Source organism: Dermacentor andersoni, chromosome 6 (genome assembly GCF_023375885.2).
Source record: "Dermacentor andersoni chromosome 6, qqDerAnde1_hic_scaffold, whole genome shotgun sequence".
Classification (NCBI taxonomy): Eukaryota; Metazoa; Arthropoda; class Arachnida; order Ixodida; family Ixodidae; genus Dermacentor; species Dermacentor andersoni.
The window spans coordinates 140,486,682-140,608,577 of NC_092819.1; the positions used below are offsets into that span (position 1 = coordinate 140,486,682).

At 43.6% G+C, this 121,896-nt stretch overlaps 3 long non-coding RNA genes and 1 pseudogene across 3 annotated transcripts in view; 2 read left to right on the forward strand and 2 right to left on the reverse strand.

Annotated features, from left to right (window-relative positions):
• LOC129382655 (uncharacterized) overlaps positions 1-640 on the reverse strand; it is a 2,794-nt gene extending 2,154 nt beyond the window's left edge. Inside the window, exon 1 of the long non-coding RNA XR_008610694.1 lies at positions 1-640. This exon is cut by the window's left edge and continues 643 nt beyond it. This is a non-coding gene — a long non-coding RNA (uncharacterized lncRNA).
• A 20,075-nt stretch (positions 641-20,715) lies between these two features.
• Positions 20,716-23,235, forward strand: LOC129382656 (uncharacterized). Its single transcript, XR_008610695.1, has 3 exons — positions 20,716-20,823; positions 21,704-21,766; positions 23,054-23,235. It is a non-coding gene; the product is annotated as an uncharacterized lncRNA (long non-coding RNA).
• A 4,601-nt stretch (positions 23,236-27,836) lies between these two features.
• On the forward strand, positions 27,837-34,266 carry LOC129382657 (uncharacterized). Its single transcript, XR_011895011.1, has 3 exons — positions 27,837-28,006; positions 33,072-33,134; positions 34,044-34,266. It is a non-coding gene; the product is annotated as an uncharacterized lncRNA (long non-coding RNA).
• Positions 34,267-62,325: 28,059 nt separating this feature from the next.
• Positions 62,326-121,171, reverse strand: LOC126523373 (uncharacterized; annotated as a pseudogene).
• Between the last annotated feature and the right edge of the window lie 725 nt (positions 121,172-121,896).

Sequence of the window (121,896 nt, forward strand, 5' to 3'; positions counted from 1 at the left end):
CATTAGCCTTCGAGTAGAATTCTTTTCAGTGGAACCATTTTGTAGATAAGATTTGAAATGGAAACTCGCAAGTCCTGACATACCTTTACATGTGGATCAAACTATCTAGAACGGTTTTCACATTGAATATGTTATACCTAACTATGAAAATTTTATATGGCGTATTCATAAACACGATATGACATTTTCTTTTCTTTTCAGATAATATATAAATAAACCAGTATACATAGGGCGTGCAGTGGCGATACAACTTATGTGCCGAAAAAGCGTGCGACAAAACATGGCTCGATATCGAGCAGCGAAAAGGCCTATTCTCACCAGTGAGACTGTATATGGCAGCGTCTGAAACGTAGCTAGGTGAAGGGATGAATTTGTGAAGGTTCAGGCCTCGCTTATATCCTGCAAAAAGTACTTGGGGTTCCTCGTTTTATGAGCTGTGGCGAATAAAACAAATTAAAACAATAAAAGCGCAATTTTTCGGAACGTCTCTGTAACGAACATTTGACCTTCATTATGGAAGAGCAATGGTTCAATAAAAATTGTACACGATATTTAGAAAAAATAAATTTCTCTAATGAAATGTTCATGCCCCCAATAGCGCAACATAAAAATGGAAAGAATGGCCAACAGAAAACTTGGATGATTGCTTCAGACATCCGGTAATTTTGGGTTTTACCCAATTAGAGAGTAGGAGCGCCATGTGGGCAAATGCTTGCCTTGTATTTTTCGTTCTTTCAAATGACATTGAGTGTAGAGCAGCTGCCATGAAGCAATGATCCCATCACAGCATCATTACTTCCTCTCTCTCAATATTATATTGCCTTTTCCAGTCTCCATGCAACCGCTATGACCAGGTTTTGGAATTATTTGCATGTCGTGGTTAGGGCAGCGACAACAGGAAGAAGGCGATTTAAAACCCTAAGAAAGGAGGCATCAGCTTGTTTTGTATTTTCGGTTGCAACTATTGCTGGTTTTGCTACTTGTGCATACTCGTCAAAAGAAGCTCATGACAGCGACCTGTTTCTCTAACCTTGTTCAAGATGTGCGACACAAAGCAGCGACAGAATGAAAGCATAGAAGATAGCCCACATTAACTACAATGACGTTTTACTCTTATAGTGAAGAGTACGAATGGAAATATGGATAACATATTACGTCGTAGTTAAGTAAAATAAAATATGTTTATTTCAATCTGCGAAAGGCATTACACTTGATAACACATCTTAAATGTTGTCACTGGAACAACATCCGTGAGATTCATATTGTAACTGTTAATAAGGAATGGTGATAGCAAAGAAGATTGTTGAATTTCAATGGCCAGAGGTTATCCCAGCTTGTTGGATTATGAAATGAATGCTTCTAAAGCAAGCAGCTTTTTTTCCTTTTTAGATTGGTTGTTCAAAGATTTCGCGACTGCAATTTTATTTGTTTATTACTCAGACGTTTTGAAACAAGTGTACTCAATTTTTCTAGCTTGACAGCAGCTTCGATTTCTGTCTTTAAAAGTTCGTGCTTGCGTTATTTCAAAGATTGTTCTTTAGGTTTGACGGATTTCGTTTGCAAAGTGATTTGGCTTGTGATATTTGTTGCCGTTTTTGCTCAATATGGAGTTAAAAACGTTGTCTGTGTTCGTAACAATATGGCTTTCTTAACGATAGCTTCATTTGAAAAATCTTTGCAAGAAACAGACAACCAAAAAACATGCCATTGTTTTTACTCAAATGACTAAGCACGATGTTGAGCCGCGTAAGTTACTGCAGTGGCAATATGACGTGAATGAGGAACACTTCTTTCAAAATTAAAGTTAAAGAAACGCAGTGGATAGTCTCCTATGAAAGAAATGATCGGAGTGTTATGATCAGACAGTATACTAAACTGGTGTGTTCCTTCAATCTACACCTAAAATAAAATTGGAAATAAAAGTAGGAGGTATTGTAATGTCAATTAACTTGTAATGTTAAATTTTACAGGCCTAACGACTACGAAGAAATCTTATATTGAATTTTCGTTTCGTTAGATTAACAGTAAACAATTGAATTTCATAATATTACCAAAATTCACAGTTTGTTTACCATAACCTTTCTCTTCGATGCAAGATGCACTAATGTAACACACTCACAGTACAACAAATATAATCGAAAACCGTACTCATTTCATTGGCAACATAATGTAAACCCCAAGAACACCGTATAGAAAAACTCTTGCCGAGATAATAAGAAACTATTATACGGAAACGTAAACAACCAGCTTCACTTAGATTTGTTGCATTTTTATTATATTTTCGGCCGTATAAATGGTGTGTGGGTGTCGTGTTATCATGGAGGTATATTTTCCTTAAGGAAGGTTTGAAAACAGCATGGTAATTAAAGAAATGAATTGGTTTCTGTCACGTGTTCACACCTGCACCTCATTAGGCAATGCATGAAAGGAGGTCTTCTTTATAATAGCAGTGATGTGTCTTTCCAATGAAGGTATTTCGCATTCGCAAGTTAACGTGAAGCGCACTGACCAGTGTTGATATCAGAACTGCGTGGCAGGGAAACGCTCTATAAGAGTGCTGTACGAGTTTTCTGATAAAAAATATCAGTCCATAGATGCGTGTGATTAAAAGAACGATGCCTACCAGACAGGCAATTCGTTATCACTAGGAAAAGGGAAGAAGCATTTCAAAATATAGCTTTCTCAATGAAGAAATTGCTGAGGGTTGTGTTACTGTTTAATAAATGTTGAACATTTCCCTTACAATCAGGTATTGTAGCTTTAATTTAGTGATCAGCTTCGACGGCATCCTAAGGTAATTGTGTATTTGAAAAAAGAGCTGCTACCTATAAAGATCATGTCAAATAACGAAGCTAGCATAGTTTGTAGTTGGCCCTCCAACACATATTAGGATATTGTTATTGGATAACAATAGTAAAGGCTGCTGCTCTGTGGATGACGGGATTCTCAAAGACAACGACGGTGTTCGCATTGTTTTTTTGCTGTATCAGACTTCTGTCTCTTTGTCCTATATGTTCGGTAAACGATGGAGCTTACTTTCTTAAAAAAGGTATCTGCATTATTCATAGCAACTGTAAAGTATAAATTTATTATCGCTCTTTAAGGCTTAAGGGTGAATGTAAGGCGATTATTCGATTGAGATAGTTGTCAGCTGAAACAGTTCTCAGTTGTCCGCATCAGTTTATAAAGTTATCACTATCATCAGCCTATATATTGTGTCAACATGCAGAACGAAGCCCTCCCTCTCTGGTCTCCTATTACGCCTGTCTTGCTCTAGCTTATTCCAATTTGCAGCTGCGATTTCGCCAATTTTATCTCCCTACCTTGTTTTATGACATCCTCGACTTCGCTTTCCTGCAGTTGGCACCGATTCTATGCTTCCAGCAGTGCGCTGGTTATCTGACCGGCGCATTACATGACCGACTCCGTTCCATTGTTTTCTCCTAATGTCAACAAGAATATCGGCTATTCCCGTTTTCTCGCAGATCCACACCACTTTCTTCCTCTCACTTAGCGTTGCGACTAACATCTTTCATTCTATCGTTCTATGCGCGGTCCTTAATTTGTTCCTGGAGCTTTGTTAACCTCCAAGTTTCTCCCCATATGTTAGCACTGGGGGAATGCAAAGATTGTACACTAATCTTTTCAGCGACAGTAGTAAGCTCCCAGTGAGGATTTGGTAATGCCTGCTGTATGCACTCCAAATCATTTTGGATATTTCGTAAAATTACTTTTCATGCTTGAAATGGGGTTCTGCCGAAAGGACAACTAAGCGGAACGAAAAGGGGACACCTGTGATCCCTGTAGCTATTGTTTGCACGATTAAAGGCATAAGGTAGGAAGGAAATTGTAGAGCGACATGAAAAACTCTCGGTACAGATTTCTGTTTCTCTACAAGTACTAAATAAAATTGTTTTTCCGAGAATGAAAGAAGCCAATCGATACACGCAAAATACCTAAAGTGGCCAGCCGCACGGCAATTCTGCGTGCAATTGCAGGCTCCTTTCAGGCTTGGAAAAGCACTTTTATATGGCATGTATTCAGCAACAGAAACCTGTATTAGGAGTTTTTCACCTCGCTGTACCATTTTCTCAATGACACTTTCTTTATAAATATGATATTTGAAAATGTAATAATATATTAAGACCATCTCATACGAAAGAATGAACAACAATTTGAGTATATCCATGCGACGGCAAACAATATTACATTGGGTGTGGCCAGCTACATGGTATTCGCATATTTTTGAACGGTGGCTAATGTTAGGTGCGACACCATAATTAGTAGATAGATAGATAGATAGATAGATAGATAGATAGATAGATAGATAGATAGATAGATAGATAGATAGATAGATAGATAGATAGATAGATAGATAGATAGATAGATAGATAGATAGATAGATAGATAGATAGATAGATAGATACTTTATTTTAACTTTTTATGACATCCGAAGTCATGTTTTAGAACATGGTCATTATTGCACTTGATTGGTTTAGTTCTGGTTACTTGACACTTCAGCCATCATTATGAGGGGATAGTTATGCAATTCTTTTCTTCCGACCACCAATCGTCTCGTCGATTTCTCCAACAACACCGCTTAGCACTGTAGCTTCGATGAGTGCCATCATGAGTACTGCTGCATTTACCAACTCATATCGAGGTTTAGTTATTGAATTTGTAGACGCGTTCACGTATGTTTGGCGTGCAATGTATGCAAGAAAGCTCTTGGTAAGCATCGACTGTGCTAGTGTTTAAATGGCACACCAACAATATTAGGCGATAATTTTTACCCCCACAGCTTCAAGCACCATGTTACCTGTCCCACTTGTTAGAAAACCCTCTATTTCAACGCGAAAATCTTTTCCGTAAGTAAGAATGCCTGAATTTTTAAACTCAATGCTAGCGCCTTCCAACTACTGGAGAAAACAATACGAGTAATAGAAATATCAGTCTTTAAAATAAATTATGGCCCACAGTTCAAGACACCATCATGAATGCAAGCAAAGAAATCCCATTGTTATGATTTTCGATGTTCTGAGCTATGAGCCAATTCCATCGCTTTACGTAAGGGCATTGTCTGTGTGTTAAGACTATGGCCCTTCGGTATATAGGACAGAGTGGACTGTGAGGGAGTCAGACGCCTGTCAACCTAAGCCATACATGGTGCATTGTTTTTGCCGGTTTAGGCATATGGCTAGAGGATTACCAATGGTGGAACAAATACGAATCAATCTGGATGCCTCATCTGAAAAATTTAACAAAGGAGTTTTATTACATTGTGGTTTTAAAAGCCTACTCGTATTCATCATTAAAATTGTGTTTTTGCATGATAAGTGCTTTATCTGCATACGTAGAAGAACGCACATATACGCAGTCAATTCTCGACTCCGCAAATTAATTGTTTAGGCACGCAATGTTGACTTCTCCTCACTCGCTGAAAATACCACCCCACAACCTTTATTTTCTCCGTCCTCTTTGTGTCACTTGCAGTTAAAAAGTTAAACAGATATTTCGGGCCAAAGCAAGCCCCTCTTTTTCATACACATGGTTTCCCAATAAAAATATCAAAGCATGAGATAATTCAGGGCTACATATCGCAATGGCGACAATCGCAATAAGGTCGATTCCTCGTAGACGGTTCATGTTGACAGACGTGGCAAATGATTAGCAAGAATAACAGAGATCAGTCACGTTGAAAAAATAACTCGTCAATATTTCAGTAAAGCTAGCTGTGGTCATTCTGTAACATGTTACAAGTTTCCTCTGTTAAGGTAAAGAGAAACTGGCTCATACAATAATGTAGGAAATATTCCAGCATGTACATTTTTTAAGTACATTAGGATTCAAGTATTAGGATTCAAGTATTAGGATTCAAGTATATTAGATTCAAGCGTCGTTTTCAGCTTATTCAGTCGATCCTGCCATGATAGGAGCTTGTCCTTGTTGTGAGAGGCCAGCGCCGGCGTCAACTACCGCGCCTCGCAAACAAAGGTATATGTGAACCAGCACCTGAGCTTCGCAGGCCAAAAGCAGCTGAGTAACACTAACAGAGCTAGCAAAGAGATTCCAGTAACACATGTTGCAATTTCAAGGCCATAGTTTTCCAGCTCATCTTGAGGCACAAGCACTTTGTTATTACTGACACCAGCATGCTAAATAGTAGGTGTCAATACACTCCTAGCATACCGCATACCAATGGACAGTGCGTGGCAGGGTGCATAGAAATAACGCCAACGTGGATGTGGTGGTGAGTCTAGGCAATTTTACTTGTTGCGCCATTTTTGTAGATCTCATAACGAACGGCACAAGCCTATTTTAGTAGCATACTCACACTGACGTGGCGTGTCCTGGAAAGCGTTGGTACCCTGAAGGCCTCAGAGGCACCCGTTTTACCACAGAAACTTATCGGTTTTTCACTCTAACTCGTCACTCGAAATGTCAAGCACCAAATCCTTCGCCTGAATTTGTAGGTGTTTCTTGGGGCGCCTACAAATGGGACAAGAACATTCATGGAAATTTTGGATGTACTCCAGAGGCACCGAACGAAGATTTACCGTTAATTTACCGTTCATCAACAAAATTCTATCGGTTCAGCAATTCACACTTTCTATACTCCTGTTTTATTATTATCGTTCCTCAGTTTATTTTGCACTTCGGCTTCAATACTCGACAAAGCACACCGCCTAACTATTCTCGAAAACGTTCTTTTCTTTAATTTCTTGGGATGCCTTTATTACAGAATGTGTAGGTGTGAACGAGAAGCGATACCCTGGGGCCAGGTTTTGTCTGAAATATTTGAGCAGCAGTCACCGAGCAGAGTAATGCCATCAAAGGGCACTATTCTGGCTTTGATAAAGAACAAGAAAAATGGGCGGTTACATTCGGCTTCGAGACCTCGACAGGAGGATTTTATTTTGCTGGAGGTCCTGAAGCTTCTTGAAGGTTTTCATTATGATTATGCCCATGAGCAGGTTTTCTAATTTTTGTGGGTCATAAGATTATCTACGGCTTTCGCGAAAGCATTAAAAGCTTAATCATAGCTCTCTGTCTGACTTTCTGCAACGGTAGTTCAGCCTTCCTCCGTGTTCTTCACAGATGTAGAAGATACAGAACCTTTTTTTTCCTTTACTCTATCACTGCGAAGACCGAGCTATACTATGTGTGCCTGTAGCCTTTATTCGTGAGATGAGCCTTCCTTGTGTTTTACATCAAAGCGGTGCTTTCTTTGTCTGTTGCTATAACCCTAAGAATACGTTTTGCTGTTGTAATTGTTTCATACCGGTATATTATAATTAACGGAAGCTACTTTCAAAATATAATATTTCTAGAAGAAGGGTAATTCCAACTAATTTAGTTTATCTTCCAGATGCGCACAGGCCCATTATTCTAGAACACACAGTATGAGGATTCTCTGAGCCTAAGTGAACTAGCATCTGACACCACCATTAGGCTACAGTCTGCTCGCCTGCACTTCAAGTCATCTGGCTGGCCAAAGCTGCCAGTAAAATAAAAAGAGCACTCTTTTGGACGCTGTATACTGCGAATCCGACCTCTGTATCCCACTTGTGTCGGTAATAAAGAACAAATGCATTTAATTGATAACCGAACGTAAAACTCCCGAAGGATGCAATTAAACCTGCCATGAAATTTTGAACAGGATGTATCATGGGGAGAGTGAACTTTTTGATGAACTGGCTGCTATAAACAATCAATTACCAACTTCAAAACAAATAAAAAACTGTATTTAGAAATAGCAGCGCTGAGGATACAATCCATTGAAAGAAATTCGCCTGCCGTTCAGCAGACTAACTACGCTTTTCAATTTATGACCGACGGCCGCGTTCATATTGAGTCAACGACAAGAGGCCCGAAATCAAACTTCTTTTCATTATTTCCATATTAAAGCTTTATTACTGTGCCTCAATTTATTTTCTTCATGTGCCGAATCGTATATTGATTTCTCTCAGCTTGGATGAGGATCAAGTAAGCGCTTGTCCAGGGAATAGCTTTCTATCTTATTTGCTCTTCCTTTTCTTTGTATTTTATGAGGTTCATTGGCATGTCTGACCTTCTGTTTTTTGCCGTATATGGTGACTACGAGACCCCATGTTCCACATTACGTACACGTATTGACAACATCTCTCAGGACTTGCAGTAGTAGTATTGGAGAGTAAACGGCTGCGACTTGAAAGCCTCGTATGAGCTTTCTGAACATTACATAGCTACTGATGTGTTCTCCGTTTTCCATTTACAATGCGTATTTTGAATACGAACCTAATTATCTATCTATTGTGTAGATACGCCATTTATTGTATACATTATACATTTCCAATTCATTGTTCCATATTATTGCGCACAACAACACATTCCTGCAAAGTTACGAGGGACAATAGCACACATTACGCTGTGTAGCCTGTTTTCATTGTTAAGGCGAAATTGAAGAAATATTAAACTATCACTCTTTCTAATCTACTGAATGGAAGAAAAAGAAATAAGAAATTAATATTTATATATAGATATAGATATAGATAGGAGTATATAGATATGTTCTCCTTTGGTCTTCTATAGTATTGATAAATAAAAAAAATATTAAAAACAATGATAATTTGTGCACCACAAGAACAAATACATAGTAAGCGGGCCTGTCGAAGGCTAAATGGCTTGTGTGACTAGGCCCGGCAGGGCCGCCAACAGCGATGAGGTCAGTGTATGTACATACATTCGTTTCCTTAGTGCCGTCAAAACATTGTGCAAGCAAAAGGAAAATAAATGCATCTTATTATAATGTAGCGTGAACATATTTTCACGCTTATATAGAGCAAAAACAAAAAATTTAATACATGTTATTCCAACGTTGTGAATATTTCTTTTTAATGTTTATATGGAACAAAAAGCAAAAATTAAAAACAAGTTATGGCAACGTAGTGAACATTTTTGTATGCTCATATAAATATACAGGTTAAGACAACCAAATTACTTCAAATAAACACATACTCATACATAAAAAAAGCTCAAATGGAAGATGACATTTTCTTTAAAACCTTTTTTGACCGACCCGAGAAAAATTCGTCAGGCAGATCGTTAAAGATTTTTGGCACATAGACACATCGTCGTGCCTCGCCATACCTAGGTAATGAACGAGGAACATTGAAACGAATGTTGTCCCTCAAAAGTCGAGGCGCTCATATTTCTCTCTTAATTGGTCGTTCCAAAAATGACGAAGAACAACAGTTTGCTTAAATAACGACTGAAATTAAGAAAAACCTAACGCTGAAAATGAATCGTCACATGACACTTGGCCACAGCCATAGGCAACTCTTTCCAATAGATATTTTGGTAAACTGTCAATTATCGTTTGCCATCGCAAAGCGCAGAAAGAGAAAACGATGATTCCGTAGCGCAATATGCTGCATGCGAGTGCATGCACTATGTTTTTCTTTACGAATAATGGCGTGAAACCTCGTACATTAAAAAGCAACCAAGCGACACTTCTAAGTTTGCCACGCAGATAGGCCAGATGATGCTGCCACGACATGCTGCTATCAATAAATAAACCGAGATATTTCACACAGTCTACATACTGAACAGGGGTACATGTACATGAAACGCAGTGCTGCTCATGCAAGAATACTGGAATGTTTACTGCTGTGGTCTTTAAGGGATTTCTAAAACATATTAACTATGTCTTCCTGATATTTACATTAATACAATTTTTCGCAAACCAGTGCATTACACTGTGTTTTGTATTTTGAAGGGCGCCCGCAGCTTTTTCATAATTTAGATGTTTTGTTAATATTACCGTATTGTCAGCATACTGATAGATAGTGCTTTAGAAATTACTAGAGGAAGATCGTTTACGAATATGTTAAATAAAACAGGTGATAGAATCGAACCCTGGGGAACACCGGCTGTAAGCAATTGTTTGCTACTGACGGTTTCCTTGTCGGCCATAACTATTTGAGAACTACCACACATGTAGTTCCGCAGTACGTTGTGGAATGCTCCTCTGAATCCCATTAAAGTTAGTTTCTCGACTAGAATGTTATGATTGACTGTGTCAAAAGCTTTTTCTATGTCTAGAAATAGCGCACAGGTGAATAAGTTGTTTTCAAGTGCAGAATATACTTTATCTGAGAACTCTTCTAATAGGACTGTGCTACCTCGATTCGCAACGAAACCAAACTGCCTGGGCGATGAAATCGAAAACTCCATTAACAAAGATGTCATGCATTCCTACAGGAATTTTTCTAGTATCTGGGAAAGTACCGGCAAAATTGAGATTGGTCTATAGTTTTCAACCTTATCTTTCCTGCCTCCCTTATATAGTGGCTTAACTAAAGCCGTTTTCAGTCTCGGGAATTACTGCATTTTCTAAAAAGCCATTAATTTAAAAAAAGCAAGATGATCGCAAGCACATCGAAGTTTCTTCGCATAGTGCCTACTGGTATGCCATCTATTCCTGGTGGTTTATCTTGCGGAAAACTAAAAAGAATCCTTTTTAGGTCAGGTGTTGATAAGCTAGGCGTAACAGCGGATGCCGACACAGATTCCTTCAATGTACAATGAATTTGGGATAAAGCATTTTCAGAAGCCCGCGAGAGAAAACGGTTGAATGTGTTAACTACCATTGTTTTGTCACCTAGAAATGAGTCAATGGGATGAAGGAAGGAAGGCCTTCCTTTCTGCGAAGAACTTCAGTAAAAAATTTAAATAAATGCCCCACTTTAAGTGGATGGCAATTATGTGGACACTCCAAGAGCATTTCCGCCGCCGGCGTCGCAGCCGCCACGAGGTTCCATTTAAAGTCTAAGAGTGATAAAACTGTCACCGTTTTTTTAACATTCCCTGATGTGTAGCCTTTTCCGCCATGGCCCTGGTAGTTCATAGACTGTGACATGACCTATTTAGAGACCAGAAATCATGCCCGATAGAGAACCATTACACTGCACTTGCTCTAACTAAAGGCGCAGTACTCGTATCTGAAACAGTACACTGATGCGTCAAGGTCACACGCCGGTGTGTCTTATTCAACACTTGCTCCATAGTTCACTCAAACGCACGTTCTACATCCTGAAACCAGTATCTCCACAGCCGAAGCGCACGTAGCGTTGACGGCTTTCTTTCACACATCAAGAAAACAAATACTAAAACTTCTTTTATGTTTACTGACTCCAAGTTTCGCAAGATCCATAAGGTTACCAACTAAAGATTTTATCCTGTACTTATTTACCCTTATTCATTGCTTTGCACAAATCATGTAACTGAGCAGCATACTACACTATGCTGGACGCAACGAAATAGAGGTACTGAGGCTACTCTATTTGTAGACAAAACAGCCACCTCAGTGCTCGAGAAACCTCGGAACTTCTCAGAAGCTGCGTTAGGCTGCCAAACGTTCTAACGCAAACACTTAGAAGCTACTGACACTCAAATATCTAATAAGTTTCATGTCATCAAACCACGGCTAGAAAAATGGCCACCCATAAAGAAAAGGCGATCCGAGCTTTTCATTTGTCGACATTAAATCGGCCACACCCATGAGACGCACTCTCACCTTCTCACTGGTGATGGGTCACCAATCTGCGGCGCCATATTTACGGTCCTCCGCAATTTTCTGCAAAGTCGTGAACAAGAGGTTCATAAAAAATATTTTCGTTTAGTACACCGTCAACGCGTTCCACAACGTTCCTTTGCAATGACCTGCTTCTTCACGTTAAATCAACCCAAGCTTTCTTAAAGGGTGCATGCGTATTAAATGTTGTGCCCAAGTAATCCGTAGCAATTATTTTTGTAATTCTAGCAGTCATATTTTACGCACTTACACAGTGACTGATTAGATGGACTTAACGCCGTGGTACATCCATGATGAGTTGATGAAATATTGTTAACTGCTTCCTGTGTTTGACATTTTTTGGCCAGAATTGGTCCTTGCGGCATTCTCAACCACCACCAATGGTGGTGGTTGAGAACCAACTCAACCACTAATCAATGAAGAATGGTGTCTGCACTAAATGAAATGCATTTTCATCAATTTTGAAATACATATGAAGTGTTTTTGTAGTCTATATACTCATCCATTACATGACTGATGAGGTGGATGTCGTCCATCTGCCCATATTCTAAATTGCACGAGCTCAAGTGTTGCCCTGATTGTATCAGCAATTAACTTGCTGAATAATGCCATGAATACCGACAGCAAACGAATGTACCTAAACCCTACAGTGTTTTTGCAGTATCATTTCACTCTATTAGCATAAAAATGCAATTCTTCCAACTGGCTGATACACTTATGTATATACGTGCTGTGAACAAAAAGCTGCAACATTTCAAATTTTGCTAGCATCTTTATCTTTTATGAAATTGAATGTCATTCCAATGTCTCCTCATACTCCTGCCCTGAATATGGACAAGTTACAAAAGGAACTTCCGTTTCTTGATCAGCGCTACGACTATACTTAGTGAGTTGGCTGTTGAGCTTACTGTTCAACTCAGCGTTTAATTCCTGTGTAAGGTTCGGGAACTTCAGTGTATCTGGCCTAACCATATAAATGCTTAGGTGCACTCAAATGAGGCGTGTCAAAATCGAGAACTGCTGCGACTCCGTTCCGCACTGTAGTGCATGAGGGACAAAAAACAGCTATTGCAGCCGTCCTCGTGCACCATTCTTATACACGGCCTCCCTGAATGGTGAGATCTCACAATCCTTATACTAAATGCGCCAACAGGCCTCGAAAACGTGCCTCTGACTAACTGCGCAATTACGAATCGAACGCGCCAACAGTAAGTAATTGCCTAAGTTACAGTTAGTAACTTTCGAGGCACGCGCCATAGAGGCACAAGGAGTGGCTGTACCTACAAGTATGTTTCGGAATAGCTAGCAGAGGGAGCGCTAATGCAGCCTAGCTTCTCGCCTCTGAAATTTTGCCTAGAAAAGTAACTATAAAAGACGACGACTGACTAATGTCAACCTGGCCGCAGCTATCGAGAGTACATATCTATTACACGTAACCTAGCTATCAGCGCGTCTTGTTACTCAGCCACCTGAATGACGGCACACAGACCAGCACCTCAACGAGCTGCGATGCTTTTCTCCTGAAAGTGAACTTGCGTGATGAAATCTAGCCAACAGCTATTGCGCTCCATTGTAATTTGTACGCAGATACACTTGTACACTCATGCACTGGCATAAATATGGTGAGCCAGCAATATGTATGTGGCGGTCTACATTACGACATGCATTAGAACGAGAGACATCTGTTCAGAACGGAGAAGCAGATAATACCACCAACGCCGAATTTTCATTATAGTTAAGCAGTGGTTCCATTCTGGAAATATTAATTTCATTGGAGTAGGAATAAGGCAAATACCATAGTAATACCACTGATACGTGGAATAGACTTCTAAGAGCTCGATCATTCAGCTAACTTATTGCTAATTTTAACAATTCTTTCTGCTCTGCTTTCTGCTCTACTAGTGCTCTGCTTGGACTAACGAGTTGTGATATTTACTGTCATAGTAATAGCTCTAGGCATTGTTTACTGAGGTGACACGTAGTGCCAGCACATTTCCCATTTCCCATTTTGATTCGTTTCCCATTTTGATTATTTTCGCACTTTATTGCATGAGATATCCGCGCTGTCATATTAACAGTTGAAGCCCCTTCATCTTTTGTCAGTGCGGATTCACTTCTTGCGTCCAAGCATGATTCCGTGAGCTCCTTTAACACCGCCACCCAAAGTGGCGACTTCATTTGGGGACAAGATGATCATAGCTGAAAACGCAGAATGCGTTACAACAATGGGTGAGTAAGTTGTCTCCGGTTAATTATATGTAGCTCTTTGACGTGAGAAATTTAGGCCTTAGTTAATGGCATCCGCTATAAAAGCGATCTCGGTTAGATTAAATAAATAGGTAAATAAATTCCTTAAATAAGATCGTTCCAAAATACTAGCAGAAGTAAGCCGAAATGCAGGCTTGAGACGTACCATGTCACCTGTTTAGACTGGCGGCGGCAACGGCGTCAAGATATGTACACAGAATAGGCGTCTTTTAAAAAAAATAAAGTGTTGTCAGTTTTCATAATTGCACAATGAATACATAATAACAAATTATCTCTGACTATTCAGACTTCTAGAATATATCAAACAAAAAAGAAATACAGCACTAAAGCAATTTTCAAATGAAAACTTCACATCGTGTAAATAAGAGAATTCCAACAAAGACATATCAGTTCTTGAACTTAGTCGTGAATACACCAGATAAATTAATTATAAAAACAGAGCTGAAATGAAACATTAAAATATAAGGCACGGTTACGCACCGAGTCACAAGAAAATGGGTCTGATGAAAGGAAGTGATTGTAATTTACAACCAATTGTAACTCTACATAACAGCGAAGCATTTTCTCAAATGTCATTTGATGCGCTACTAAAACACAACTGCATGTTTCGGTGTGGCTTGTTGTTCAGCATTATAGTTTTATATTTGACCAGAGGTTATTACGAGACCTGGTTGTATCAGACTAGCTGCACCGATGCTAACTGCACTCACGTGCATAAAGAATGGTGGTTATTTATTTAGTAATTGACAATGTTACATTCCTAGATATTACAGCGCAAACGATGGAGATGAAGAGGACTCACGAAACAACATTACCACGCCCTGTATGTATCAGCAATCAATAACAATAAGCCAAACTAACAACCTACTAAACAACGTTCTGATTATGACGAAGCTGTAGTCGAAGACTGCGGATTAATATAAACCCCATGGGGATCTTTCAGGAGCCCGCAATGTACGGGACACAATGATTCTTGCATTTCGACACCAGCGAAAGGAGGCCACTTCGGCCGTAATTCAATCCCGCGACTTAGTGCAAAGCAGATCAATACAATAGCCGCTACGCCACCATGGCGAGTCATTAGCATAGCTCTTTCCCACGAGGAGTCATTTGCCAGGTCCATAAACCTCACCCCAAAAAGTAATAGCCGGTGTAATAAATAGAATAATACCTTGGATAAATATAATGTAACTTGCTGTGCTATATGTACCTATGGTAACAGCAACAGCTGCGAGAAGGTCCATTCCCAATAGATGGTTCATGTTGACGGGCACTGGAAAAGAAAGGGCACGCATTGTATTCAGAGACCACTCAAACATAAAACGATCTTGCGTCAGATAAATATGATCTACGGCATTCTCAGGTTTATTCGTCTTCATTTAAAGCTTTCTTTCTTTTTTATTATACCATGGAAGTGAGACTGGAAAGGCAAGTCACATTTATCTTCGCTGTTGCAACTTATTTCAAAATGTGTGCCTGGATGCCAAAATTGACTGGATGCCAATGGAACAATACAATGAATTTATGAACGTGTGCTTGAATACTAATATACTTAAAAAATGTACATGCTGGAATATTTCCTACATTATTGTATGAGCCACTTTCCCTTTAACTTCATAGAGGAAACTTGTAACATGTTACAGAATGACCACAGCTAGCTTTACTGAAATATTGACGAGTTATTTTTTCAACGTGACTGATCTCTGTTATTCTTGCTAATCATTTGCCGCGTCTGTCAACATGAACCGTCTACGAGGAATTGACCTTATTGCGATTGTCACCATTGCGATATGTAGCCCTGAATTATCTCAAGCTTTGATATTTTTACTGGGAATCCATGTGTATGAAAAAGAGGGGCTTGCTTTGGCCCGAAATATCTGTTTAACTTTTTAACTGCAAGTGACACAAAGAGGACGGAGAAAATAAAGGTTGTGGGGTGGTATTTTCAGCGAGTTAGGAGAAGTCGACATTGCGGGACTAAACAATTAATTTGCGGAGTCGAGAATTAACTGCGTATATGTGCGTTCTTCTACGTATGCAGATAAAGCACTTATCATGCGAAACCCCAATTTTAATGATGAATACGAGTAGGCTTTTAAAACCACAATGTAATAATACTCCTTTGTTAAATTTTTCAGATGAGGCATCCAGACTGATTCGTATTTGTTCCACCATTGGTAATCCTCCAGCCATATGCCTAAACCGGCAAAAACAAAGCACCATGTATGGCTTAGGTTGGCGGGCGTCGGACTCCCTCACAGTCCACTCTGTCATATATACCGAAGGGCCATAGTCTTAACACACAGACAATGCCCTTACGTAAAGTGATGGAATTGGCTCATAGCTCAGAACATCGAAAATCATAACAATGGGATTTCTTTGCTTGCATTCATGACGGTGTCTTGAACTGTGGGCCATAATTCATTTTAAAGAATGATATTTCTATTACTGGTATTCTTTTTTCCAGTAGTTGGAAGGAGCTGGCATTGAGTTTAAGAATTCAGGCATTCTTACTTACGGAAAAGGCTTTCGCGTTGAAATAGAGTGTTTTCTATCAAGCAGGACAGGTAACATGGTACTTAAAGTAGTTGGGGTAAAAATTATCGCCTAATATTGTTGGTGTTCGCTAATCGCTTATCGCCTAATATTGGCGTGCAATGTATGCAAGAGCTTTCTTGCATACATTGCACGCCAAACATACGTGAACGCGTCTACAAATTCAATAACTAAACCTCGATATGAGTTGGTAAATGCAGCAGTACTCATGATGGCACTCATCGAAGCTACAGTGCTAAGCGCTGTTGTTGGAGAAATCCACGAGACGATTGGTGGTCGGAAGAGAACTACATAACTATCCCCTCATAGTGATGGCTGAAGTGTCAAGTAACGAGAACTGAATCAATGAAGTGCAATAATGACCATGTTCTGAAACATGACTTCAGATGTCATAAAAAGTTAACATCTATCTATCTATCTATCTATCTATCTATCTATCTATCTATCTATCTATCTATCTATCTATCTATCTATCTATCTATCTATCTATCTATCTATCTATCTATCTATCTATCTATCTATCTATTAGGGTGTCGCACCTAGCATTAGCCACAGTTCAAAAATATGCGAATACCATGTAGCTGGCCACACCCATTGTAATATTGTTTGCCGTCGCATGGATATACTGAAGTTATTTTTTATTGCTTCGTGTGAGATAGTCTCAATATATTGTTACCTTTTCAAATATTATATTTATAAAAATGTGTCATTGAGAAAATGGTACAGCGAGGTGAAAAACTCCTAATACTGGTTTCTGTTGCTGAATACGTGCTATATAAAAGTGCTTTTCCAAGCCTGAAAGGAGCTTGCAATTGCACGCAAATTTGCCGTGCGGCTGGCCACTGTAGGTATTTTGCGTGTATTGATTGGCTTCTGTCTTTCTCGGAAAAACAGTTTTATGTAGTACTTATAGAGCAACAGAAATCTGTACCGAGAGTTTTTCATGTCGCTCTACAATTTCCTTCCTACCTTTGCCTTTAATCGTGCAAACAATAGCTATAGGGCTCACAGGTGTCCCCTCTTCGTTCCGCTTAGTTGTCCTTTCGGCAGAACCCCATTTCAAGCATGAAAAGGAAATTTACGAAATATCAAAAATAATTTGGAGTGCATACAGCAGGCATTACCGAATCCTGACTGGGAGCTTACTACTGGTGCTGAAAAGATAAGTGTAATATCTTTGCATTCCCCCAGTGCTAACATATGGGGAGAAACTTGGAGGTTAACAAAGCTCCAGGAACAAATTAAGAACCGCGCATAGAACGAGAGAATGAAAGATGTTAGTGGCAACGCTAAGTGAGAGGAAGACAGCGGTGTGGATCAGCTAGAAAACGGGAATAGCCGATATTCTTGTTGACATTATGAGAAAACAATGGAACGGAGTCGGCCATGTAATGCGCCAGTCAGATAACCAGCGCACTGCTGGAAGCATAGAATCGGTGCCAACTGCAGGAAAGCGAAGTCGAGGATGTCATTAAACTAGGTGGGGAGATAAAATTGGCCAAATTGCAGCTGCAAATTGGAATAAGCTAGAGCAAGACAGGCGTAATAGGAGACCAGAGAGGGAGGGCTTCGTTCTGCAGTTGACACAATATATAGGCTGATGATAATGATAACTATATAATCTGATGCGGAGAACTGAGAACTATTTCAGCTGACAACTATCTGAATCGAATAATCGCCTTACATTCACCCTTAAACCTTAAAGAGCGATAATAAATTTACACTTTCCACTTGCTATGAATAATGCAGATACTTTTTTTTTAAGAAAGTAAGCTCCATCGTTTACCGAGCATGTAGGATATAGAGACAGAAGTCTGATACAGCAAAAAAAAAAAAAACAATGCAAACAGCGTCGTTCTCTTTGAGGATCCCGTCATCGACTGGGCAGCAGTCTTTACAATGTCCTAATATGGGTTGGAGGGCCAACTACAAACGATACACAATTAGCTTAAGGATGCCGTCGCAGCTGATCGCGAAATTAAAGCTACAATACCCTATTGTGAGGAAAATGTTCAACATTTATTGAAGAGTAACACAACTCTCAGGAATTTTTTCATTGCGAAAGCTATATTTTGAAAGCCTTCTTCAATTTTCCTAGTGATAACGAATTGCCTGTCTGGTAGGCATGGTTCTTTTAATCACACGCATCTATGGACTGGTATTTTTTATCAGAAAACTCGTACAGCACTCTAATAGAGCGTTTCCCTGCCACGCTGTTGTGATATCAACACTGGTCAGTGGGCTTCACGTTAACTTGCTAATGCGAAATACCTTCTTTGGAAAGACACATCACTGCTATTATAAAGAAGACCTCCTTTCATGCATTGCATAATGAGGTGCAGGTGTGAACACGTGACAGAAACCAATTCATTTCTTTAATTACCATGCTGTTTTCAAACCTTCCTTAAGGAAAATATACCTCCATGATAACATGACACCCACACACCATTTATACGGCTGAAAATATAATAAAATTGCAACAAATCTAAGTGAAGCTGGTTGTTTACGTTTCCGTATTATAGTTTCTTATTATCTTGGCAAGAGTTTTTCTATACGGTGTTCTTGGGGTTTACATTATGTTGCCAATGAAATGAGTACGGTTTTCGATTATATTTGTTGTACTGTGAGTGTGTTACATTAGTGCATCTTGCATCGAAGAGAAAGGTTATGGTAAACAAACTGTGAATTTTCGTAATAATATGAAATTCAATTGTTTACTGTTAGTCTAACGAAACGAAAATTCAATATAAGATTTCTTCGTAGTCGTTAGGCCTGTAAAATTTAACATTACAAGGTAATTGACATTACAATACCTCCCACTTTTATTTCCAATTTTATTTTTAGGTGTAGATTGAAGGAACACAACAGTTTGGTATACTATCTGATCATAACACTCCGATCATTTCCTTCATAGGAGACTATCCACTGCGTTTCTTTAACTTTAATTTTGAAAGAAGTGTTCCTCATTCACGTCATATTGCCACTGCAGTAACTTACGCCGCTCAACATCGTGCTTAGTCATTTGAGTAAAAAGAATGGGTTGTTTTTTGGTTGTCTGTTTCATGCAAAGATATTTCAAATGAAGCTAACCTTAAGAAAGCGATATTGTTAGGAACACAGACAACATATTTAACTCTTTATTGCGCAGAAACGGCAAATATCAAAAGCCAAATCACTTTGCAAACGAAATACGTCAAACCTAAAGAAAAATCTTGGAAATAACGCAAGCACGAAGTTTTAAAGACAGAAACCGAAGCTGCTGTCAAGCTAGAAAAATTGAGTACACTAGTCTCAAAACGTCTGCCAAATAAAGAAATAAAATGGCAGTCGCGAAATCGTCTTTGAATAGCCAATCTCAATAGAAACAAACGCTGCTTGCTTTAGAAGCATTCATTTCATAATCCAACAAGCTGGGCAACCTCTGGCCGTTGAAATTCAACGATCTTCTTTGCTATCACCATTGCTTATTAACAGTTACAATATGAATCACATGGATGTTGCTCCAATGACAACATTTAAGATGTGTTATCAAGTTTAATGCCTTAAGCAGATTGAATTAAACATTTTTAATTTACTTAACTACGACGTAATATGTAGATTCCCATTTGTAGTTTTCACTATAAGAGTAAAACGTCATTGTAGTTAAATTGGCCTATCTTCTATGCTTTCATTTGGTCGCTGCTTTGTGGCGCACATATTAAACAAGGTTAGAGAAACAGGTCACTGTCATGAGCTTCTTTTTACGAGTATGCACAAGTAGTAAAACCAGCAATAGTTGCAATCGAAAATACAAAACAAGCTGACGCCTCCTTAGAGTTTTAAATCGCCTTCTTTCTGTTGTAGCTGCCCTAACCACAATATGCGAAAAATTCCAAAACCTGGTCATAGCGGTTGCATGGAGACTGGGAAAGGCAATATAAAATTTAGAGAGAGGAAGTAACGATGCTGCGAAGAAATCATTGTGTCATGACAGCTGCTTTACCCGCAATGTCCTTTGACAGAACGAAAAATACAAGGCAAGCATTTGCCGACTGCTCAAGCATGGCTCTCCTGCTCTCTAATTAGGTACAACCCAAAATTACCGGATGTTTGAAGCAATCATCCAAGTTTTCTGTTGGCCATTCTTTCTATTTTTTTTATTCCACTATTGGCGCCAGGAACATTTCATTAGAGAAATTGATTTTTTCTAAATTTCGTGTACGATTTTTATCGAACCATTGCTCTTCCATGAGGAAGGTCAAATGTTCGTTACAGAGACGTTCCGAAAAATTGCGCTTTTATTGTTTCAATTTGTTTTATTCGCCACAGCTCATAAAACGAGGAATCCCAAGTACTTTTTGCAGGATATAAGCGAGGCCTGAACCTTCACAAATTCATCCCTTCACCTAGCGACGTTTCAGACGCTGCCATCTACAGTCTCACTGGTGAGAATAGGCCTTTTCGCCGCTCGATTTCGAGCCATGTTTTATCGCGCGCTATTTCGGCACATAAGTTGTATCCCCGGTGCACGTCCTGGGTATACTGGTTTATTTAAAAATTATCTGAAAAGAAAATATCATATGGTGTTTATGAATACGCCATATAAAGTTTTCATAGTTAGGCATACCATTTTGAATGTGAAAACAGTTCTACATAGTTTGATCCATATGTAAAAGTATGTCAGGACCTGCGAGATTCCATTTCAAACTTTACCTAAACAGTAGTTTCACTGAAAAGAATTCCACTCGATGGCTAATGACGCCGTTATTATATATTTCAAGGAAAAAGACACTGAGGAATGAAGCCTATGCTTGCTCGATTGGAGAGTTGGTGAAATTTCGAAACAATCATCTGCATTGTGAGACACTTGTTAGGGTACACCCTGAGGTGGAACAGTGTTGGAACAGGTTGTCAATACAAATTAAGCGCAGTGAAGACATGGAGTCATTCAAGAAGAAGAGAAAACATATCTTAACACGCAAATAAAGCAGTAATTAGTCGTATGGCTGCAAATACATATACTAATGTAGATTATGGTTTTCCATTTTACAAAAAGCGAGCATGAAACGGCGTGTAGCATGCCTGGCTGTGGAACCTTATTTTCTGCTAATCAATCTTAAGAAGCTGCTGATCACATGTATAGGGGCTTGATCTCCCGCTCCAAAAGATATAAGTATCAATACAACCATATTAGCAGTCTTTTGATGCAATCCAATGTTGCAAATACGGTAGCCCCGTCAGCGTTTAGCGTAAAATGCTTATTAACTGAGAGCCAGTGCAGTTTTCCTGTGGAACTCATAGGTGGCTCAATTTATTTTCCTGCAGCACAAAGCAACATGAACCGCCAGTTTGGAATGGACCTCCTGTCGGTCGCCGCAATCGTAATTGGTAAAGATAACCATTTGCTTTCTATCCATTGCTTACTTTTTCACATCATGACAAAACAAAAGCTACAATTAGCCAACATAAATCTAAAATCTAACACAAGTAAATGTAATATCCACAATAAAACACTACGATTGCGAAGCAGTGACATCTCTGTATGATAATATGTCGGCCATGGAAGCGTGACATTTTTTTATAGTAACGGTAGCTGCTCATCATTGAGCCAGTGAAATAAAAAGTACTTTACCGTTCTGCATTCTGATGTCACGCATTCACGTCATAGCATGCGCTACCATGTTCCCGAAGCTTTCAGGACTATACAAATAATAAGAAGCTACCCTCCGATCCCTGATACCAAAAGAATCAAATATATTGTTGGGGCCTTTCCAAAGAAAATGCGGAAGTTAAAGTTTTCGAAGTAAACCTTTGCAAGTGCATTACGGGTGCCAGTAATATCGAAAAAATTTCGAATATATATATATCGACTAAATATTAACCACTTAATTTAAACTTACGCTGTAAAAACTCGTGTGGTACAGCTATGGTTATTCTTCCTCAACTTCAGCGCTATTTTTCGGTAGGCTATGTCTGTTGAAGAAATTAATGTTAAGCCCTTGTATGCTTGGTGAACTGGTGATACAACAACAGATATACCTGTTTTTAGCTTTTGAACACTCAACCCTGTTGTTATTACATCCTGTTGTAATTGGCTGTTCTCCAATCCTGCTGTTATTGGTTATTATTAGAATAATTGCACGTGCCCTAATATATGGATTTGTCAAATTAAATGAAAAAAAAAATATCGAAGTATGAGAACATGTGAACAATATGCTGAATTTGCCTAGCGCTCTGTGTGATGTCGAAGTTTTAACAGGAAATGAGCAGCTACTGCTTTTCGGGGAACCGTTTTCGGCGAGACACGATGTGAGCAGGACAGATGCCCAGTGGGCGTTTTCAATTGCTAAACATTTATTTGCTGCTTCTCAGAGAGGTTGTTACCACTCAGTGAACGAAAAACCATGCCGCTTCCGTGGACATGGGGATATGGAAATACAGTCGAGCATGGTTATCGCCTGTCTTTTTTATGTGCAAATTACGCCTTAACTATTCGCAAAAATAGTTCTCGATTTCTTCATCTGAGCACCAGAACATTTTTTCTAAAATTCTACCTCGATAATTATAAATCCAACTTCTGACCTTTTGCCAGAAATAACACGTAATTTTGATGAACGGTTATTGTTACAAAGGCCCCCTTTATTAGGCCTGAAACTGCTTTCTTCTACATTTCAGCTTTGATCGTTATGGCTCCCAAGGAAGCTCTCGCTAGCCTCGGAGGAGGCGTGGGAGGAACCGGAGGCATCCAAGGCTTTGGCAAGAAGTGAATTTTCGTGTGTCCTGAATCCAGCCATTCCACCTTTGTCACGGTCTGGATGACCAGCTCGCCTGCAATAAAATGCCTGTTGACATCATAATTGTGAATACATGCTTTTATCACATTAAAAATACGGCTGGTTGGATACGTTTGACGAGAATCGGAAAAACGTTTACAATTTACACAGCCGCAATCTATAGGTTGTTGCGCATGTTCATGGAAACAGTTGGTGTGAAGAGAAGACGGGCCATCTTTTCTGCTCTTTGCGAAATTAGGGTGACCAGGGATCAAAAGTGCGAATATTTTCAGTGTTTGGCTCTTTTCCATTTCACTTTACGTAAATATCCACATTTAGTTATTGAACGAGACATGTCCCCCTACATACCATGACATCATTGTCTCGATGGTTCAGGTTGCGTTTAACATTTTTTTATATTATATACTCCGTTGATCCGCCTTATTCTGCTCACTCACTGCGTAGCGAGTTTCTCCACTCGCAATCTCGATGTTTCGATTCCATAAGTTATTACCAACATTGCATTCCCCACGTGTATCATATCCGTGAGGCCCACGGTTGGATATATCATACCTGCGAGGCTGCCGAAACAGGGACTGGAACGGACGGACGGCAGATTGTGGATTTGGTACAAATACAGAAATACAAAACAAAGCGTACTGTGGCTTGTACGGTACCCTCAATGGACTAAAAGAAAATTAGCCGCATTTTGCGGAATGGGCATTGTCGGCTTCTACCGGCGGCTACTTCTGTTTTCCTCGTGGTTTATTGCCCTGTTCATGTTTAATTGTTCATTAGCTCTATTGTACCTGTGTACAAATCTGGTAGTCGTTCCAGTCCATGCAATTACCGCCCAATTTCCCTAACTTGCATGCCTTGTAAAATTCTACAGCATATATTGTGCTCCAGTATTGCATCTCATTTAGACAAGCACTCTTTTTCTTTCCAAATCAACATGGATTTAGACGAGTCCACTCATGTGAAACGCCGCTGTTCGAATTGACCACAGACCTTCACCTCCATCTTGACTCCCTTTTTAAACCGACGTTATCTCTCTTGACTTTGCAAAGGCGTTTGATTGGGTCGCCCATCTACGTCTTACCGCGAAACTTGCTTGTCTTAATCTCGACCCACTTGTATTGTCCTGGATTGAATGTTTTCTCACAAACCGCTCACATCACACTGTCATCGATAACCTCAAGTCGACAAGTAGTCCAGTCTTGTCAGGTGTACCAGAGGGCTCTGTGCTCGGACCTCGTTTGTTTCTAATTTGTTTAAATGACCTCCCTAATATCATTCTTTCATTAATTCGGTGATTAGGTGATGACTGCGTCTCCTATCGGCGCATATCCTCCCATAATGACCAACTAATACTCCAGGAAGACCTAAGCAAAATAGCAAATTGATGCTCTATTTGACTCATGTCCGTCAACGTTTCCAAGTGCAAGTACATGTGTGTAACTCGCAAGCGAGACATAATTAACCACCAGTACTTTCTTAATTCCACACCCCTGACTAAAGTCGACTCTTACCGTTATCTAGGCGTTAATATCTGTGATGTGTGTAGTGCGCGACATGGTTCGGTGATCGGGACGGAAAAAAGCAGACGACAAGGAGTGCGCGCGCCGAGGCGAATTCCGTACTGGAGGAAAACGACGACGCCGAAGAGCGTCCGGCACGCGAACGCGCGGCGGAAGAAAAGAAAACAAAAGTAAAATGCCAACCAATTAGGAAAGGCCATTGGGCGTCAGGCAGCCAATCGGAAAATGACTAATCGGCCAAGGCAAGGCGCGCTGGCAGAAGGGGGAGACGCCGGGAGAGTTCCAGGAAGCGACGCCAGGAGAAGGTGGGCCACCGAACCGGGAGTTGAGGACAGGCCGTCGGGTTCCGGACCCGAGCCACCAGGACTTCACCCGACCGGGGCCTCCTGCCAACCCGTTCCTGTGCGTCGCCAGCCTACCCGAGCGTGCCGCCAGCTGCTCAAGGCCGGTGAGCTTCTGCGCCCGTCGGCGGGACAAGAGCAGTCGGGCTACGGGCCCGAGTTCTACGCCCAGTTGCCCAGCCAGAACGCCGCCGCCATCTGTCGTACCTAAGGTCCCTCTATAATTTTCAAGGTAGCGCCATCTGCCGCGCGCGCCACCTAGGAAGTTCCTGTAGCAGACGGCGCCAACGCTAAACCGCGGCGCCGCGGCATTCGTGAGGTGAAAAAATATCTGCATACGCGCGGAAATAAAACCTTCTGGTGCCTGACTGTGGTGAAAAACGAAAGAAGGACCCGAACTGCTAAATTTAGTCCTTTAATTTCAAATAAGTGCTCCAAGAAAATAGCTCAAGAGAGCGTAATGAGGGATTGATCGCCTCGATTCCGCGTGTTTACATTTCGTTCGTTTGCGCTCAATCGCCGCGCGAGCCTTGGTGATTGCTTACGCTTAATCCCGTATGCTCTGTGAAATCTTTTGCATGTAAGTGTGCTGCGTACACATAGCGGTTGCATTGAACGAAGAAGTCGTGTAAAAATGAAGGCTGGCAGTCGCTTGGACCGGAAAACTTTCGACATAACGTCGCTCAAACGTGCGATTCTCAAAGCGCGCGACCCTCACGGCAACTAAACAACATCCTGTGTGTTTGTGGAAACGAGTGCGCCAACAATCTTCTTGTCGCTGAGTGTGTATGTCGTGTAGCGATTACACGACGACTGCTGTGTCTTGTGGTTCAATGCTACGAGCCAGTGCAACTGTGGTGACATGATGAAGAGGTGGTATGGATCGTGTCAGCGTGTCTCCTCGATCGTGTTCGGGCTGCCAGCGCGATCTGATCTCGCGGCACACCAACATCGAGCGTAGTGTGTGCGCGTGTGTGAATGTGGTTGACTGTTCTCGTGAACCGTGCGACGTCGCCGCGTAAACTCGAATCATGACGCGCATTGTTGTCTTTATCCCTTTTCGCCTCCGTGCACCGCTAAATCCCTGTAAGAATTAGAGGGCCCTTATACGAAACGCACGCGGATTGACCCAGCTATTACTGCACTGTGTTTTGCTGGCAATCCGCGTATCGCTTGTGGCGTTTTTCTTATGTTTATTTGCAGTTGTGTGTTTTTCATCAGTAAAATGGCATTGCCGATTACTGAACCATCTTCGAGTGTAAGGGAAACTTGGAAGGAAGGAGCTCGCAGCTGTATGTAATGTACTTTGATATACTGTATTACGCTTTATTATTTGACGGCCAGTAGCTGTGGCTATGCAGTATTCGTTTTTAAAAACAGAGTAATGCAGGCACTTAGCAATATATTTATTCACATATGCGATGCACAAAATACGATTAGGATATTGGAAATTACATTTTGGACATGTTGTAAAGCGCAGTTAACAACGCGCGCACAAACACAGGAAGGTGTAAAAGTAGAATTCGCTGCTGAATTTTATTTTTTATCGCACGTAACGCAATGCGGATATTTGTCAGCGAGTTAATGCGTTTCTGCCCCACTATTTACTTGCATGCTAGGTCATACTGCACTTGCTAGGTCAACGGGCTCGTAATGCACTAAAATCACATTCAATCAAGTCAACATTCAATGTAAGTCAACATTCAATCTCCTCAAACTTCGGCCGTCATCATTCATGCGCGCGAATGAAATAATACTGCAGCTCTGCGCACACAGGTGTATACTTTCTCTCGCACCTTCGTATCGCTCTACGTTACTTTCCTCGCGTAGTCGTGCAGTTACCGACGGTTCAGTCTTTCCGTCCATTTCTATGCAACCAGAATTACCTTCTGGTTAGGTTTTGTTTGCTGCGCGGGATGCAAAATAACTTCTTGTCATCCTCCGTCTGATCTCGGCACCCATCCGCACAGCAACAAGGCATTTCGGTCCTTCGCATCCTAGGTCATGCCGATCTATTCAGCGGGCTCACAGAGAACTAAAATAAATAATCTCCACAAACTCCGGCCCTCAACATTCATGCACGCGAGTGAAATACTATCACCGCTCGACACACGCACGTGTATACTTTCTATGGCACCTTTGTATCGTTGTATGTTACTTGCCTCGCATAGTCGTGCTGTTACCGACGGTTCAAAGTCCGTCCGTGCAATTTTGTGTAACCATACTTTTCGTCTGGTTAGGTTTGGTTGCCGCGCGCGATGCAAAATAACTTCTTGCCATCCTTCGTCCGGTTTCGGCACCCAACCGCACAGCAACAAGGCATTTCGGACCTCCCGGAACGAAATTATCGCAGCGATGTGCAAAGCACAACAGGCGAAACGCGCGCTCTTCGCCCGGCGCGCAGGAACTTTCATGGCGGCAAAGGGGCGGAGCAAGGTCACATGTCACCGATCAGCCTATCGCAGGCGCTGTCGGCTGGATCAAAGCCTGGCGGTACTTTTAAATGATTGAGGGATTTTAGTCGTACCGCCTGCTGCCCGACGCCGGCGTTCGAGCTTCTGTTAATTAATTATGGGGTTTAACGTGCCAAAACCACTTTCTGATTATGAGGCACGCCGTAGTGGAGGACTCCGGAAATTTCGACCACCTGGGGATCTTTAACGTGCACCTAAATCTAAGTACACGGGTGTTTTCGCATTTCGCCCCCATCGAAATGCGGCCGCTGTGGCCGGGATTTGATCCCGCGACCTCGTGCTCAGCAGCCCAACACCATAGCCACTGAGCAACCACGGCGGGTGGCGTTCGAGCTTCTGTGCCCGTGGGCAGGACGAGAGCAGTCGGGCTACGGGCCCGAGTTCTACGCCCAGCTGCCCGGCCAGAACGCCCCCGCCATCTACTCGTGCGGCCTAGCCGCATACCTTCTGTCTCCAAGGGAGAGCTGGCGCGCTCTGGCAAAGTCACCTAGAAAAAAATGTAAGGCCTCCGCACGCCGGTGTGACGTCACGCTAGTCGGATGGGCCAGAAAGTCGACGCTGCCGGCGTCTCCGCGCCTAGGTTCGTTGCGCTTGCAGGGTGTCTCTTTGCGCGTCGCGGATACTATGACATGGGAAAGTTAGTGTTGTCCTTAAAGTGACAGCAACCTATAAATGTATATGCTTCGGTTCCAAAGGAAGACACGTATAGCTGACGCAAAAAAATAAGGGGGAGCCGGTGGTTCACCGCAGTCAACACCACCATAGAAAGCAACATTCTTTCATACCTTCCTTAGATTACTTGATTGGCGACATCTTTTTTGCGTGTATCGCAACACGACCTGCCTTATTGTGCTTGTGATGTTTGGTAGGGAAGACAAGCAAACTGCATGCAGCTTAGTCACTTTAACCTTAGACGGAAAGAAAGAAAGAGGAACACTGCATATTGAAGACACAGAATACTTTATTCACGAATGATAAGAACTGCATTCAGAAACAAACGTTTTAAATCTTCCATATACAATTATCATTCTCACTCTTGCATTGCGTAAAACAGTCCTCGATAGACACACGTATATCGAGGTTCATTTCATTTTGAAAATTTTATCATTATAGGGTCACGCACAACTAATTGTCAAATAGAATAAGCTTCCGTCTTTGTTGTACCATTTCTTGTGGTTATTTCCACCCGCCTTGTTTGCAGGCCTTTTTGGTCTGCATAAAATACTGAGATAATGGTGAAAATAAGTAAAAAACGAGAGGCCTACTCTCAGTCCTAAAGGAAAACATGCAATAAATGAATCGCGGTAGCATGGAGAGTTCGAATCGTAATGAGGTAGCACAATGCACTCAAACGCTAACATTTGAATTGGCCAAAATGCAGGGTTTAAATTTTGATAATTTAGGCAAATAAGTCCTAGCTACGCCACAGGTTTCTTTTTACAAGGGCTCTGTCAACACAAACATATGTAGATATTCAACAAAACAGAGCTTCATGAATAAAAAATAAATAATGAGAAACATCTCAGGCCTTCAAGGTCTGCAATTTTCGGTCGTTATTGGGGTTGCGTAATTTGTCGTTTTCTGTGCGGCACAAGTTGTTCAGCAGTGTATTCGCTGCAGCACTTACAACATGCCCCATTACCTCCTGTGCAGGATGACCGAAATCACACACATATACATCCTCAAAGTCATGAAGAGTAGCGAACACAAGGCCGACAAGAGTATCCTTCTGCCTAGGAAGGCTGAAAAATCGTACGAAATATTCTGGTGTCCTGAGCTTGTCCCATATAATTTCAGTAAAGAGTTCAGCATCAACTACAACTGCTCGTGGAAACTTCACGCCACCCCTTGTCATCTTCATTATTAATGCATTCTCAGGGTCATCTAGATCGACGTCTTGCATCACAAGGCTTTCACTGCAAGATGCGCATGTCAACCTAAAAGAGCTGGATGGGCATAATAGCCGGCAACAAAGGTTAGTGCCGGTAGGCTTGACGTTTTTTTCTCAATGTCAGAGTCGGTCACAGTGACTTGAAACTGGCCGTTTCCTGAATTTACACTTGTCTCCAACGTGCTCGCGCTCGGTGGTAGTAGAATGTCCAAATCTGGCAGGTCCAGAACGTCCGGTACTTTCCAAAGCGGTCCTCTAAGCTATCAGTTTGAAATTTGCCCAAAAGAACATACTCGAAATGAAGCTCTTCGAGACAGTATATGGCAAGCTCGTGCAAGGCGTGGGTAGTGTGGCTGAAAGCTATGTGCGTTTCACGTGTCAAGCGGCCATTGTCATGTTTGAGGCTTCCCCAGTGATCAAGCCATTGAACTATTCTCTCTAAGAATTCTAGTTGAGGACATGACGATGAAACTATTGGACATTGCAACTGATCTCGCAGCCGCTGTACTTTTCTTGGCGTCTTGACGTTAACAATGTTCCACAAAGTCAAAATGGTGTCGACATATTGACATGTTTCCTTTGCATGCTGGAACGTTGCAACATGAGAGCAGCAACAGTAGATGAGTTAAAAATCTTTAAGGCCAGTTTAACGTTCTGCCGTTCCATGTTCGAGGGGTTCAGTGCCTTCAAAGTGAGCGTTCGTGCTAGCTTCAAGAGATCATGCTTTTCAGCTTCGTTCAACTGGCATACTACCTTGAAAGATGCTGTAAGTATCTTTGGTTCTGCCTCATCACTCTTCGGTTCAGGAAAGTACATGCATTTCCCAATGTTTCTTTGATTCAGCCAGTTATTTCTTATACACTTTAGTATGTGAACTGGGTCCAACACGAAAAACAGGGGTCGTGATGGGTCAGCAGGATGCTGGTAAACAATGCTGACACTTGCAGTCTTAGCGAAATAGGACATGGCTTTTCTGTTTATGGAGTTATTTCCGGGGTCACTGCGTATACTCTAAAACCAGATGCCTCTAGATCAAGAACAATCTTCCGAAGGAAGTCGTGCAGCGCCTAAGCACCGATTTGTGCCGCAGGAAGAATGTGTACAACATCCTTGTTTGAAGAAAGCAGGCTCTGCATCATAAATACGTGGGCAGTTTTTGCTGCAGTCGATGAATTTACCGCAGCACCAGTAGCAAAGCCAGCCTTGTAATAAAAAAAACGATTGAAGGTGAATCTCATCAATCATTAACGTTACAGTCTTTTCATGCTCTTTATATGTGCTTACAATACGCTTTGCATAGGAAAGAAAGCTACATTCTTGCTGCTCCGTTTCAGGGCGTACATCGTACGATGAACACAGTCTTCTGATCGTATCAGGATGCGGCATCTTAAGCTTCATCGAACTTCTCATGAATCTATATGCATGAGGTGAAATTCTGAACAAAAGGCTAGCAAAAACCAATAAATCGGGGGGATATCGGCCAGCATTATTCAAAACAAGATCAACTTGACTCTTCAAGAATTTAAGCACTTCCAAATGCCATTCTTGCAACTCACATGCGAAATGTTTTCCACTTACTTCCTCTAGCAATGTCGAAACCAATGTCAGTAGATGACGGGCCTTTTCAGAACGCTCAGTGCTGATATCCTTACGTGTCTGTTCGATCACGTGTAACACACTTTTCAAATCTCGCAAGTCGCACAGCTTTTCAGGAACTAACACATCACCACACTTCCTCACATCCGTTTCACCAAAATATACTTCGACGCGCAGGTCTGTGGACACGATCACCGAAGTACGGACTGCAGGAACAGATTGAAGTGACACGTCCAAAAATAAAACGTTGGAGTCCTTGTTCAAAACTGTCCAAAAGTCCGAACTCTGAAAGCTTGGCAAGGCCTTCAGCAAGTCCGCAAAGCTACCAACCACATTTTTGGCGTCCTCTTCTGCTTGGGTTTGCTGAGAAAGCATTCTTGCTTTTTGCAAATATGTGGCTTCCAAGCGCGCTCTTTTGGTACCCGGCGCTTCTCGAACGCACGCTTGTATATGTTTCCTAACATATACAACAAATAAGGTCCGTGCCAATCTCAAATAATATTCTTTAAGTAGGCAGAGCTCCATAAGGCAAATCCAATCCGTTATGGCAAAAACGGTGCATTCTTCCAAGTCAATCAAATTACTTCTAAAATTGCTTGCAGGGAACCCTTTTGTGCATGTGTTGGTGTTTCGTTCTAATGTTAGGCGGTGTACCAAAAGAAATTTACTCATTACCCTGGCAATTTTCAATTACTGAAGCGATCGAAAAAGAGAAAGCGTGAGTGAAAAGATCTTTATTCAATAATGCTGAAAGCTTTCCTCATTCTCTTGCAATTACCTTTGTAGCATTAGCCGGATACGAAAAGTGCTCAATGAAAATCAGATGAAGCTTAGAGTGAAGGCTGTCATAAGTGTTGCATTTAGTTTTTAATTAATCGGCCTCTTGTTATTCACTGTTAGCCTAATGAAGGGACCTCAACAATTCGTCCTAGTATTTAAGGCCCACTGGAAGAGAGCTTCCCTTAAACCAACCACTGCGGCCGACACAGCTGAAGGGTTGTCGTACCAGTACAGGTGAGTAAGTGGCTGTGTACGCTTCTGATTTACCCTAGAGATTATATCGCCGTCTAGATTGGCAGCTTGTTACCAATTGTTTGCCTAAGTGTGCATACTCGGAATAAAAGATCCCTGTGTGGTATGACATTTTATCTAATGTTTTCTCATTCGCTTTTTTCATACTCATTGTTCAACACATCGGCATTTTACATGTGAGACAAGAAGTCTGCAATGCATTATAATTGGTTCAACGATATCCTTGTCGTAAAATTTAGACAGATGAAAACATGTCTCTAACACATCATGACGGCGTCGCCAGGCGGAAATACGACAAACGCTAAGGCTGGTGGGTTTGTCAGAGTGCTCCCAACATTCTTTTGTTACTATCCTAGACACTACCCTCGAGTAAAACAGTAAGTGTGCAGAGTTTGCTGAACCATAGGGAATGATGGAGAATGTTTCCTTTTTTTCCCGCATAAGCTTAATGCGACACACAAGCTGTGTTTCTATGCTTGAGACGCATGATGAAAGAAAAGAAAGAGGGAAGCCACTTCGTTATATCGAAACCAACGACTTCTGTCGATGGTAAGAACGTTTTCTTTGCCGAAGACGTCGTTTCATACAAATCGTCTTGAAAGCAGAATAGCGTCACGGTATATCGCTCTGTGAAAATCATCTTGTCCGTGGGGAAGACCGACTATGCTGTTATGCTGACACAGCATAACCCCTATAGTTAATAGATAGTAGTGCCGCTTGCCGCTGGCGTTTTCACCATCTGCTCTTACCTGCAATACAAATTTTAGCGTACGTCAGGCACGTTCGAACGTTGCGCTTGTAACTTTCATATTCTGATACCTTAACTATAAAAAACAACAGAACGCTATTGTACAAACTCTTAAATGTGTTGCAACTATGCAGAAGAACGAGATTTGCCTTTTTGTTCTCACTTCATGTTATAATAAAAGTGAAACAAAGCTTTGGTGGGAGAAGGGTAAACGCGTAAATGTTGCAGAATATTTTTGCCTGAGGCACCATTGTTTTTATGTTTTATTGGGCACTACATCTGCACTTTCTTCTCCAGTGCCATTCAACATGAACCGTGTATTGGGAATGGACCTTCTCGCAGCCGTTGCCGTTGCCATAGGTGCATATACCTTGTCAAATTCGATTTTATTTATCAATCGTGTTGTTGTTTTATTACTATAGATGTTAGTGCTTTTCATGGTTACACGTGGTGACCTACTTACAAGAGAGTGCTCGTGTAAAATAGTAATGCTAATAGCTCGCCACGGTGGCGTAGGGGCTTCATTGGCTAAAGCCGAGATCGAGGGATCAAATCCCGACCGCTGTGGTGCCATTTGGATGGGGACCGAATGCAGAAACTCCCTCTTCCGGTGCATCACGGGCTCGGGAAAGTCCGCCATGGGGTCTAAATTAATCAGCTCTCCTGCACTTTGGCGTTGCTCATAATCAGAACGTGGTTTAGGAGGATCGTTATTTGGGCTAAATGTTACTGATGCCCGATTATTACAACGCGTGTGTCATTTTTCGTGCCTAGCCTTTGTCTTCGTTGTTTTTCCTTTAATTTGAGCTATGTTTTCTGTTCTGCGTTCTTCCGGTGTGCTCACGGTTATTTTCCTTGTAATTTTGCATCCTCACCATGTAAAGCGTTGAGTTTAGAGGCAGTTTTGTGCTCTATTTGTTTTTGTTTATATAATATGATAGCTTCAATATTCACCAATAACTTATTACCTATTCATTGCGTAATTGTGGATACTGAGAACAGGGTATGACAACACTGCCGCTTCCATTATCACAACTGGCATAGTACCCCTTAAGCCTGCGTTTCTGTTGACTGTTGCATAGCGCTCCGATCCCCATGGAACGGTTCTCTTAAAAGGCATAATTGGATTATTCATTTATTCCTGTTTTTGTAACAAAGATTCGTGGTAAACCGATCCCAGTAAATAACAGTTAAATTGCTCATGGCGAAGATGCATGTATTATTAAACTGAAATACCAACCCATTATCTAATGCATTCTGCGTTTTCAGCTTTGATCATCATGGCCCCCAATAAAGCTGCTGCTCTAGGCGGCGGTGTTGGAGGTACGGACGGAATCATGGGTCACAGCAAGAAGTGAATCAGCGCTGACAGAAGATGAAGGGGCTTCAAGTTTTGCTAGGACAAAGACGACATGTGATCCAATAAAATACGCAAATAAGCAAAATGGGCGACCTTTTGTATGCTTTGGCGCCACGTGTTACATCAACGGGCGATGCCTAGACCTACTAGTACAACATCACATATTTAAACTCATTCGTCCAAACAGAGTGAATTAGGACAAACAACCGTACTGTTTCTTCAGAAACAACTGGTGGGTTTAGCAATACGTTCGCTGAATGATCAAACCCTGAGAATTCCATTGAACATATCGATGGTACTGCTATAACATTGCTGTTATTCCCACTCCATTGAAAATTTATTTCGAGAATCCAACCGCAGATTAGCATTATTGACAATCCGTGGAATGTAGTTCCCGCTTCGACGCCCTAAATGTGTGAATGTTCTGTTCAAATAGCGATATCGAAACGCGTATTGTTGACTCGCGATGCTCATGTCTCTTCCGCAGTAGAAGTAGCAAGTGCGTCTGCATACGAATGAAATGCAACTGATGCAGCCGAGATTCTAACTTTCGATTTCACGTTCAGGAGAAAAGCATCGAAGTGGGTTGAGGTACTGGAATGTGTGCGGTCATTAATTTAGCAGATAAGTAACAGGCGCTGATAGTTAGGTTACGGGCAAGGTATATGTATTGTAGATAGCTTTGGCGAGATTGGCAGCGGTCGTTAGTCATCATTTATTGTTACTGTTTCATTGTAAAATATCACAGCCAATGTCTGAGCCATTTCATTGGCGTGAACCTATGTAACGTTAGCATACGTAATTGATGAATATGTAGACGACAACAATACAAGTACAACGACTTTCTTAATTTGCGAACATGCGTTTCATTGCAGATTGATCAATAATTTAGCCTTAACGGGTCAAGGGTCAGTTCTGGCCAAAGAACGCCAAACAAATGATGCGAAGCGTTTACAATCGTTTAAGTATTCATGGATGTCCCATCGCTTTAAAGTAACCTAAAATCAATCACTTTGTAAGTGAGGGAAAAACATACGTGCTAAAAATATGAGAATAATAAGTGAGGTGTGCTATCAGTGGTAAATAAACATGGGATATTGATTAGCAGATAAAAATATAGAAGTATCGAAGTAGCACAGATGCCTTACCTGTTGCCTCGTGCGCAAAAAAATGGGAGGCATGCGGTCGAAATACACATTTCGCTGCAGCAGCAGCCTTTGAAGACAGACCGTGCCATTGGACATTGATCAGTTGGGTGTACGACATTTAGTACTTCTGCATCGTTTAGAATAAATTACGGAGCGATACAGCCCTGTGAAGTTCGTTTTTCAACGAAGCTGCTATGGTGGCTGAAATTATGTTGGTGTAGAGTTTTGGTTGTATATAACTGTACATACAATCATATACATGCAATTTATGTGAAGAACAAAGAAATAAACAATCATTTGTTGTCTTGTCTCTTTTCCTATTATTTTAGGTTTATTTTGCCAAGCAAGTAATGATGACCTTGTGGAAGCTGTGATTCACCGCCAATGGCTCTGCGACGACGCTCGTTTGGTTCTTCGCTAGCTTCAAATCTATACGCGATCGCTGACGCGTTGTTCTGCGCACTTTACGGTCACTGTAACACTGTAGACCAAGCATTTAGCGGACAAAGGACAGTAGCCTGAAGGCGCACTAATTAGGCTGGTGTTGTCGACGTAGCAGTGATGGAGCCCCATTTAGACGAAGTGACGATATGCCTTGACAAGGGCACAGTTCAAAGGAGTGCACGAAATAAAACACGTTCACCTGCAATTTTCGAATGAGCATACTTCCTTGATAAAGATGAATGAAAATTGGAAGTGCTAGAGTTTTATTATAGCGGGCAAACCCGGGGATGTCCGTTCCTATACCGTAAAAGCCCATGCATTCTCAACAACGGCAATTCCGCAATATTTACAACATCACTGTGAACTAAGTAATTGTGATAGCTTACGTTAGGAATGTATTACCCGCTAAACGTCATATTATTTCGACGATAGTTTCAGTAAAACAAGAGTTATAGCCGTTTCTTCTAACCATACGGCCTCCGCTGATATCCATGTATTGACAGGAGATGGGAGGTTTGTAATATGTGAAAATTCGCTGCGAACTGCAAATGAAACTAGGTGTTATGATTGAGCCACCTCTGCTGCCAATTCCTGTATGATTTTTTTCCAAGGTACCTACATTAATTTTACATCTACAGAGCATTCGCGAGAAAGTTGGCTTTGCCGCACGGCGTTTTCTGCTCTATGCCACGAATAGTCTGGAGTGCAGCCTCAGACAGCTTCGCTATAAAAACTAAACTTGATTTAACATCAATTAGCTGGTCATTGCCTAGGAACATTACTGGATGCAGCAGAATGTGTTGACGATGTGGTGAACTAAAATATTTTTCTTTCTTCTCTGAGCCTCCAAATCGCGACATTTCATGATAACGTGGAGGACATTCATCATTGCGCCACATTTACCAAATATAGGTGACTCTCGACCAGCGAAAATATGAGATTGCGTATCATATGCGTTGTATGTGCTCTAAACCACGTACGCGTAGCGTTATGACGCATTATTTACGTTCCATTGCATATCGCCCGGGATAAAAGAGAGTGTTTGCCAGTGGGTATGGGAAAGTGTTTACCTGAAAGAGAGGCCAGGTAAATTGCTTCTGATAGAAGTCTTTGCGAGCTGCATGGTAATGCCTCCGGCCCTGGCGCTAGAATTAAAGAATTTTCTTCCGGCATACTATCCGGTCCCTGCATGAACGGTGGAAGGATTATAAGTGCTCATCACAACATATTGCCGTGCGGTGGAGCATGGCCAGTTATCAAGCCGCAGTGTGAGCAGCTTCGTTTTCTGGAATACAGTAGTGTGCCGGTGCCAATATGAGTTCCCACCAGCTGGGCCGGGTTTCCGCTACCCTGGCAGCGCTTCCCAGACGCGGGTGCGATTCACGAAGTTCCTGTCTGTCTCTGAGTCGTTGACTATCAAATTGGCTGTGGAGGAGCCGTACGCCAAGACAATGGCGATTTACAGCTCGACTTCCGACAAGATTGCAATGACTGAGCTTGCAACGATGGTCGATCTACGAGGGAAAATCAGAAAACCTTTGTTCCTATTTTTATTAGCCTTGATGAGGTACATACACGTAATTAGGAATACACCTACTATTCTACGTACCTTACACTACTTTGTCGAATAGTCCCCAAACCGGCTCAGACGTTTGTCCCATAGAAGCACTAAATTAGCGATACCCCTGTGGTAGACAACACCATCACCTGGCACTACTCAAAGCGAGACACCTTTCCCTAAACGAAGGCTTGATTCCCCTGTAGATTTCAATGAGCGTTATTCCGTTGCTGTATAGAAAACGAATTGCACCACCATGCTCATACGCAGAATACTTGCGAAGCGCAACCGCCATCGTCAACAACTGACAGCGGTGCCATGCCGTGGAGCTACCGGCATAAAAGGCCGGCCCCGTCCAAGAATGGCCCACAGGTGGGACCGGGTATGCTGACTTCGCATTTGCAGCTGAATTTGACTGAAAAATATAAGGTAAATGACCTTATGTGTAAGCCCGTGAAACAGCTGCTATCATGGCATCTCTATCATGATGCAGCGCACAATACACACAGGCAGCATCTTTAGAGTTTGCAAAGCGTTTTAGTGCGGAAGCACTACTTGGATAATTGGGCGTTTTCCCTGTGCCCGCCAGTAGTGGTAAATTTAGTTGTGGGATCGCTAAAAAGTTAGCATAGTATGTATTATTAATTATAGTATGTGTGAGAAGGATGAAGAGCATAGAGATATGGACCGAATGCATGGAAAGTTGTTTTGTTGACATGAACTATTATTATGCGCTAAGAGGTTTGAAACTAAAATTTTAAACCCGTTTGACCGTTGGCGGATGACCGTAGGCTATGCGGAGGAAGGTTTTCACTTAGAGCCGGAGGCGTGCCTCTATTCCTTACCAGCAAGTGCTATTGGCGAGAGGAAGAAACGCCTAATTTGTGGCGCGCACCTAGCTGTTTGTGACGTCGCAGGATAATGCTCGCCTTACTTTTAAAAAAGATGCGCTCATTGGCTTCTCTCAATTACGTGTTCAATAGACGGGCAACTACTGAATAGATGGGCAACTAGGTCGGTGGTGCCTGAGATGATACGCGGGCGACCGCAAGCTTGTTTTGTAGATGATTGTATGTTGGTTGTTCATCCCACTCCTGCAATAGCCTCCTTGAGGCTGCAGCATGTATAAATTAAATAAATAGATAAAAATAAGCCCACGCCTCGCAATAAGCATGGGCACAGCGCTTCACGGCTCGTCGTGGAATGTGGCTGCAAACCGCCGATATCTGTATCCCACATGTTGTAGCACAATGTGTTTCGTTTAATGCTTTGGGAGTAGCCCCCGAAAGTAAAGAAATATCATGTAAAGAATGCCCATGGTGTCCCGAAGTTAAATTGTTAAAGATTTTGATTTAGTTTATTTCTCGTTCAAGCTATTTTTGTCTTATTCTGTTTTGTGCTCCTTGCTGTATATCTCCTTTTGTGATCTCCCTCTCCTTTTCTTTTTCGATTACACCCCCCTCTTCCCATCCGGGAAAACGAAATCCTGTGTACGCCACTTCTAGGTGGAAATCGCTTGTCCCGGAAACACCATTGCCATTCATAAGAAAAGCCGGTGAGGCGGCAGTCTGCTGCTAGTATGTTGATTTGAATTATGAAACCCATTTCATTAACATAATACCAGCTGTAGTGCCGTAGTCATGGCACTAGGTGCACGACATTTATTCCCCCAAAAATAGAAAGCTGCAGCCTATGCATTAGAGTGCACTCAATTTCTCGTAAGGCTGGAGAAAACTACTGTGTACGTCCCCACTTTATTTCCACTAATGCATCCTTGAAGAGTGTCAGTGTGTCGTCGAGTGCGATTCCGTACGGTTATATATATCATCGTTCTCTTCCTTAAACTCTATTGCATTTTATTTTTGCCGTTCGCGCTGCCTGTACTTGCATTGGCAATAATACCTAATTATCGTCCTTGCTTTATTTTACGACCCAAATGCCCAGGAAGTCGTACAAAAATGCGGTGTCAGTGCTGCATCTGTACGCTACACTTCCACCGACGCGGAAAAAGTGTTAAATGTGGCCGGTCTGGATTTAGAATCTCACAAGACGACGAGGGGGAACTCGCAACTGCGAATGATCAGAAAGGTCGTTACCACTTTTCTCGTCATCGAGGCCTGACGGAAACTCTTCACGAGTGAAAGAAGGATAAACTGTCTAAATATGAACTAAGGATGCCGACAGAGTTCATTTAGCCTCTCTCCCTTCTAGAGAAAGCCACGGACTTGCTGCAAAAAAAAACGAAAAAGAGGGGTTTTTGCTTCCCGCATTGCGAAATATCGAAGTTTTCCTTGCGGAATTCCTAAGCAAAGGCACACTTCTTTGCAAAGAGGTGGCTAAATGCCTACAGCGTAGCCTGTCAAAGCGGTTAGCAAGCGCGTGGACTGACTGTGTTTTTTTTATGGGTGCCCTCTTAGACCTAGGCTTAAGTCTTCTTGTTGTTCAGCTGCAAGCGCCGAGCAGAGCTGTTATGTTGTGCTGGGGAGGGGTCCTCTTTTGGGCAAGGCATTGCTAGCACCGCCGCGAATGCAGACTATGAAGCAGGGTCTTGCAAACTGATGTTTAAAAACATCAGGCAAAATGAGAATGCCCACCAAGACAACATGCCTCGATCCATTGCAGGGGAAATTTGCTTTTACCTTACAGACACGATTAAGCACCTGACCTAGAGGAAAGCGAACGCTAGCCGCTTTCCCTGGCTTTCCGGCCTCGGAAGGGTAGTTTGCACTGTGAATACACGTCAGCTGACGTGGAACGCATGTTTTGTATGACATCCCTGGTGATGGTAGCGAAGCAAAATCGGCTGTCAAGAACCTCTTTCTGCCAACTCACATTTCCGAAGCGCAACACATAGTTAGGCAGAAGGCAATCATTTCATATTACTTTTTTTTTTCTTTTTCGAACTAACTGTTGAAGCAACCATCACTTACACTTCTGGTTACACGGCGAAGCGCCCATTTAGCGCATGAAATATTGCTGCTAAATTTCGATGAATAAACCAAAATAAAGCTTCTGTTCGGACCTTGCACAGCTTGCGACCTTTATTGTAGCATTTAAGAGCCGCGAGCACACCTAAACAAAAATGCGCTCTGTCGCTATTTTAGCAATAAGAGATATAAGCTTAAACAATGAAAACATCACAAGCCGTTAAAGCATGCTGACCATGCAATACTATAGGTAGCCGGAGAACTGCCTCTGTGGGAATTAGAAGGGTGGGTGTACTGCACGGTATATGTTACAAAGCTACTATCCCTTGCCCTTGCTGTTCAAACTTTTGGAGCTTTTAACACGCTTGATGACATCAGCATTATGGTATGTTCTTCGGTAACTCAATAAAACGAACAAGATGCCTTTCCTACGTTGAGGAATTACAGGAATGGAATTGAACTGCACGGCCAATACAATACAGGTCAATGGGCACAAAAACAAAGTTATAATGGCACTGCACTCACACGTGCGTCAAACAACAACACTCCTCTCACGCATCACCAAAATACATCAGGGCATGGAAAGAACTAATCTCCTCAGATTGGTGCAGGCTTAAGTCGTAAGAATAATAGTCTACTCAACCGCTTTCCAGCGACTAAACAGGAATGAACGCGCCCAGTTTAACCTCATGATCAAGAGAGCCTACAAGTAGGCACTGCACATCTCAATTACAACCGCAAACGAAAAGGTTCCGGCTCAAGGAATACGTAATGCTCGTGATAATCTCCTAGAAGCGCAAAGAACTTGCCCAACTGGAGAGACTTTCGCAGTCTCACACGGAGGAACCTATTTTCCAATGACTCGGCATTACATAGAAATCATTCGGAAGAAAGCGGTATATTTTACGGAGTTGAAGAAACACGGATACGTGCCACCATTACCTAACAACACCTACCCTATGCGCAATCAAGAGCCCAGGCAGGAAAGAGCCAAATCCTTACAAAAAAAAAAAAAAAAAACGGAGCACGACACACTTTCGGGGGCTACTCCCAAAGCATTAAACGGAACACATTGTGCTACAACATATGGGCTACAGATATCGGCGGCTTGCAGCCACATTCCACGACGAGCCGTGAAGCGCTCTGCCCATGCTTATTGCGAGGCGTGGGTTTATTTTCATTTATTTATTTAATTTATACATGCTGCAGCCTCAAGGAGGCTATTGCAGGAGTGGGATGAACAACCAACATACAATCATCTACAAAACAAGCTTGCGGTCGCCCGCGTATCATCTCAGGCACCACCGACCCAGTTGCCCATCTATTCAGTAGTTGCCCGTCTATTGAACACGTAATTGAGAGAAGCCAATGAGCGCATCTTTTTTTAAACTACAGGCGAGGATTATCCCCCGACGTCACAAACAGCTAGGTGCGCACCACGAACTAGGCGTTTCTTCCTCTCGCCAATAGCACTTGCTGGTAAGGAATAGAGGCACGCCTCCGGCTCTAAGTGAAAACCTTCCTCCGCATAGCCTACGGTCATCCGCCAACGGTCAAACAGGTATAGAATTTTAGTGTCGAACCTCTTAGCCTATAATAATTGTTCATGTCAACAGAACAACTTTCCATGCATTCGGTCCATATCTCTATGCTCTTCATCCTTCTTACACATACTATAATTATTCATACATACTATGCTAACTTTTTTAGCTAACTTTTTTAAAACGCTTTGCAAACTCTAAAGATGCTGCCGGTGTGTATTGTGCGCTGCATCATGATAGAGATGCCATGATAGCGGCTGTTTCACGGGCTTACACATAAGGCCATTTACCTTATATTTTTCAGTCAAATTCAGCTGCAAATGAGAAGTCAGCATATCCAATCCCACCTGTGGGCCTTTCTTAGACGGAGCCGGCCTTTTATGCCGGTAGCCCCGCGGCATGGCGCTGCTGTCAGTTGTTGACGATGGCGGTTGCGCTTCGCAAGTATTGTGCGTATGAGCATCGTCATGCTGTTCGTTTTCTATACAGCAACGGAAGAACGCTCATTGAAATCTACAGGGGAATCCAGCCTTCGTATATGGAAAGGTGTCTCGCTTTGAGTAGTGCGAGGTAGTGGTGTTGTCTACCACAGAAGTATCGCTAATTTAGTGTTTCTATGGGGCAAACGTCTCAGCCGGTTTGGGGACTACTCGACAAAGTAGTGTAAGGTACGTAGAATAGTAGGTGTATTCCTAATTACGTGTATGTACTTCATCAAGGCTAATAAAATAGGAACAAAGGTTTTCTCATTTCCCCTCGAATATCCACAAATTCAAACCATCGTTGCAAGTTCAGTCATTGCAATCTTGTCGGAAGTCGAGCTGTAAATCGCCATTGTCTTGGCGTACGGCTCCTCCACAGCCAATTTGATAGTCAACGACTCAGAGACAGACAGGAACTTCGTGAATCGCACCCGCGTCTGGGAAGTGCTGCCAGGGTAGCGGAAACCCGGCCCAGCTGGTGGGAACTCATTTTGGCACCGGCACACTACTGTCTTCCAGAAAACGAAGCTGCTCACACTGCGGCTTGATAACTGGCCATGCTCCACCGCACGGCAATATCTTGTGATGAGCACTTATAATCCTTCCACCGTTCATGCAGGTACCGGAGAGTATGCCGGAAGAAAATTCTTTAATTCTAGCGCCAGGGCAGGAGGCATTACCATGCAGCTCGCACAGACTCCTATCAGAAGCAATTTACCTGGCAACTCTTTCAGGTAAAAGCTTTCTCATACCCACTCGCGAACACTCCCTTATATCTCGGGCGATATGCAGTGGAACGTAAATAATGCGTCATAACGCTACGCGTACGTGGATTAGAGCACGTACAACGCATATGACACGCACTCTGATATTTTCGCTGGTCGGGAGTCACCTATCTTTGGTAAATGTGGCGCGATGTTGAATGTCCTCCATGTTATCATGAAATGTCGCGATTTGGAGGTTCAGAGAAGAAAGAAAAATATTGTAGTTCACCACATCGTCAACACATTCTGCTGCATCCAGTAATGCTCCTAGGCAATGGCCAGCTAATTGATGTTAAATCAAGTTTAGTTTTTATAGCGAAGCTGCCTGAGGCTACACTCCAGACTATTCGTGCCAAAGAGCAGAATAGAACACACAGCAGAACACATTTAGGGCGTCGAAGCGAGAACTACATTCCCCGGATTGTCAATAATGCTAATGTGCGGTTGAATTCTGGAAATAAATTTTCAGTGGAGTGGGAATAACAGCAATGCTATAGCAGTACCATCGATACGTTCAATGGAATTCTCAGGGTTTGACCATTCAGTGAACGTATTGCTAAACCCACCAGTTGTTTCTGAAGAAACGGTACGGTTGTTTGTCCTAATTTACTCTCTTTGGACGAATGAGTTTAAATATGTCATGTTGTACTAGTAGGTCTAGGCATCGCCCGTTGATGTAACACGTGGGGCCAAAGCATACAAGAGGTCGCCCATTTTGCTTATTTGCGTATTTTAATGGATCACATGTCGGCGTTGTCCTAGCAAAACTTGAAGCTCCTTCATCTTCTGTCAGCGCTGATTCACTTCTTGCTGCGACCCATGATTCCGTCAGTACCTCCAACACCGCCGCCTAGAGCAGCAGCTTCATTGGGCGCCATGATGATCAAAGCTGAAAACACAGAATGCATTACATAATGGGTTAGTATTTCAGTTTAATAATACATGCATCTTCGCCATGAGCAATTTAACTGTTATTTGCTGGGATCGGTTTACCACGAATCTCTGTTACAAAAACAGGAATAAATGAATAAACCAATTATGCCTTTTGAGAGAACCGTTCCATGGGGATCGGAGCGCTATGCAACAGTCAACTGAAATGCAGGCTTAAGAGGTGCTATGCCAGTTGTGATAATGGAAGTGGCAGTGTTGTCATACCCTGTTGTCAGTATCCACAATTACGCAATGAATAGGTAATAACAAGTTATTAGTGAATATTGAAGCTATCACATTATATAAACAAAAACAAATAGAGCACAAAACTGCCTCTAAACCCAACACTTTACATGGTGAGGATGCAAAATTACAAGGAAAATAGCCGTGAGTACACCGGAAGAACGGAGAACAGAAAACAGCTCAAATTAAAGGAAAAACAACGTAGGCAAAGGCTAGACACGAAAAATGGCACACGCGTTGTAATAATCGGGCATCAGTAACATTTAGCCGAAATAACGATCCTCCTAAACCACGTTCTGATTATGAGGCACGTCAAAGTGCAGGAGAGCTGATTAATTTAGACCCCATGGCGCACTTTCCCGAGCCCGCCATGCACCGGAAGAGGGAGTTTCTGCATTCGGTCCCCATCCAAATGGCACCACAGCGGTCGGTATTTGATCCCTCGATCTCGGCTTTAGCCAATGAAGCCCCTACGCCACCGTGGCGAGCTATTAGCATTACTATTTCACACGAGCACTCTCTTGTAAGTAGGTCACCGCGTGTAACCATGAAAAGCACTAACATCTATAGTAACAAAACAACAACACGATTGATAAATAAAATCGAATTTGACAAGGTATATGCACCTATGGCAACGGCAACGGCTGCGAGAAGGTCCATTCCCAATACACGGTTCATGTTGAATGGCACTGGAGAAGAAAGTGCACATGTAGTACTTAGAGCCCAATAAAACATAAAAACAATGGTGTCTCAGGCAAAAATATTCTGCAACATTTCCGCGTTTACCCTTCTCCCACCAAAGCTTTGTTTCACTTTTATTATAGCATGAAGTGAGAACAAAAAGACAAATCTGATTCTTCTGCATAGTTGCAACACATTTTAGAGTTTGTACAATAGCGTTCTGTTGTTTCTTAAAGTTAAGGTATCAGAATATGAAAGTTATAAGCGCAACTTTCGAACGTGCCTGACTTACGCTAAAATTTGTATTGCAGGTAAGAGCAGATGGTGAAAACGCGAGCGGCAAGCGGCACTACTATCTATTAATGATAGGGGTTATGCTGTGTCAGCATAACAGCATAGTCGGTCTTCCCCACGGACAAGATGATTTTCACAGAGCAATATACCGTGACGCTATTCTGCTTTCAAGACGATTTGTATGAAACGACGTCTTCGGCAAAGAAAACGTTCGTACCATCGACAGAAGTCGTTGGTTTCGATATAACAAATTGGCTTCCCTCTTTCTTTCCTTTCATCATGCGTCTCAAGCACAGAAACACAGCTTGTGTGTCGCATTAAGCTTATTCGGGAAAAAAAGGAAACATTCTCCATCATCCCCTATGGTTCAGCAAACTCTGCACACTTACTGTTCTACTCGAGGGTAGTATCTAGGATAATAACAAAAGAATGTTGGGAGCACTCTGACAAACCCACCAGCCTTAGCGTTTGTCGTATTTCCGCCTGGCGACGCCGTCATGATGTGTTAGAGACATGTTTTCATCTGTCTAAATTTTACGACAAGGATATCGTTGAACCAACTATAATGCATTGCAGACTTCTTGTCTCACATGTAAAATGCCGATGTGTTGAACAATGAGTATGAAAAAAGCGAATGAGAAAACATTAGATAAAATGTCATACCACACAGGGATCTTTTATTCCGAGTATGCACACTTAGGCAAACAATTGGTAACAAGCTGCCAATCTAGACGGCGATATAATCTCTAGGGTAAATCAGAAGCGTACACAGCCACTTACTCACCTGTACTGGTACGACAACCCTTCAGCTATGTCGGCAGCAGTGGTTGGTTTAAGGGAAGCTCTCTTCCAATGGGCCTTAAATACTAGGACGAATTGTTGAGGTCCCTTCATTAGGCTAACAGTCACTAACAAGAGGCTGATAAATTAAAAACTAAATGCAACACTTATGACAGCCTTCACTCTAAGCTTCATCGGATTTTCACTGAGCACTTCTCGTATCCGGCTAATGCTACAAAGGTAATTGCAAGAGAATGAGGAAAGGTTTCTGCATTATTGAATAAAGATCTTTTCACTCACGCTTTCTCTTTTGCGATCGCTTCAGTAATTGAAAATTGCCGGGTTAATGTGTAAATTTCTTTTGGTACACCGCCTAACATTAGAACGAAACATTAACACATGCACAAAAGGGTTCCCTGCAAGCAATTTTAGAAGTAATTTGATTGACTTGGAAGAATGCACCGTTTTTGCCATAACGGATTGGATTTGCCTAATGGAGCTCTATCTACTTAAAGAATAGTATTTGAGATTGGCACGGACATTATCAGTTGTATATATTAGGACACAGCACGAACCTTCGACTCGATCGAGACACTCTAAAAGAAAGCGCTGGAGGCAAAAGAGAAGAAGTGGGTATTTTAATACGAATAGCAATCTTGCGCTACGTCAGCCGCTCTGAGCGTATCTATATACTCTTGATCACATCTATCTATCTATCTATCTATCTATCTATCTATCTATCTATCTATCTATCTATCTATCTATCTATCTATCTATCTATCTATCTATCTATCTATCTATCTATCTATCTATCTATCTATCTATCTATTTATCTAAATATCGATCCATCAAGCTAGGGGATTATGCTGACCGTCTCAACCAAGCTGCCTACCTGCTTAGGCTACTAGATGCAGCCTCCTGGTAGTGATAAATTGTGGTTGTTACATTGTCGTCATTCCAGATTCGGGATACCTTACTCTCTTCATCTCGTCGTCATCACGGCTTCTGTCGCGACCCAGTCAGCTAAGAAGCCTGATAGTTTGAGCCTCTAGATATAAGATCATTCTTGCGATGCCGACGTGCTCAATCTTTCCTCGTATTTTCAGCCGTGTAAGCTCATATTCGTCATACCGTTGTCTTCATCCCATATTCATGAGATATTCGTCATCCATCCGATGGCCCACCGGTATAGAGACGCCATTGTTGTCGTTGAATCCTCCTCGTTCTAGCTTCGGGATTTGGCATTCGTCATTGTGTCGTCGTCACGCCTTCTACTCAGTCCCAGTACTCCATGTTGTATATTAGTTTGAGTTCTTCTCGTGATACTGTTGTAGCCAGTGCGTCATCGTCCTTCCGTCTCTGTCTCAGACTCTCGTCAGGCCGTAGCCATCACGCTGACGTTTCATTGTTGTTATCACTTCAGTTATGCCAACCCATTGCCGTCATGGCTTCATCGTACCGCTTTAGTCAATCTCTCTTCCTCATGGTGTTGTAAATATTGTCGTAATTCAAATGATTATGCTATCGATCTCACGCCGTCATCGACAGAGAGTCGATATCAGGCATCTATTGACAGACTATCATCGTAATGCCGTCGTAGTCAAGTCATGACGCCACCCCGGCTTTATGACCCGGCTCTCTTCGTGCGGTCGTCGACATAACCCTTATGAAAATGGTTATGTCCTTTATGTTTACTGTATGTTTCCCGCAGTTCACATGAGGAAATGTCCTTTATGTTTCCTCGATGTTGAAATTTGGCCACTGCTTTTATGTTTCCTTCATATGTCCTCCCTTTATGTATCCCTTATGTTACCGTACTTTATGTTTCCTCCATGGTGAAATTTGGCCACTGCTTTTATGTTTCCTCCATGTGTCCTCCCTTTATGTATCCCTTATGTTAACGTACTTTATGTTTCCTCTATGTTGAAATTTGGCCACTGCTTATATGTTTCCTTCGTGTGTCCTACCTTTATGCATCCTTTATGTGACTGCAGTGACTAAATCCTGTATTTTACGTAGACATGCATAGATGAGTTCCGTGTACACATTTTACATTTATAAACTTTTCCTGAGTTAAAACGTTTTGCATTGGTTTTCATTGTAAGGTTACTGTTCCCTACATGATGCAGCGCACGGATTGAAACTCTGCTATGGCACAGAAATTCATGCCAATTTGTTCTAAAATTACAAACTAATTAGACTTCATAGATTATTTCAGTATAACACTTGGAGTACCACTGTACGTTCCTCACTGCAGTGCTGCTGTTCTAGTTATGTCTTTGTTACTAATATAAAATGTAATGTTTGGATGGAAAGATCAGGTTGGATCAGTGCTTGCACTTTTAAAAGAAAGTTTTGACTATACTTTGCAAAGGTTTGTCTGAAACTACGAACAGTTTATTCCACTATCTGGATGTTACTTCAATTTGCCAGGTCTGCTCACAGCAGACCTCTGGAATGTGGTGCTTGGGTGAGAGCTCACAAGGCACCTGAAAAACAAAACAAAATTCAATCTTTTTCACCTATTCAAAAATATTCGTATAAGCAAGAACAGCCTGGCCTGTATGCACACAGCTAAGAAACATGGAGCAGTCAAAAAGAGATCATAAAAACATCAGGGCAACACAGAAGCTTTTAACTAATTGTTGTTTGAAACAGACTGAGCTGCCAGTCCACTCAGGTATTAAATTGCTCACAAATTCTTTTAAACATTTCTGCAGCAGCTGCTAAGTAGTACATGACCTATAGGAGTAGGCAACTGGCCAACAAATCTTTGCGTGCCTGCTTGAACAGATGTCTCCTAGTTGTATCTCAAGTGGTTACACTGTTATATGGTAAAATTCAGGCGCGAATAAAACCAGCCGCAAACATCAGACTACCTGGGAAACTATCACCAAAACCTAAATATCTAGTAAATCAAACAAACAATCGATTACCAAGGGTCTAAAACCTAGGCCGCCATTTTGTAGCGATCCCTTTTCCGATGCTACTCCTTTTGCTCATTGATCTGACCGACATCCCGCTATCGTTATTAACTAGAACAGCCAGCCGTGGAAGGTGAGGTATAATAGTGGCAAACATCGAGCGGGCAGCATCGCAAGAAAATCGCATCCCTTATTAGGCAGTGCTACAAGCCACTGTCTTTAACAATCGCAGGAACTCGCATCCTGTTCTTCGGATGAAAATATTAATGAAAACGAGCGTCTGATCGACATGCCTCGATTAAAAAGAAATTTCGCTGTTGTAATGTCGGTCTATATTTGCCCTACAATATGAAAGACAAATACACGAGCACGTCGAAGAACACAAACAATGCAGACAAGTTCTCGCGAAGCTGGACTCCAATCTGAACACTATCAATAAAGCAATCTTCACACAAGCTAATATCTGTTCAAGTGTCAAACATCGCAGTCGCGTGCCAACACGCGATGCCCGTGACACACCGACATGCATTACACACGTAACTTGCGGAAATTCATATCTACGGAAGAATTTCTTGCCGGAAAACTACCGAGAAAACAGTAACTTTCAGCGTTTACGTAAATATTTGCCCATTAAGTCCCAACAGTCAGCGGTAATAGCACATCACTCCATAAAGCAAGTAAGCGGTAAAAAATAATACATTTCACGGATCTCCCCTCGTGAAACGCTTTGCTAAATGTGCACAGCAACATGGTCAACGTACGCTTAGAAAGTGTTCTGTTGTCGTTCCACAAAGCTTACTACATGAACCAAAAGCTGCGAGAATGCGCGCAAACCTCAGACCTGCTTACCTTCAATGTGGTCAGCAAACGGCTTCTTCGTCTCGCAGGCACCACGCGACGACGCTCTTTCCGGCGCGAACACTGTCGAATTGCCGATGAACACCAGCGCACGAAAGCACAACTCTCAACAAATTCTTCCACGCACCATAATTCGAAGCCACAGTATCAGGTATTCCACGAGCGAACGCGGACAGGCGAGAACAAAGGCAGCTCGGACGGGCGCTGTAGTACACAAGACACTGGCGTATCACAGGAAACATCAGGCGAACTAATGGCGTTACACGAGTCCAGAGGTTTCCTGGTGGTTAATGCATACGGTACGGATCACAGTTTGTTTAGGCACTTCGAAAATATGATTAAATTACCGTGTAACTGCAACGAGTACTCTCACCGCTCACAGCAACACAACGTGGCCTAGCTCACCGTCAACCGTCACACTGCGGCAGCGCCGCACTGCGATTAAAAGTGAATTTAGCCCCGAGATCTACATTTCCTTTTAGGGCGTGCATTTTGGAAAAGCACGGCCTTCGAGATTTAAAAAAAGTCGTTGCTGGAAGGAAGGCTGGCATTTAAACACAAATTATTGAGTTTAAAGTGTCTTGGTTCGCTGCCTTGTTCTTTTTAAAGTATATGCAGAGATTTTAGACGAACTATGCGCGAACTTTTGCCGGCGGACAAGAGGCAATCAGCGCGCATCATGTGCAGCTCCGTCGCTTGGGATGGCGCACGGTGTGCGGGCAGTCGCGATAGCTCTGACACCCACCGATCAGAAATTCGGAATCGCCACACATATACACGCTTCTTATGGCGCGCAGTGCCGTGTTTTTGAGAATGTCAGGCCTTATCTTGAATAGGTGGAACCATATTTCCTCGTAGAGTAAGGAATAAAGGCGACAAAATGTGGCGATGGCTGGCTTGCAGCGGCAGCGGAACTTCGGCCAAAGTGAAACAGGCGTACTGCTTGCATGCTCGCGTAATCAAATACTGCCATACTCCGCACACAACTTTCATACTCAGCCAACTCACAATTATAAATTGTTCAGTTGTACGCCCAAGCAAGCATTTACGGGATCCGTGCTGCCCTACTTCTACGCGTGCTAATATCGACACAGCAGTTACTCGTACTTGTGGTCAGCGAGAAAGCGACACGGACAAAAGGAAGAAACACAACAACACGGCGCTGTTTCTTCGGAGTGTTTGTTCCTTGTTTCCGCGTTGCTTTTGCGCTGTTGCTAAAGGTACGATGAATCGTAACCAACTCGCCCACTTTGCTATCTCGCTACAGCAATCACACGCAGTTTTGAAAAGAAAGGCACTTTTAGCATCAACCACCGGTTTCGCATTGGTTAGTGACCAAACTTTTGTGTATAATCTGTGTGAGTAGTAGAGAAAAGGTATCATGACAAGGCCGAGGGCTGAAAAAAAAAAATAACGTAGAAAAAGCAACATGTCAAAAAGTGCTTCGAAGACCACGGTTTTGAGGTGGAGCAGTGGCAGCGTCTCCCAATGTTCGAGCTTTTTTTTTTTTTTCAGCTTAGAGCATCAGAAACGTTATAGATATTCAATTTCACTACATTCTTTCGAACTAGGCGTTCTGAAAGTTAGCGGCAGCTCCAGTTGAGCTTTGGAGGTGGCAGCGCTTGCATTTCCCGCTGATGGCTGCAAAGAAATCTTACGACCGTAATATAGAGACAATCGTAATGTACGTATTAGATATTTATCTGTAGTGAGGCTATCATGAAACCAATATAACACCGTGAACAGCTACTTAAATAGTTGTATAATCATATACGCTCACAGCAAAGCGGCGGATTGGCCGCGGAGGCGCCCGCCTCTTTTGCGGTTCATGTAGCGCAAGCCATCGAACACTGCGCGTCGTGCGACCGTGTCTTCAGCCGCCGCGCAATTGTTATTTGTCGTGAGAGATTATTCGCTACATGAGGCTTTCATGTACGTATGTACTGTTGATGGCGCCTGTTGATCAATACGGCCAAGATATATAGGGAGGGGGAGGCAGGTGCACCCCCATTGTTGTTTTTTTTCTTTGATACGCCAGTAGTTAAAGTTAATACATCTTTCAGGTAGACGACCTATCTGTAGCATGTGTAAAAAGATAATCACTGGGCGCACTCTATGTTACCTGGATGTGCACTCGAGGGAGTACACAGCCAGGTAACAAAGAGTGCCCGCACAGGTAACATAGTGCTCCTATATATATATATATATATATATATATATATATATATATATATATATATATATATATATATATAATGTAGAAGGCAGATCTGTAAATTAAGTAGATTATTTCCCAAACTGGAGGCGAAGCGGAGCATCTGCAAGACGCCTGCTATGAGAACCGTCTTAAACATTCAATCAACTATATTTGATAGCCTAGCTGGCACAAAACTTTCATGAAAGTTTTGCATATTAGGTTAAATACTGCAGATTTCTGCATCTGACTTACTACTGGAGAATAGCAGGTTGAAAAGATAAGAAATACTTTATATATTAAGAGAATGCATAGCATAAATCATTTGTATATACCATCCTATTTCATGGCATGCTCAATTTTCCGCACAATAAAGCCACAATTAGTGCCGGTCGGTATGTCTAGTGTGAGGGGGGCAAGCAGCGCCTTTTCCCCTGAATCTGGCAGCGAATAACACACAGTACAGATAGCTCTAACTGTACTATTTGCAAAAGATGCTCACTGCGCACATTCTGTTACCTACATGTGCACTCAAGTGCACATGTAGGTAACATATAAAGAGTGCATGCACCATATATAGATTAGTGCTCTATGTTACCTACGTGTGCACTGAAGTGCACACCTAGGTACCATCCCACCGTAAACAGAAAGGGCACATCCTACTATAACTATAATAAGGGTTGTTTTCTTGGGGCAAAGGAAAGGATAAGTCAAGATTTAGTACTTACAATGACTCTGCAGAGTGTATCAATGGCTGTCACACAGTACAGATATATCTGCCTGTATTATATGTACAGAGAGTTGTTATGTGCACTCTATGTCACCTACATGTGCACTCAAGTGTACACTCAGGCAACACATAGTACACACCCAGTTAACATCCTGCCGTCAACATAAAGGACACATCCTAGAGGCATAATAAATGTCACTTCCTCGAGGTATACGTTAGGATGAGTAAACATGTGGTACACACAAAGTTGGCGTCCCGGAGGTCACACAAAGGACAAGGAATCATAAAGGTCACATAGGGCACAAGAAGGAAACATAAAGGAAACATAAAGGCAATGACCATTTTCATAGGGGAAAGCTTTCTGGGTACGATTATCGGCGCGCCAATGTGATCACGCACTCGTCATCATCCCATTGACTTCAAGCAGTTGTCATGCCATTGTCGTAAATGCATTGCCGTCACAGAGCAGTCTTCATTTATTCGTTAATATGCCGTCATCGAGATGCCTTCAAAATTGTTAGATTGTCATCATTGTAACGTAGACATCAGACCCAACATGCCGTCATCGTTATACCGTTGTGAAGACATCTGTCGTTTCACCATCGTCATCAATGAAGTATAACATCCCCTTGTCATCATGCCGGCGATGTGATATCCCCTTCGCCGATCCGTTGACATCATTCACACGTGATATTTCCATAGGTGTCATGCCTTCTCTGCCGTGCATCTGTTGTCATACCGTTATACCGTGATCATGTCCTCTTCATCATTTCGGCTTGTTCATCAGGTTCCCGTCATACCGTCGTTGTCACGCTGTCGTCGTCGTCACCTACTCCTCATGTCGTCGTCAGCACAGTCTCTTTATTGTGTCTTTATCATGCACTCGTCGTCGTTTCGGCTTAGTCATCCGTCGTCATGCGATCTTCATTTCGTATTCCTCATATTGTTTAGTAGAGTGCTTTATAGGGACAACTGGTGCATGGTGAACGTATAGGCAGTTCCAGCAAGTACAGACGCGGGAAGACGCAAAAGAAAGGGATAGTAGAACGCTGATATTAGAGCTGATGCTAAGAGATTTATTAGCAACGGGAACGAACGGGTAGCCGTCACAAGCGTTCGGCGAAAAACAGCAACCACGAGCTCATGCCGGTAGCGATGATGCTGTGGCGCAGGCAGGCTACTCTTCTTCGTTACAATCGCCCTCCGCAGAAAAAGGCGCCATCCTGGCGGCTTAAGGCGAAGAGACTACTATTGGGTCGTAGTATGGCTTAAGGCGAGAGACGTGGACAAGTTCGAGGCCGCGATGGCATAGGTCCGTCGATGGTGTGAGGGGCTCTACGATGTAATTGACGGAGGACGTTTGCTCCAGAACGCGGTAGGGTGCTAGGTATTTTGCGACAAGTTTTGAGGAGAGGCCGGGTGTAGTAGCGGTTACCCGAAGCCATACGAGAGAGCCAGGCGAAGAAGTTCGTGCAGAACGGCCGGCAGGTTGACGGGATTGCTGCTGCCACTGGTCCTCGGTGGAAAAAGAGCGAACAAGCTGGCGGCATTCCTCGGCATGACGAGCAGCTTCAGATAGCGGAGTACTTTCGGACGCGTCAGGTGTATATGAAAGAACGGTATCGAGCGTAGTAGAAGGTCCTCGTCCGTATAGGAGAAAGTAAGGGGAAAACCAGTAGTTCCTTGGACCGCAGTATTGTACGCATACGTCACGAAAGGGAGAACTTGGTCCCAGTTTGAATGATCAGAGGCGACGTACATGGAGAGGATATCGCCAAGAGCACGGTTGAAGCGCTCGGTCATGCCGTTAGTTTGTGGATGGTACGCTTTACTGGAGCGGTGAAGGTGAACGATTCGGCATTCGTCGAGTAGTGCCTTCAAAGTATCGGAAAGAAAGGCGCGGCCTCTATCGCTCAGAAGTTCGCGAGGGGCCCCGTGGCGAAGAACGAAATGTCGTAAAAGAAACGATGCAACGTCGCGGGCGGTGGCAGTCGGCAGAGCAGCTGTTTCAGCATAGCGGGTCAAGTGATCCACTGCAAGAATAATCCAGCGGTTGCCTGCTGGAGTGGAGGGTAGCGGTCCGTAAATGTCTACACCAACACGATCAAAGGGTCGTCTAGGGCAGGGAAGGGGTTGTGACGGGTAGACTTGTCCGGGAAGTAATTTTCGGCGTTGGCACTGAGCGCAGGAGCGCATGAACTTTCTGACGTATATTTATACATGCCGTGCCAATAAAATCGGACGCGTAGTCGAGCATAGGTCTTGAAGAGGCCGGCATGTGCGCACTGCGGGTCTGCGTGGAAAGCGTCGCAGATAAGGTCACGGAGATGGCGTGGTATCACGAGAAGCCACTTGCGACCGTCAGAGAGGTAATTACGACGATAAAGAAGGCCTTCGCGAATGCAGAAGTGGGTAGCCTGGCGGCGAAGAGCGCGAGATGGTGAAGAGGTGGATGGATCAGAAAGGATGCTGATGAGAGCACTAATTCAGGGATCCTTGCGCTGCTCCGACGGCATGTTGCGTAGTGCATGAGATGGAAGTGTGGGCTCAAGGGCGGATAGGCAAGCGCAGTCAGCGGAGACCGGTGAGCGAGAAAGGGCGTCAGCGTCCGTGTGTTTGCGGCCGGAACGGTAGAGAACGCGGATGTCGTACTCCTGTAGCTTAAGGGCCCAGCGAGCAAGTCGGCCAGATGGGTCCTTAAGGGTAGACAGCCAACAAAGGGCGTGATGGTCATTGACGACATCGAAAGGGTGACCATACAAATAAGGACGGAATTTTCCAAGGGCCCAAATAATGGCTAAACACTCTTTCTCTGTAACAGAGTAATTAGCCTCGGCCTTTGTCAGAGTTCGGCTCGCGTAGGCGACGACATATTCATCAAACCCCGCTTTTTGTTGCGCGAGTACGGCGCCAAGTCCGACGCCGCTGGCATCGGTGTGGACCTCTGTGGGGGCTGCAGGATCAAAGTGGCGGAGTATAGGTGGCGAGGTTAGCAGGCGGCGTAATTTCGTGAAGGCGTCATCACAGGTGGGTGACCAAGCGGAAAGTTCTTCGTCGCCACTTAGAAGGGCTGTCAGGAGTGCACTTATGGAAGCGAAATTTCGAATAAAACGTCGGAAGTATGAGCATAAACCAAGGAAACTTTGAAGCTCGTTTAACTTCTTTGGTTGCGGAAAGTCGGTGACAGCGCGGAGCTTGGCTGGATCCAGAAGGACGCCGTCTCGGGCACCGAAACGACATTTCTTTAAGTTAAGTTGAAGTCCCGCGTCAGTACGGCATTTCAGAACTTGCTCGAGACGGCGGAGATGGGTTCGGAAATCAGCGGAAAAGACAACTACGTCATCCAGGTAGCATAAACATGCGTTCCATTTGAGGCTGCGTAAAATATTGTCCATCATTCTCTCAAAAGTGGCTGGAGCGTTACACAGACCGAAGGGCATTACGATGAATTCGTACAATCCGTCAGGTGTTACAAAAGCTGTTTTAGGTCAATCAGATGGTGCCAAAGGGAGTTGCCAGTATCCGGAACGTAAATCCAGCGAAGAAAAGAACTCAGCTCCCTGCAAACAGTCGAGGGCGTCGTCGATGCGCGGTAACGGGTAAACGTCCTTGCGCGTTATCTTGTTCAGACGTCGGTAGTCGACGCAGAATCGAATAGAGCCATCCTTTTTCTTAACGAGGACGACCGGTGATGCCCAGGGACTGTTGGAAGACTGGAAGGCGAAGAGGAATACGGAGCGGGGAAAGGTGGCGCTCGCCGGATGTTCTGAAGAGGAAGCATGCAAAGACGACAATGGCGCCCCACGAGACCAGCACCACCGCAAGCAAAACATATTGGGCGGTCATCGAAGGTGCGCCAGTGGTGGGGGTAAGGTCCGGGTCGTGGTTGAGGATTCGGAAAATGCTGTCGGTGGGGCAGCGGCATAGGAGGAAAATGCCGTCGGTCGTGAAGCGGCATAGATGGCGGCAAAAATGTCGGTGGTCGTTGCATAGAGGGCGGCAGGGGCGTTTGTGGACGAGATCGGGAAACTGCTTCAGCGTAAGTGAGAGGAGCCGTGACTGGTGTCTGCTCAGCGGCTGGAGGAACTGCTTGGGATACTTGCTCTTGAATGAAGTCGCGGATCGTAGGATGCAAAGCAGGTGGTGGTTCCTGGACAGAATATATCTAAGGTAGCTACATTCCACACTACATTCCACAAATATCCGTCACACATGCTTAGAAAACCAAGAACAATAACACAGTTTCTAGTCAATGATAAGCACAAAAAACACAAAAAAAACCAACCAGACCCCCTCCAGAGAAAGGCCACAACACTTGAGTTACCGTACTACATTTAACACTTGCACCTACGTATCCGTAAGATGCGCTGAAGGTTCACTCACACATAAATGCACACTGAACTTTCTTATGTGGAAAGCTTCGCTCATTTCTCTTCTCGATTTACTAGATTCTTTTCCCACACCCGATGTATAATTATGGCTAGTATATTTGGGTGTTTCTTTTATGTTGAGCTTTGACTATAAAGCATGATAATCCTCTTGATTTTCTACGCAGGTGTGACGCAGATTAGTGGAATGTATTCGCAAAAAACTTCAATTATATGGCGGCGTTGTCCTACCAGTTTATTTGACTTGAACTCTCGTATGTACTTGCTGGAACCCCCTATACGTTCCTCACATTGTCATAACCACTTTGTGGCGTTTATCCCGCTGTCATAATTTAGGAATCAACGTCATAAGGAAGTCATGCCCCCTTCGTTACACGCATTTGTGTTTCAATATGTGTGATTCCTTATTTTTCCTTTCGTTCTTACTGCGCCGGTATCATAGAGCCGTCGTAATCCCTCAAGGTGCATAGAGTGAGACTATATAGCGGTACGTTGCATATGCCGAAACAACGCGTCTAAGAATTGGGGCTAAACAAATGTAAAAAGTTATGGGGTTTTACGTGCCAAAACCACTTTCTGATTATGAGGCACGCCGTAGTGGAGGACTCCGGAAATTTCGACCACCTGGGGATCTTTTAACGTGTACCTAAACCTAAATACACGGGTGTTTTCGCATTTCGCCCCCATCGAAATGCGGCCGGCGTGGCCGGGATTTGATCCCGCGACCTAGTGCTCAGCAGCCCAACAGCAAATAAATGTGACTTCCGGTATATGGCCTGTCACTACTTTGCCCTGTTGCTACTTGCACTATCAGGGATAACCATCACGATATGAATATTTTTCTGTCTACATTTTGAATTCTGCATCAACTTTAAACTTTAAATCTTGGTAACGTGGGTATTCACGGTAGTATTTCACCATGCTTAGCTGATCTTTTCGACATACTTACCAATGCTTGCTACCATATTCGATAAGACGGGTGTGCGTCGCTCATCAAAGCGATGTTCATGATCTGAGAATGCCTGCCAAACGCACCCCAGCGCATTCTTATTGTTCTGATTATTTCAATCTCATGATCCGGATCCGTGGTCACTACCTGTCCTAAGTGGATGTATTCCTTTACCACTTCCAGTGCCTCGCTACCTATCGTAAACTGCTGTTCTCTTCCGAGACTGTTAAACATTACTTTAGTTTTCTGCAGATTAATTTTAGGCTCTGCCTTTCCAGGTCAGTGAGCATACATTGCAATTGGTCCCCTGATTTACTAAGCAAGGCAATATCATCAATGAATCGGAAGTTACTAAGGTATTCGCCATTAACTCTTATCCCCAATTCTTCCCAATCTAGGTCTCTGAATACCTCCTGTAAACACGCTGTGAATAGCATTGGAGAGATCATATCTCCCTGCCCGACGCCTTTCTTTATTGGGATTTTTTTTGCTTTCTTTATGGAGGACTGCAGTGGCTGTGGAGCCGCTATAGATATCTTTCAGTATTTTGACATACGGCTCGTCTTCTCTCTGATTCCGTAATGCCTCCATGACTTCTGAGGTTTCGACTGAATCAAACACTTTCTCGTAATCAAGGAAAGCTATATATAAGGGTTGGTTATATTCCGCACATTTCTCTATCACCTGTTTGATAGTGTGAATATGGTCTATTGTTGAGTAGCCTTTACGGAATCCAGCCTGGTCGTTTGCTTGACAGAAGTCTAAGGTGTTCCTGATTCTATGTGCGATTACCTTTGTAAATACTTTGTAGGCCACGGACAGTAAGCTGATCGGTCTATAATTTTTTAGCTCTTTGGCGTCTCCCTTCTTATGAATTAGGATTATGTTAGCGTTCTTCCAAGATTCCGGTACGCTCAAAGTCATGAGGCATTGCGTATACAGGGTGGCCAGTTTTTCTACAACAATCTGCCCACCATCCTTCAACAAATCTGCCGTTACCTGATCCTCCCCAGCTGCCTTCACCCTTTGTATAGTCCCAAGGCTTTCGTTACTTCTCCCGGCGTTACTTGTGGGATTTCGGATTCCTCTAGACTATTCTCTCTTCCATTATCGTCGTGGGTGCCGCTGGTACTGTATAAATCTCTATAGAACTCCCCAGCCGCTTGAACTATCTCATTCATCTTAGTAATGATACTGCCGGCTTTGGCTCTTAACCCATACATCTGATTCTTGCGTATTCCTAGTTTCTTCTGTATCATCCTCGCATGACGAGTTATCGTCGAACTCTGGACTAAGTCTTAGCTAGTCAATCAAATTCTAAAATACTATAATTAGATTAAAAGTGTCAATGAGAAAATTGTATAGCGACATAAAAAATTCCCGATACATTTTTTCTTGCAGGATATATGCTACATAAAAGTGTTTTCCAAGCATGAAAGAAGCCAGCAAATGCACGAAAATTGCCGCGTGACTGGCTACTCGAGGCATATGGCGCGTATTCGCGGGCTATACGCGGGTAGTCACGACAGAAATTTCTGCCGTACTAAAGACGTTCCTGACGACTTTGCAGTGGTAAGAGACATTTCTGACCTTACGACGGAAGTTATGACGTCCCAACAGGAACATTCTGCCGAGAATACAAAGAGTCCTTAAGTCGGAATAGAAACGGTATGTCGCTACTACAAGAGTTCTGGAGTCGCAACAAAAACTTCCTATCACGACAGTGATTCTGACGTCGTAACAGGAAATCTCTGTCGTCACGACAGGCACTTTCTGTCGTTCCGATAGATTTGCGCCACTTTCTATCGTGATGACAGAAGTTATGACGTCACGACAGAAGCACTTTCTGTCGCGACACTTTAAAATTGTGTCAGTTTCACATCGGTGGTGTGCACTGTAGTTTTCTCTTGCGCGTTAGTCAATGGTGCGTTCTCTGAATCCAAGAATGCTGATAGTACTGACACCGGTAATAAAGTCGACATAGCGAATAGTCATAATTGTTGCATTACGACGAGGCACCAGCAATGCTTTGCTGGCCTCCTCAAAATCGGCCGCTGTTCAAAATGACAGCCTCTCTGGAACGGGTGCGTGTTCATTTTGTTTAATTTGGTAACAGGTGGCGCACAGGCCTGTGGACTTACACGTGCCGTTACGCTGAGAGATTAGTTAATTTCCGAGAAATACTGCATAAACTTTTGAGAAGTGGAAAAGAAGTTTTGGGTTCTTCCACAAAGTTGCGTGAAAAGTTGTCTCGCTCGGGTGTCAGTATTGTGGCACAGCGCTGCCGTGAATAAACGGTGTCCAAATGAATGGTGTGTAAATCCGCGAATGTTTACGTAGCTATTTTGCACCGAACACACGAATTATATGAGCGCTGAAAAGTGTAAAGAGCGAGAGACAGCTTTCGGAATTAGCAGAAATAACTCGAATAAGAGTGTCCCGTGTCACGGCTGTGCATTTCTGAATTTCTTAACTGATATAGATATCGCAAAGCAAAATTAATATTCTAGCTCTCCATGATGTACTTGTCAATGGTAACAACATCGTTGCTCTTGGCTCGCAACATAGAAAGGAAAGCCTTGGCTCTCTACATAGAAATGAGAACATCAACGCAGACATTGATCCTTACAGTAGAAATTGCCAAAATGTACATCTACAGTCTCGTTCGGCGTGCTGCCGTGCTAAGATACTGGGTTCGGCAACGCGAGGGCGTAAGTTCGAATCCTCAGCAGACACTTTTTAAGCTAGCAAATTTACATAGCCCTAAAGAGGTCTCCGTCAATTTTTACTTAAATATTGATCTAGAACTATTGGACGTCACACTACCCACAACAAACGTCAGGCAACCGAACGTTAAACAGAACGTCTAAGCAAACGAACTTCGGCTTGGCCTAGTTGGTGTTTACTGCATAGCATATTCACCGCAAATTAAGACGGGGACAGCGGAAGAGAACACAAAAACGACACGGGCACCCGTGTCGTTTTTGTGTTATCTTCGGCTGTCCCCATCTTTACTTACGGTCAACACGATAGTCAGAAACAGAACGTCCCACCATACGACGGTCTGAAATTTCCTGTTGTGTTTTTCAAATGTGTGTACGAAAAAAATCTATACCAACACAATTTACACTACCATAGCAGCTTCACTGGTCAGTCATATTCAAAGGGCGTAACGGCTGCTCAATTCATTTTAAACCAAACAGGTGCACTAAATGTTGTACTCTCTAGTGATTTGTAACAGCCTTTCTCTTGACAGGCTACAGCTGCGGCGGATTGAGTATTTCGAGGATGTGCCTCCCGTTTCTTGCGGTAAAGGTCCTGTATCAGGCATCACTGCTGCTTATATACTTCTACATTTTTATCTTCTAATCAATTCGCGATGTCTATTTTAGGGTCATGGCATACCTTAGTAATCATTTTCATATTATTAGCACATATGTATTTTACGCACTTATACAATTACTGATAAATACAAGACATGTTCAAAAATTATGAAAGCCGTAGTAATTGTTTTGTGGTCTTTCATACGTTCTTCGGTTACCTGTGCTAATGTTGCATACGTTCTCACCATGCAATGACGCAGGCATTGTCTGTGATATTTTACCATAAAATATTAACTATAAATGATGACGACTGACTACAGTCAACTTGACCAGAGCTATCGACCGTACATATCTGGTACACATAACCTAACTATCAGCGCGTTTTATTTCTCGCCTAGCTCAACGATGACACGCATGCGAAGGCCTCAACACACGACAATGCTTTTCTCCCGCAAGTGAAATCCCTTGATAGAATGCCGGCTCTATCCGTTGCACTCCAGTATAAATCATATGCAGACGCACTTGCACTTTCCTACATCTAATATGGAAGAGACATGAACATCGTGAGCCAGCAATACGTATTTCGATATCGGCATTACGGAGTGCATTGGAAACGAGAGGCAAAGATTTACAACGTCGAAGCGGCGAATGAAATCAACGCTGACGTGCCATTATTGCTGATGTGCAGATGAACTGTGGAACAAAATATCTTATTGGAGTCGAAATAACGCAAATAATATAGTATTACCATCGATACATTCAACAGAACTCTCACAGTTCGTTTGTTCAGCTATCTTTTTGCTAAAACCACAAATTCTTTCTGAACTATAAGTATGGCGTTTCTTCTGACCCACTTTCCTTGGACGAACGAGTTTGTCATTGTAGTAGGTCTAGGCATCTCCCGTTGAAGTAACACGGTCTGCCCAAGCATACAAAACGCTTCCCAATTTGCTCAATTATGCAGTTTATTGCGTGCGATGTCGGCGTTGTCAAAATAAAGCTTGAAGCCCCTTCATCTTTTGTCAGTGCAGATTCACTTCTTGCGGCCGACTCCGGCAGGACCTCCAACCGCGCCGCCTAGAGCTGCAGCTTCATTGGGAGCCACAATGATCATAGCTGAAAAGGCAGAATGCGTTACAAGGATGAGTTCGTAACTTACGTAACCGTTTTTTGATGCACGCTTCTTTGTCATGAGAAAATTAGGCGTTATTTAAATGCATCAGTTTTATAAAGTGAATATCTGTGTGAAAATGTAAACGAATGAGTTAGTCAATAAATTATCCTAAAATCACATTTCCATGATGCTAGGAGCGTAGGGGAACAAATCAGTAGAAACGCAAGCTTGAGAGGTACACGTCTGCAGTTATAATGGGTACGGCAACAATGTCAATATAAGTAACACTGGCGTCTTATAAAAAAAGTGTGTAGTCAGTATTCACAATTGCACAATTACTAACTAATAACAAGTTATCGGAGAGTATTGAAGTTTCCATTTTATCCCAAAAATAAATACACGACAAAAGTGCATTTAAAACAAACACTATACATTGTGAAAGAAGATTGCAAGGAAAAGTTGTATCAGTGCTAGCACTTTGCAGGCAGCCTGTTTACTAGTGTGCCCATTTTCTTCACAATCTTTTTTTTTTCATATTTCACGAGAGACTATTACGGGATCTGTTGTATCGGACTAGCTGCAAACATTCTCAGCTTTAATGTCATTCATATCGTATATATTGAAATTCTTTCGTAAGTGACCAGGTTACATTCTCTATTATTAGAGCACACACAACGAAGACGAAGGAGTGAAACGTAAGGACATAATGACGGGCTGTAAAAGTCATGAACCAACAACATTTAGCCCAATTCAATATTCTCCTATAGCACGTTCTGATTTAAGGCATGCCGTAGAGGAGAACGGATGAATAAGTAAGACACCATGTGAATCTTTCTCGAGCCTGCAATTTATGGGACACAGGCGTTCCTGGATTCGTCACCATCGAAATGTAGCCACTGCCATCGGGACTCGATCCTGCGACCTAGCGCATACGAGAACAATACAATAGCCACTACATCACCATGGCGAGTTGTTTGGATAACTATATTTCACGAGGACACCCTTGTAAGGACTACAGTCATCACCACGGAAAGCAATAGCAGTGCTAATAATTAAATAATACCAAGGATATTTATAACGGACGTTGACGTAGTACACGGACCTATGGCAACGGCAACAAAGGCGAGAAGGTCCATTCCCAATGCACGGTTCATCTTGTCTGGCGCTGGTAAAAAAAATGGGCACGTTGTTCTCAGAGACAAATAAAACATAAAAACGATAATGCCACAGCGGAAAATACTCTACCCCATTCTCAGGTTTGCCCTTCAGCGTTGTTTCGCTTTTATCAAAGCATCAAGTGAGAATAGAAAGGCAAATGAGATTGGTCTTTGTCCTTGCAACATATTTTAGAGGTAGTGCAGGTAGCTTTCTTTCACTTTTCGAAATAAGATATCAAAATACAATAGGTGCGCGTCCAAGCAACAGCAATGACATTTTAGTAACGAAAAATATTGAATACACTAGCAATTATTCATTTTAGGTTCCAGTTAAAATTCCAGAGTTGAAGTTGAGCTGTTAGGAATTTAAGTTTGTCTACCAGAAATGTTACAAATAAGACAACTTTTGTGCAGCTTTTCTTTAACTAGGATACAGGGTGCACGGACGTTTCTGTGAGCATTTTCCCAAAACGGTAGGTTAATCGCTTCGGCATGGTCGCATCAGAAACGCCAATGCATTTTTTTCATCTACTAAATCTCTCAATTTCCTCGTCATATAAAAGTGTACACTAACGTCCCAATTTATAACACCTAAATTAAGTCAATAGCAGTCTTCTGAACACAAGCATTACAACGACGCATCGTCCGTTTACCATATTCAGCCTCAATCCCAACTACACAGTTAGTTGTCATCCATGTAGCGCAGAAACACACAGTGGGCAAATTGTGAGCATTGTGCTTCACTTGAGGATAGCATCTAGCACGCATAACATCCTTAGCATCTGCCTTATTTCCACCTTCCAGCGCCGTCATGCTACGTGAGAGGCATGTTTGACCTGTTTAACTTTTAAGATAGGGTGAGCCTGGAAGCCACTATAGTGAAACGCAGACTTTTTTCTCGTGTAAAATGCTCTTGTGTTGAATGATGGCTGAAGAAAAAAAAGGAACTGGGTAAACAATAGACGTAACGTCACTCCGCAAGGGATTCCTCTACTCCGAATATGCGCACTTAAGCAAACAATGGGTACGAAGCTTACAATTTGCCCATATACATGGCGGCATAATCTATATCTTAAGCTAGAAGCCTACAGAGCCGCTTACTCACCTGTACTTGTACGACAAGCCTTCAACGATGCTGGCAGAAGTGGTTAGTTTAATGAAAGGTCACCTCACTGTGCCTTAAATACCAGAAAGAATTGTCCAGGTATCTCCATTAGAGTAAATCTGACAAGCAAAAGACAGCGTAATTAAAAGCGAAACCCAACACTCATGATAGGTTTCACTCAAAGCTTCATCTTATTTTCATAGAGAGCTTTTCAGATGCAGCTAATGTTGTAAAAGGTAATTGCAAGAAAATAAGGAACGCTTTCTGTATTGATCCAATGATGACCTTTTCACTCTCCCTTTCATTCTATCCCTCTCTCACTTCAGTAATTGAAAACAAGCAGAGTAGTGAGAAAATTGATTTTGCTACATCACCTAACCTCCGCACGAAACACTAGCACATGTACAAAATGTCCGTGTAAGCACTTTTAGAAAAAAAAATAATTGGCTTTGAAGAATGCGCCGGTTTTAACGAAGCGCATTGAACTGTCCGGATTACGCCTTCTCATTTCAAAGAAGAATGTTATTTGAAGAAATGCGCGAATTTAATCAGTCATCTATTTCAGGAAACTGCATAAACCTGGTGCATAAACCTGGCAGACTTCAAAAAGGGAGCTAGATACCTTTCGTGGACACGTATTCCATCAAGACACTTAAAATCTGGAGACAAAAGACAATAAAGGAGAATATATTTCTATAAGAATAATAATCTTTAGAAAGTTAAGCTGTTCTTAGCGTATCCATCTATCTAAACTCTTCATCACGACTATCTATCTATCTATCTATCTATCTATCTATCTATCTATCTATCTATCTATCTATCTATCTATCTATCTATCTATCTATCTATCTGTCTATCTATCTATCTATCTATCTATCTATCTATCTATCTATCTATCCATCTCGCTGATTACTCTGACCTACTGGACCAAGTAGCGTACCTACGCGTACTTGGACCACTACGTATTAGCTCCTTGGTAGTGATTAGTTGTGGTCGTTGCATTGTAATTATTCCAGATTCCGCATATCCTGCTCTCGTCATGCCGTCATCACGGTTTCCGCCACGACCAAGTGACCCAAGGTGCTTGATAGTTTTAGCCAATTGACATAGGCGTGTACTAGCGATCCCGAGATCTTCATTGGATCGCTATCTTTTCAGCTTTGTAATGCGACACTTAGCATGCCGTCGTCGCCACCTTATAACCATCTGGCAGTCGTCATGCATTCGAGGTGACGCTGTTATAGTGATGTCTTCGTTGCGTTCAATCATCCTCATTCCAATTTTCTGATCCGACTCTCGTCATTTTGTCGTCGTCACGCCTTCTACTGAGCCCCAGTGGTCCACGTTGCATGTTAGTTTGAGCCGCCAGGATTGTTTTTGGAATCATGATGGTGTCGTACCCGACGTATCGCCATCGTCCCTGGCTTTGTCGCAGACTAAATTCAGGTCGTCGTCCTGACACTGTCGTTTTGTCTTTGTTAGCACTTCAGCTACGTCAACCCATTGCCAACATGCCTTCATCGTCACACGGCTTTAGTCAGACTTTCTTCTTCATTGTTTTGTAATTTGCATCGTAATGCAATAACCATAATATCGTTGTGTTGCCGTCATTGTCAGAGAGTCAATATCAGGCCTGTATCGACGGACCGTCGTCGTACTGCGTTTATATTCAAGTCACCATTGTTAATCCAGCTTCATGATCGTCACTACGGTCGTCACGATCGTCACCATACAGCTTTCCTGATAGCGTTATCGTCAGACCATTGCGATCATGCATTTCTCAGCATCCCACTGTCTTCACGCAGTTATGCCATTGTCGTAAATGCATCGTCATCCTAGAATAGTTGTCATCCATTCGTTCTTATACAGACGTCGGGATGCCTTCAAGTTCGCTACATCGCCATCGTTGTAACTTCAAGATCTGACCCACCATGCCGGTGTCCTCATGCCCTTGTCATAACAGCTGTCATTTCAACATCGTCATCAATTAATTATCACTATCCCCTTGTTATCATGGTAGCATCACCGTACCATCTTTGGCAATCCCTTGACGTCATTCAAGCGGGATTATGGAACGGGTGTCATGCCATCATCATGATTGCGTCGTCGTCACATAAACGCTTCGACGCATCTTTTCTGTCGTGTGGGCTTGAGCTGCCGGCATTGTCATTTCAACTTATTCTTCAGGTCATCGTGATAACATCGTTGCCACGCCATCGTAGTCATCTCATAGCCCTACTGACGACGTCATGTCATTGTCGTTTATACTCTTTTGATCATGCCGTCGTGGTCTCTTCGGCTTGTGCATCTGGTAGTCGTCATACCTTCGTCGTAGTGGCGTCATCGTTATCTCATACTTCTCATATCGCCGTCACCACGTTGTGGATTCTATACCGTCACCGTAATTTAGGAATCAGCGTCTTAAGGATGTGATGCCGCGGTCGTCATACGCATTTGTAATTCAACGTTTGTAAGTCCCTAATTGTTCTTTCATTGTTGCTGGGTCGGTATCATGAAGTAGTCGTAATACCTCAATGACCATGAAGTGGCAGGATATCGGACTACGTGGCATATAGTCTACGTGAAACAGAAAGTCACTACTGGTGGTAAATAAATATTACTTCAGGAATATGGTGTGTCATTGCATTGCTCTATAAATATTAGCACTGCCATTGATAGCCATCGTTTAGTGAGTTCTGCTGTAATCCTTTTTCATTCTACTGTTTCAATTCGGCGTCTATCATAAACTCTAAATCTTGGTAACGGGGGTATTCACGGTTGTATATCATGATTCTGCGCTGCTGATGTTTACGGCATAATTGACCATGCTTCCGACCATATCCGATAAGACGGGTCTGCGTAGTTTGTCGAAGCACTGAAGAAAATACCGCATGAAAAGTAATGGCTTTAGCTTTAGGTGTACCTCAGAGACTTTTTACGGCAGTTATACCTAAGATACTGCGTATGTTGAAGAAATGCCGAACGTCTATAACTGCTTCTTTAGTATAGAATTGCTCTCGGTAAATAGCTGTATCACAAGCAGAATCGACGGGAATAGACACAGCCGTGTCAGCCCAAACACGAGTGGCTAAAGGTCCGCTCGGCAGGCGTCCGGGAACTATCGGGTCGGGCGGCTGGCGGTCCGCCATGTTGGCCGTGTTTGCGGTCCCGCCTGAGAGTCGCCGCCGCAACCACACAGTGCTACAGCTCGCGCGGATGCTAGCCGCGGTGACGGCCCTTGCCGTGAGCAGGAGCCAGCGGAGCTCGCCGCACACGGGCCAGTGAAGATCCGCGGGCCCAGAGTGGCCGGCGTTTCTTCCTTCGCTGGTGCCTGGGCGCGGCAGCTTCGCCTGCGAACACAGCCGCGGTCGTTCATCCTACCGTGAAATCTGGCCGTAGGACTACCGGCGGGTGATTCGCCGGGAGAGTGACAACGGACGCTTGAAGTCGCTGAACTCTAGTGGGTAGCGACATACACCGGCAAAAGGTGCCGAGAGGGAGAGGGGCTATATTAATCCACGTACAACCAAACTAGGAAGGCCCACAAAGCTTCAACAAAGACACTACCTCACCAGAACAGGAATTGGCCTCTCTAGTAAAGTATTCAGCCACTACCTGCCTCATGATTCCTACAATCAACCTATGACCCTCATTCCACAGCAGCGGCGGAGCACCTGTAACGCAACAGAGGGTGCTCAGAATCTCGGAATCACTCACTGAGCAATGAAGGACCAGTCAATTCGATCAATCGATGACCCTCAGTCCCCAGCAGCTGCTGAGTGCCTGAGCAATGCGGTGGTCTGACCTCTAACGCAAAAGAGCGGACTAAGAATCTCTGGAACCCGACAGGCCGCCAGTGGACACTGACCCTGTCAACCTGTACCGCCCTAGCTCAGTCGAGTGAGGCTAGCTTAGCTGGACTCCTCTATGAACTATATATCAGACATTGTTTGCGATATAATGGGCCTTACTGAGATTAGAATAACTGGGGAGGCTTATACAGTGCTGACCGGCCAAGTACTTTGCTATAGAGAGATAAGAAACCATATGGGGTAGGATTCCTAGTCCATAAGGACATAGCGGGCAACACGGACGAATTCTACAGCATTTGTGAGATGGTCGCAGTAGTCGTAATTAAACTGAATAATAGGTGTAGGTTAAATCTAGCACAGGCCTATGCTCCAACACCCACCCACAATGATGATAAAGTAGATAAGTTAGAATAATCTGTTGAATTAGCGAGGAGAAAATTGCAAACTCAGTATACTGTAGTAATTGGCGATTACAATGCAAAAGATGGGAAAAAGCAGGCAGGTGAACAAACAGTTGGCAACTATGGCGTCGATTCTAGGAAGGCTAGAGGAGAAACGCTGATAGAATTCGCAGAATGGAATACGCTACGAAAAATGAAAACTTTCTTCCGGAAGCGTAGCAACAGAAATTTCACCTGGAAAGCCCTTATGGTGAAACAAGAAATGTACTTGATTTCATATTTTCTGCCGATGCCAGCATACTGCAAGATGTAGAATTGTTGGGTAAGATAAAGTGCAGTGATCATAGGTTAGTGAGGTCTAGGATTCAACTCCATTTGTAGAGAGAAAGAGTAAAATTGGTAGGAAGAAACAGGCCAACCTAGCTGCAGTAAGGGCAAAGGAGACAAATTCTGATTGGTACTCTCAAACAAATATCCAGCATTTCAACAGATATAATAAAGACAAAGTAGATGTACTATACGAAACGGTAGCTAGGCTGGCTTCAGAAGCAGCAATTAAAGGGGGGGGGGGGGTAAAGAACCAAGGCAACCAGCAGGCAAGCTCTCCCAAGCAACGAAGCACCTAATAAAAAAACCACAACGAATGAGTGTTGCACTCAAGACATCAGATAGAGTTCGCAGAGTTTTCAAAACTTATCAAGAAGGAGAAAATAATGAGATATTCGAAATATAAAGCAAGGAAGACTGTACAAAAGGCAAAAAACATGAATGCAGCATGACATCAGAGAGAACAAAACTTGGTTTAGGACAAGCCTAGAAGTATGCACTGAAACGTAGCAGGGTAATATCGCCAGCCATTTCGGAGATGCAGTAAAAGCAGCGTAAGAATTCTCTACGGACCGGTGCCATACTCTGAGCAGCCCCGATACTTCCATTGGAAGTAGTAATGAGCAGGCTGCAGAGTCCGTTTTTATAACTACCGATGAAGTTAGAAGGGCTTTGCCAGATATGAAACGAGCAAAAGCGGAAGAGGAAGTTGGAGAAACAGTCATTTTAATCAAAGATGAAAGCGACATCACGCTCGAAATGTCTCATGACTTCAAACGTCCTGGAGAACCGGAGAAATACCAATATTATACTAATCCAAAAAAGCAGGATGCTAAAGAATAGAAAAGCAAATGTCGGCCCATCAGCTTACTTCTAGTATTGTACAAAATATTCACCAAGATAATTTCCAATAGAATAAGTGCAACACGAATTCAGTCAACCAAGGGAACATGCTGGCTTAAGGAAGGGATAGTGTACAATGGATCGCATCCATGTCATCAATCACGTACTCCAGAAATCTGCAGAGTGCAATCCACCTCTGTATATGGTTTTCATAGATTATGAACGCGAATTTGATTCAGTAGAGATACCAGGACTCATAGGGGCATTACGTAATCGCGGTGTACATGCCCCTTACTTAAATATCTTGCAAAACATCTATAGTAATTCCACAACTACACAAGAGTACGAAGATACCTATAAAAAGTGGTCAGACGAGGAAACACAATCTGTCTAATGCTATTTACTGCATGCTTGGATGAAGTATTCAAGCTATTAAACTGGGAAGCTTTAGGAGTAAGGATCGACGGCGAATATCTCAGCCACCTTCGGTTTGCAGATGACATTGTTCTGTTCAGCAACACTGGAGACGACTTACAACCAATGATTCAGAACCTTAAAAGTGAGAGTCTAAGAGGGGGGTTAAGAATAATATGCAGAAGACATGGATAATGATGAATAGCCGGGCAAGAGAACAAACGTTCTGGATTGCCAGTCAGTCTCTAGAGTCTGCGAAGGAGTACGTTTAGCTAGATCAAATACGCACGGGGAAACCTGACAGTGAGAAGGACATTCACAGAATAAAAAAATGGCTGTGGCTTAGCTAAGGTTAAGCCCAGGATGCGAAGCATACTAGCCTTTATTTTAGTTGTTGAACCACTGTTTAGCCTGGTGAACTGCTGTTGCTTGGCTATATTTGGTTCGGCTAGACGAAGAAACAACTCATGCGTTACTCTGCTTCGCCTTCAAGAGTGGAACGCGACAGCGTTCCCGTCGACCCGCCAAGGGGTGTAAGACAATGGGCTACGGCGCAGCGACTACGGGCCCCGCACTGGACGCGGTGAGCGTCGAGCAACGCAGCGTTCGGCGCGGCAACGAAATGTGCGCCTGAGCAAGCGACGCACGCCTGAGCCTTAGAAACAGCTCGTTTCTAAGGCAACACCGCATTCACTAGAGGCGCTTTTGTACCGCTTTGAAGCATCGTACTCGTGGCTCAGTGGCAGCGTCTCCGTCTCACACTCCGGAGACCCTGGTTCGATTCCCACCCAGCCCATCTTGCAAGAGTTGAGCCAAAGCCACCTAGAAAATCAGACTCTGTAGCACGCCGCAACTTTCGCTTCTCATTCCAACGAGCAGCTCTGTCTCCAGGAGGCATCTCACCTCGTGAGTGTCTAGCAGAGGCAAGCGCAGCTGCTTATATACCACCGCGACGCCGCGAGCGACGGCGCGAGTTGGAGCCCCGTTTCTCCTCTGTCGTGACGTCACGGTGTCACGTGGTACTGAAGGCGACACCGCCGCGCCTGAGGAGCTGGGTTGAGCTCTCGTAATATGCTTTGCATAAAATTGGTTGGAACGCATGCAGCACACATTATCAGCTACTAACTGTAAGCTTACCAGTATCATTGAAAATGAAGGTGTACAATCAGTGCATTTTACCTGGGCTGATATAAGGGGCGGACCATTGAAGACTCACAAAGAACTTTCAGTACAAATTAAGGACCGCACGAAGAGCGATGGAACGAAGGCTTCTAGGCATAACGTTAAGGAGCAGAAAGAGAGCGGTTTGAATGAAAGATAAAACGGGTACAGCCGATATTTCAATTTACATTAAGAGAAAAAATGGAGCTCGTTTTGTCATGTAACGCGCAGGTAAGATAACCGGTGGACCATTAGGGCTACAGAATGGCTGCCAAGAAAAGGGAAGCGCAGTCATGGACGGCAGAAGAATAGATGGGCTGATCAACCCGCCGGCGCTAGTTGGAATCGGCTGCCGCAGGACAGGGGCAATTGTAAATCGTATGGAGTGTGCCTGGTCCTGCAGTGTGCATAACATATTCTGATGATAGTGATGATGATGAGTTTTGAAGGAAATATGTTGGACATTCAAGTACGGTAGCAAAGTTTGCTGATCTGTAAGCTCCATCGCAGTTAGCGTCAGAGCTGGCGCTTCGTGTGGCTCACCCACCCGCGACAGCACGGAAGCTCGATGCTGATTAGCAAAGAGTGCAGATAACCAGTGGTTGATGCATCGTGAAAAACAATGCGCTCACGAACACCTACGCAGCGTGTTTGAGGGCGCTGCTTTTTGAAGTTGGTGGACGGTCAGTCACGTGATACTTTCCATTTCTCGTTATCTTTCTTTATAAATCAGAAAAAATGAATGGTTATGAAGCCCTGGCTAAAGACGTGACTTTCAGTTTCTTTTAATTTTCTGCAAATCCTTCGTTGAATGCACGCCTTTTAAATAGTAACTCTAAGCAGCTAGTCTCAAGGAAATAATAAATGGTATCTCGTGAACGAAAAATATACTGCCGGTGGTTCTATTTGTCAGTGAACAATATGTACTTGCTTATGTTCGCACTACAGGACCCATATTTTTTTAAAGGAAAGAAAACACAATGCACGGTAGCTGAGGCACCCTGTATTGAGCGTGGTTAGCATGTGTCATTTGACGAAATTCCTCTTTGATTTAGACGCAGCTGCTGTACCTCTACATGCAAAGTTCAAATTGAGGAATAATAATCACTGGGAAATATACGAAACCCTTTTTATGTTGTTTTCATATGTAAGTTTAACAACACAGCATGATTTTTCTACTGCAACATAAGTACGAGTTCGTTGGTCACGGATTTGGAAGCATAGTTCGTGTACAGTGATTGGATGTATTTTTTTAGTGTTTTGTGCCTGAAGCGATGCATTCCTAAGTGAAATTCTCTAATTACTCTTGACGTTCGGAATAGACTGCGCTATAGCAGTGACGTTCATCCACGTGCGCATCTAGCCATTAATGCATCCTGCCCTGCTGAATGTAATGGCAGGATAGAGACTCGGCTTGGTCCCCTTAACACGCGAGTCAGCGAGTGAATAGCCTGAGAATCATTCAGACCAATGGCAGCACAAGCTCTTCTTTTATTCGTACTTGTTGTATTCGTAAACAGCTTATTTAGAAAAAGAGCTGTTATAGCAGATAAGAAGCGAATTTATCCTATTTGAACAAAATCGGGAGCGTACGGCTTCGTTTATCTGTGTATTTAAGCAGGCACCTATCTTCTTGCCATGAAACGCACAACTCGCAATCAGCTACATTTACATTTCCAGACTTCCAGATACTCGAAGAGCTAACCAAAACAGTTATTGATCCTCATCTTCATTGTAGACTCAAATCGGCACCTGCCCATGCCTATCACGATGAAGTTTTGCTGAACTTATGTAGCGTGATTACGGCACCAATTCAATTTCGGTATGTATTAAGCAAAAGCAGAGAAACTCTATTCTACATAGAGGCTCTGAGCGCAGCTTTCTCCAAAGGCACGTCCAGCATGCCGGGCAATCGGTTTCCAGCGTCATAATACGAAGTACCGTCCTTAAGATATTAAAAATGAAAGCTATCATAGAGAGCATATATAAGGTAGAGGGGATCCCTGGATTAAGAATGACATTCAGCAAATAGAAAGACTGTACAATTCATGTATAAAATTTCCGGGTCAGGAAAGGATGGATATCAGATGAAGACGGATAATGCGGCCAAGGAAGGGAAGAAGAGAAAGATAGAAGACAGCGGTCAAATATGGCGAGTAAGTTATCGTAATAAATGGTGGAAGGCTTCCAGGTTTCCGAGTCTTCTACGTTTTCGGCGCAGTCGGCTGCGAAGTTGGACGCGTGGTTGACGTTCGGCGTGACACAGCGAGGAATCGAGCCTGTCATATCATGCCACGAGCTCGATGGGGAGGACTTCGCTTGAGCAAAAGACGAGATGACCTCCCCGACTCTGCTTAACGTCCTCATTACCAGGGCCAATGATAAAGTGGAACATGTCATCACACAAGGTGCCGCAACAATCAGCGTCGAATTGAGTGAAGTGGTCCTTTGTAGAAGCCATGGTCTTCTGGCAATGAAGCCATAAGTGCATCTCCTTTCATTCTCTCAGATGCATTCGCCAAGCTCGTCAAAGTACAATTGGAACCCACATTAGTAGAAAGCGCTTTTAGCAGCTCTTTCAAATTACAGGAGGGTGGAGTTAATAGTGGAACCTGAGCCATTCGACGGTGATTTGACTAGCGCCACTACATGGCTCGACTACTATGAGTACGCTTGCGAACCATATCCAGCTTTTCTAGAGACGAACCAACCAGCGCCTCAAAGGGTCGCAGCACGAAGCTAGCGCGTTTTCAATGGAGCGACCGCGTTTTTCGTGGATGATTAAAGTTACATGTCGATTATTGACAAAGACAGGCAACGGGCATGTTCTAGAAGACAATCCACGTGAGACAAATCCAGTGATCGCGTTGTGGAAAGCTAGAATTTCGTTCCCAGAGCTCTTTGAGATTCAGAATTGAAAGACTTTCGAAACGAAAAAAACTTGTACTCGGTTTTCGAGGCAAAAACGGTAGCTGTGACACAACTACGGCTACTATTGTAACAGCCGCTACCGTGTGTGTAGTCTGGCGACTCGGCTTTCGACTGATGGCTATCTCGGCCCTCTATACATGGCGTAGCAGAGTTCCCAAAAGCAATTTTTGAATCACAGTCGTGCAAATTCACATGGTATCTGTAGAAACCCGAGCATATGACAGCAGAAGCATTGGAAACCGTGTGTGTGTGTCTGAAAACATTTATTGGAATGAGGTCCGGAGGCTCGACTTCTTAAGTCAAGGCGGGCCGCTCCCACGTTGGCACTGTCAGGCCAAGCCTTTCAGCGACATCATGGGCCCTCTGGACGGCCCTTAGTTGGTCCTGAAACAATGGGCTTTCAATCATTTTCTCCCACTGTGTCTATTCTTCAACGAGGTTGGGGTGAATCGCGAGGCACCCCGCCAGCATATGTCTGATTCCAATGATGCCACTACAATCGTTGCAGTCCATCTTAATCTCCCTCTCTGGATATATTTTATTAATGGTGTACGGTGTGGGATATGTACTTGTTTTCAATAAGCGCAGTGAGACTGCCTGAGCCCTGTTCAGTTTTGAATGTGGCAATGGGAATTGCCTGCGTCCTAAATAGTAGTGTTTGGTAATGTCATTGTATGTTATTAAATGATCTCTAGTTTCCCTGCCTTGGTGGTGAACGGCTCCGTGGTGACTGTCACGGTTAGCAAGTCCTCGTGCCAAGTCATGAGCAACCTCATTGAGGTTTATCCGAGTCTCGTCCACTTTTCCCCTATGCCCAGGAAACCATCGAATTTCAGTTCTCATAATCCCAATGCTTTCAAAATGTTTAGCTGCAACACCAGCTACGTAGCCTTTATCAAAACACTTTATAGCGGATTTCGAATCACTGTAAATGCAGGCCCACTTATTACTCCTGATGGCTAGAGCAATTGAAACCGTGGCCCAGTGATTTATTCGCTCGCACCTATCGTTGCACGTCGTGCTACCAGCGTTTCGGCACCGTTCAGAGTGATATCTTCTTAACGCCACGTAGTACTCGGTTCTACAGTCCCCCACAAAGTCATCAAAACAGAAAACTGAAGGCATGTTTTCAGTTTTGCTTTTAGGAGTGTTCTGCAAAATCGTATTTTCTTTTTTTACTTCCGGAAAGTTAGCAATAGGCTGCTCTTCTTTTTTTAATTCGTCGCTTCTGTTATCAGGTTTTGTTCCTCAGATAACCGAACAAGTATGCGCTTGTCCTTGTGTTACATTAAAAAAACAAAAGAAAAAAAAAAACTATTGAGCCTTGTAGCATGGACATACTGAGTAACTCTGGACATTGAACCTGCACCACTTTTTGGAACTCACCGGCAATGCACATGTGTAACTGAATGGGCAAAATTTTAGAAAACTTTCAACTGACTGCGCCTAGAAGGTAGTACTTCTAGCAATATATGCATTTTGGCACTTAGAACATTGGTGGTGCGTTAAATGAGTGTTTTGATCAGGGATGGTGGTTATGCCGCACTACAGGAGCAAATGGTTTTGCGCCCTTTCGGTAGAGGGCACAGTGACTTAAAGAAACGCCGTGTTTAAACCGTAAGGCAATTTATTACAGTGAGTGTCATTCAGCCCGTTTACATGCGCGTGTTATTGAGAGGCATCAGGAAAGAAGAGCGAGTGTATATTCGAGTGCACGCCTTCAGAGTGCGTAGAGAGCGAGTGTGTATGCATGTGCAGGCTGTCAGCGTGCATGTGTGTATACCTGTATTTCAGTGTGTGCGCGTGTTTGTGTCTCCGTATTTGAATGTGCGTGCGCGTGTGTACGTGTATGCACGTGCACGCGTACGCGCGTTTGTGTGCGAGTTCACTTCCGTGTGCGTGCGAGCATACATTTTTGTGTGTCTGTGCATGTGTGGGCGCGTATAAAGCTGGGGCGCTATAACGTAAAAATATCCCAAACATTTCTATTCCAATTCTGCAATCAGCCTTCCGCGATTGGTCAAAAACTTTTTGGGGCCACCCCCACTTCAACTGTACGTCACGCGACGTCACGAAAACCGCGATAGCTCCCCATCTGACATGACGTGTGCACACTGATTATGCATGATTTGACCGAAGAAAAGAAAAATAGTTATTTCTTATTCGACGCCTTTTCGGCACTAGCCCTCGGCTATTGGTCAAAAGTTTTCGGGCAGTACCCACTTCACCTGCCTGTCCCGAGACGTCACAAAACTACAAAAACTCACTGCATCAGAGTGACGTGTACGCGTCAAAGATTCATTAATATGCCGAACAAAACTGAATTTTCTTCTGAATAACCGCTCGCTGCCCCGTTCCGAAAGGAATAAAAGATGGCTGCTGCCGATCGCTGATGCACTAGCTACTCGCACCTGTCGGAGAGCATGGGTTTATTTGCGTTTAATGAAACATTTCGCATAGCCGTGTAACGTTTTCGAGCACTTTCGGAACTTTTAGGACCGCGTTCTGCCAACTATTCTTTGGTGAGGATTCGTTTTAGTGTCATTCTTAAGCTTCCGTAGCATGCCGCCGCGATTGTCGACCAGCCACCGCCAGCTAAGTAAGGGAAAGTGGACCAATCGCCGACGCCGGCACCACCCTCTTCATCCAGTTATCGATATTCAGTTCAGTGGCTCGACCCCATCGAATACCTCTCCACTTCAGCGTGCTCCTCGCCTCTTGTCAGCCAATTAGATAAGACAACCCGCTCAGTGTAGGCAATGTTATTCGTTTTTACAGCAAACAAAAGTAACCTCCTATGAACGAGGAGAGCGTTTGATTGGTCTGCTTAGACAACCCTACGGGTGACCACCCGATGCTTGCGTCAGCGGTTACGCAAATTTGACGTCAGAAAATTGGAATAGAAACATATTCGAATAGTTTTACGTTATAGGGCCCCTGTATGCGGGTGAACGTGTGTCGTATCTCTGCGTGTGTGTGAGTGTGCGTGTGCGCTTTCATGCCAGCGTGCGTGCGTGCGTGTGTGTGTGTGTGTGTGTGTGTGTGTGTGTGTGTGTGTGTGTGTGTGTGTGTGTGTGTGTGTGTGTGTGTGTGTGTGTGTGTGTGTGTGTGTGTGTGTGTGTGTGTGTGTGTGTGTGTGTGTGCGTGTGTGAACAAGCGAAAAACGGGCATTTTTCCGCTTACACCTACTCTCAGAGATGAATGGGCAATCCAGGTTTTTAAACTGATATTTAAAACTACGAGACAGTAAAGAATGACACTGCATTTATAGTATTATATTTTTCTGCAGGCCAAACCAACGCAAAAAATACCAAAAAAAACAAGAACGGCTGAGCCTTTATTGTCGCCGCCCCAGATTTCGTTACAGTGGAACCGTCACCATAGGCACCACTATGTAAGCACTTACCGAGCTATTCACTTTCGTCATCTTCCCTTGATAAATAATATAACTAAATAATTGACAAAGTAAACGTTCGTTTACTTTGTCAATTACATTTTCCAGTAGCGTACACCTGAAAAAAATTGTTCGCATAGCTGTTAAAGACGCATCTTTAATCAAAATTGCTTCGCTCGGCTAGATAACTTCGAGAACATGCTCGAAACTATTCATTTTCTTTAGCCACCTAAGATAAATTATTCAAAATTCAGTTAACGTACCTTTGTTAATTACGCACACAAAATGTCAACTTACTGCGCATGTAGAGGTTACCAATCTTAACACTCGAATGACAATATGATATCAGCAGTATTTGTATTAGTTTATTGGTTTCATTTGCTGCATTGAAATGTAGCCGGCATATTTATGATGCAGCAGGCTTCGTATAAAGCAAGTGTGAAAGCTCGGACAGGTTATCTTGGCGTCAAGCAAGTTCATGAGCATAAACGCATGTGCCCACCCGTGCACTTCTGCCTTTACAAGCGATTCTCCTACATTATACAAGAAGCACCTCAAGGCTGTGGTGCATCACGCAAGGTGCGCGAGAATATTGTGGGCGCTTCGTCTTAACTTTCTAAACGTTTGTGGCATCAGGCTGGGTATCCTGGCATCATGAGGAATAAAAAGAAAGCTGTCTGTGGGAAACGATTCGATGTTGTTCCTGTACTTTTTAATATCCCGAGCAGTGCGCTTACATGTGCGTCAGAATAAAACTCACTGAAGTATTAGGATGAGGGTGTTGGGGCGTATATTTTGGTTGTCTGATGTTAAAGCTAAAGTAAGAAAATACTGTGGTTTTGGGATAATTAATGCCGATGTACATAGGGCAACGTTAAATATGAGCTCCGACACAGAGCCCATGGTGAACTGGCCCCTGGATTACAGGGCTATATTCACACAAAGTGCTTGTTTGATAACTACCAGTAATCGGAAAGTATTTAGCTTTTGAATTTTAGGAATGTCAGAAGCTGATAGCGACGAGAAACTGGCTCATATCGTTGGCATTTACCATATTTCCAACCATTGAATAAAGGGTGATTCCGAATGTTTCATATCGAAAAGACGTATTACTCTTCTACCCTAAACTCCGGTTCACAACCACGCATAAGATGAATGTGCTGCATGAAGAGCTTCGTTAGTCTAAACCCACGAGCTGCCGTAATTTACCTCGCCTATATCGCTGTCAATTATGCTTAGATAGAAAGCGTACATTTTAAATCGATGTATTACAAATCAGAAAAGAGCTGCCCACAACCAACCCAGCTACGTTTCTTTCATTTAGTACTTCGTGCCCATTCGCCCAATATGTATATATATATATATATATATATATATATATATATACTATATAGATATGCACGTATTTTTAAGCGGTTCCATCCCCTCTCTACCTCTCCCATGTGGCCAGCTTGCCAAACTTCACAGGCATACACTTGTTTCCACTTTGACACTCCTAATGGTACGCAATAAACGAAAAACGGAGCGACACGAAAAAAGAAACGCACGAAAAAGAATGGAGACGTAGTGAGAGTGAACACACTGCAGTACACACAGTGCAGTCGCTTTCAAGAAGCATAGTTGGTCTCTTGTGGCCTTGTGCATCGAATAATGCGTAGGTCAAGTTCCCATGATATATATATATTTTTTTTTTCCTCCGAGAGCGGTCTGCGTACGAAGCGGCTAATGGCAGCTCACGGAGCAGAGTGCTGAGTGTGCAAGTGGCAGAGAGAGGGCTGTATACCGTCTCGCCACCCACCAAAAATTGCACGCCCCCCTGTTGGCCTTTCGTAGAAAATTGCATATGCAACGCCCAGTCATTTGCATTAGAGCAACATTGTTTTGCGATCGGAGAGTCCAGGTGAGAGAGAGTGGTTATAGAGATAAAGACGAACAATATTTTGCAGAAATTAAGAATGAACGAGTGAATGACATCATTTATTAGCAAAAAGGAGGAGCAAACATCGGTGGAAGCACGTCTCAGCAAATTGGGAAAGAGCAGAGGACAAAAGAGGAAAAGATAGAGTCCATGTGATAGGCGGAGTACGCAGTTTTCGGTCGAGAGAACAGAAGCGAGAGTTGGTGAAACCGAAAAATTGGTGCGCTAGAAAGACACGAGATATAGAAGAAGAGCAAATACCACACCACTTTTCTACGTCGAATGTGCTTTTAGCGCCTTAACTTTTCCTTATATTGCCTTATCAACAAGCCCACCTTTCCATACGTTTAGTGAAGCCGGTTTAATTTCTGTGTACATGTGTCATGTGGCGAGTAAATTATTGGAGTCACCGTCCAGAACGCGTCCGTCGCAGCGCAATAGGCACCCGCCGTTCTTGGTAATAATCCTTTCTGAATACCACTAATGGCAATTGATTATTCATCGGCCATACCTCGTCGCGTATTCCTTAGTGATAGGCTCTGTGGATTACAACGGCGCTGTCGCGACAACGTAGGACCATATCGTGAATCTTGCTGTTACGGTGGCCATACTCGTGACTCTAGCGATTGTATAAATGCTATAAACATGTCTTTACCGCACAAGTTAGTAAACAGACAGCTTAGTATAGAGTTTCTCACCTTGCATACGCTCAACGCAAACAATTCGCAGCATGTTTCAGTGTGCGTCCTGTCAAGCCAAAGTTTATTGTACGCGAGCGCAAACATATAGAATGCGTCAGAAGACAGGATCCCATGTTCGGCCTCGTATCAAACATAACCAAGCCACCAATATATTAGCAAGCGCGATGTCGTTTCTTAGCAAGGACGTTATCAACTTAAACTTCTTAAGTGGCAGTCCCAGCTTCTGCCTAGGAGAGCGAGCAAAGTTGCCGGCGGTCATATTGCTAGATGCAAGAGGGCGTGCGCCTCTAGCATAGGAGGCCGGAGTATGCGCGCAGCGCTCGCTGCGTTTGCGGTTCGATGATAGAAAAAAATAAAATTAAGCCCCTTTGATATGTATATCACTCCGCGGATGTGGGTCGGGGATGTTGAAAAAAAGGAAAAAAAAATTCGCCGTGGCTTAACTCGGCCATGCCAGGATTTAAGTAGCGAAAACTAGGGCATAGCATGGTTAGCCTTGGTTAATGTTGATTGCAAGTCCAGGTTAGTCTGGTTGTCTAGCTATGTAGCCGCGTTTAGCCAGTCGTTCGGCGCGCAGTTTGTCTGGTTCCTGGGCGATTCGTTTCCTCTTCATCTCGTTCCGATGTCGATTCCAGGCCTCCTACTGCTTATCAGAATTGTCGCCGCCCATAGTGCCGCCTCAACTGTGGTTGCAGCGCACGCGAGCTCTCCTTTTCCATCCTCCGATATGTTATCAGGCATGCGACGCAGCTGGCGAAGCGAGCAGAGGGGAGCGCAAAGACAAGGAATGCGGTGTGACGTCATACCACATGGCGGCGGCGGAAAGGCGCGGCGCTGCGCAGCGGTGGAACAGTAAGAGGCGATTGGAGGATTGGTGGAAGAAAAGTAGGGAAGCGACAATTGACGGAGACGTACAAAAGCACAGTTCGCAATAGGGGATCAGGAAATTTGGGCTTGGCAGTTCATAGTGTTTTTTTTTTCTTTTTTCATTGTTTAACCTAGGTAGGACATTAGGCAGTATAATAGCAAGAGCTTGGTGGCGCAACCCACCGCCCCGTTTCAAAGGGGACGCTCATAACATCCATCCATGCATCCACAACTGTGGCTCGGTGCTACGAATGGCGCATGCGCAGTAGTGGGTAGGGAGCGAGAGAGAAAGAGAGAGAAAGAGAAATATCCGCGGCAAGGCACGCGTTCTGACGTCTTGTGCCTCCTCGGAGCACCGCCACGGCGAAATCGCAAGTTCGCGGCCAGTAATGCCTTCGCTTTATAGTTCCAGGTCGATTGAATGGCGCACCCTTTGATAACTGTATAGTCGGGACGCATCGCCAATCACACATCCTCGCTTGGTCAAATTATGAACTATCCCTCCACACAACGTAAGCTCGCGTGATATGAGTGCTTAATCTACATTTGCGTTCACCTCTGTTTACACACTAAATCACTTGAAAGATTATCAGACACCTCGCACAAAGGCCTAATACACTTCCCCTGCGTCAACGTTTGCCCAAATGGTGCCATCACTGTTTCATCTTACATGAGCGCTGTCACGTGGTGATGGACATGTGGAAAAACTGTAGTGAATATTTGTATCTATCGCAGGTAGTTCCGAAAAGGAATTCACGCAACTGCAGGCACTGCTTAAATGCAATAATGTATCACGCAATTTACACGAACATAAAGGGAGATTTATTTTGAGGTTTCTGGCCTAAGAACGCACCTTGCGCTCTATTCGGATACATAACTCAATTAAAACGCGGCTTTTAAAATTTTTCTTTATTGTCGCTTGCTCTCGATGCTTTGCCGTGCCCGCTGCCTGAGTTAGCATTAAAAGAACGAACGCAGAAGTTCACAGCATTTGTTACACCTCTCCAGATTGCGAAAAAAGTACCCGCAAAGTAGGGAACGCAAGCGCAGACGACAGTGCGGCTGTCCTCAACGAGAAGAAAAGAAAGACAAGGGAGGCTCATGCAACGAATGAAAAAGGGGCTGAAGCATGTGGCACCCCTGCCCATGAAAGCGCGGCAGCTCGGTGTTGATGAGCAAACAGTGCAGATAACGGGTGGTTGATGCGTCGCCGAAACAATGAGCTCGACAACTCCTATGTAGCGTGTTTGAGGCTGTTGGTTTTTGAAGTGGGCCGATGATTGGTCACGTGGTGCTTTTCACTTCTCGTGATTTATCTTTATCAACCAAGAAAAATGAATGGTCAAAAAATACCTGGGTTAAGACATGACATTAAGACTCTTCCCATTTTCCTCAAGTACTTCGTTGAGTGCACGCCATTTAGAACAGTAAATTAAAGAAACGAATTTTAAAACAACTGTTAAATTGAATCTTATGAAAAAAAACTTACTGGCATTGGTTCTACTCATCTGTGAACAATATGAACTTAGTCACCTTAGCATTTAGGGGCCCATTTTTTCTATTAAAGAGCGTAATGCACGATAGCTTGAGCATCCTGCATGTGGAATGCAGGATGCCTTGAATGCCTGCTTGCATTTGTTATTTCATCAAATTCAGCTTTGACTTAGAAGTAGCTGCGGTACCTCTACATGGGCACTTCAAATCGAGGATTAATAATAACTGGGCAATATACGAAAACATTTTAATGTCTTTTCATAGGTGAGTGTTGCAGCACGATATAATTGCTCCAGCGCTAAATATGTATGAGGTCGTCGGTCGCGAATGGGAAAGCGCAAATTGTGTAACGACATGTGGCTGTAGCTTTTCCAATGCTTTGTGCCTGAAGCGGTACAATTGCTAAGTGAAATTATCTCATTACTCTTGACGTTCGCAATAGACTGTGTTATATCATCCACGTGCATCCACGTGTCCATCCATCCGTTTAGGGATCCTGCGCTCATGAATTTGATGGCAGTAAGGGACCGAGGTTAGGTCAGGTAAAACAACGTGCAATTCAGCGGGCGAAAGGCCTGAGAATCGCTCGGGCCGATAGCAGGAGCTTAACCTTTCGTTTTATTCGCATTTGTTGGCTCCATAACAGCTCATTTAGAATAGGAGCTGTTATAGGAGACCAGATGCGCATTTACCTTAACTGGTAGGAATTGGGAGTCTACGGCTTCCTTTATAATAGCATTAAGCAGACCCCAATTGTCTTCCCATGTAACCCAAAAATTTTCTCTTAGCTACACTTACCATATTTAGGCTTTCATATAGCGGAAGACTAAACGGAAACAGGTATTGTTCATAATCTTTAGACTGAAGTGGCCGTCTTCCTATGGCCATCACTATGAAGTTTCGTTGAACTTATGTAACGTGATTGCCACAAAAATTTGTTTCAGTGCCTGTCACCAGCTGAGCAGCCCTTTTCAACAAAAAGGTTATAAAGACAGGTTTCGACAAATGCACGTCCAGCATGCCGGGAAGTAGGGTTCCAGCGTCGTAATATAAATCAGCTTCCTTCAGAAATAAAAAAAGAAACATTGTTCACAGCGCATATTTGGTCCACACTTGATTACTCCTGCGCTGTGGGAGAACCATGGCTGGAAAATGTCCTTCAGCAAATAGAAAGAGCGGAAAATTCAGGTTTAACAATTCCTGGTCCGGAACGGAAGCAGATGAAGATGAAGACAAATAAGAACGCTGTCAAGGAAGTGAAGAGGAAGATAGGAGACGAAGATGAAGAATGGCGATTAAGTTAGCGTAATAAATGCTCAAATACTCCCAGCTTTCCCCGACTTCTACATTAAGGGTTCGATACGTATTCGAAAAAAGCCCAAGAGCGTTGAGTTTAACACGTGCTAAAAAGAAAGTTGGTTGGATTTCACAAGGGTAACATAGGAAGATGCTTAGAGTTAAATTTCCTTTCAATAGTTTTAATTTCAAACAAGTATACAACGTGAAAGTAGCTACTGCGAGTTGACTTTTTTTCATGACAACGAGATGTTGTCAACAAATCTAACAGAATAAGGAGGAGAACGGCTAAATATATTATGTAATTTTGTGCCTGGACAGTTTCGGACTAGAACGAGACACCATGCGAAGTTGCCACCACCATAAGAAATGATTAATATTTTTCGTTGCTCCAGTAGTGTATTTATGCTGGCAGTGTAACCAATGTGAACGTGACTTTTATCCAAAACAAATAACGCTCTCTCGTAATTTGTAGGCATTGTGCTGTACGTTTATGATAAAATTATCGCTTTCTATGTTTGTGGTTCATGCTGCAGCGTTTAGATTCGTGTATGCTAACATAATTTTTGTGCGCATGACAGTTCACCTGTATTCTTTCTTTGTTACTCCTTGGATTGTGCATCATACATTTTAGTGCCAATCATGACGCGCTGAGTAAAGCGATAAAAACATAAAAGTTACAAATTTACACTAAGAAATCTGGCCCCTTCCGTCCTATGGCTCGAAAAACTAGACATCACTTCCTCAACAAATCACAGCGTCCATACATTGAAGAAATCGATACACGCCTGAACTTCTAAATAATCAAAGGAGCATTGATGCTGCTATTACCAAATAGAGGCCGGCAGTGGCGAAGCTAGTAAAGCAACACTGATTTTCGAATGTTGTTTCGAAAACTTCGCTGAAACGGAAGCTCTGCGGAAAGGTAGCGCAGCCGAAGTGGAGAAATCTTTGTCGAGAACATCCTGGTCATCCCAGAAGTCCCGATCACCAACAGATGAACGGCCTTTATAACGGAGTTCACCTAAGCCATTCTGCAATGCAGTCAGACAAGACACAGGACCACAGCTGCCTACCACACTCAGGAAGGGTATTACGGAGCGCCTGAATGAGACTCTCGTCGATATGCTAGCAATGCACGTCAACGTCGAAATATATGCCGTCCTGCCATTAGTAACCTTCGCTTACAACACAGCAGCTTGGTTGGGTGCCATAATGATTACAGCTTAACTTACAAATATATGTTCCGTTAGTGTTTTTATAGCTGTACACACATATTCATTGCCTGCGATGTATGCAATGAAGTTCTTTGTAAGCAGTGCCTATGCGAGTGTTTAAATGGCACACCAATCACAGTTGACGATTTTTTTTTATTGGAGCTGCTTTTGACACCGTGGTACATGTCCTAACTGGTAGAAAACCTGTTTTTGAAATCGATATTCTTTTTCGCTAGTAAGTGTGCCTGAATGGTAACCTCCTTCAAACCTTATGGCCTTTGCAACTTTCTCTGACACACCATTTAAAGTAGTTCATCTTGACTTCGTTGAATTTAAGAAGAAAGTGGAAAGAGTACGGAAGAACCAAGAAGAGCCAAGCAACAGATGAATGCAGCAGATTTCTTGCTGCTACACCAGGCAAGGAAGAGATGAACTGCGCCATTTGGCTTCTTGAAAAGGACATATTTAGGAACTTAAGAGTCGTGGTCATCGACAATGGCCCCACTTTTTTTAGTGACAAGCTGCGTGCTTTAGCCTTAACCACACGGCATCAAAGAAATTTTCCCGCCCCGCGGAATGCAGAAGCCAACTGATCCCTTGCTTCAAAGCCGGCTGCAAGTGTGTTAGAAGCGAGCGTTTCTAATCATAAACGTTCCTATATTACTTTATTGGGAGAGAGAGAGAGAAACAACTTTATTAGCCACTGCAGGGTTGGAAGTTAGGGCAGGTAGACCTAGTGTGACTCCCAGGTGGCGGCGACATCTTGGCTCCACGAGACGAGTGCGAGTTGTGTTTTCTTGTCTGCTCTAGTAAGCAGCAGGTTCCAACCCTACTCGGAAGGAGCTGGCAGTAATGATTGTGGGGGAGGGTTACCCTCGCATCCCCAGAGAATGTGTGCCCGAGTGCCGAACACTCCGTGGTCGCACTTACTACTACGGGGTCGTAATCCCCGCTAGTGAATAAATAAAGCCTACAATGACTGAGAATGGAATCGGTCTGCAGTCTGCAAAGCATGGTGGCTTGCGCTCGGTTGAGGCCGGCGCGGGGAGGCGGCTATACGCGTCTCGTCTCCTTGTAGAAGCTAGTAATTTCAGCATAGGAGTTGGAGGCCTCTGCAAGAGCATCCGGGCTCGAGGGGCCGCCCTTCGGGTTACACCGCGGGAAAAGGTTACAAGGTTACACATCGGGAAAAGCCGCTATTCGGGCACATATCCAACACATCTACAGTTCCTCGCAATATTCTGAATAATTCCTTAAATACAAATAGCGAGCAGAACGAAAGCCGTTGCTACGGAAGTGCGCAACAAATTAGGCATAAAATAGTCCATTTGCCTTAGCCGAGGCGCAGGTATCCCTAAATTCCTCTAAAAACTCCGCTCCGGGATATGAATGAAACATGCTATGCTAAAACACTTACATCCTGATACCCACAAGAGTACCCTTTGCCATCTGGTCATCGGCGTCTGTTTGGAACGGGGTACATCCCGTCTGTCGTTATAACTCCAGTCCCCAAAGAGAGCAAGGACCCGTCATTACCCTTCAATTACAGCCGTATAGTTCTCACGAGCTTTTTATACAAGTTGCATTAAGCGGCACCTACTGCAGCTTCCGGAGAGCAATAAGCTGCTCGATCCATTCCAGTTCGGTTTGCATCTTCGCAATTAGGTATGCATGGTGAACCAATCAGCTATTGCTCATTGATACAAATTACATTCGTAAACGACGCTTCTTTTCTGTATTTATTTATGACGCCATCCGGACCTGGAACCGTCCGCCTGTATGGAACCTGGACGATTATTCCATAGAAGCACAATATATCCCAAGAAGTGTAGGAAACGAGCCACATACCTAAACGCTGGAAGAAAACAAACGATGTCAAAGAAAAGGCCACTAAATCGGCGTCAGCAACACTAGCGTGGCATTGTGCCATTTGTCATGTCTGTCGCGTAGCGCCGATGACTAAAACTTTACATTGCAGTTCCGTTATATTACGCAATGTGTCCCGACAAGCAGCAGTTACATCTAGCAATTGCATACTCATATAACTGACCTTGAATGTAGCCGGCTAAGTGACAATTTGTCCCCTTCCTCTTTTGAAGGGGATGTCATAATTACCATCACCATCATCAAGAGCAATGTACCGTACCACGGGTCATGGGATGTCAAAATAGCGCCACGTAGTTTACTCTGTCGTACACCTTACGGCGTCTCCCCGCAAGAGACGAACCTCGTGAGGAGTCGGAAGCACTTGAAGTTGTCAGCCTACGTGCGTCTCTCCTGGCATTCCCGGCAGCTTAGCGGCGTGTTCAAACAATTCTTTCTTCTCATGATCTCTCGTATAAGCGCTCTCCAAACATGTAACAAGCTCGAAGGCACCTAGCCGTTGTCAAGGCTGCCTGTTTCACGCGTGGCTCAGAACCATATCGTTTTGACGACCCATCTTGCCACTCTTAATATTTCACCACGAGCGAAAGTTTAGGTATATATCCAAAAGACGGCCAGAGGCAGGCAGACCCGACCGTTAGCTGATGGATGTATTTCCACCCATACGTGACTCGTCGCTTCCCTATAATAGCTGAAACCTTCTTTCCTTTTGTTCTTTTTTTCTTTCACACACGTTTCAGTGCTGTTCAGATTCATCAAAAATATATCGTGTGCGTAGGTGCATTCATGGCCGCATGCCTACGCGTGGTTCCTGAAACACGATGTTAGAATATTTGATAAATGATACCATATTGTTTTGCCTAGGGCGATAAGCAAGATTTGCAAGCTTGGATAAATCAAGCGATATTATAGGCGTGCAAGAACGTCTGGGCTAGAATTCTCCGCGATAAGGTAGCCTCGCAGCCTCCAGGATTATATGACTGAGCTATCTCGGTGGCTCGGCTGCCTTAGTAAGAAGTTCGAATCATCGTGTGACAAACTTTCATTTTTTATTCTGAGGCTGGTAAGCTGAAAGTTCACACCCTCCAGGGCACTATATCTGCAGCCTTGCAGTGGCGCCTCATACGGTAAAAGATGCTGAGAGTCAGTGGGGCTATACTAATCCAGGTACAAGGAAATTCGGAACACCTACTACGCTTCAACAAAACACACTTCCTAACCAGAACAAGAATTCGCCTCTATGGTTCAGTATTCGGCCTCTCCCACCCAACTGACTCATTTGATCAATCAATGGCCCTGAGTCCCCAGCAGCTGCGGAGTACATGAACAAGGCGGTGGTCAGGCATGCAACGCAACAGAGCGAAACGGCAGAAACGCAGCGCATCTCCAGACCCGGACAGGCCGCCAATGAAAACTGACCCTGGCAACCTTCACCATCCGAACTATCTCGAGTGAAGCTAGCTCCGCAGCACTCCTTTAGGAACTATCAGGCATTGTTTGGGATGTCATTGGCCTTAGTCAGGTTAGAACTGGTGAGGTTTATACAGTGCTGACTGACGGCCATGTCCTCTGCTATAGAGTTCTCCGAGATATGAAGCAATTTGAGGTAGAATTCCTAATTCATAAGGACACAGCGGGCTGAATTGACGAATTCTACAATATTATTGAGAAGGCAGCAGCAGTCCTCGTCAAACTTAATAACAGGTATAGATTCAAGTTAGTACAAGCCTATGGCGGAAATCCACTCATGATGTTGGTGAAGTAGATCAGTTTTAGGAACATGTTGATTTAGGGTTGAGGAAACAGCAAACTCGGTATTCTGTATTTATGGGCGACTTCAATGCAAAAGTTGGAAAAGCAGGCTGGTGAACAAGGAATTCGAAACTATGGCGTCGATTCTAGGAATGCAAGGGGAGAGATGCTGGTGGAACTCGGGGAAAGGAGTTCTACAGTGAAGTTCTACACGAAACAGAACTCCCTTCCGCTTTCTCTACATGGGCATCGGCGAAGACAGTATGGTTACAGAAAACGGCTATAACTCATGCTTTATCAAAACTATCCCCAAAAATTATCTGAAAATTTGCCGCTAAGACGACTCTAACGTTACGGCGAGTGTAATTTGCTTTTACTAATTGCGTAATTTACACTGATGGTGTAAATATTGTGAGATTGCTGTGTGTTATCAATACATAGGTTTCTACGGGAGGGAAACGAAGAGCCCCTACTTTGTTCGCTATAATAAAACTGTAGATCTTCGGAGTTTCATTGATCTAACTTAGGAGTACACTCAATGAAAAATTACAAGCGAGCATGTTTTGATTCCAAGCTCCTTTGGAATACGGCCACGTCAATCCATATGATCGCTCTCGTCGGTGCTCGGATCAACGCCCACCTGCGTCAACAGGACGCTCCGTCGTAGCTGCATCGACAACTCCTGTGTCTGTAAACCTTCTTCATGCTTCTGCCCTTTGTCATCGAACAGTTCAGTTTACAATGTTACAGTGACCCCAAAATGCCCACGATTCCTCAACGATCGTGTATACATTTCACGCTAGCCAACAACCTATTCGGTGTCGTCACAGAGCTATAGGCGGTGTATCACAGCCACTGCAAGATCATCATCACTTGCATGACAAAATAAAGTAAAAATGAAGAAGAAATAGACAAGGACAGAAATTATTGTGTATTTCTTGGTATTTAGCCTAAATTATATATGCATAATTATATGTAGAGCTATATACGAAAAAAACTTTATCGCAACATAATTTGTACCACCATAGCAGATTAGCTTGTCAGCCACAATCACCGGCCGGAATGGCTTCTCAATTTATTTTCAAGCACGCTGGCGTACAAAATCTTGTAAACACAAGTGATGTGCAGTACGCTGTCTCTAGAGAGGCTTCTGTTGCTGCTACATTGTGAGCACTTCGAGAACGTGCCTATCGTTTCCTGAACTTGGGGCCCAGGTAACGAATTAGTGCTGCTTCCATACTTTTACGCTTTTTTCTCCTAATCAATACGCCATGTCTATTTTGGGATCGTATCATACTTCACTTATCATTTTCGTGACTTTTAGCACATATGGAGTTTACGCATTTACAGAGTGACTAATTTAACCTCTTTAAATCCATGGTACATCCTTGATTTCGTTAACGATTGTTAACAATTTGCATCATGTGTCTCGTGCTCTTTGGACGGAACTGGCATTCGCCCCGTAAAATCTCAATCATGAAACAATCAGTGGTGGCATCTGAAATATGTGGCATGAATTTCGCTTAATTATCAAAGCATTATTAATTGTTTTATTATCATCCGTATATGTATCAATTACGTATGCAATGACACAGCCATTCGCTGTGAGATTTTACAATGACGTATTAACAATATATGATGACGAACGACTACTGTCTATTTGACCGAAGCTATCTTCAATGCATATCTCTTAGATGCAACCCAGCTATCAGTGCCTCCTATTTATCAGCCACCTGAACGACGACACACATGTCGGTGCCCCAACGCAATGCGATGCTTTTGTCCTGAACGCGAGATTGCATGACATAATCTTCACTGCACTTGTTGCACGGCATTCATATGCTGACGCATTTGTCTATTTCTAATATGGAAGAAACAGAAGTTGGAATAGCGCAAATGCTATTGATACGATCATCTATCGATACGATCGATACGATCATAAGTATTCTGAGGGTTAGATCCAAGAGAACTAGGAGCTAAACTAATCAATTCTTTCTGAATATCTTTTTTATGGTTGTTTATCCTAATTCACTCTTCTTTGACTAAACGGTAATATTTCTTGTCCTAGAAATAGGCGGAAGCATTGTTTGTTTTAAAAACACGTGGTGCGAAAGCATACAAACGTTTCGGCAGTTGCTCACTTGCGTACTTTATCGCATGAGATGTCGGCGTTGACACAAGAAAACTTGAAGCCCCTTCATCTTCTATCAGTGCTTCTTTACTTCTTGCGGCCGATTCCGTCAATACCTCCAACACCACCGCCTAGAGCGGCAGCTTCATTGGGCGCCATTATGATCAGAGCTGAAAACAGAATGCAATACAAGATGATGATGATATGTGGTGTTTAATGGCGCAAGGGCCAGGTGTGGCTAAAGAGCGCCATAATGCAATACAAGGATGGGTTATCAAGTTACGCCTCCGTGTAATGCAGCATACCGCCTTGTCATCAGAAATGTGGGCGTTAGTTAAGGGAATCTGTCTTGACACAAATGTCGGAATGAATGAATATTGAATGAAATAATCTATTCCTTAAAGCAATGTTTCATGGTTCTCACAGTGGAAAAAGTCGGCAGAAACGCAGGCATGACAGTTTACATGCTGGCAGTTAAACTTGCGGCGGCAACGGCTTCAATATAAGTGCGCAATACAAGCGTCTTAAAGAAAGGAGTTGTCAGTATTCACAGTTGCACAATAAAAAGGTAAGAACAAATTATCTTCTAGTATTGATGCTTCCATATTATTTCAAAAAAGAAAAAAATAGAGGACGGAACTGCACTTCAAGCATGCACTTTACATCGTCCTGATGGCAAATTACAAGGGAAAATATATATCACTTCCAGCAGCTAGCCGTCAGTACACCTGATGAATTCAGTACAGAAAACATAGCTCAAATAAAACAGTAAAATTGAAAGCGTGTTTACAGACCGAGAAACTGGTTTGTAATTATTAAAGGACAAGCATAGAAGGTGAGGGGGAGACACGTGACGACTTGACCAAGTGCTGTAATAATCATAAATCAATGCCACTTAGCCCTACTCACAATTCTCCTAAACCAGGTTCTAATTGTGAGGCACGTGGTATTGTAGAAATGCGGAACAATTTTTACCACATGAGAACCATTAACGAGCCCGCAAAGTACGGGAAAGGGCGTTCCTGTAGTTCACCGCCATCAAAATGCCGCCAATGCGGTCGGGATTCGATCGTGCGACTTGGTGCCTAACAGAGCAAAACTAGGGGCGCTACGCCAACTTCCTTCCACTAGTCGCAGACATCCGACTACTCCATCATCACGCAATCAACAAGGGACACAACATCATCTACCAGTGGATACCGGGTCACTGCGGAATTTCAGGAAATGACACTGCGGATGACGCTGGCCGGTCGGCTCATGATGTTGCCGAGATTATACCCATACCGCTGTCAAGAACAGATGCAGCCACAAGTCTTCGCTCCTTCGTCCACGAGCTTACACTGAATCTGTGGAACACCAGTGAATTCACGAACGCACGTCTCCACAGATTGGATCCGCGTCTGCAACTCCACCTACCACCAGGGTTGCCACGAGCGGAAGCAACACTTCTGTGCCGCCTGTGGCTCGGCGTGGCACTCACAAACTCCTACTCATTCCGTATTGGAATGGCCGACAGCCCTACTTGTGACACCTGCGGCTGCGAGGAGACGATTGAGCACCTCCTTTGTGACTGTCTCAGCTACAAAGTGCCAAGAACAGTGCTCGTGACCACTCTCGAAAAACTGGACAATCGCGCCTTTACAAAGGAAAAAGCTCTAGGACATTGGTCCAGACGGGCTTCGGCACTCAAGGACTTAAGGGCTTTGCTTAAGTATTTAGGGAACTGCGAATTGTGCGACCGCCTTTGAATGTTGTAGCACGTAGTTTCGCGTTACTGTTTGAATTTTCTGGTTTCTGGTTTCCTCTTCTTCTTCTTTCTCCTTTTATTCCCTTTACCCCTTTCCCCAGCACAGGGTAGCCAGGCCGGTACTTACACTGGCTAACCTCCCTGTCTTTCCTCTCCTTTGTCTCCTCTCCTCCTTTCACGAGGACTCATTTCTAAGGTCCATAAGCGTCACCACCAGAGGGAATGGCAGTTGTAATAATTAAAGTAGCACCACTGATAGATATAACAGAATTAGGCATTGTATATGCACCTAAAGCAACGGCAAGAGCTGCGAGGAGGTCCATTCCCAATCCATGGTTCATCTTGACTGGTTCTGGAGAAGAAAATGCATACGTTCTTTTTGGAGACAAATAGAGCATAAAAACAATAATGCTTCAGGCGAAAATATTTTCCATCCTCATGTTTACCCTTCTTTCACCAAAGCTTTGTTTCTCTTTATTTAAAATGTGAAGTCAGTATAGAAAGGCAAATGAGATTTTGGTTTATGGTTACAACATATTTTAAACGTTGTGCACGTAATGTTCTTTCGCTTTCCCTAATTAAAACATGAATATACCAAAGTTACCTATGCAAGCAACACAAATGACCTTGTAGTAATGAAAAATATTTCATGAATTTGCATTAGTACATTTTCAGTGAGCTGCAGGAAATTCAAGTTTATTTAGCAGAAACGCTTCAGCTAAGACAACTTTTGTGTAATTTCGACTTTATTTGTGTTGCAAGGTGCATGGACGTCTCTACTAATATTTGCCAATCCGTATCTGAAACGCCAGCGCATTTCTTTGTCGCCTAAATCAATTTACTTCACAATTTTCTCACCATGTAAAAGTCTGCATTGAAACCCTTTTTGTAACTTCCAAATTACATGTATTGCAGTCTTCTAAACAGAAACTTAAGAAATACGTCTCTTCCATGTGCCACACTCAGCCGCTATCACAACTCGGCAGTCAGTTGTCATGTAGGAAGAATTAGACAAGTAGTGAGAATGCAGAGCTTGCAACTTGCCTCTCCCGACAGACTCAGTCGCAGAGCGTATTCACCTACAGTAACCCGACAGGGCAACCTCTAATATGAAATCGTCGGCTCAGTATCATTGCGAAGAGTATCCGTAATCTGACAGCAAAGTGTCATCGCACGTGTCCATTGCTGAGAAGGAAGAGACAGTGACGCTCATTTCGTATAAAGGAATGCTGCATTCGCCAAGAACTATCCGCCCTGCTCAGTGGTGCTCGTCAGCTCAGCCGCCGCAACCTACTTGGACATCGCGCCGATGAATTTGATTCACTTTAAATATAGCCGCCATGTTTTCATGTTCGCAGTTTACCATTTACCACACTGCTTTGGAGCCATGCTACCGAAGGTTCGGGATGGATATGTTCAAGGTGGCCCAATGATTTCACCGACAAAGTTGGCACTCGCTGCGGTGTTTTCCTCATGCGGTGAAACGTAAATACTTGGTCATACAACGTTGTATGGCCCTTTATGCCACACACAGCTGACTGCGTTTTAACCAGAAGGCAAAAAACTTTGCTTATCATGTGTGCCAGCTACTGACAATAAAACTGGCGCCTGTTGAGTTCGGGACACCCATGCGTGGGTTATTCTTCTGTTGTTGTCAAGCTCTTTTTATTATCTTGTCCTACTGCACCCACGATGCGCGGGCCTGCTCTCTGCTGTTCTTCGCACATAATTGCTTTTCTATGCACAATTTAGCTTCTAGAGGAGGCCGGTGTTGTGCTCCTCTTGGTGGACCCCCCGCGACATTATTTTCTTGCATGTATGGTTAATAGTTGTAGGCAAATATATTAAGTTATTATTATTATTATTGTTGCGAACGATGTCTCGTTGTCTCGAATATCATAGACATCTTGAAAGTGGCGCGAGTTCCGCGATCTCCGCTAAGCAGACATAATTTTAAAGCCTTGCGGCTTCAGATCCAATATTCCAACATGTGCCTGTTCGCGAATAAATTAAAAAGTTAATAACCAAGTTCTCTCAATTCGCCCTCTGGATTGATATTTTTCATGCAAAGAGTGTCCTCCTCTCCAGGGGACCAACCTGATGAACCCTAGTACCATTGTGTGCTAAATGCATTCTCTTTTAAAAGTACTTGACTAATGATAAAATTTCTCTTGAAGTGAACACCACATGGTGAAAACGCGATAGGCAAGCAACCCTGCTCGCAATCAATGCTAGCGGTTCGGCTGTGTAAGCTTGCAATCAGCGCAGTCTCTCTTCCCCACCGTCAAGATGACTTTCAGAGAACGATATACCGCGAGTTCATTCTGCTCTGGAAATGATTTGTATGAAGCGACGATTTTAGCAAAGAAAACCTATGTACATTAGGGAGAAGTCATTGCTTTCGATATAACGAAATGTTTCTTCCTTTGTTTATTTTCATCACCACTCTCAAGCACAGAAACACAGCTTGTGTCTCGCATCACACTTATTCAGGAAAAATTCTTCATCATCCGTTAAGGGGCACGCAACTGAGTGAGTTTGATTACGAGTACTGAAGCACAGTTCTTTATTCGACGGTGTTATCTAGGATAATAAGAAATAAATGTCCTGAGAAGACTGACGCGCGTAAGAGATTTTTTTATGTGTCTTATTTCCACCTTGTAGTGTCGTCATGATGTGTGGGAGCCATCATTTGGGCTGTTTAATTTTTACGATAAGGAGAGCCTGCAATCTAGAATAATGCATCGCAGAATATTTGTCTCTCATGTAAAATGTCGCTGTGTTCAATGATGACCGACGAGGACATGATGTCATTCCGCAAGTAAATGTTGTGATCAGAATATGCACACTTAGGTAAAGCACGCATAACAAGCACACAATTCGCATAACTATTTGGCGACATAATCTATGAGTTAAGCTCACCTGTACTTGTACGAAAAGCCTTCAACGATGTTTGCAGAAACGGTTGGTTTAGTGGAAGGTCCCTTCCATTGGGCCTTAAATACAAGAAATAATTGCTCAGGTATCTCCATTAGTCTAAATGTGACAAGCAAAAGACAGCTTAATTAAAAACGAAACGCAAGACTTACGACCGGTTTCACTGAAACCTTTATCTTATTTCATGGAGAGCTTTTCTGATACGGCTGATGCTATAAAACTTAATTACAAGGAAAATTGGAAAGATTTCTGCAATATTGAATAAATGTCCTTTCACTCTCCCTTTCTCCCTCTCGCTCTAGTAATTAAAGATTCCCGCAGTAATGAGAAAATTGAGAAATACGCACAAGAAAGGCCGCCATACAAGCAATTTTAGGAAACATAATTTACTTTGAAAAATGTGCCCGTTTAACCAAAACCAATTGGATTGTCCCAATTGCGCTCTCATTCCAAAGAAGAATTGTACTTGTAATTGGCGGGGACTTAATCAGACTTTTTGTTTCAGAACACTGCATTAACCGTCAGCCTTCTGAGCCCGCCTATCTATCTATCTATCTATCTATCTATCTATCTATCTATCTATCTATCTATCTATCTATCTATCTATCTATCTATCTATCTATCTATCTATCTATCTATCTATCTATCTATCTATCTATCTATCTCGCTTATTACGCTGACCTATAGGTCAGCGTATACAGGATCAGCTAGAGTACCTACTTGGGCCACTAAGTTTGAAAGCCTGGCAGTGATTGGTTGTGGTCATTGCACTGTCGCCATTCCAGATTGAGTATATCGTACTCTCTTCACGCCGTCGTTGTCATGGCTTCTGCAGCGACCATGTGACCAGAGGTGCTTGATAGTTTTAGCCACTTGACATAGGCTTGTAGTAGCGATTCCGAGGTCGTCATTGCATCGCTGTCTTTTCAGCTTTCTAATGCGATGTTCGCAGTACCGTCGTCGTCACGTTATAATCGTCAGACAGTCGTCATACATTAGACGTTACGCTGATATAGCCTTGTCTTCATTGTCGTTCAATCATCCTATTCGCACCTTTGTATTCCGACTCTAATCATTGCGTCCTTGTCAAGCCTTCTTCTGAGTGTCATTCGTTCATGTTGTATATTCGTTTGAACCGCTACAATTTTTTTAGTATCGTGAGGCCGTCGTACCTGACGTCGTCCGGGCTCTGTCTTAGACTGCCGTCAGGCTGCTGTCCTCACACTGTCGTTTCATCGCTGTTCGCACTTCACTTTCGGCAAACTATTGATCTCACGCCTTCATCGTCATGCCACCTAAGTGACTCATTCTTCGTCGTTGTGTTATGGTAATTCTATGGTAATTCAAATGATTATACTACCGTTCTCCTGCCGTCATCGTCAGAGGGTGAATATCAGGCCTGTATAGACAGACCATCATCATAATGCCGTTGTAGTCAAGCCACCATTGTCAATTCAGTTTCATAATCCGGCTACCGTCATGTGGTGTCATCATACAGCTTTCCTAATACAGTTATCGTCACGCCATTAGGATCATACACTTGTCATCAACCCACTGTCTTCAAGCTCTTCTGCTATTGTTGCAAATGCATCGTCGTCATCGAAACGTCGTGACTCATTCGTTATTATACCGTCATCGGGATTGCATCACGGTCGTTACATTGTCATCCTTGTAGATTCAACATCCGACCTACCATGATGTAGTCCTCATACATTTCTTAAAGCATCTGACATTTCACCATCGTCATCAATTCAGTATCAGCATCCCCTTTTATCATGCCAGTGACGTCATACCACTTTCGGCGAACGCTTCACATCATTCAAAAGTTAGGACGGTTATGCCGCCGGTGCCATGCAATAATCGTTATGGCGTCGTCGAAACGCCATCGCTATCATGCGTCTTTTCTCACACCGTCTTCGTCATGTGGCCTTGATAATGCCGCCATCGTCACTTCGACTTCTTCATGTTGACGTCGTAATACCGTGGTTGTCATGTCATTATTGCCATCTGATTGTCCTCATATAGTTGTCACCACTTTGGAATCTTTATATCACCGTCATAATTGAGCAATCAGTGTATTAAGGACGTCACGGCGCGGTCGTCATACGCATATTTACTTCATTGTGTGTCAGTCATTATTTGTTCTTCCATTGTTACTGTGTCAAGGTCATGAAGTTGCCGCAATGCCTCAATGTTCATGGAGTGGGGCGATATCGGAGTAGGTGGAATATAGCCGATGTAGCGCGTCTCAGAATTACCACTACTAGTGGTAAACACATGTTCCTTCATGAATACGGTGTATCATTTCATTGTTTCATGGATAATAACATTACCATCGATAGCCATGATGATATGAGTTCTGCTGTTATGCTTCTCCTGTACGTTTTCAAATCTCCGTCTAAGTTAAACTTTAAATCTTGCTAACGTGCTATTCGCTGTAGTATCTCACGTTGCCGAGCATATGCTCTCGACATAATCAACCGATACTTTCTACCTTATTCGATAAGACGGATGTGCGTAGTTTATTCAACCATTATACCAAACACACCATGAAAAGCAATGGCCTTAACTTTAGGTGTACTTTAAGTACTTTTTAATCCGATTGCTTCTTTAGGGTAGAAGTACTCTAGCTTAGCATACAACGATTTTGTAATTTGCCCAGGGTGGACACTTGTGTGGTCTCGGAAGTATAACAAACAGCAAACAACAATAGTTTCCCATAAGAACCAGTACATTGCCACAATCAGAATTTAAGATATGTGTAGGTAATATTCATGACAACGAAAAAAAAAAACCTACGCGAACAGGCAGTATACATGTGTTGGTTGGCGAGCTTTACGTTCTCGCACCGTTTTATGACAGAATATTAGTGTTTCCTTGAGTAAAGAAACAATGTATCCTCCTCTTGCTCTCAGTCTCAACATCACAATGCATAAATACACTATGATGACGTCATTAGTGGATGTCTAAGTACACAGGTAAGGCTATTCCAACATAAAACTTGTTAATTCTCTAATCTTCTCACACCACTCTATCTTCTGATACCATTAAGAGAATTTGGCTTTCTTAGGCATACCTAATGCACTGGTTATAGGCCCCAAGTTTGCCCGATGCATTGAATGAAGTGCCAAAATTCACATCATTGATATCATAGTCGTGAGCCAGTTTTCATGTCAACTGCAGAAGGATAGTTTCTGCAACCGATTGACAATTACCTCTTTGTGGCTCTAGCTCATTTGGTTTATCATTAATCTACTCGCGATATCAGCTACCATTACATTCTTTGCTTTTGAATCCATGGAGCCCTTTTTCAATGCTAATGTCATGCGTTCCCTCTGTGTAATTCCACTTTTTGCGTGATGCAGACTACTTTTTCTTTCTTATTCTACACGAAAGTGTGTTACGCCAGGCACACACGAAAACCTGTTTTGTAAACGTAAGTCACGCCATAATCATACCGCACATCCGTCCGATGGCGACACTTCGGTGAGCAAACAATTGTGCTCTAAGGCCCTTCTGTGCGCTCTAATGAAGATAATTAGCAATCAATGACATTATCGCTGAGTACTTTTGTCGGAAAGTCAAGTATGGTAGCAAAGATGGCGGCCTTATGTGGCACCCCCGCCCACGACAGTGCGGCAGCTCGGCATTAATTAGAAAAGAGCGCAGATATCGGGCGGTTTACATTTCGTGAAATGAATGCGCTCGCTAACTCCCACGTAGCTTGTTTTAAGCCACGGCTTTTTGAAGTGCGCCGATGGCTAGTCACGAGATACTTTTCAGTTCTCGTGATCTCTCTTCATCAAGCAAGAAAAATAAACGGCCAGAAAGTATCTTGGTTAAAACATGACACTATGTTTCTTTCCACTTTCCGCAAATCCTCCGTTGAATGTACGCCATTCAAAAAAAGTTACTAAATACAGCCCATTTCAAACAAATAATGAATGGACTCTTATGAACGAAAAAATTACTGGCGGCAGTTCCATTCACGTGTGAACGATATGTTTTTGGCAATCTTAGCACTGAAGGCACCATCTTTTCTTTTAAACAGGTGTTGTATGATAGCTTGGGCACCCTCTATGTAAAACAGTTAACATGGGTTATTTGATGAAATCGCGATTTGACTTAGAGGTAGCTGCTGTACCTCTACATGGACACTTCAAATCTAGAATTAATAATCACTATGGAATATACGTAACCATTTTTATGTTTTTGTTTCTTAGGTGAGTTTTGCAGCACGATTGTTCTAGTGATAAATATGTACGAGGTCGTTGGTCACGGATTGCCAAATGTAGTTTGTGTAAAGACCCGTGGCTGTAGTTTGTTGAATGTTTTCGTCTGAAGCGCTGCACTTGCTAAATGAAGGTATCTCATTACTCTTGACTTTCGCAATAGGCTGTATTATAACAGTGACGTTCATCCACCTGTCCATCGAGCCGTTTATACATATCGCAATCCTGAATATGACGGCAGTATAAGGACAGAGGCTTGGTCCAATCAAACAACGTGCCAATCAGTGAGCGAAAGGCCTAATAGTCGTTCAGACCGATGGCACGAGCACAATCTCTTTTTTTTGTTCGCATTTGCAGGCTTGATATACAGCATATTTAAACTAGAATATGTTGTAGCAGACTCGAAGCTCATGTGCCCTACGTGAACGCGTTAGGGAGTGGACAGCGTCTTTTATGTCATTATTAAAGCAGACCCCAATCGGCTTACCATAAAAAGTAAAAGCTTCTGATGAGCTAAATTTATCTTTTTCAGGCTTCGACATAGTCAAAGACAATACCGAAATAGTTATAGTTCAGCATCTTCAAAGAAGACTAACATGGGCGCCTGCCTATGGCTATCACGATGAAGTTTTTTTTTAATTTAAGGGTCGGGATTACTCCACAAATTCCGTTTCGGTGCGCATCAATAGCTGAGAGGCTCTATTTTGTACAGAAGCAATGAGCACAGGTTTCAACAAATGCACGTCGAGCATGCCGGAGAATAGGTCTCCAACGTGTTAATACAAAGCAGCTTCATTGAGAAATGAAAAGCTTTTGTACCTAGCACATATTAGGTCCACGCTTGATTACGCCTGTACCTTGGAGGATCCCTGGCTCAAAAATGATATTCAGAAAAGAGAAAGGGTGGAAAAATCAGGTTAAACATTTGCCGGTCAGGAACGGCAGCGGATGAATATGTCGACGGATAAAGATGTCGTCAAGGAAGGGAAGAAGAGGAAGAAAGAAAACCGATCAAATCTGGCGAGTAACAGCTAGGCCGCGACGCGCCATGAAGGTGGACGCGATCATGGGGATGACGCCTCGACGGGATCGTCCTCTATCTCGCTTGGGAGCTCCACGCAGACGCATGACTGCTCGCACGCAGAACGGCACACATCGCAGGGGACGCTTTCCCACCAGATGCGCTACGGCGCAGTGATCACGCCAGAGACGTCCCGCATCAGACGCTGCACCTAGGAATCGCGCTGTGAGCGGAAAGAGGAGCCGCGTCGCCTAAACACGAGGGTTCGAGTGACGCACGCTGGAAGTTTGAAGGGGAGAGAGCGAGAAAACTTATTAAACGCAAGCGTATTGGGGTATCCTCGCAAGGGTCACCGCACTGCCCCAATGCACACAAACGAGACGAAGGGGAGAAGCGGGAGAGTGGCGCGCCACCTGTCGGGGCAGCGCCGTACATTGCGAGTAGGGGGTCTTCTGTGTTTGCCGCAAGATGGCTCTGCGTGTGCGCCAAGCTCAGGAGAAACGTAGCGGAAACGTACTTCGCTACTCGTTTAACTGCGACTTCGGTAATTTACATGCTCATAATTACCGGTATACGCCGCTGTATAACTTTCTACGGCTCGTTTTTAAGGCAACACCGCATTCGCTCGAGGCGTTTTTGTCCCACCTTGAACCAGCAAACTCATGGCTGAGTGGTAGCGTCTCCATCTTACACTGCGGAGACCTTGGTTCGATTCCCACCCAGCCCATCTTGCAAGTTGTTTTCATTTATGAATAGCCTTACAAGATTTTTCGCTGACGGTCAACGCCGCAAATGCCAACACCGACACCGATGACACCGGCTTTTCTGCGACACGAGTTCCTTAACGCTGTCGCGGTAAAATGGCGTGACGATAACGGTATCAGGAAGGCTGTATGATGACGACCGCATAAGGAAATCCGGATCATGAAGCTGGGGTAACAATGGTCACCTGAGTACAAAGGCATTATGACAACCTCTCTATACAGGCCTCATATTGATTCTAAGAATATGACGGCATGAGAACGCTAGCATATTCATTTCAATTACCACAGAATAATTACAATACAATGAAAAAGAAAGTGAGATAAAGGGGTCTGACGATGAACATGACGGCAATGGCTTGACGCAAGTGAAGTGCTAACAGCGATCAAACGACAGCGCAAAGACAGCACCCTGACGATAGTCTGAGACAAAGTCGCAACGAGGACGAAGCGTCGGCTACAACGGTATCACGAGACGAAAAATCAATCCTGGAGGCCAAGAATAATATACGACATGGACCACTGGGTCTCCGCACAGGAAGTGTCGGATTACAAAGCTGAAAGGACAGGCGTGGAATGATTATGCAAAACAGGTGAGGCGTGCAGACAGGACACAAGAGAAGTGGACAACACGAACGCCAACTATTAACTGAAGAAGGCACCGAGGCGAAAAACGAAAGAAGACACAAAACTCATCAGCGCAAGTTCTGGAATGGTATCACCACGTGTCAGTCGGCCACGTGTGCCGGTCTATGTGAGAGATTGCTGTTAAGGCACATACTCTCTTCCTTATGTAAAGTAATCGAAGGTTGACTCACGCACGCACTTCCATCATTATAGATATGCCATGCCTCTACCATAAGACGCGTAAAACTATCAATCCAAGCATTACAATATAGTAACAAACGGAATTTCCATGTTGTGCATTAGGTCTTCTCTCAGCAGATCGTGCATGCGCAAAATGAGCGCCAGTTTTAATGCGCAGGTCCGGCGCGTATTAGAAGCAGGTTTTCCTAGCGTAGCAGTGGCCACTGTGGCTGAACGCCTAAAGATGTCTGTTTCGAGGGGGACGGACATGATTACAGAAAGTGTAATGGCAAAAAAAAAAAAAGAGCAGTGGCTATTCCGTACATTCATTCAGTATCGCACAGGCTTAAAAAGTTGCAAGCAGATATGATGTTAATGTTGCTTTCACTGCTCCCAATGAGTTAGGTAAGAGATGCGCTGCCGTGCAGAAAAAGAAGGAGCAGGTAAAAGGCAGAAAAAGAACAGATATTTGTCCAGTGAAGCACAATAAGAACAACGGTTTCACTGACTGTCATATAATGTTCCCTTTTGCTGTGGCCAATTTTACGTAGGGCAAGCGGGGCGGTGTATCAATCAGAGGCTAATAGAACATAAAAGGTTCCTAACCGGCGGATCGCCTTCTAATCTTTGCCTTCATTGCCAAGATTGTGACTGCACCCCAGCGTAAGATGAATGCGCGACACATTATATTCACGAGAATGAAGATACACGTCTTACGGTAGAGGCATGGCACATCTACAATGATGGAAGTGCGTGCCTGAGTCAACCTTCAATTACTTTACATAAGGAAGAGATGAACACTCTAGGAAAAGTTTACACCCTTTCGAGTGCCCTTCTGCCACACAACGATAATCGTCATCTGCCTTGATGCGTTTCCTTTCTTGAAAATGCCGCGCCCGATACTTTCCTGTCGGGAATGCTATCATGCTGATAAGGCGCATGCCGTTCGTTACTGGAGAGTACCGGGACCGCAGCGTTAAAGAAAGGAAACGCATCAAGGCAGATGACCATTATCGTTGTGTGGCAGAAGGGGCACTCCAAAGGGAGTAACTTTGCCTAAGAGTGAAGTGCCTTATCAGCTATCTCACACGTAGACCGGCCCATGTACCCAACTGACACGTGGTGATACCATTCCAGAGCTTGCGCGGATGAGTTTTTCTCTTCTTTCTTTTTTCGCCCCCGTGCTCCCTTTTGTTGATAGTCGGCGTTCGTGTTGTCCACTTCTCTTGTGTCCTGTCTGCACGCCTCACCTTTTTTGTATAATAAATCCTTACCAACTAGCTCAGCTTTCTCTCGTTCTAAGGGATGGAATGATGACGTCGGCATCACTACTGCGCGCCTTTATCTAGTGGCTCAAACTATCAAGCACCTTGAGTCGCTGGGTCATGGCAGAAGCCGTGAAAATGACGGTATGACGAGAGTACGATGTACCGAATCTAGAATGACGCCGATACGGCCACAGCTTATCACCACCAGGAGCCCATGGGCTGTAGCTAAAATAGGTACACTACTTGGTCCAGTAGGTCAGCGTAATCAGCGACATATAAAGATGGGTGTATATATATATATATATATATATATATATATATATATATATATATATATATATATATATATATATATATATATTTATATATATATATATATATATATATATATATATATATATATATATATGTGTGTGTGTTTGTGTGTGTGTGTGTGTGTGTGTGTTTGTGTGTGTATCGATAGATACATACATTGCCGGGATCAAAAGTCTAAATTGCTGGATAGGTTCAGAACGGCTGCAGTATCGAAATAATGATATTCTTATATATATTCACGTTCATTCTCCTTTGTCTCCAGCACGTTCTTTTTGACCGTGTTGATCGTATACTAGTGCGCAAAAGTTTTCTTGCTCCCTTTTTGAGGTCTTTCAGGTTTATGCAGTTTGCTCAAATAAACAACTGATCAAACACGCGCCAATTTCAAATAAAAATCTTCTTTAGAATGAGAGAGTGCCATTCGTGCGATTCTATTCGGTTCGGTAAAACTTGCGCATTGTTTAGTCACTTAATTTTTTTTCTAAAATTGCTTGCAGGGCGTTCTTTTATTCATGTGTCAGTGTTCCATCCGAAGGTGAGCTGGTGTACCTACCAAAATTATCTCATTACTACGGCAATTTTAGTTACTGTAGCCAGAGTGAGAGAGAGAAAGGTAGAGTGAAAATAGCTTTATTGAATTATGCACAAAGCTTTCCTTTTTTTCTTGCAATCAACTTTTACAACATTGGCTGCACATGAAAAGCTCTGCATGTAAATAAGATGAAACTTTGAGTGAAACCTGTCATGAGTGTTGCGTTCGTTTTTAATTACGCTGTGTTTTGCTTGTAACATTTAGCCTAATGCATATGCATGAACAATCCTTCCTAGTATTTAAGGTCAACTGAAAGGGACCTTCCATTACACAAACCATTCCTGCCAGCATCGTTGAAGGCTTGTTGTACAACAACAGGTGAGGAAGCGGCTCACTACACTTCTAGCGTAACACATAGATTAGGTCTCTGTGTAGATGGGCAAATTTTGGGCTTGTTACGCATGGTTTACACAAGTCTGCATATTCGGACTAGAAGATTCAGTTGCGCAATGGCATTATCTCTAAAGTTTACTCATTCCCTTTTCCTCTTCCGTCATCATTTGCACGTCTGTAATATTGTGCGAAGTATTAAAGTAGCTTTCAGGCTCTCGTTATCGTAAATATTAACAGCTCCAATCATGTCTCTCACGCATCATGACGACGCTGCAACGTGGAAACAGTACAGATGCTAAAGCTGTTACACGCGTCAGTCTTCTCACGACATTCATTTCTTATTATCATAGATATTATTATCATGTTATCATATCACCCTCGAGTAAAGAACTGTGCTTCAGTACTTGTGGCAATCAAACACATTGTGTTTATGTGGTCAGCTGTGTGTCCCTTAGAGGATGATGTACAATTTTCCTAAATAAGTGTGATGCGAGACACAAGCTGTGTTTGTATGCTTGAGTAACGTGATGAAAGTAAACAGAGGGGACAACATTTCACTGTAACAAAAGGAACGTCTTCTGCCAAAGGCTCAAAGGATTTCTTTGCCACAGTCCTAGTTTCATAAGAATCATTTTCAAAGCAAATTAGTGTGACGGTATATCGTTCTCTAAAAGTCATCTTGACCGTGGGGATTAGAGACCATGCTGATTACAAGCTTGCGAAGCCAAACCACTAACGTTGGTAGCTAGTAAAGTTGCTTGTCAATCATGTTTTCCACATCTGCTCTTAAAGGCAATAGAAAGTTTAGCGTCAGTCAGACACTTTTAAAAATAGAATTCAGGATACAGTGGTACTAGGTGTCGTCAGGTTTGTTACCTGAAGAGGAGGATACTATTTGCAAGAAAAATACCAATCAAGATGGCGAATTGAGGGAATACGTTTATTCAGACTTTAATTAGTCGCGAGAATGCACCTGTTGCAATTGTGGACTTGAAGCTGCAATGCTTTAAAATTTTGTCTGCTGAGCGGAGAAACTGGAACTCGAGCTGCTTTCCTGCTGTCCATGTTATGCGGGACATCGTAATAACAACAACAACAACAACAACAACAATAATAATAATAATAATAATAATGATAATAATAATATATATTTGCCTACAAAAATTATTCATAGTGATAAGAGAGAGAGTAGTTGGCAGGAGGAGTACAACACCGGCCTGCTGTAGAAGCTAAATTGTGCATAGAAAAGCAATTGTGTGCGAATAACAGCCGAATGCAGGGCGCCGCATAGTGAGTGCTGAAGGTCAAGATAATAAAAAATCAATAGGTTCAGAACAGCAGAAGAAAAACCCGCGCATGGGTGTCACGAAACCATCAGGCGTCAGTTTTATTGGCAGTAGCTGGCGCACATTGTAAGCAAAGTTATTTGTCTCCAGCTTAAAATGCAGTCGGCTGTGTGCGGTAGAAAGATATATATATATATATATATATATATATAAATTTGTATATTTATATAACCTTGGATATACCCAACACGAATCATCAATAAAATAGCTCAAGGCGGCGAGGTAAGATGCCTACATAAAAATGTGGGGGATATTTTTAAACTCACTAACATTTATGAGCGTAACGTTGAAGTAGGTCGCGGCGGATGAGCAGACGATAATCACTGAGTAAGCAGCAAAGTTCCCGGCGAACGAAGCACTCCTTTGTCCGAGATGAGCGTCACGGCCTGTTCATTCTGAGCAATGGCCACGCGTGAGGGAATTTTCTGTCAGATTACGCATAATCGTCAAGTTGATATTGAGCAGACGACTTTATAATAGAGGCTGCCCTGTCGGGTTGCTGTGGGTGACCACGCTCTGCGACTGGGTCTGTCGGGAGAGCAAAGTTGCAAGCTGTGAGTTTTTTCTACGTGTGTAATTTTTTCTACATGAAAATTTACTGCGGAGATGTGGTAGATGCAGAGTGTGGTACACGAAAGAGACGTCATTCATAATTTTCTCTTTAAAAGACTGCGACACATGTAATTTGGAGGTCACAAACTGGGGTGCCAGTGTACGCCTGTACATGGCCAGAAAATTGCGCTATAAAAGACATTTAGGTGAGGAAACTTGCATAGGCGTTTGAGGTACGAATACGGCGAAGCTTGTTAACGTACCTTTCGGGCAAACATTAGTAGAAAGGCCCGAGCCCTTTGTATCGCAATTAAAGTCGATTTGCACGAAAGCTGTCCTGGTCGTAACATTTCTGCCAAACAAACTTGAATTCCCTGCAGCTCAGCTTAATTTTGCAATTCTGACTGGCAACCTAATGTGAATAATTGCAAATGCATTCACTATTGTTCATTACTACAAGGTCATTGCTTTTGCCTGCACATGTAACTTCGGTATTTTCATATATTTATTCGGAAAAGAAAATGAACACCCCCTTCACAACCTTCAAAGTTTGTTGCAACCATGAAGACAAATCTAATTTGCCTTTCCTTTCTCACTTCACGTTTAAAAAAAAGAGAACCATAGATTTGGTGAAATAATGGAAAACCTGTAAATGTACATATTTTCGCCTGAAGCTTTTTTGTTTTTATGTTTTATGTTTTATTTGTCTCTGAAAAGAACGTATTTATTTTCTTCACCAGCTCCAGTCAAGATGAACCGTCGATTGGGAATGGACCTCCTCGCAGCAGTTGCCATTGCTTTAGGTGCATATACCAGGCCATATATATATATATATACATATATATATATATATATAAATATAAATATATATATATATATATGTCAGTGGTGTTAGTTTATCATAAATGCTATTGCTTCTCGAGGTTACGCTTATGGACTTTACGCTTATAGCGTAGCGCCTCTAGTTTTGCTCTCGTAAGCACAAGGTCGTAGGATCTAATCCTGACCACAGTAGCGGCTTTTGTATGAGGTCAAAATCCGGGAACGCCCGTGTCCTGTATTGTGCGGGCTCGTTAAAGACCTCCATGTGGCGAAAATTATAGCGCTGTTCTATACTACCGCGTGCCTCACAATCAGAGCCTGGTTTAGGCGAATGGTAAATTGGGGTAAATGGCATTGATTCATGATTATTACCGCGCGTGGTCATATTGTTACGAGTGTCCCCTTCGCCTTTTATACTTGTGCTTCATTAATTATGAATCTAACCGGGACAGTTACCAAATATTTAATGAATATGCTATATGTATGACAATGAAGCTTCTCGAGGTCGCAGTTAGTCCGATACAACCAGATCCCGTAATAGCCTCTCGTGATATTCTGAAGAAAATATCGCTGGTAAACAAGCGATTATGTTTTCTTAGCCCATCTGATGGTGTTTAGAGAATGCTTTACAAAATGCGGATGTAGAGTTTCCAAATCAGTCGTAATATGCAAGCAGTTCTTTTTCATCAGACGTATTTTGCAGTGTCTCGATCTGTAAACACGCCTTAAATTTTAGTGTTTTATTTCAGCTGTGTTTTCTGTACTGAGCACATCCAGTGTGCTGGAGGGTAACTGCTGGAACTGATATATATTGTCCCTTGTCATTTTCTATCAACATGATGTAAAATGTGTGTTTGAAATGCAGTTCTGTCCTCTATTCCTTTTATGTTTCAGATATAATAGAAGCTTCATTACTAGACGACAGTTTGTTATTACCCTTATATTGCGCTATTGTGAATACTGAGAACGCCTTTTTTGAGACGCTTGTATTGCGCATTTATAGTGACACCGTTGCCGCTGAAAGTATAACTGCGGGCATGGTACTTCTCTAGCCTGCGTTTCTGCCGACTTTTTCCACTACGCTCCTAGCACCATGGAACAGTGCTTCTAAATTGATCGTTTCATTGAATATCTATTTATTCAGGCATTCGTGTCAAAACGGATGTCGTTAACTAACGTGTAAATTTCTCCAGACAAGGTGGTATGCCGTCTTAAACGGAGGCGTAACTTACTAACCATCCCTGTAATGCATTCTGCGTTTTCAGCAATGATCATCATGGCCCCCAATGAAGCTGCCGCTCTAGGCGGTGGTGTTGGAGGTACTGACGGAATCGGCCGCAAGAAGTGAAGCGGCACTGATTGAAGATGAACGGGCTTCAAGTTTCTTTGCGACAACGCCTACATCTCATGCAATAAAGTACTCAAATGAGGAAATGGGGAATGTCTTGCACGCTTTCGCACCACGTTTTTTTTTAAACGAACAAGGCCTACACGTACTTCTCGTAAAAGAAATATCAAAACTCCTTCTTGGAAGGAGAGTGAATTAAGATAAACAAGCATAAAAATTTATTTCAGAAAAAATTTATTGGTTTAGCACTTGGTTAGCTGAACGACGGAATTTTGAGAACTCTATAGAGCGTATCGATAGTACAACTATGGCATTTGCGTTATTCCTATTTCAAGAAAAATGTTTTTCCAGAATTCAACCACAGATTACAATTTAGGACACGTCGGCGTTTGTTGTGTTCTCCACTTCGACTTCGTAAATGACTGCCTCTCGTTTTCCAAGCACGCTGCTGCGGCGATATCCAAATGCGTGTTGCTGGCTCGCGATATTTACGTGTCTTTCAAGGTTGGAGTAGAAAAATGCATCTGCATAGAAATGGAGTGCAACAGATGCAGTCGACATTATCTCATGGGATGATGCGTTCAGGAAAGAACCATCGCAGCGCGTTGAGGTACTGGCATCTGTGTCGTCGTTGAAGTGGCTGAGGAATAAGCGGCGCTGATTGCTATATTAGATGTAAAAGATATTCATTGAAGATAGTTTCGCTCGGGTTGAAAGTAGCAGTTCGTTATCATTTATTGCTACTATGTCATTGTAAACTCTCGCAGCGAAAGTCTGCGTCATGTCATAAGTAATGGATGAATATACAGGTGACCATCAAACGTTTAGGATTGCGTTCGTATTTTATCAAAATGTGTCGCACCGATTTCAGACGCCGCCACTGAACGTTCAATGATTGAGTTTTAAGCGGCGAAGGCCAGTTCTGTCCAAAGAGGGCGAGACAGATGGTGCAAGGTGTGAATAATGGTTCATGAAAGGGCCTAAAATTTGTCACTGTGTAAGTACGTAAAATACACATGTGCTAAAATCATGAAACGAGAAGTGAGGTATGCTATGGTCCTAAAATAAAAATGGCGTAATGATCAAGAAAAAAAAGGGTAAAAGTATGGAAGTATCACTGATGCGTTACCTGGGCACTCGTGTTTAAGAAATGGCAGGCACGTGCTCAAAGTATTCATTCCGCAGCAGTGACAGCAGCCTCTCCAGAGAGGCCTGCAGCTAATTACTTGTGTTCACAACATTTTGTACACCAGCATGCTTTAAAATAAATTGAGGAGACATTCCGCTTGTATTGCGCATTTATAGTGACACCGTTGCCGCTGAAAGTATAACTGCGGGCATGGTACTTCTCTAGCCTGCGTTTCTGCCGACTTTTTCCACTACGCTCCTAGCACCATAGAACAGTGCTTCTAAATTGATCGTTTCATTGAATATCTATTTATTCAGGCATTCGTGTCAAAACGGATGTCGTTAACTAACGTGTAAATTTCTCCAGACAAGGTGGTATGCTGACCAGAAAATCTGCTATGGTGGTATAAATTATGTTGCGATAAGCTTTTTCGCATATAATTATACCTAGAATTATAAATATGACATTTAGGTGGAATACGAAGGAATACACAATCATTTCTTGTGTTGTATATTTTTTCTTTAGTTTTTACTTTATTTGGTCGTGCAAGTGATAATGACCTTGCGGTGGCCCCGTACAAAAAAATTATTGAGAAGGCAATGAATTATTATTGGTCAATGTTGAGTTTTTCTATGAGAAATTGTGGAAATCTTGTTGGAGAATTGTTGGGCTGACTTTTGAGTGGTCTTGAATATTGGCCACTGAAATTTAATTGAAACACCATTGGGTGTATCAATGTTGAATAATTGTTATGTTACCATTGAAATTCCATTGCGCTTAGACGGCTCGTTGTGTTCATTTTGTTGAATGGTTGTTGGGCTACCATTGATGCTGCATTGAATTCACGTCGTGGTAGTTCTGTTGACCTGTCATAGAGTTATCGTTGTCACCGCACTGAAAAGTACATTGTGGCCCAGTTGAGCTGTCATTGAGATTTCAGAAGTCTGCATTGAAATATGATTGACATTTCGTTCGACTAGTGGATTTTTATTCATATATTGAAATTGCTTTGCTATTCACACTTGCATGCCTCGGTCCCTGCTCATAACTTTCACAAACACAAACAAAAGCAAAGGAGAGACTGATCAGTTTGAAGTACCTTTATTTACACTAAAGATGCGTGCCCATGAAACATTATTACGGTAAATAAGGCACCACTACATCGAACATGGAGACATAGGCTAGTAACTACAGCACTCCTAACAGTGTAAATACATCTGAAAAACCTATACATGTGAATTCAATCAAAACGACCATTGCGGTCTTCACATGCGATTTAAGTTTGTGACTGGAAGGCAAAGCGACTCAAAAGGCAGGGCTTAAGCATACCCTTTTGAGAACCAACTTTGAACACATGAACACTTGAAGCTGCTTGCGTGTGAAGACACACAAGACATCTGAATACGTTACATTGAAATGTTTCGCACACTAATCCATCACAGGAACAGTTACGGCTGACTGTGAGAAGGCAAAATAAGAGACCTGAAACAAGTGACTTCACGTAACTATTACAAGCTTTAGCACACGTCTTTCACCGCGATTAAAATTTAATGGAGTACCAAAGTAGACTTGTCTGAGCTTTTTGTCTTCGAGATGTATATATCTTCAGGTTGCCCAATTATTTTATAACATAACATCACTCAACTTAGCTATTAATTCATGAGACATTATTTAGAAAGTTGTCGAGCATGGTGAACACCTGAATCATGTTTCTGACGAGGCAGGTTTGCAAGAACAGTGCACCATTTGCATATGTTAAATTGAGGTACAGAAGAGTTTGGTGGTGGTATTTCCTTAATCTGGTGAGCTCATTATCAGTTAATTTTTCTGGACTTGCACAAAGCTTATTAGAGCACTTTTTTGGGGTCGTTTTCACTATACCCAGCCACTAAGTGGTACCTCAGTCACTAAAGAGATAAGGCAAGGCTAAAACCCTGAACGATAAGAGAAAAAATAAATATTTAGCCCAGAAAATTGGTAGTAACACACGGCTAACACAATTCCAAAGAGCCAAATAGATGGTCACCTGCACTTGCAGTATCAAGTACCCCAGAAATAGTCATAAAGGATTGGAAAAGGTTTCAATGGCTGCACAGCCAGATTGGTGAGACAGTGAAAAACGCAAATGCGTATACGAAAAATCAATGACCTCACTTGCGCAGGTAAAATGTTATTAAAATGCTACGAGAATGTTATTGCATAAAATACATAAAAGTTGCATAAAAATTGGGACAACGCAGTAACAAAGACGAAGGGAGATACAGCACCCGTGTTCAAAAAAAAAAATACAAGTTATATACATACATATTTAAGCTCAAGACAATTCTTTCTCCAATATATACAAGAAGAACACATGCACTGACTCCATAAAAGAAGGTTCCAGCGCCTGGAGAATGCAGCACAGTACAACGCAGCGTCATGAGAACCAAAAATTAGAGCTTAGTATGTTTAAAAAGTACGAATACTTGCATACCTACACGCATGTGACATGTCATGCCTTGAATGGATGAAATTCATAAATCCTACACAAATGAAGTTACCATCACTCTTATTGGCTTCCTCAGGGGACTCCTTGAAGTTGAACTAGAAAAATGTACATCAGTCTTAAAAATAGAGGAGATAAGACCCTATAGCGTTCTTCCTGAAATAAACAGCGCAAATATTTAATGTATCAATTCTATGGACACTTCGCCAATTCGGTGTGCATTCATATTTGACAACCACCCAAACAGAGACGAGAAGGGTGAATTAAGGTAGGAACACACATGAACGCTGACTCAACTAGCAGTGTATTCGTGAAGACAAAGATTTGAAACATATTGGCCAACTTCACAAAGAAAAAGCCATTGATGTGCAGCAGAAACGGCGCGGCACAACAAAAAAGGACCGAAAGACATGTCCTGTAGAACAAACATGTGCGACAAAAAAAAAAAAAAACACATGAAAACTGAAAGGTTTGTCCTGTAAGTGATATTAACGAGAAATACTGCAGCAACTCTTTCCCACTAAGGGTCACAGAAATCTTGCGTATGAATTTTTCTTCGTGATCAATAAATAATTCTTCCATAAGTCCTCTTGTGTTCTGGTCTCAACACCAGAGGAGTTCCAGAAGCAATATTTATTGATCACAAACGAAACAATTGCATAACCAAGTTATCTGTTGCCCTTCGTGGGAAAGACTTGCAAGTTCTCAAGAGTATTTCTCGTTGGGTAGTATCACTCATCGGACAAATACTTCGCTTTTTCGAATGATTTGTCCGATAGTTCTCGTTTTTCGCGCATGTTTATTCTACGACATGGCTTTCTCATATTTCTTTTCTTGTCGCTCGTGGCTGTTTCTACCACGCATGCACGGCTCCTTACCTTTGTCAAGTTGACCAGTGTCTTTAATACCTCTGTCTTCAAAAATAAACTTGCGCTCATGTGTGCTCCTACGTATTTCGTCGTCTGTCGTCCGCCTCTGTTGGCGCTGCTGTTTCCAGTACGCACGCATCACTTGGTTAGGCTGGTAAACATTCTCGCAAGCAAAAGGAAATACCTCCCCTCAAAAGGTAGCCCATCCTTCACTACTAAAGGCCAGAGCAAATCGAAAGTAAGCCTTCACAGCGTCCATGCTTCCATGCACCACACATCGGCACAAAAAATAGTTAAAAATCCCACTTGATGGAGAGTGGCAACAGAGATGCGAGCTTGCTAGTGAATCAGCCACATATCAACGGGTGTCTCTTGCACAACGCCAAGCTGCTCTTGGCGTAGAACACTTTAGCATCTGGATATTTGCTGCATGCGTAACCTGCGAGAAGGGAATGCGGACAGAAAATGAGATTGCGCGGATTCAGAATCTGCCACACAGTGAACATAACTACGCACAAAATAGAAGTACACACTATACTGGCAAGTAAAAATTTGCGACTCTTTACGAGTGCTGTCTAGAAAAGGAAGAAATGGGTTGCTACGGTAAATGTTAGCTAAGACACGCACAGCGATGTTTCAGAGACCACGCGACAGTGCATAGCCGCGACAGTGCATAGCCGATACCAAGCTGATATCGAATCTTTTGGTAGAAGTCCAGCAGAAGGAATGACCTAAGGATACGCCGAGAGCGATGCGAGCGTGAGCGTGCCTGTACGAGTGAAAACATGCACCGCTTCTTTGAAGCTAGCCGCTCCGGCGTGCCTCCGATCGTCCCACGCGATTTGTGTGCAAAACTTCGTGTACACCCCCTTGCGCGTTTTGCGCGGTAGCGTGTGCGCAGTGAGCTAGCTTCATGCACGCGTCATTCTTCGCGACGCAAACGGTGCTCGAGGCGACAACGCGCCGAATGGCGCTCCTTTCGCTTCTGCAAGCAACGCACATTCGTATCGGTCCCGCTCAAAGAGGCAGCAGAGAACGGTGGCATGTTTCGGTTATCGCCAATTAAAATTGTACAGTACGCCTTCAACGGAAACGCGCCGCGCTAGGTAAAGATGCTTACTGCGGTAGTTTTGGCGGTGATAGGCGATAAGGCGAGCCCGTCGGCGTCTGTGTTCTTTGGCGACGTCGTTACCACACCTCTGTTCATTTGTGCTGTGTATCCGTGTAGTACAGTCACCGTGCGGAAGCTGCGACTTATCGGTTGGCCGTTCTCCGCAAATCCCAAAGAGGCGAAATATATTTTGCAGTGCGCCCCATCATTACGCGCAGCCTAAATCTAGGCGCGCTTAACCGCTACGGCACAAAAGGTGATCACACTAACCGTATGGTATACGATGGGCCACTACGGATTTACAAAAATAATTATGATTTCCTACGTGCGAAACCAACGATCTGATTATGAGGCCGGTCGTAGTTGCATATATACTATGCAATGCATTCATAACACAAAGTGCACGTTTTATCTTTTCAGCTATATCAATGCGTTGGCAAGAGAGAGAGATAAAACTTTATTATGTCCTTGATGGGGTTGAGGGGTGGCGGGGGTCGGGAGACTAACCCCCATCCCCCCCTTCCTCAGACGGCGGCCAGTCCTTGCTTTCTGGCGGCGTCTTCGGCCATCTGGACGGCCCAGAGCTGCTCCTCTGGGTCCATGCTGAGCAGCAATGTCTCCCACTGCTCGGTCGTACTAATGATGCGTGTGTTAGTGCGGGAGGTGTTGGTGGGTGAGGCTTTGGGGCATTGCCAGATAATATGATCGGGGTCATCGCGGGCCTTGCACGCTTTGCAGAGTGAGGAGTATGCATCGGGGTACATGCGGTTGTAACGCGCGGGGTTCAGAAAAGTTCGTGTCTGAAGGAGTCGCCAAGTGGTGGATTGAGACTTATTCAGTGTTTTGTGTGCTGGGGGGTAGCGTAACCGCGCTCTGCGGTAGTGCAGGAGAATTTCTCTGAATGTAATCATTCGGTCCCGCGCGTGACCGCGATGCACAACAGAGGGCTGGTCGGGATCGGAAGACGCAGGTGAAGGATGATGCGCCCGGTGTGCGAGAGCTCGGGCGGCATCGTGAGCGGCTTCGTTTCCAGCCAGACCTGAGTGACCAGGGGTCCAGATGATGTGCACACGGCGTTGGCTTGGGGTAGGAGTGCCAGAGAGAATCTTCTGCGCTTGGGGTGTTATCAGTCCTCTTGCGTAGTTACGAATGGCCGTTTTTGAATCGCTGATGATGCAGTGAGCATCGGTAGTCGCGTAAGCCAAAGCGATGGCCGTTTCTTCTCCTACTTCGGGTTGCGTGGCGAATATTGATGCGGCCGCGGAGAGGCGGTACTGCGAACCCGCGACTGCAACGACCGCCATGGCGTTTTGGTTGGGGTACTCTGCTGCATCCACGTAGGTTACGTCAGCGGCTTGGTCGTAGCGCTTTTGTAGTTGTTTAGCTCTTTCTGCACGTCGCTCCGGATTGTGTTCAGGGTGCATATTGCGAGGTATTGGCGGGATAACTAGCTGAGCACGAATGTTTGGAGGGACGGGTACTTTTGGTCCGAATTAGGTGGTGTAGGTTATGCCTAGGGTGCCTAGAATGTGCCTGCCCGTGGTGGAATTGGCGAGTCGTTCGTATTGGCTAATACGGTGCGCTTCAATAAGCTCGTCTATGGTGTTATGAATGCCGAGGGCGTCCAGTTTCTCATTAGAGGTGGTGATAGGAAGATGTAGGGCTTGTTTATAGGCCCTCTTGATCATGGTATTGAGTTTGAGCTTGTCAGCTGCATTGAGGCTAAGGTACGGGGCGACATAGGTGATCCTGCTCAGGGCATAGGTGGTTACCAGGCGTATAAGGTTGCTTTCTTTCATGCCGTGATGTCGATTTCCGGTGCGTGCAATGAGGCGAGTGGTTTGGTGTACATGTTTATCTAATTGCTTGAGTATCTCCGTGTTTCTGCCGTTTTGTTGGATGCGTAAGCCAAGGATACGAATGCTAGGTACTGTAGGAATGCGTTGCTGGTGAACGTGGAGTTCTATCTCGGGTGGGTGAGGGTCTGGACATCAACCTACCCAATTAGGCTTCTACAGAAGCTCCGATTTCTGTGGGGAACATGCCAGGCCGTGCGGTTCTACGTATGCAGCGACCTCGTTGATGGCTTGCTGCAGCGTGTCTTGGATGTTCCCGTCGCTGCCCCCGGTGACCCACAGGGTGATATCGTCTGCGTAAAGGCTATGCTTGAGGTTGGGTATGCTAGCTAATGCAGGCGGTAGTCCGAGCAAGGCCACGTTAAACAGAAAAGGGGATAGAACCGATTCTTGCGGCGTGCCTTTGCTGCCGAAGTGAATAATTGGGGACTGCAACCCTCCGATGGTAATGGTGGCCGTGCGACCTGTAAGAAAATTCTTCACGTAGTTATATGTTCGTTGTCCAACCTGGAGTTGTGCCACTTGGTTCAGTGTGGCCTCATGCGTGAAGTTATCGAAGGCCTTGGTTAGGTCTAGCCCCAAGATGGCTCTGGTGTCCAGCCTGGAGCTTTTGTCGCCATCGATAATTTGGTGCTTGAGCTGAAGCATGATATCTTGAGCAGAAAGTTTCGGGCGGAAACCAACCATAGTATTGGGGAAGAAGTCGCTGTCGTTCATATGTCTGTGTAAGCGTGTGAGGATGGCATGTTCGAGGACCTTTCCGATACATGAAGTCAGGGAGATAGGGCGGAGGTTTTCGAGTAGGAGGCGCTTCCCGGGTTTGGGAATCATAATAATTTTGGCTTCTTTCCATTGTGAGGGGAGCTTTCCAGTTTCCCAGTATGTGGTAAAATAAGCTGTGAGGGCTAGTATAAAATCCTCATCTAGGTTGCGAAGCATTTTATTAGTAATGCCATCAGGTCCCGGGGTTGAGTTAGGGCGAAGTGCGAGGATGGCTTCACGTGATTCTGCTGCTTGTATGGGCGCGTCCAGGTGGTCGTTAGCGGTGCCTGTATATGCTGGAGCGGGTGTAGTAGGTTGAGGTCCTATGTATCGGTCTATCAATTCTTGAAGAACTTGTGCGTCCGTGCCCGGATGGGTCTGAATAATTTTTTGCAAGCTGTGCTGTTGTGTGTTCTTCCTGTTGGCCGGATCGAGGAGGCAACGGAGGATATTCCACGTTTTGGGCAGGTTTGGTTGCCGCTTCATGGTGTCGCATGTGTTGCGTCAATTTTGACGAGTAAGTTGTTGTGCATAGTCTTCGATGTGAAGGCTGAGAGTACTAATACGTTTCCTGAGCGTTCGGTTGAGCTTGTTGTGTTTGTATCTGCGTTGCAGAGTGGCGAGGGCTTCCCACATATGCAGTAACTTGCTGTCTGCCTCCTGCAGATTGGCTTCCTCAGGCACCAATTTAGTGACTTTGCTCGCGTCCTTCAGCAAGGATGCGACCCAATCTTCGAAAGGGGGTTGGGTACCCGAGAAAGAGGTGAGGGCTCTGGCCTGCCGGAAAGCGTCCCAGTTCGTCCTGCGGAGTTGACGGCCCTTAGGCTTTCGCGGGCCCGCTCGAACTGTTGTTTGGATTAAATAGTGGTCGCTGCCAAAGTTCTCTTGTGGGTTGATCCAGTCTGCTTGTGGAATTCGTTTTGCGAATGTCAAGTCCGGAGTAGTGTCCCTGCTAACGCTGTTTCCCATACGAGTGGGAAAAGTTGGATCCGTGACAAGAGTAAGACCTAGATTCTGTCCGTCAAGCCATAGTTGTCTTCCCTTTCGGCGGTCCATTGGGTATCCCTATGCCACCGCAGGGGCGTTTAGGTCCCCTACGATGAGCAGGGGGGCTCCCCTAGCTACTTGATCTGCTTTGGTGAAAAGTCGTAGAAACCTATGTTGTTCTTTGGGGCTGCTGTACACATTGAGGATGAAGAGGCTCTGTTGCTTGCACCTTGCAGACGGGATGATCTCCAGAAAAACGTGGGCTGCTGTATCAATGCCTGTGTGATGCTGTAAAACTGGAATGTTTCGCTTAACTAGTGTGGTTACTTGGGGTCTGCGGTTATCATCACAAACTGCGGTGTATGCCGCGTATTCCGACAGCTTAGCCGCTTCTCCGGTATCTTGTAATGCGATAACATCGGGGGAAGTATGTGGTGCGAGAGAGGTAATGTATTGCTCTAAGTGTGCTCGTTTTCGACGGAAGACCCGGCAGTTCCACTGCCAAATGCAGTAGGTAGCACATTCTGGATTACTCGCAGCCATCTTTGTCGGGACGCGATTACGGCTTCTTTAGGGGACCTGCTCTGGGACGGAGTAGGGTGTTTTCCAATTCTGTCAAACGGGTGTTGTGATCTTGAGCCAGAGTCGCGACCATGTCTTGAAGCACTTTGCGCGTGTCGTCTATGTTTTCCTGTCGCTGTTGTTCTCTTGCCGCAAAGGCTTGCTCAATTCTGGGCAGTAGTAGCGTTTCTAGTTTCGCCGTAAGGAGGTTGTCCATTGCGCGTTCGAGAGCCTTTGCAATGGAGGCGTCGAGCAATGTGGCAAGCTTACAGTCTAATGCTTCGTTGAGGTTGCGTTCTATCCACTGTTGCAGCTCAGTGAGCGCCTCACAGTTAACATTTCCTTCTGAAGTGTATGCTGGTGTTGCCGCTTTTGAGATTGGTTCGAGAGCTTTGCGTTTGTGCGAGGTTGGTTGTTGGGTGGTTTGCGGGCAATCTATTGCAGGGACAGGAAGGATGTCTGCATTTGAAGGTAAGTGTTTGGGTTGTGTGTCTGCAAGTTGTGATTTGAGCTTAGCGTTTTCTGTCTTGAGGTCTTGTATTTGAACACGTAAGGATCGGAGCTCCTGCATGAAAGCTGTGCATGGTAGCGTCACTAACTGTGTTCACCGGGGTTGCTATAGGTTGTGTGGTGTGACCTGTGTGGGAGACAATGCTGGCCCAGCTTACCTTGGGGGCTGCGTCTTTCGCTTTAACTCTGGTCGTTCTAAGGCTTGTGTTTCCTTGCTGCTGCGGCGGTGCTGAATCCGGTCCGCTCCGGGAGTGATTGCGTCCTTGTGACTGACTGCGACCTCGGGAGCGGCTGCGTCCGCGAGACCGACTGCGTCCTCGTGGATTGCTGCGTTCGGGAGCCTGCGGTTGTGGTGTTGACTTCGGTGTTGGCAGAGCTGAGTCTCCATTTGCACAAGTCGATGGCCCCGTCTCCTGGTCAGCTCCTTGCTGTCCCAGTCGTAGGCGTTCCCATCGTCGTTGGAGTAGGAGGTGTGGTGTCTGGAAGCGGCGATGGCAGGACTTATCACCAGTCGGGTGGTCTTTGCCGCAGAGCGCGCAGCAAGGGTGACAGGGGTGATCAGCCGGTGGGTTTACTGTGTCACAGCTCTTTCATTTCTACTGGGTTGGAGTGGGGCATACATCGGCCCTGTGGCCGACGGTCCCGCAGATGTCGCAGACCTCGATGCGCTTCTTATGTAGATAGCATTTGTATTCTGCTCCGCGGTAGTAGACATGGTACGGCACTTGCTTTCCGTCGAATACGATGAGCACTGAATTAGTATTGCCCATGCGTCGGGCCTGCAGAATCGTAGGGTTCTTCTTGTAAACGAGACTGTTGGTAATGTCTTCTTCCGTGTCATATGAAGGGATGTTATGTATGACTCATTTGGCTGTGTCCTCCGGCGGTGTGACGTATGCTGTGGCAGCGTAGCGGACTGCTCCGATAGGGAGACTGTGGATGCGGCAGTATTTTTCGGCGTTAGACATGATTGGTGTGCTAACTACAATGACGTTATTATCCGTGCATGACCGGTAAATGTCGTCCTCTGCTTCTTTGGTTGTAATGCCCATGATCTGTAGTATTCAGTCGCGTATCTGGACTTCCCGTGGTTGCTCAGTGGCTATGGTGTTGGGATGCTGAGCACGAGGTCGCGGGATCGAATCCCGGCCACGGCGGCCGCATTTCGATGGGGGCGACATGCGAAAACACCCGTGTTCTTAGATTTAGGCGCACGTTAAAGAATCCCAGGTGGTCTAAATTTCCGGAGTCCTTCACTACGGCGTGCCTCATAATCAGAAAGTGGTTTTGGCATGTAAAACCCCATAATTTAATTTGAGTCGCGTATCTGGGCGTCTCCTAGTTTGGGCACGTTGAAACCGTCTCTTGGGCGTATGACGATCTTGATATCGTTCTTCGGAAGTCGTGGTTGCCGTGGTGCGCATGGGCGTAGTGCGGACTGCTCGGTACTCTCGGTGCGTGCGCTTGCTGTTGCACGGAGGGATCCGTGTATGAGTAGGGATGATGCCTGCGTAGTCTGTCGTTGCTTAGGGTGGCTGACAAGCCACCCTGCTTCAACCGTAACTTCTTCGGAGGCTATTTCCGTGCTTTCAACCTCTGCTACCTCCATAATGAGGGCAGCGGCTGCCCTTACTTGCTCTCACGGAGATGCCAGTCGTTGGGCGAAGTCCCCGGGAGCCGGGACTGCGACAGCGACGCCGCGCACCTTCGTAGCTGCGGCGCACCTGTTTCTCGGCCAGACGGAGCAGCTGAAGATCTTGTTAGGGTTAGCAATATTGTGGTCCTAGAAACCCTTGTCCTGGGTCCCTGGCGTCGGGACTGGTCTTGATCGGTAGCGGACCACTTCCGGAAGCTGGTTCCGACGTTAGTTTGGGTCCAGCGGTGATTGTTTGGCCACAAGAGTTTGAAATATACGGAGCCCATACGAGGCGCGTGCACTCCGTCAGCGGCGTCGTCGTCTTCCTGCGTTGGCAAGATAATTTTCCCAATGGTGACCTGCTGCTTCGGATATGAGCTGCCTTCACAATATTTGCATTAAAGGACATGTCCTATCATGGACAAAAGTACCCTGGAAGTGCGAGCGTCGACCGAATTGCATCTCTGCGTTCACGACCGCTGGAAACAGTGGGCCACGTATGCACATTCCGAATGCAGGCACGCTATATTCTGGGATCGGCGCGGCCGATCCCAGAATATAGCGTGCCAATAAAATTCGGTCGACATTCGCGGGTCCCGGGCAATATCGTCTCCGATGGTACATTATCCAAACAATTGATATGCTCTTTAAAACAAAATACGGGTAGCACCTGTACTTTAACGGATATAGTACATATT